The sequence below is a fragment of the Apteryx mantelli genome, chromosome 26, assembly GCF_036417845.1.
Source record: "Apteryx mantelli isolate bAptMan1 chromosome 26, bAptMan1.hap1, whole genome shotgun sequence".
Taxonomy (NCBI): domain Eukaryota; kingdom Metazoa; phylum Chordata; class Aves; order Apterygiformes; family Apterygidae; genus Apteryx; species Apteryx mantelli.
Genome location: NC_090003.1, coordinates 6,949,188 through 7,061,604, shown reverse-complemented (window position 1 = coordinate 7,061,604; position 112,417 = coordinate 6,949,188). Strand labels below are relative to the sequence as shown.

General features: G+C 45.6%; 7 protein-coding genes across 16 annotated transcripts; 4 read left to right on the top strand and 3 right to left on the bottom strand.

Annotated features, from left to right (window-relative positions):
- The first annotated feature begins 25,283 nt into the window (after positions 1-25,283).
- Positions 25,284-26,806, top strand: LOC106482476 (C-type natriuretic peptide 1). The gene is made up of 2 exons (XM_013940062.1): positions 25,284-25,376; positions 26,501-26,806. Exons 1-2 carry the CDS (start codon positions 25,284-25,286, stop codon positions 26,804-26,806), a joined length of 399 nt encoding a protein of 132 aa, XP_013795516.1.
- Positions 26,807-31,658: 4,852 nt separating this feature from the next.
- LOC106482478 (natriuretic peptides A-like) lies at positions 31,659-32,446 on the top strand. The gene is made up of 3 exons (XM_013940063.1): positions 31,659-31,769; positions 31,892-32,189; positions 32,371-32,446. Exons 1-3 carry the CDS (start codon positions 31,659-31,661, stop codon positions 32,394-32,396), a joined length of 435 nt encoding a protein of 144 aa, XP_013795517.1. The 3' UTR covers positions 32,397-32,446.
- Positions 32,447-37,149: 4,703 nt separating this feature from the next.
- On the top strand, positions 37,150-39,275 carry LOC106482469 (natriuretic peptides A). Its single transcript, XM_013940053.2, has 2 exons — positions 37,150-37,317; positions 38,976-39,275. The coding sequence occupies exons 1-2, from the start codon at positions 37,198-37,200 to the stop codon at positions 39,273-39,275; spliced, it is 420 nt and encodes a 139-aa protein (XP_013795507.2). The 5' UTR covers positions 37,150-37,197.
- Positions 39,276-46,367: 7,092 nt separating this feature from the next.
- CLCN6 (chloride voltage-gated channel 6) lies at positions 46,368-66,537 on the bottom strand. The gene is made up of 23 exons (XM_067310915.1): positions 66,457-66,537; positions 65,808-65,867; positions 64,644-64,709; positions 64,206-64,271; positions 63,455-63,521; positions 62,943-63,049; positions 62,568-62,694; positions 61,817-61,884; positions 60,773-60,831; positions 59,983-60,115; positions 59,037-59,150; positions 58,627-58,793; positions 57,568-57,694; positions 57,069-57,195; positions 56,573-56,726; positions 56,319-56,478; positions 56,071-56,177; positions 55,299-55,485; positions 54,396-54,553; positions 53,403-53,559; positions 52,564-52,671; positions 51,639-51,764; positions 46,368-50,204 (listed from the first exon to the last, which is right to left on the bottom strand). Exons 1-23 carry the CDS (start codon positions 66,535-66,537, stop codon positions 50,124-50,126), a joined length of 2,607 nt encoding a protein of 868 aa, XP_067167016.1. The 3' UTR covers positions 46,368-50,123.
- A 147-nt stretch (positions 66,538-66,684) lies between these two features.
- On the top strand, positions 66,685-77,944 carry MTHFR (methylenetetrahydrofolate reductase). 2 transcript variants are annotated; one of them, XM_067311007.1, is made up of 12 exons: positions 66,685-66,821; positions 69,429-69,680; positions 70,839-71,077; positions 71,397-71,507; positions 71,669-71,862; positions 72,349-72,599; positions 73,332-73,466; positions 73,801-73,981; positions 74,384-74,566; positions 76,048-76,149; positions 76,386-76,505; positions 77,047-77,944. In XM_067311007.1, the coding sequence occupies exons 2-12, from the start codon at positions 69,439-69,441 to the stop codon at positions 77,242-77,244; spliced, it is 1,956 nt and encodes a 651-aa protein (XP_067167108.1). In that variant the 5' UTR covers positions 66,685-66,821; positions 69,429-69,438; the 3' UTR covers positions 77,245-77,944. The 2 variants fall into 2 exon arrangements, with proteins under 2 accessions (XP_067167108.1, XP_013795473.1); XM_013940019.2 differs by lacking the exon at positions 66,685-66,821 and adding an exon at positions 69,787-69,843 and having other exon boundaries at positions 69,598-69,680.
- Positions 77,945-78,947: 1,003 nt separating this feature from the next.
- C26H1orf167 (chromosome 26 C1orf167 homolog) lies at positions 78,948-94,508 on the bottom strand. Of its 7 annotated transcripts, none has more exons than XM_013940049.2 (18): positions 93,518-94,506; positions 92,949-92,989; positions 92,146-92,365; positions 91,790-91,965; positions 91,218-91,315; positions 90,679-90,865; positions 88,680-88,902; positions 87,867-88,048; positions 87,588-87,684; positions 87,046-87,188; positions 86,340-86,548; positions 85,453-85,597; positions 82,468-82,735; positions 81,776-81,884; positions 81,311-81,548; positions 81,061-81,196; positions 80,179-80,289; positions 78,948-79,329 (listed from the first exon to the last, which is right to left on the bottom strand). In XM_013940049.2, the coding sequence occupies exons 1-18, from the start codon at positions 93,971-93,973 to the stop codon at positions 79,270-79,272; spliced, it is 3,099 nt and encodes a 1,032-aa protein (XP_013795503.2). In that variant the 5' UTR covers positions 93,974-94,506; the 3' UTR covers positions 78,948-79,269. The 7 variants fall into 7 exon arrangements, 6 of the variants coding, with proteins under 6 accessions (XP_013795503.2, XP_067167219.1, XP_067167218.1 ...); XM_067311118.1 differs by having other exon boundaries at positions 87,124-87,188; XM_067311117.1 differs by having other exon boundaries at positions 90,679-90,862.
- A 7,046-nt stretch (positions 94,509-101,554) lies between these two features.
- Positions 101,555-110,297, bottom strand: AGTRAP (angiotensin II receptor associated protein). 3 transcript variants are annotated; one of them, XM_067311141.1, is made up of 7 exons: positions 110,200-110,273; positions 108,593-108,618; positions 105,726-105,801; positions 104,811-104,845; positions 104,477-104,588; positions 103,669-103,867; positions 101,555-101,744 (listed from the first exon to the last, which is right to left on the bottom strand). In XM_067311141.1, exons 4-7 carry the CDS (start codon positions 104,813-104,815, stop codon positions 101,638-101,640), a joined length of 423 nt encoding a protein of 140 aa, XP_067167242.1. In that variant the 5' UTR covers positions 104,816-104,845; positions 105,726-105,801; positions 108,593-108,618; positions 110,200-110,273; the 3' UTR covers positions 101,555-101,637. The 3 variants fall into 3 exon arrangements, with proteins under 3 accessions (XP_067167242.1, XP_067167243.1, XP_067167241.1); XM_067311142.1 differs by lacking the exon at positions 108,593-108,618 and having other exon boundaries at positions 110,200-110,214; XM_067311140.1 differs by lacking the exons at positions 105,726-105,801; positions 108,593-108,618 and having other exon boundaries at positions 110,200-110,297.
- Between the last annotated feature and the right edge of the window lie 2,120 nt (positions 110,298-112,417).

Sequence of the window (112,417 nt, the reverse complement as noted above, 5' to 3'; positions counted from 1 at the left end):
CAAAATTCCTGCTTTTACAGAGAGGTTTTTAATGCCATGATCTTGGGGGTTAGCAACCAGGACAGTAAAATTCGTCAGTGACTGCTGGCAGCTGCCCTGGCAGCGAGGGGCTCCTGTTGCATTGCTGCAGACCTACCTGCTTCATACCCACTTTGCTCATTTTAAGTAACTCAGATCCCAGGCAAAGACCTCTGAATTGTTGCTGTCAGCCAACACACAGATGCATGTGCCAATTTTTTGCAAAGCGCCAGCAGAATCACCACCTTTTAGCCCAGTACTAAATTAACACCTCTATTTATATTTATTTCATTGTAATAAAAAGCAGGCAGTGTAAAATCAAGGTGGACTTTTGTTGCGTTTTTATTCTACCTTCTGGCACATACTTAGGTGGATTCAAAACTAAACCGATTGATTAAAAAAGGAGAACAAGTGATGCAAAGGTAAGCAGTAGACAGAGTAAGAAAAATATTGGAAGTCATTTTGAGAACAAAAATGCATCTGGGTTTCGGGATAAATTTTTCTAGGCTTGTAGTTCCTTTGATTCAGACATTTTGCCTTTGTTCCCTTTGGATTAAGCTGGTAAATATAAATAACAAAAAACATGGGTACTTATTATCTTCGGGGACTCTACTTTTATTTCTTTTCTTCTACTTTACAACTACTGAACACCCTTCTGCTGCAGGGAGCACAGCAGGAACTTGTTTTGCCTAATATCAGCCTCTGCTGAGAAATAGCAGGCTCTTTTGTGTTTTTATTTATCTTCTTATAAATTTAATTTCACCTATTCAAAAGAGCAGGGGATCTGAGGAAGGCTTGTTTTTTTAATCACTTCTACTACACAGAGCAAAAGAAAAAAAGGGCTGCACTGGATGGATGGATCGGCAAGTTTGCCCCTTGGTTTGTTCTTTATCAGTAGAAATAAGGGTTGCTTATGGAGAACAGATTTACCCAGGATTGCCCTACTTCAGCATAACATCCTGGTTGTTTTTGTGAGCATCATTACAGTAAGATTGCAAATGATTGATTAATAGTTCTGAAAAGCAAAATTATTAGAGGTTGTTCTGCGGTAGAGCGCACAGATGCCAATTATGTACAGCATGAAAGAGAAGGACAGAAAATGTAACCATGAAGTTCAAACAGTAAAAATTTGGATACATATATGCTTCTGTAAAAACTGTAACAAAACTGAAATTTGATTTTTTTCCCTTCTGAAATATTTAGACAGCACTGTGGAAATGTCCAAGCTTATTTGAACGTATCAGCACAAATTATTCATCATTTGGAAATTTCTATTAAGAACAAATTCTAAAATTTTTGGTAGTTGTTTTGATTAATAAGTTCAGCCATTCCAGTTCATGATCACTGAAATCAATAATCATCTTTTCATGGGCTTCCTTGAGATTTGGATAGAAGTACCAGAAAGAATAAAACCTGCAGCAAATGATTTTATCTTAATACTCACAGGAAAACAGTATGTTTTCATTTGTGTGTTTTTGCAGCTCTGAGAGTGTCATGGAAACAATCTCTTTACCTCACCTTTTCTTCTAAAATAAAAATCTCAGTGGACCGAAATACAATAAAAGACATCATTCAATAGCATTCAAATAATGTATGATCCCTGTGCTTTGTTTCAAAATGCAGACAAACTGTTAAATATCACTACTAGCTCTGTTATATTTTCAGGACCTGCAAGAAATGCCTCAGTGATCAGACCCCTTTTTTTCTGTTTTAGATGTTCTCCCCTCTCCAACACTGGTGGTAGCAAAACAGTCCAAAGGATTTTGACAGCATGCGTAGTCTCCCTCTGCAGCCTCCTTGGAGCCTTTTCTTTTGATTTAAGCAACAGCTTGGAAATATGGAGAAACACAGGGAAGGCCCTTCAGGAACTTGCCTCCTGTGAAAACGTTTGGGCTGTTCGCCTCATCTATCTCCTGCAGGAAGAAAGACAAAGCTGGCTGATCCCAGCAGCAGCAAAGAGGAATAGATCATTTCATGCTCAGCTATTGGAGGATTTAAACTCCCTCTGTAATGAAAGTGAAGCAGAACTGTATTGTGAGAATTGCCAATGCAAGGAGAACATCTCCATCTGTAGATTTTATATCACTGACATGAAACAAAGAATAAATAGCACATGGGATACTGAAGGCAGCCAGATGCTATCCAGAGTGATCTCTGAACTGCTAGAGCTTTTTAGTAGTCTCCATGAAGACCCGAAAGCTATGAGATACAATCCTGACTGGGCAGACATAGTAGCTTTTAAACTCATCCTTCAAATAAGAGAAGCCATGCTTAGAGTTCATTTAACGCCAGCATCTACAAGTTTTCAAACAGCATTGCATCCACTTTTCAGCATTCTGAACTATGCTGTCCTCTCATCAGAGAACGTACATAAGTGCTGGATGGATAATGTCAATCTATCACTTGATTTTACTCACTATGAAGGAAACTCTTTTCTCATCCCATTCTTGGGCTCAGCTGATTTTGTCTCCCTTAAAGCCTTGGTAAAGGAACTTTATTATGCACAGAGCTGTCTGCTGCAGAATGGACAGGAAAAGCTCAGCAAGAAATCTAAAGAAATCCTGTCCACAATGAGCCTTAAGATCAGTCTGTTAGTGATAGCCTGCCTCATTTACCCCATAATCCTGATGTCCTTCAAGCAAATGACAGACTGGATACACAATTATGCCAGGAACCTCAAGGAAAGGACGGAGGACTTGAAAAGGGAGAGGCAGCTAGCTGAGGACCTCTTACACCAGATGTTGCCAAAATCTGTGGCCAAGCAGCTAAGGAAATGCCGAAAAGTTGAGGCAGAAAACTATGATCAGGTAAATCTAGAGACTATAGGTGAGCAAATGGAAAACACACTATCACCAAGGATAGGAAAGGATTCCTTTAAAAGAACATCTATCTTATCTCCAGTTTGAGGAACCTGGTTTTGCATCCACAGCTCATCCTGGATAGAAATTCTAATATTCACAATGTGTTTTGAAAACAGCTGCGTGATGTGGCATGAAGCACTTAGATAATTAGGCTGATGGGGAGGGAAGAAGAGCTGAGATTTCCAGAAGTAGCTTTAAATATCAAAGATCCTATACTGGCAGGTTGTCTTCTCTGGGCTTAAGAGCCTACTCATGAGAATCAGTCAGCACCATTGTATACTAAGTACATGGGAGCAAGAACTGAGTTTCCTCTTTGTAAAATGGAAAGAATCACAAAGCAAAGTAGGCCAAATCCTGTCTCTACTCATCAGTGTGAGTCCATAAACACAACAGAAAAAAAGAGTATGGATCTTTTCAAGGATGAGAGGGGGAGATGATCTAATAGCGTCAAGAGCATTAGTGCAACAAAGTCTAAAAAAAAAGCGTAAATGTATGTAAAAACCATAAAAACAAGGCCAGGGTCTGGCCAGGCATCCATTTATGTGTAGCTCTGCCTTGCATCATGCATGCTGTTGCCAGTGCTCAATTTAGTAGCTGCTCAAACAGCATGAATAACGCAATGAATTCCCAGGACCATGTCCACGAGCTGTAATCATTTCTTAGCCACGCTATACACACATACCAATTTCATTCGGTCTTTCTGGATCAGTTTCTTCCCCAGCTTTTGCTACTTTTCTTTGAGCTTCCTCCATTTTGTGAAAAAGTAGTTCTGTGAAGGTTTCTTCCACCTCCTTCAGCCCAACGTTTTTGCGCAAAGCTAGCAAGTAGCACATATGTTTTATGTGCAGTAAACTCTGCACAAAATCCTCATGTTACAGTAATTGTAGTTCTCTTCACTCTTTCCCCTGGACGCTCCACTACTTTCAGCTGTGAAACACAATGATAAATATTTGCATTTAATTTGTAGGTGTCATTATCAAAATAGCACACTGTAATTGCACAATTAATTATAATTAACAATAGTCATGCCATGAAAAGTAGCTAAGCCAAAGCAGAGAGGGAAAAGACGGCTCTTCTGGATTAATTGGTATTACCAATGAAGAATAAAGCAACAATTTTAGATAAACATCTGACACAGTTCAGGCAGCATAGAGGAGAAACACTTCATTTTTTTGCCAACAACTATAACACACATTTTCCTTCCTCAATTTAGTTATTCTGGTTTCTGCTGTTCTTTGTTTTATACACTTGATTTTAAAATATGTAAATTCCTCTGTAAATTGTTTGATCATAAGAAAGAAAAAAAATCATACGTAGAGAAACCAAACCCAGTTAATATTTCCTAATTCAACATGAAAAGAGCCAGCAATTGAACTTCTATTTCTCAGTCTGTTCAGATACTTATGTTTGATCTCCACCACAGCTTGAGAAAGAAAATTCAGGCCCTAGTTCTGTAAGAAGTCTATTGATTACAGCTTACAAGGTTCAGAGCATTTGACTTTCCATCTCCCATCTAATTCAAGTTATTCAAAGAAATGCAGATGATAAACTTTGGAAATAGATAACATTTTATCCATCAAAGTAATAGAGAACAACTCAGAGACACACCTTGCTAATTTAGGAAGGTATCTATTCAGTTCTGCAGAACTGGTTCTATATGCAGCCTGTGCCTTGTGCTGTTCTGCTCAGAATTTCACAAATCCCCAAACTCTTCAAAGGCTCTGCCAATGTTGTTTGAAGACCTTAGCTTCACACCTTCCTTCTCCCTTTGACAGGTGACTATCTTTTTCTCAGACATTGTGGGATTCACAAGCATCGCTGCCTCCTGTACCCCCTTGCAAGTTGTTGAGATGCTCAACAACCTCTACGTCTGCTTTGACAGCAGGATTGAGTCTTATGATGTTTACAAGGTGAGTAAAAACCTTCAGGCAAGGAATTTGGAAGCAGCCAAAATCTTTGTTCCCTGATGAATATTAAATACTGGTTGCTGGCCAGAAATGACGAAATCCTAGACCCCCATTGCAAAGGGACTACATTGCAGCTTGGCAGGTGGCAAACAGCTGAGACATGTTTTGTTCTGATCTCCTTTGGAATGAAAAGCTTCATACCTGCCACTCAGTGATATGTGTCCATTCCCGTCAGGTGGAGACCATTGGCGATGCCTACATGGTAGTGAGCGGTCTACCAGAGAGGAATGGCACAAAACATGCCGATGAGATTGCCAAAATGTCTCTAGATTTGGTGGCAGCAGTTCGGCAGGTTGTGATACCTCATATGCCAAGGGGCAGACTGCAGCTGAGGGCTGGGATACACACAGGTATGTAGCTGAGGCATTCGTGTGAGGAGAAAAGACTTCCGCGTTACTGTACTAGCTATTGGCTCCCTGCAGAACTCTGAGCTGAACATTGCTCTGGGTTCTAGCAGTAAAAGTGGGGGAGAAATGATTTTTGCTTTCATCAGTGTGGAAAGGGCTGTGAAATAATTCATTATTGGCAAAGTGCATCTTCCCCTCATAACAACACCAGGTACCCACAGCTAAACAAGTTGAGACTTCCCTCCTCAAGAAAATCACACTGTGCAACCAGACCCTAAATGCACTGAGTATTCCCAATTCCCACTGCTCTCTCAAGATCCAGAGTGACTTAAAAAGGCATCTCCCGGCATTTCTGCCACTTGTTTACTTGTTGGGGTCTCTGTGCCTTGTATTTCTTCAGGGCCCTGTGTAGCTGGAGTTGTTGGGTACAAAATGCCTCGGTATTGCCTCTTTGGGGACACTGTAAACACAGCCTCCCGCATGGAGTCCACCAGCTTGCGTAAGTGACTCAGGCACAAGCTGTGCCTGTTCGTTATGTGCCAGTCAGTCTCACACCTGCATGCTATGTCTCCTAGATATTACAGTGAAAAGAAAACCCCCAACACCTCCTCAAACTGGGCATGGCCAAGGGTGAAATCAGGTTTGTAGAGCAGAAGGAACATTCTCTGTGGCACATCCCAGGCTATCCTATCACCAATCTAAAGAACCAGCATATGCATGACCTGCAGTTGCCACTATCCCTGTACATACGCTCAAATAAGCAAGAGTAACTCTCATGTATTCACGTGGAGCAAATAAAGTCACATCCACTGTGATATTTCTGGAAAGTGACTAGAAATAAGAGAAGAAAGAGGGTGACATAAGCTAAATAGCACTAGGCAAGCTGAGCTTATTTTAAGCCCTTAAACACAAAGGCATCAGGTAAAAACACCATGGCTACACATGGCATGTATGGCAGTGCACATTTTTCTTGGTCCAACCTTTTATGCTGCTTTTGCTATCATTATCACATATTGTTACTGCTGCACAATGCTGTGTTGTGCAGAGATACCCAATCTAGCACTATATAGCCCTGTCAGCAGGACACACCCCAGTTCAGTTAACCTGCTAAACTGCTCCTATGTTTGAGCCAACGTCTGTGTACAGTGTCACACAGACATGCATGAGGAGAGAGCCTGGCTGCCTCTGTGCGGTGCTGCACTCCAACTGTTTGAGGAACAGAGTCCGCACACTCAGGCATCTTAAACTTCCCCTTCTTTGTGCTTCTTCCTCAGCCTGACATTTGAGGAGGTAGAAAGACTGGGCTGATAAGGCAGGAGGGATATATACATATCCATATATATGTATGTATCTGCATATTTATTTATTTATATCCCCTAATACATAATACATATTTTATATGTGCTGTCTGGGAACGGGGGAGTCATTCAGTTCTAACCCTGTTCTGAATCCTAGCACAGAAGATCCACATCAGTTCTGCTACATATGATGCCCTTCTAACAGATGATGCTTACGAAATTGAACTGAGAGGAGAAATTGAAGTCAAGGTAACTGGTTTTCTGTAACTTTGCAACAGTAAAGAATGAAATAGGAAACATGAAACTGTGGGTCTTCCCCTTGCCAGTTCTGTCATCTCAAGTAGGGTGATCTTTTAAACTTTAATTAAAGTGTTTATTAAAGGCTAAAGCCTGGAAATTACTGATTAGAATATCACTCAGGAGAACATATAGCTTCCAGAAAATAATGCTTTTGAGTTAGTGGGCAATGCACTTGATTCTTCCCTATGGATTTGGCCAATGCTTTTCTGTGTATTGCAGGTGACTTTTAATCAGGGCCACAAGGTTCCCCTGCTAATTCAATTGGAAGTGGCTATTCATTACTCTTCCTAATCAATGCAAAAGTGTTACCGTGTGCTCTGAAATGCAGCTGCTATGTCTGCCCCCGCCTGGAACCACATGAATATGGCAAAAAGAGTTAGGATTCAGTTATGTTAGGTTTCAGTTATAAAGACACATAGATGTAAGGCTGATACTAAACCCTGAGTACTGCCAGTGACCTGCAAGCCCTTCCCTAAACTGGAGGAATTATTAGCACCCAAACTGCATATAAATTATGATTCTTTCCCCAGGCAGAACCAGCCTGCCATGAGAGAGGGAGAGATAAGTGCAATACAAGTAGTAGCCTTAACCATGGTATTTCTCTGCTCTGCTTCACATCCCATGAAAATAGCCCTTTTCTGCTCTCTCCTTATTCTTGCCCAGGGCAAAGGTAAAATGAAAACCTACTGGCTTCTTGGAAACAAGAACTACAGTGTCCAAAATGACAGCCTGGTGTGTCATTGGAATCCAGCCATCTCCAAGAGAGAGAAGATGGAAAGTAGCCAGGGATCTGGCCAACAAGTAAGGAGGTGAACTAAGCAGGGTGAGACTTCCTAGATAACGAATCATTCATTAATGGCTGAGATATGTAGAATTTGGATTTTTGTCCCGTAAGCAGAGGGTTCTGCTATGTACAGATACAAGCTCTAACGTGTCTTCCTCTCTGATAGCTTAGCACAGGCACCACGGGAGCAGCGTTGACTGAGCAGAGCCCTGTAGCATCCTGGAACGAGCTGAGCACTGACAGTCACACTCAAGGGAGCTCCAGGCCAGCCTGGACCCCTGAGAGTACTGCCCACGGCATGAGCCAGGAGCAGAGGAATGGCTTTCTTCAAAGCCCCCACCAGAGTCTCCAGGAGAATCTCACTTCATTGGGCTCTCCTTCTTTGGGGAAAGGGGACGACGGTGCCAGTTTAGAGCACAGGGTACAGCTCAGAGACCCTGGTAACGAAGCAATGGGAAAAAATGAGTTTCTCCCAGGCTTTGTAGATGAGATGTGACAGGATAAGAAGTCATTTATGATGGGGAAATGGACTGCCCGAGGCACCTGCATTTCTTTTAAATAACATTCTCTTTTTGTTCTTAGCCATAATTCAGATTTTTTTAACTAGCCTGTTTACCTAAGAATCTAAAACACCAATAGAAATGTAGAAAGAAGTCCCCAAACAAGGAGGAGCTATGAAAGTGCAGGGGGGCTGCCTCAGGAGCAGAAAGGATAGATACCAGATTTACAGCAAGGTGACTCCTCTCACTCCAGAGCAGTTATTCTAGATTTATATCCATAGGTGACACAGAATATAGCCACCCAGGTCCAGACATAGCAAGGCTACCTTCAGGACCTGAGCCAGCTCATTTAATGCCAGTCTGTACATCTCTCCCGTAAGCTACTGCCTACAAGGCATGTGTAACTGTAGACAGTAAGACAGGGAGTAGCGAGCCTGACAGAGAAGAGGACAGGTAAATAACTTTTTGACCATTGTTTCAGACATACAAATGAAGTAGGAACAATATTAAATTACTTCTATTAAGTCCCTGCAGCCTTCCGTCTTTCCAGCTCTTCTCTACTACAGAAGAATCTCCTCTCCATGCAGATATCTTTCCCCTGCCCAGCTGCCCAGTCACCGAGAGACTTGATGGTGAGATAAAGATGCAGTCTTGAAGTATGGAAGACGTTGAAAGGGGGAGCCATGGCTCCCATCAAATTTTAGTTGCTTCTTTTTCCTCACTGGAGGAAAAGATGCCTCTGCAGTCATGAGCAGAGAGTAGTAAATTCCTCTTCTATGTATGACTCAGAAATCAAAACAGACCAAATTACTTGCTGGCTGTGGCAATCACTAAGCTCCACACAGAGGTTAGTTCACTTAAAGGGGGGGCTGCACATATCTGTGATCATCAACCTGATTCTGCTAGCCATCTTTTTTGGGCAATTCCAGAGCAAGGGAATTATCCTGATGGAAAAAGGAGATATGTGGGGGAAAGGGTTTGTCCTGTCTTCTTTCTCAGTTGACAGGTTCATGCAGGGCATCACTACTGCTTAAGAGAAATATTTAAGCAGATCACAGCTCATTTTAGGGGAAGCAAGGCAGTGCATAAATGGTTGCAAATAGGCAACAGAAGTAAAGGTATATATTTAAGAGGAAGTCAAGCTTGAAAAGCTGCAACTGGTCTTTGTTTTTATTTTTGTTGCTAAAATAAATGTAGTCTAATGAACTTCAAAGGAAGCTGGTCTAGGCGTCTCTTTGTCAGTCACTTGGCTAATACAAAGGTTTGTAAAACCTGATAAAGCTGTCTTCTTACAGAATGAGAACCAACAGCTGCTCCCTTCAGGCAGCTCAGAGAGAGAGTCACTGTAGGAGTGCCTGTGTGGCTCTTTGCAAGACAACCTTAGCTTGAGGTGATGAGGTCAACTTGCTCTCAGGGGCTGTAGATCTCTAAGGTCAGCTAAGGAACTCTTCAGTCTGGCAGATAAATAAGTCAAGAAGCTTGGAGACTGAAATATTCAGACTAAATGTAAGATGTATGCTTTTACATCAAAGGGAATGAACCACAGAAATAATTCTATCACTAATGTCTTATAAATCAAGAACAGGTGTTTTTCTAAAACATTTTCATCATTTCAGGTAAGAATTATTTTGAGCAAATTCAATGGTTCAGCTTATGCAGAATTTTGCTTCAGTGATCACAATGGTCACCCCAGTCTCATATAACTTCTAAGGCGCTAAGAAGGTATTTTGTCCTTTTCAAACACAGCTTCCCTTTCCACCTCTCCAGATCTGAGAACTTTTCTACATGGAACATTTACACTGGCACAAACACAATTTCATGGATGTTAAAATATCTGCCAGCACACGATAAGATTTTCCCATTAAGGTAGCTGCTGAGTTGCTCCAGTACTTTCATACACAATGGAAACAACAGCAAATCATATTACAACAAGTTGCATCACAGAAAGCCACAAAGAATACAAATCAACCATTTCACAAAAAATCATTCTTTCTACAGTTAGTCTCTGGAATCTGAGGGGATGCTGAAGTATGTTTTTTAAATATTTGACGGTGGCAATATTAGAGATGTGTGGAAGCTGCATAGGCGTGCACACACAGAGATTTAAACACAAACACACAATTGCATGTACTCAGAAGCACACACAAAACTAGGTTGATGCCCAGTATGGATACCGAAAGGCTAGATTCCTCTCATCCGGCTTCTGCCAGCACTCAGCAATGGGTATCAAATGTGGATAAAACAGGAAAGCGGGAACAAAGATAAATGTTGTTGAAGAGCCACCACTTTCAAGCCAGTGAAGGAAAATGCCTCAGGTGCACATATGCCCTCACAAGCAGGCATGAAAGGAACACCACTGGGGACAGGGAGAGGGACAGCTGGGTACCGCAGGGCAGCTCAGAGCCAGAGGAGCCCCACGCTGCCTGTGATTGTTATGAAAATCCTGGGTCAAGATCAGAGGCAAATGATTTGCATGGAAAATTGAGCCTGTTCTGATCTTCATCTCTTCAGAGGCTTCTGCACGGATTTTTAATTTAGAAAATAGCAGAAAATGGCCCTGTGTGCTTGATGACAGACAGCAATTAGTGTTATTAGTGTAATGTGCTTTGGTTCAATGCTGAACAATTCCTCTCCAAAGAGGAAGGGGGAAGTGAAAAGCTGCTTTTATACATATGGCTGATGCTTTGATATGGTGGCTTGGTTTCCAAAGATTTTGGGGTCGTTTCTGCCTGACATACAACAAGGCTTGGACTGGATGAAAGCCAGGACAGCACCATGTTGGCTCATCTTCCTCTGAGATTGACTTTTTGGTGGGTTGAAACCTTTTCTGGATTGAAAAGACTGGATCTGGGTCAGTCTAACATGAGATCTCTAGTTTATTCTATGCCTGGGTAGTGGATTTCAACCTAGTCAAAGGCACTAAGATGTGCCTTCACTAGACTGAAATCCCATAGGGATGAAAACAACTTCCATTCTGGGTTTGACATGTTTATCCATAACATTCTCCCAGTGTCACTCAGAGGCTGCATCTCATTTCCATAAAGATCACACAGATCAGTTTAGCCATCCTGCACCACTCATACTGCTGAGTTACAAGGGTTACAGGGTCTGGGTAAGAAGCCATCCTGGTCCTCTCAGCAAATCTAGAAACAGGAATCTCTGCTTCCCACTTTAGCCAGCTTGTTCACATCTGAATTTTCAAGAGGTGACAACAGGGAGGGACAATAATCAGCATTTTCCTCAAACAAACGCCAGATGTCACTACAGGCCTGCCTGACGCACGCTGCAGTCACAGCCCTTTACTCATCCTTTTGGGGTGCCAGGGAGGACTGGACTAGTCTAGCCCAAAAAATTTTGTCACAAGGGAGGTTTCTGAAAGCAGTGAAAGGAGAAGGAAATGCCATTGAGTTACCTTAGCATTTCCCTCCTGAGATGGAGAAGGACAGAGAAGCTAGAAGGGCAAAACAAGCCTTTTAAGACAAGACATCTAATGGGAACATGACCTTGAAACTGGAAGGCAGGTAAAGGGGGAGGCAGATGAATCAGGTGAAATAGAAAAGAGCATATATATCCTGAGTACTTGCAAGCTTCTAGAAAAGCAGCAGGTCCTGATTCCCAAATCCACTAATGCAGTGACCGACTCCCTGCTTTCACATGTTCCAGGACAGTGAGGATGGTCTCTATGGCACAGATGCAGAAATGGATACCAGAAAATCTAGGCTGAGCTCAGCTAACAACTTGATCAGTGACCTCTAGTAAGTTACTAAACCTGTGGGCTCTGCACTGCTTTACAAGGCAGCAAGAAATTTTTTATTAAGAAATGTGTCAAAATGAGAGGGGGCTGGGAAACCGGAAACAAAAATAGTTCACGAAAATTAATGAGTTTGACAAAGTTCTTGCCAGAGACATTTCAAAGATCCTATATAAAAATGTTAAAGAAGGAGAACAACAGCTATCCCAGACTGTACCGTAACTGGGGTAATTCAGGTGCTCATCTGGAATGCAGAAGTCCTGTTCTCCAAGTCCCTTCTGCCCTTCCATTAATGCCTTGGTCTAGCTCCCAGCTCCCTGTGGGACGCTCAGCATACAAAGCCCTACTGCCACTCTTGTTCTCATCCATTAAAGCCCAGTTGGAGCTAGGTGCCAAGGGTTTGGCCTTTAGAGTATTCAGTAATGCCAGCCACTTCACACTCACCTTATGTGAGCCACCAGCATTTTTAGGCCTCAGCTGAATGATGGCACGCTGGGAAGCTTCACTGCCTATTAGTCTCAGATCCTGCAGAGCTGAGGCCATATACCAGGGACCCTGGCAAATACAAGGGTAACAACCTCCAGGGCTAATGTTCTTTCTGTGTCATATACCTGCTTTCAATGCTACTCAGCAAGGACCCCACGGACAAGTCAGCCCAGGATCCAGTTGGTTCTTCAAGGATGTTTTACCTTTTCCTATTTATGCTCCAGGACATATTGCACTGGAAACAGCAGGGAGTCCATTAGCTGATCAACTGACCTGCAGATACCAGGAGCTGCTTAATTAGCAGGTCTGAAGGAACACAGGGGGCAGAGGAGAGGGGATGACGTAAAGACAACAGTTGCCTGAAAACATTTGTTCTGTTACTATTTAGAGAGCTCTTTAAAGACATGGCTCTTTACTCTCTGCTAATTAAAACCAGCAACTTTGGCTAGAATTATTCTTTCAGTGTAAGCGCTTGCATATTCAGGCTCATGGAAACAGTAAAGGGCAGGAACATAAAAACCCGGTGATTCTGTGGAGTTTGTGCTCCTTGCCCTCACCTCACAGTAATTCCTAATTATTCTATAAGCACTTTTCATCTGTTGTTCTCAAAGCAGGTCAATGCTGCATATGGCCTTCAAGGACAGCACAGACAGATATGAACTGGCTTTGCTAAGGGATTAGAACCATGGTTTGTTGACTCCCAGGCCAGCAATCATCTACTTAGACCCCAAAAAGGAAGGACAAGGATTAGAGCTACTATCCTAGACAGATCACAAAGGACACTGGATAAGTCCCTTCACTGTACTGCTAAATGTCATTTTTTTGTTGCGACTAGTCCAGAAAACAGTAAGTTTTCTAACGCAAAGTCCTTGAAATACAGAACAGCTCATTCAGACTGGACCAGATCCATGTAACTTTGTGATACGCCATCACCTGAGCTTCTCTCTCTCTGGAACATTCCTGTCCTTGCTCAGCTCACTGTGGTACAGCAGCTTCCCCAATGCACTGCTCAGTATTTCTTACTGCCCAAATTTAGGCTGACTGAGGCCTTAGCTGTGGACCCCAAGGACTAGGGATTCTGTTTTTAAACTCTCGAGAACATGCACAAGGTAAGAGAGAGTCAGATTCTATTTCAGGAAGGTGTTTGTGGCAGTCAGGCTAAAATTAGACCATTTGTTCCTAAAAAGACTGCACAGAACAACAAAGATTTGGCAAGAGGCTCTTCAGTGAGGAATGTGACACAGGAAGCACCTACATGGCTGTCTGTCAGCAGTGATGTCACCCGGCTGCCCAATGGAGCCGCGCTGTGCCGCAATGAGGGGTCTTGGGAAGCTCCAGGAGAGAGCACTGGAACTTGTTCAAGCCACTCTGTATCTGCAGGCGGCTGAGCGCAGAGCAGGGCGTGAGGCAGAAGTGTCGACAGGCTCCACCGCTTAGTGCTCCCAGATAAGGGAATATGCAGCCACAACAGAGAACTGTTATTCTTGCACTATTTGTGATGGGCTCTTCAGAGAAATCTCGCTCCCTTCTTCCTGTCATACCCTCCTCCTCTTGCTGCTCAAGGAATTCCTGACTTCTGGACTTTCTGCCTTCCAGAAACAGCTCACAAACACTTGTGCTTAGCAGCCTGAAGCCAGCAGGATCATTAGGAAACAAATCAGTGGGCACTGGCCCAAGAATGTCAGCCAGGAGGGATGGGACATTTTGTCATCTCAATGAAGGTACTTGCTTTGAGGCTAAGTTAAGGGGTACCAAATCAAGCTCTCAGACCTGTATAAGTAGGGATCTGTTTTGAGGTTTAAAGTACAGTAGTATAAAGTTCTCATGATTAAGGACTGTGTGAAAAATAGCTCTGGAAAGCCATGCAGTGTTACAGTTAAGAGGTATAGAAGCTTTCAACATGGCCTCTCACCTCCAGTAGAAGCTTTCTGGTCATCAGGCTATTACTGAGCATCTGTAAAAGCTCACATTCTTGGCTCCATGATCACAAAGCTGCACAGGCAATAACCCAGTCTCACCCACATGAGATAGGGTAGCATTATACATGCATCATGCAAGGGGAACAGAGACAAAAAGTTGCTTAGATCGCAGACAGAGATCACGGAAATGATGCATATTTCCAGTTTTCAAAGCAATGCTTTAATCACTGGCTAAACTTCTGTCTCATCCAATTACAGAGTAACAGTCCCAAAAGCAGCTAAGTCCTAGGAGATACTCCCCTACTCTCAAGGCTTGACAGAAGGAACAAAGGAGAGAGACCAACAAATAAACGTGCTGTACCAATTTGGAGAGTAGATTTATTTACAAAGCATACTAGCAGCAAGACAGCAGGAGATCTGTGTGGGAGTCAGGTCTGTCTGGGCTTTAAAGAAGGACTCTTGTGCTGTGGGCAAAATGAGACTGATGTGACCCAGCCTGAAGGTTTGGCCTGGCTCTGACTTCAGGGATAAGCCCCAGGGCTGTTGGAACCTTGGACTCAAACAAGCCCTGGGCTTTCTAACCCAGTGAGCAAAACCTCAGAGATAATTCACCTTACAAACCTATTTTTTTCTACTGGCTAATCCCCTTCTGATTTAAATCAGTTCAAAAATAGTTGAAGCTATTCACTTTCTGAACCAATATTTATAATGATTATTTTTCCCCAAACCAAGATATTTTACAGAAAATGTAGGTCACTGTTTTTCTCCCATTCCTCTCCCAAATAGCCGTTATCATTAATACACATGTACATCTTTACTCACTGGTAGTTTTGATGTGTCCAGAGGGAAGTAGGTCTCTAGCTCGGGTTAGAGATCAGGACTCAGAATTCATTTTAAACTTCCTAGAGTTAAAGAAAGGTCAGATTCAGAGCAGTTTAGCTGTTCAGGATCATATCTCCTTTACTTCTTATTGCCTAAGGGCAGCTATGATTTATTAGCATGTCAGTTAGTAGATTTGCACCCTAATTTACCTCCACCTCTCAGAGCCATCCCTCTGCACTAAAATATCATCATGTGCTAAAGTGTCAAAGATCTTCTGGTCCCATTAAACTTGTCATGTGCATCTGACCTATCTAGGCTAAATAATGTTGCTGTATCATATCCCTTCTCTCCTCCATTCATTCTTCCCATGGCCAATATTTCAGGCCTTCTTGGTCATTTCCTGGTCTGCTCTGGCCTGAGATATGATGTCATGGCTCACAATGGTCTTCACGCTTCAACACCAGGCAAAAAATGTGCTGTTATCCTCAGGGAGGTGACATGGTGAAACAAATCCTCTTGGTCAAACAATGCAGAAGGTATGTCAGGAATCTCCAGTGAGCAAGAGAAGCTAAAATCATTCTCTGCCCCTGAAGTTTTCTGGATTTGTGGCATCTATCAGCTGTGCAAAGAGCAGCCATACTATTGTATTGGTTTTAACTAAACACAATTAAGGGTTTAGAGCATAGACATCTGTCCACAGGTTTCCACAATCTGAATGTAATTAAATGTTTATAATAGTCTGCTATCTCTATTAGGGAGAAGACCCCTATCATTAAGGAATGCTCTTAATAGGACACAGGTGAATGACAGCAGCAGAGTTTAGTTTAGAGTGGAGTTTTCAAAGATGGTTTTTGAGCGCTCAGTTGTGGACCCTTTGGAGGGTTCTCCTGCCTTTCAGAAGGCATTGAAGCCCTAATTCCTGTAACAAGGATTAATAGTAATGTGTCCAACTCAAACAGATCATGTGGTTGTATTCTTACCCTACCTGTTCATTATTCTATTTACTATTGCATAGCCTTCCCAAGCCCCAGCTTTCATTTCAAAGCAGAGCAGACAGAGTAGTCTTGGGGGAGGGAGTGAACCAATGGATGTACAGAAAAAATTTCCCTCAGGTCAGGAAGTTCAGATGTACACTGATTAAACTCATTCTTGGACCTCCTACTCACTGCTGTGGGCCACAGCAATTTAACCAGGGTGTTCAAGTTCAGATTTAAAGGTGGCATCTAGGGCCCCATTTTAACAGACCACGGAGCCAAATCACTGTCATGAATATGTCCCCAACATTTCCTGTAGCCTTCTAGTACTATCAGGCATGCACAGATACACTGCACAACCCCTCTATGTGCAGCTGGTACTCAAGCCTGACAGCTCCACCGAGTGCAAGCAAACTGTGAAAAAATGCTGTTTCTGGACTTGCACACCCACAGTTGTCTGTGTACATATGGAGCTGTGAACCAATTTTTTTGTTTGTGCAAATGGCCAGAATTCCCCTCATGTCAATGGAGCTGTGTCATTTATGCCAGTAAAGAATTTAGCCTCATATAGGTTGAAAATCACTCGAGATCTGGATTGAAACACCTAGAGAGAACTGAGGCTGTATCTGTCTGGAGGGTCAACAGCAATCAGTCTCATGGATTCTTAATCTGGCTGACTGTGACATAAACGTAAGTAGAAAACTTAACTCTCCAATCACTTAGTGAACAGAGACCTATGTTATACCTCTTCAGTTTTGTGACAAAATCCCATCCATGTCCCCATCCATGTGTGTGTGTGACACAACTTGCCTTTACAAGGAACACCCTTTTGTGAGCTGAAGCTGACACCATACATCAAGGAGGAAACCTTTGAACTCCATATTGTCCTCATCCTGAAGCTAGATTTAAACTCTGGTTTTACATTGATTTAACAATTCTTCTCAGAAGAACAGCTTTTTTATCCACTAGCACAGTCCCATGTATTTCAGCTTTCTAACAGCATTCATTTGCAATACACAAGTGTCATTTGTTTCTGTAAGTGAATTAATTATATGAAATCCTGTAATTCCAGAATAACTCTGTCTAGCCCGTAGCCACTGAACATCTGACTTAAAATCAACTTTTACAGAGAGAAAGGGGCTGTAAGTCACTCCAAGTGAAAGCATTACTTTCTTCAGCATCCATGGGCAGATTTAACAGTGGGATTACAGAAGTGGTTGCCTTCCCCCCATCTCTGTCATTTCAGAGGTGCATGTGTCTCCCGTCACATGAAGATGCAATCCTGCTACTGTAAATCCCCTAGCTCACACCACAAAAGTGTCAGGCCCTGATATATTGCTAGTTCACCCATTTCTCTTTTCACAGGATAGCAATGGCTAGAGAGTGCAGCACACAGGGAAATGGCTGGGTCCAAAGAAAGTTCAGAGTAGAAGAAGAAAATGAGGAGGTTACAAATCTAACCCACTTTACTTCTTCTGGCCACCTGAATGTCACCACAAGGGCATAGGGAACAATGCAGCCCCTGGGGACTCTGTAGGCTGGGGCACAGGGCTTGACACCCATGTGCTGAGGCTTTGTAGCAAGTGACTAGTGGGAAAGGCAGGACCATGGGGTGCCTAAAGTGACAGGAGAGGTGTGAATGTGGCACTGACAGTGGAGTTTATCTCAAGCATGAACACAGGCTCCAGCTCTGTAGCCTGAGCACTTTATCATAGCTTTAGAAGTGTTAGTTTTTGAAACACTACTCGCCCACCTCACTGACAAGCAACAGCTAAAATATCCTGCCCCTCTGGCCCAGGGCCATAGCACCCTCCACCACATAAGGATGTGGCTATTTCCAGAGGCTTGGCAAACGCAGTGAGTATTTTCTGGGAAAACAAAGGAGGGTTGTCAAATCAAGAACACTGGGTGATAACAATCACCATGGCTACAGTGAGTTACTAAGAAAGAGTAGCTTAGTTAGGCTCTGGCTGAGGCTGCATTCCTCCCGCTGTGGCTCACCCACTGCCCCCACTCAAGGCAGCAAGGAGCTTTCTTCCCCCCTCACACACAGTCTAGTGTACGCCCACGGCAGACCTCCAGGACAGTCTTCCTGGCACAACCAATTGCTGCCACACTGTGACACGAAGGACTTGTCTTCCAGTTCCAACGAGCAAGCTTCGGCACATGCAAATATACAGATGTGCCTGAACTGATGAGAAGCATCAGTGAAGGGGACTGTAAATAAGTGGGAGGAAGAATAATACATACAGGAATTCTCTGGTAAGCAGAAATTTGGCTAGTTTCCCTAGACAGCCCTCCCTGTTCTCAAAGAGCAGGCATCTACCTACCTACACAGCTCTTCCCCTTTACCTGTCTCCAGTCAAGGACAGGCCACAGGTCTAAGATGTATCAAAATTAAAGGACAACTGGGACCCTGCTTTGGGAATACAAAATTGAGGTTATACACAGCGCCACTCTCTCACACACTGAACAAAGTCTACATAGTTAGTGGAGGACAAGCTTTATGTAACAGACTACATTTTTAGTTAGTCAAGTTATTCTTGGGTTCATCATCAGTCAGTCAGGGGAGGGAGAGGTGAAGTAAACAATCACATCAACTTCTAGGACAGGTGCCATTTCATTCCTGTAGCTGTTTAGCCATTTCTAGAAATGGCTTCTCTTTTTGCACGCTCAATACTGACAAATGGCATGCAGCAATAAATAGCACAATGGGATGGCGTGAACTCTTGCCCCTTTATTTGGCTTGTTTGCTAGCAAACCTTCTAGATCAATGGGCACTGCTGACACTGCTCAGAGCTATTCCAGGATGCACTAGGTTGCAAAGAAAAATTGGTCAAATATTACCCCAGCCAAAAATGTATAAGAAACATCCACCCCACTTGCATCTTGTCTAATGGGAACTTAAATTCTGCAAAATCCATCATAAGAGTCCAGACCAACACATCTAGTGGTGGATCTAAATTTAAACACCCACCAGAACATCTGACACCCCGCTGTACACACAAACTTCTGTGTCTCATGTACACTTATTCATGTATCACATGCATACCATGTGCCTTCCCAAGACAATGCACAACCACTCACACATTCTTACACGGCTACCAGAGTCTAATGTCTATGAAAGAGTCACTCAGCCCCTTCTGGTACCTTATGTACCATGTTCTTAGATCAAAGATTAAAGTGGTCATTTTATCAAAACCTCTTACAGTATCTGACCTGTTTTCTTTCTCATCAGGACTCATTCTAACTAAACTTTGAGGCATAGTCTCTTCTCACCAGAAGAGGTCACCACACACTTCATTAAGGACAGAGGCAATCAACCCAAAGTGAAGAGGTTAGGTGAGATCTCACAGGAAGGATCTTCTAGCTTTGCTAGGGAAATCTTTCCCTCAGCTCGAAACAATTGAGGATATGTAATCCCTATGCTGCCCTGGAGCAGTTCTTCTTCTTCCTCCTGTCAGAGGTTAGGAACTGTGGACGTTCTTCTTTTAGCTGCTATTTGGTTGTATGCTTTGCTGTAAGCAGAATTTTACAAACTGAGGCCTGACCTAGCTCCCACTGAAGATGTCATCTTTCTATTGTAAGGCATTAATATATAGATCAATTAGGCCTGAATTTAAATGCCAAAGTTATCTAATACAATAAAGAGGAGGAAAGGCTCGATTCTGAACAGACCAGTGCAAGATCATCCCAAGAACTTTCGAGGATCAACTTAAAGGTTGGGGAGTCGTGGGACTGGCTGCTACAGGACTGAAAAGAGACAGTTAAAACATACACATGCCCAGCTAATCCATGTTTTCACTTGCAGTGTGATTACTTACAACTTGCCTGCTTAAATGTTCCCACCTTTCCAGAACAAGATGGCAGCAAGATGCTTTTCATCTCCTTGCTAGAGATGAAGCTTAGCCAAAAATTTAGCTTCAGGCATGGATTTATGGAACTTGGGTGCTTCTTTGGGCTTCTGCCTCTCACCATCCACTGGCCAGCAGCACTGTGCCATTCCTCTAAACACCTAAGCTTGTTTCCTATTTTTTTCAGCCTCCCTTTTACTGGTATCTCCAAAAACCTTGAAGTTTGTTCCAGCTGATCCCACAAAGTTTGCCTAGCTTTCATTCCACTCTTTTCACACTTGTCTAATACAAAACCCTCTTTCTCCACCCTGAGAATCTTCTCCAGTACTATAGCCTGTAATAGACTTTTGTGTTTTTCATACCAGCTGTCCAGCAGTTTTCACATTTCATCCGCTTTACCCTGCTCTACTGCTGTTTTTTACACCAATAACTTGATCTATTCCCTCTCCACTTTTTCTTTTGAGAACTGAGAATATCATTTGCTGAAGAGTGCTGAACCACGGAAAGTGGGTCTGTGTGCTTGAAGTACTTTGGGAAAAGTAGCTTGCCTCTAGATGTTGAAAGAATTTACAGAAAAACGTTATAAACATCAGCAAGACTAACACAGAGCAGAACCAGGGATCTTTAGCATCAAACCATACAGCATGACCACTGGACCTAAAAATGCTCTCATGCATAAAGAAAAAACTCCTTGAGGCGATGAATCATTGAAAGGGGGCCAGGAATACTGAGCTATGAATCAGTGTATATTGCACTTCTTTCCCTAATGTCATCCCAGTGCCAACACTGGGGGGTAACGAGGGAAGTCAGACTCTGATCTTGGCTGCTACAGGCTAGATAAAGAGTTCCAATGCAGCTTCTCCATTTCCACTCCTGCTGTGGCAGAGATCAGACTTGGGCCCAAATACTCTCCCAGCAAGCAGTAGTGAGACACAGAAGCGTACAGAGACAGCTATTTGACTAGCACTGAACACAGTCTCAAGCTATTTCATTCCCTCCCCCCACTGCTGTTTCCCTGTTGGGCTTTATTAATGTCAGCAGAATGTGATAAATGTGCCTGACAAACCTAATATTAAAATTTTGCCATCGAAACCCAATGCTCCAGAACGACCTACGACCTGCTACTAAATGACAGTCAACTGCCCTCCTTATGCTCAGGTAGCCCAGGCCCTTTTTCTTGTCCCAGGGGGTCACAGAAAGGTTCTGGAAGAAAATGTTCTCTCTCCACTCCTGTCAAAGAGATCAGTGAGCATTAAAGAGAGCAGGTCAGATGAGGCAAAGGCAAAGTGCAGTCTTGGGACCCCAGAAAAGAGTGGCAATAGCACTGAATCCCTCTTACTGCCCTTTTCAGTCCCGCAGAAGATACCGAGGGAGAAGGAGGTAATATTTTAATGCAGAGTTCTTCAACACGAATATTTAGATATTGCCATCTATATTCTCCATGAAACATTCTCCCCCCATGTGACATCCCTCATGCAAGTGCTCCTGAGGAGAACCAGCAGGTCTGAAGTATCAGCATTGATTGGTTCAGCAAATGAACAGGGCAAACAAGGTAACAGGAGAGGCCAGACTAGGTAAGACCCAGAGTCCAGCTAGTCCAGCCTTAACTCTGCCAAGATGCCCCACCAGGCCATCAGTGGGGAGAGGAAACATCTGCAGTGGGCCATTCTGGGATGACCTGCCCACAAGGAAAGTTCCTTCTGAGTCCCCCATTAGTGAAGGTTTGGTTTATTTCCCACAGATGGGCTATTACAGATGTAGGGAGTTCCTCCCACCATACAGTCCCAGGAATCCTTGAGATAGGGGCCTAATTCTGCTCTGGATTATGCTGATACAAATCCGATAGATAGGTTGAGCTTTACACCAGGGTAAGTGAGCTTCATAGTCTCTGTGTCTGATCTATTTTCTGTAGCAAGAACTGATGCTGTAGATCCTGCCCCCCCCTTACCCCCCCAACAGGGCCTTGCTGTCAGCACATAATGAAAGGTGAAGGCAACAAAGTGCCAGAGGAGCAAGCTGAGCACCTGCAGCTAGGTAATTACCAGCCAAGGCTGGGCTCGCGATGCTGTGCACTGAACTCTGACGCAGCTCAGCCACTAGACGACTCAGGAGAGAGCAAGGAAGGGGGACAACCAAGCAAATGCTTGAATACCACAGCTAAATGTTAATGTCTCATAATGAGGGGCCCCCAGTGTCAGCTTCCATCAAGGACTTGGTGATCCCACTTTGATGAAAGTGCTACAAACACGTCACTGCCCTTTCAATTAGCTGCGGTGAGCTGGGAAATGCTGGCCCGGGAAATTGGGGAGGAGGGGGAGGCTGAAAGGTGTCACTGAGCTAGGAGAGAGGAGGATAATGAGCAACTGCAGCAGTGCTCAGTGGTAGCTAAGCATGCCACATACTATCAACTTCAGAGCTTGGCTTCCTCACGGCAGCCTGTAGAGATGGGGCAGAAGTATCTCCAGAGGAAAAGTATGCTCTATCTGTTTTTTTCATAAGAAACAAGATATCTGCTGGTACAGGAGAGAGATTTCAGTAAGCTAGGAAGCAATTTACTGTTGGAGATCAGCAACACGTGCCAACCTGCCTTCCTCTTTGTACTTCCTTCCACCCCTATATGGAGGGTTTGCCATACAAAAGAACACTCAAATCAGAAATAAGCACAAAACCATTTCCTGTCCCCCCCAAATTTTCTACTTTCCACAGGAGTTCCTCCTTTCTTATGGACTGAAGTTTTTTGTTGAAGGCTCTACTTTTTAACTGAATCATCCCAATAGCAATTTTTTGAAACTGAATATTCAGACACTGACTTCCAATGCTAATCAGAGTCCAGAGGAGATTTGGACAGGCAGGTCAAGAGTTTTGCTGAATAGCTTTCTGTTTCTAACTATTTCTGTCCACTGCACTAGATGTGATTTGAACTAAGCTGTTGACTAGATGGAGCAAAGCTGTCCTCCCCTAGGTTCTGAACTATGTAAAAAGCACTCACAGGGAGTATCATTGTTTTGGGAGATGCAACATCCTTTTGTTCGGCTTAGGGACAGCATCTAGCTGCACAGCATTAGGGTGAGAGGCAATGGCACAAGTTGCAACAAGGGAAATTCCAGTTAGATTTTGGGAAATCATTTTTTCAAGTGGACAGTCAAACACTGAAACAAGGCCCAGAGAGGCTGCTGAATCTCCTTTCTTGCAGATTTTCAAAACTGTGTTTGACAAGGCCCTGGGCAACTTGATCTAAGTTGGCTCTGCTTTTAGCACATGGTTGGACCAAGAAGCTCCAGAAGCCCTTTCCAATCTAAATTATTCTGTGATTTTACCTGCACAATCATTGACAAGGACTCCACTGTGCTAGTGTATATATTTCCAACAGTTACCAGAGAAACAATTCAAAAGTCCTAGGAAATAGTTACAAGTTCTGAAATCAAACAAGAAAAAATAAAAGCTCAAAGAATTTGAGCCCAAGAAGACTCATTATCAAGTGTGTCCACATCAATGCAGACATGTGACAAGTCATCAAAATCACAAAACAACAGTAAACTTGTTTAGAGGAGAAAAAATGAGTCTGAAACTCATTAGACTAACTCTGTTAGACTGCAAAGAACACACCTCAAAACTCAGAAATGAGAAATTACTTTTGACTTTCTCTAGAAGGGGGAATGCTCATGTACCACTGATAAAGTTGTGCTGTGATGATTTCCTTTCTTAGTAAGATTCAGATCAAATGTGGTTTTCATCAACAACAACAACAAAAATCCAGCGAAGTAAAAACATCAGACCTACCCTTCTGTCAAAAAGGGATGTTTATAAGCTGTCTCCTTAGAACAACCATTTCTAGAGACATGCAACCATTGTGCCTTAAATTGATCTTCAGATGAAAAATGTCTGAAAACATTAAATGCACTTGCATATCACAGAATGATTTTTTCCAAGCTTTCAGTAACAACAAGAATATTAACTTCAAAGAAATTATGACAAAGAGTGCCAGATGGTCCTTCATTGCCATTTCCTCCATACAGATACAGCTTAATGGCCTTTAACTTTCTGCACCACATGTGGGGAAAAAACTCATTGAAAGATCAAGATGCATTATTTTGCATTCAGGAAGATTCCCACTTTCCAGTGGGGCCAGATTTCAAGGCCCCCTTCTGCCCCAGACATGCAACTTACAGATTTTATTGCTGCTCTTTCCCCCTGTCCCCAAAATGCAAAAACAGGCCTTTTCTTGATATAGAACCTAATGAAGAACTCATAAGAAATGGGGCGTTGGAAGATCACTTATCCATATACATCTTCATCAGAGCACCCACACATCTAACAGGTGTTTTTACAATAGAGGAAGGCCTGGCATACAGTAATGACTTCAAATATCCTCAAGGCTCTGGCTAGAAACTGAATCAGTTTCTTCTGAGTCCTTTCACACTTCACAAAACCCCTTTTGTTTGAACCTGATGCTTCGATTCACTCCATTGAAAGAGAGACAGAGAGAGAGAGAACACACCACATGTACCTTCTGATCTGTAGCTTTATTTTGTCCCTGCAATTGTACATATAGTAGGAAAGAGATTGGGGCTGTGCTTCCATTCAGACTCATTTCAGTCGTAATAAAAATTGTGCAAAGTAAACTGAGAAATGATACATAGAGAAAATGTTTTAAGCTGGATCCAGGGGAGAAGAGGAATTTCTTAAGTCATGTAGGGGCTTTCTCTATAGGTAATCCTGGTTTCAGCCATACTCTCAGTCACTCAGGCCAGTGAGATTTTACATTTTAACTAAAGCAAATTACTTGTCATACTTTTATGATGTGGATTTCCCTTCTTCTTCCCCAAATCACACTCTTCCTTCTCATAGGTTACTAATGCCTTATTATCACATTAAGTAATAACACTTAGTTCTTACATAGCATGCTTTTAAGAGACCCCCTGCCCCTCTGATCTTGTATTTCACCATGACCAAGGAGCCACATGAATGCACAGTGGATACAATTCACTTCCTGTCTCACTCTGTACTTCTCTCACAATTATTTTTCTCCAGAGCTAAAGGAAAGGTTTAGTGATCAACCCAAGAAACACTGAGCTAAGGTAACTGACATGCATAGGCAGCACCAAGACAGCAGGCTGCTGAGACCTTCAAATTCATAGCAACAAAATGATGCTGCATTGCCTAAGTGTAAAATGCTCCTGTTACTCCCAGCCAGAAAAGAGAACTGTTTTCTCCCTCCTCCTCCTCTTGGGAGAATGAAAACAGATCAGAACCTCAAACCAATCCTTGCTCTGGCAGGAACTCAAAAGGTAGACTTGGGAGGGGTTGGAGGAAGATATAAAGGCTGGTAGCTGGAGACACAGAGCAACACTGAATTGGAGAGACTGAAGGGGAGGAGGAATCAGAGACACCACAACACAAAGATGAACCTGAAACTTCTCTTCTGCCCTGGATTCCTCCTGCTGCTTGTTGTCAGTCAGAAGCAGGCAAGGGCCAGGCCCATTTCCAGCTTACAGGTAAGTGTCCGGCTGCTCAATAGAACTGAAAGAAGCTGATGCTTCTTTAGGACTTAGATACTTCAGATTAGTTACATTTCTTCCAACCCCAGCTAGTGTAGTAGGAGACACTCAAGAGAACATGACAGCAGGGATCTTGAAGTGGGCAGACACAGGGTTATTAAATGTAGGGAAACTGAAGTAACAGATTGCTTGATTTAAATCTCTGATCACATTAGGTAATTGAAAGGAAGATGTTTTTTTCCAGCGGGGTCAGTTTGGGGGCTGCAGGTTAGGGTCACTCTGTGACTCAGTGAAGCAATAAACTTCTGGAGTAAAAGGAATTTGCCCGGAAGGACTGCTGTCTTCAGCCCTACAGTGATCACCTGCATGCTCCTTCCTTGAGCCCCTCTTTTACCCTGCAAATGGAATCAATGGGTTGTACCTGTATGAACATAAGGGGGATCTCCTCACAGCTCAGTGGTGCAGTAGGGAATGCAGTCCCTGCTCGGGAGTGTGAGAGGCAGAGCATGAGAAAGAAAGAGTGTGTGCATGCACGTGCATGTGTTTGTGTATTTGTGTGTGTAGGAATTCCAAGCCATTAAGAAAAAAACATTTCAGCTCCCCAACCAGTGATCTGGTATTCTTATACATTATATAACCTCCCAGTCTGTAAAGAATCATCCAATCTTTCTAGCACCAACTTTGTCATGTTTTCTGTCATTGCATAACTGCTCTTATTATTCCAAGGTATCAACTACCTGTTGTCATTCCTTATTCACTCTTGACTAAGCCTCTTTCACTGTCTTTCCCAATTTATCCCATACCCCAGACTCCTAGCTCCAGGAGAGACTTAGCCAGCAACTTGTCTGTATAGAACTATAGAGTACAGTAACACCATACAGTCTTAGAGCATACAGAGAGCATCCAGTGTGAGTTCAGAGGAGCTTGGTTGGCCAGAAGCTAAAGGTGACCACTGCTGGCTTCAGAAATAATTTCAATACCTTCATCTTTTGAAACAAGATCAAAATAAGTTTCTCCAAACTTAGCACTGACCATGTTTTATATGAAAATAATGAGTTCCCAGAAACCCTCCCCTTTTCTCCTCTCTTCCCTCCCCATCATCTACCTTTTCTTTCTTTCAGAGTCTGTCCAAATTATTAGATGAGGATCTGGAGCATCCGCTGGTCTCAGAAGTGATGGACCATGAGCAAGATGACATGATTCCAACAGGTGCCTTTGATCAACAAGAGTCTGAGTTCCAGTGGATCCGAAACACCAGGGACCAGCCTGAGGGCATGTCCACTAGTGACAATGCTGTCCAGAGGTTCTTCAGTGACCTCATGGGTTTACCCCGGAGGTATCGAGGCAGAAGCAAAAAGGGCTTATCCAGGGGTTGTTTTGGTGTCAAGCTGGACAGAATTGGGTCACTGAGTGGACTGGGATGCTAACTGCTTACTACGGTAAGAGAAAGCCAGAGGCAGGTGGTCTGTATATTCATATATAACTTCTGTAAATATGTAGAAGAATTGATTTAGTTCAGCTTTAAGGAAAGGGTGCCTTAAAGTAACTTCTATCCTCCTATCCCAAACATAGTTAACTAATTTTACCCTCCTCAGAAATCACTGGCACTAGATGCATGCTTAAAAGCCATGAATGTTACATCTCTGCTTTACCTGCTCTTCCCTGCTTTCACCAAGTCAGTTGTAAACATTTCATCTTGTCACAGAAGCCAGATCAGAGAGGTTTGCACCCCAGGGATGCTTGTGTCAATCCAAAGAAACTCCTCTGAGCAGAACAGTGGAGCAGAACCTGGCCCTAGAACAGTAAGAAATCAGTTAATTTCCGTGAATGAAATCCTGTCAGCTTCTCTTGCTTTTACTTACTACCCTGCTTTCTTGACAGGACTGACTTTGAGGGCTCAAAGGACCTGCTGCCTTTCAGTGAGAAGTTCAACCCTTACTCACATTGGCTCCACCAATCCATCTATAGATGATGCACAAAACAAATTGCCCCCAACCCTCCCCAGAATTACTTGGCCAATAGAATACACCATTGCTATATTGCTTATTTGTATCAGAGTAATAATTTGTGAGTATCTAGCTGAAATGTAATAATGAAGACATTTGCACTGTTTGTGTTATAAGTGTATAAATGAACAGTTCTCATTATGTCATGGACAATAAACTGTTTTTCATAATTTGGTGAATTTGCTTCAAGCCTTTGCTGTGATTCTCTTCCATGTATCATTAGTGAAAATAAAACAGTGCCCCAGTTTACAGTCAGACACAATCCTCTAGAACTTAGAAGCATTTCAGAGAGCTGCTTTCTGGTGAAAAGGAACTTCCTAGCTGTTGCTAGAAAGAAAAACACACACGCACACGCGCACATCCACCCTTTGTTTGGGGGCTTAGTAAAAACACAAGTAGAACATAAGCAGGACAGGGACAAGACTCTCTTCAGAAGAGAGAATCATTATGGTCCAAATCCAGGACACAAATCCCCAAGCCTTTCACTGCTGTAATGTGAACTAAAGGAGTAGCTCTATTAGCTGACAGCTGTAGACAGCTGTTACTCTATGTTTGGATCTGTCATTGATGGAGGTATGAGAGCAAAAATGTAAATATAAGTGTTTCTTACTAGTATACTTCATCTTGTCCAAAGAATACTACTCTTCTTTGAAGAAAGCTCAAGGGTACCCTACTCTTCCACAGAGAAAACCAGAGATTGCAAAATATTTTTCTAACAAAAAAAAAAAAAATACAAGATTATACCTAAAATGTATCTGATCAGATCAGCAACAGTGAAAATACCCTAAACAGCCACTTGCTGGTAAAGGATGGTCTCATCACTTACATAGGCACATCTGAGCACATGCTCTTGAGCAATGGAATAGCCCATGTATTGAATTTATTACACTCTTTGTTGCCTTTCTTCAGCAAAATATCATGAAAATGAAGCATTTCACCAGCCAGATGAATGATCAAAATGGGGAGGGGGAGGAGGGGGGAATGAAAGAATAAATCAGTTTGTCAGCATGATCCACGTTTCAATAGAAGGGCTGTGCATGTCTTGACACTCATGCTGCAGTCTGATCAAAGCATGAAGAGCTTTGGGATATGGAGCCCTACAGGCTGCATGGTGCTTCATGGGCACCTCCTCCTGCAGGTGTGGAGTCCTGTCGGGCAGTACCTATACCACTCTCCCTTTTTGTAGCTTTCATTGTGCAAAGGCCTCAGTCCTGCACAAACATGAGAAGATGGATTTCTGACCGATTATTCTAACTTAACACACATTCACACAGTCAGTAAAAGAATTGCATTTGTTTTCCCCCAATTCACAGCAACTTATGCCAAGAAGAAACAGACATGCTTACATGTTGGAACCTGGAGGGAAGCATTCAGCTTTCTTAAACAGATTCTCTCTTTAGCCATGCTAACCCTGGAGTTGACCCAGTTGCAACTTACATGGTGGAAAGGTGAAACCATACAGCCCGCAGGCATTATGGTGTCAAACTATGAAGAGCTAGCATGTGGTAGGTGGTGCCAAGCTGAAGGTTACAACCCTCTTCTGTCCTTCCTAATGATCCTGGGTCTGATAACCTGCTCCCAGCTCTCAGTAACCCTAGAGCAGACACATTTTCATAGGCATGAACGTTTCCTAATGTTAGAATTTCAGCGCTGAATACACAAAAAAATCCCATGGTAGCAAATCTGAGGGTTAAGTGCTACCAGAGCTTGCTTCCTGAACATCCTCAGCCCATCTCCAAAGTTCACTACACCAACATAAAGTAAGGGTCAGTGAAACTATTCGCAGATATAGTAACAGAGATCAGAAAAGGCTGAAGACTGTGAGCTGCCCACTTTTGTACAAAGTCCTAGAGGAGACAAATAAGAAATAGATAAGAGCTCCAATTCCACAGAGGCTGAGCTGGTAACTTGGCATCCTCTCACTTGGCATTTTGTGTGAACATCTTAAAAAGCCACTTTTCAAAAAGTAAGAACAGTTTATTTCACATAAAAGGCTCCATAATTAGATCCCTAAGGCTGATGCCAGGTGTGTTTGTACTTTAGGTAATCTGCTTAGTTCTATTAGCATTTAAATAATCAAAGCCAACCTTTGAAGTTAGTATGCCAGTCAGATGGAGGGAAGCTCATCTCTAGCTGCGTCATTTCCATCTCCACTAAGCAACAGTGCATGAATTTACAGAGCAGGGTTACAAAAGCAGCTAAGGAGACAAGCCTACAGTAAGATGACCCCTATAGAGGAGGAAAAAAAAATACAGATACTTTTCTCAAATATGCCTGCTTTTGGGGTACCTGTTCATAAGTGATGTTAGGCAGCAATCAAGTTTTGGCCTCATCTAAGACTCCAGCCTACATCATTTATTGCAAGAAGGCTAAATTTTCCCTTAGTCATTGCTGAAGTCATATAGGCTCTCACTGCTTCCTCCCTTTCCACTCCCACCTGTCTTCAGTACACACAAAATCAAGGATGAGGCACATCTTCATGTTAGCCACCTGCTCTCATTCTGTAACAAGAAAACAGCTCCCATCTGATGCTAGTCTCCTTCTTTCGTGCACTGGACTTTCAAAACATGTGTTTCATTTTTCTCTATTGGATTATTCCTTGAATTCTTCTTTGCTATGATGCTTTAAACAAAACAACTTGCCAACTGTTGACTGCTGGGTGCAGAGAAAACTGGCCCACACCAGCTGATATTGCTAGTTTGCTTCAAATCTAAGATAAATGATGTCAGCTGGAGGGAGATTTGTGGAACACAAAGATAACAACATCAGGTAAGGAGATGTAAAAGCATAATGTATGTTGCTGCTTGTTAATACAGCACCTAACAGTAGTAAGCCCACAACAGCTTAGTTCAAAATCTCTGAACTCAGAGAAAAGACTTTCTTTGGCTTTGCTGAGCCAAAGGTCACGTTCTGAGATAGACAGCAGAAATCAGTGTGTATCTAGTGAAACTAGAGAGATTTATGAGTGTACTGGCTAAGCAAACTAGGAAGACAGAGAGCAGAGAAAGAGCGTAATTGCTCTAATCGGTGATTGAAAGGACCTTTTCTGCTGCTCTGCCTTTCATTCTGTAAGGATCTAACAGGGCTATCCTGATTTGCACCCCAGGACCAGTGGAAATTGTACTCTTTTTTACTTGAAATTGGTCATTCATGGAGGAGAGAAGCCAAAATTTTGCCTGATCATTGATGAGAAACAGCTGTAAAGTTCTGAGGCAAAATAGGAGAAAGTTTCATACAAATAGGCTACCTGTTACAGTAAGCAGATTTGGTAATTCAAACACTTCTGTGGGAAGTCTAAATCCAAAGATCCATAAAATCTCTTCCTTTGAGCAAGACCCCTGGGTTTTCTGGGAAGAACAATTTTTCCATAGGAATTTCTCACTCCAACCCATGCTATGAGGGTAATGCATCATCATTTATGGGTAAGATGGAGGGACATGGGGAGATGGTGGTGACTGCAGAACATTCACTCCCTCCTGTAACCAAGGAATGGCTGGAGAGCAAGTAACTTTTATAGCAAAACTGTCAGCTAGCAATACCGTTGCTCAAGGCAGACTCAGGCCACTGAAAGGTTAGTGCCCTTTAAGGGAAGGTTTGCAGACAATGCCAGAAGAAGGCAAGAAACATCATCACATGAATTTGCAAGGAACAAAAATCTCCTAAAACCAAATCCCAGAACTTGGTCTATTCACAGAGCACCAGCATGTATATAAAGAAGAAAAAGCTGTTGGGACCTGCTACAGATAGAGCAGAATTTCCATCTCTCCCCACTTGCTCTTTCTCTATCCCATGGAGGAGAAATGATCCATTCCTCATCCCCTCGGAGGGGAAATCAGCCCCCTGCTTGGGCCAGCCCACAGCTCCTGCATGCCTGCAGATGCGTGGGAGAGCAAACAGGCAGAAAGCGTGAGATCCTTTCACTGTGTCAGCTCCTATCCTAACAGTGATGGAGAGTGGTGGGGGTGGCAGGAAATCACTGAGGAAATGAGCGCTGCCAGGAGGGGATGAGATCACTCGGGGCAGTTCTCTCCTTGGAGGAGCTGTTGTGTTACAGTGGACCTCCCCTCTCCTGGAGCGTTACCTGTGGGGCCAGTTGTAACCAGTTCCCTTATCGGAGCCAGGGGCCAGAGCGTGGTGCTCCGGCTCCTGGGGGAATCTGGCAGGAGGCAGCCAAGTTACCTTGGGGCAGAGAGTGAGGATATAAAGGGAGGAGTTTGTGGGCACAGCAGTGACGTGGGGCCACATAGGATAGGTTAGGATAGGATAGGATAGGATGCGGCTCCCAGCTCTGTGCTGCGGGGTCTCACTGCTGCTGTTTGTCCTGCCGTGGGCAGGGGCACAGGCAGCCGATGGCCAGCGCAGCGTGGAGCTGCAGTCCCTGCAGGTACCGTGCTGGGGCTCCCGGGCTGGGCCACCCGCACCCAGCCTGCTGGGGACAAGGGGGCAGGAGCAGGGCTCATCGTCCCCCTGCCACAGCCCCTGCCTCTCCTCTCCTTCCCTCTCCAGGACCTCCTCGAGGCACTGGGGCAGCTCCAGGGTGAGGAAGGCGGACTCCCAGGCCTGGAAGACGAGCCAGTGGCCGGGTCTGAGGACGGCGGCGCTGAGTGGGACCTGCTGGAACCAGAGAGCAGCTCGCAGGCTGCCCCGCTGCCGGACCCCAGCCCTCCCCAGCCGGCAGAGGGACAGAGCCAGTGGAGGAGCCTCCTCTCCTCCTACAGGCGGAGGCACTTCTCCGGCTGCTTTGGGATGAGGATGGAGAGGATCGGCGCTCAGACGGGACTGGGATGCAACCACTACAAAGCCCGTAGGTCCTGGTTAGACCCAGCAGCTCCCCGCAGTGCAGGGCAGTGGTGGGAAGCTGGGGCAGGGGGCTGGCCCTCTGTCCGCCAAGGCACGGGGGCTGGGGAACTGCGAGAGCCGCCTCTGTCCCTGGCTGAAAGCCTTGGAGCAGCTCTCCAAGCAGCTCACTGTCCCTTTTCCCCCAGGTTTCTGGAGGAGAGGAAGAAGCTGAACCTGATGCCGGCTCTGAAGCATGTTCTGAGCCCCTGGGCCAGAGTGGGCAGCGGTGTCTGGCTGCCAGGCAGCTGGGCTGCCGCTGCAGGAAGAGCTGGGCTGCCCCGTAGCCTCTGTGGGCATTGGGTATGCATCAATAAACTTTTTGTACAAAGCCTGCTTTTCCTTTTGCAAGTCATTTTTGGCCAGCACCACAGCACAGCACACGGTCACATGCTACACAAAGCTCCTCCAGAGTTCTCCTCTTCTTCTGCCTTATGGACTTGGTCCTGACACAGGCCAGAGCATCCTGCAAGGTCTGGCCAAGTTGTAGCTGGAGAGCTTAAGCAGCAGGAAGGACAGAGCATCCTTCTGTGCCAATGAGCAGCCTGGTGGCCCTCCTCGCTGCACTGGGGAGGCACTGTCAGGTACTGATGCCAGCTCTGCGACTGTGGCAGTGAGCTGAGGTGCCTTCCCCGGGGGGTGGTTCACCACTACTAGCTGTGAATCCTCCCAGTAAGTGGGCACTGGGCAGGTCTGAGAGTCCAGTGATGAGTTCTGGAGAAACACTGGGTTGGCGAATGGCCCACAGTTGTGTCCTACACATGTCCCTGTCCCATGGGTTAAGCCACTGGAATCAGTGCCAAGTCTGGCACTGCAGACTGGCATGGGATGGCACGAAGGGAAGAAGAGCTACATGGCTTTAAAAATAAATTTGGCACCAACTGCCGAAAAGGTTCCCACTGCAGGCGAAGGGCTGAGAGGCGTTCAGGACCCGGGACAGACGCCAGTGAGCACAGGGCACCGGCATCCCGGGGCGCCGCTGCAGCCCCCACAGCCGCCGCAGCTCACCTGGGCCAGGCACCTTGGTGAGCCCGCTGGTCCAGTACAGGAGGAAGGCTATCTCCTCCCTACGTCCACTGACGTGGAGCGTAGCCAAGTCCAACTTGCCCTACTCCACTCAACTTGCACGACCACTTCTTAGTGAAGGAGGCCAGCTCGTGTCAGCTGGCTTCAGCAAAGCCCCCCTCTTCTGCCTGGCTTTTGCACAAAGTGAGCCTTTGCCTCTACATTACAATGCACTGTGAAGTGTGTAGTGATGCAAAGCCCTCTCCAATGTCTCAAGACAGCACCATGAAGCACCAGGAGTCCTAAGCAGATAGAAAGGCACAAGGCATTTTCAAACATCCCACTGTGAAGGAACTCAGAGAGGCAGGGCCTATGCTGCCTGCACTTAGCCTGGAGAGGCCAGCAGAGGAAGGGGCAGCCACATCACGCAATGAGTGGCACATACTATACCCCAGTCAGTGAGAGAAGCAATCCATGTTTGGGATGAAATTAAGATTCCTCCCCTACGGAAAAAGTGAGGCATCACTTAACTATCTTAATTGCAGTATGGCCTGTCCTATGATCTCGGTGCTGCATGCAATGCACTGGACATCATTACATTTTCCTTTTGCCTTCCACACTGATGGCCTCAGCAATTTGTTGCCTTCTCAATCTAACTGAATTGCACAGCAGGGAAACGGAGCTTGGGTGGGGTATGGCATAGCCTTGTCAGAGGGTTTAGTCACCGGGAGATGAAAGGAATCTAAATCCAGCCTCTTCCCAGAAGAGACTACAAAGCCAAGGCTCTTCACAATCAGCTCACATTCCAGCAGCCTTCAGTTACAATAGGGCAATAGGAGAATGGATAACATTGGCAGGATGTGCAGCAGGTAGGGACATCAGTCAGGGTAGCTGTATCGGCAGAAGGAATCCACATGACACCAGCCTTTAGGGCAGCCTTACAGGGATGGAAGACAAGGATCTCTCCTCATCCTTCTGGGGAAGGGGCAGCGTTACCTTTAGCTGAGTTCTGTCACGCGTACCCTCCTCCTCCTCCCAGGGATTCATGCATAGAGCTGCAGAGGAGAGCTGCTCTCTCCTCTGAACAAACTGCACTGCCTTCTATTGTAGCCTGATGTCCCACTCCTCCTATCCCATACCCTGGAATGCTGGGGAATTGTGCCAGTTTCCCATCCCTAAAACTGTTTATGGTATGCTTTTTAAAAGAACCTGCTGTGCTGTTGAGACTCCCAACAGGGTTTTTATCAGGCAAATGCCCAGCAGAGTATGGGCAATGCCTGGGTCTTGTCCCTGCATAGCTAGGTCATTAAGCCTGAAGTTCACATTAGCCTTGCCAGAGCCCCAAGCAAACAAAAAAGTGAGCCTTATAGGTTTAACAATGACAGGCTGAGTTGTGACATTTTACACTCCACTTGTTTCAGCAGGGCTGCGGGATGGGTAATAGAGGGCAGAATTTGGCTTTGTAAATACAATAGCTACTGCAACAGTCTGCCATTTTATCCCATCTATGTACTCTCACACATACCATAAGAAATAGTGCACAGAAATCTCCCTGCCTTAGAAAAGTACTGTCAATGCTGAAGTCAGGCTCTACATCTCATATACGTGCTCTGGAATATGGAAGATGGAAAGTGAACAAACCAGTAAAAGAAAGGAGTGTCTCTGGGTCAAAGTTATTGAATGCAACCCCGGAATACTGGATTGTGTCGCAGAGGCAGACTGAGGGGGAGATAGTGGGCAGGTCACTCAAAGATAAATTTTCACAGCTGTCAACGACATTGTGTTCCTCAGTTTCTTGGTGCGGGATTTCTGACCCAGGGGTTGCTTTGTGGATGTGCTGAACTCTCAGGCAAAGCTCAGATCAAGGGACAGAGTGATTTTGCACAGAGACAGCACTAGAGAATACTTGGCAGGTCGGAGGGGAGTTGAAAGGAAAGAAACAAAAGATAAAACAACCAGATCCTAGTTATCTTAAATTGGGCATTCAGCATTAATAAATGCTTTCAATTTCTCTTCTCACCTTTTCTCATTTTACAAAATGAAGATAACTCCCTGAGCAAACACACACATGCACACACCTAAGGAGAGTAGTAAGAAAATATTCATAATGAATTAGTGAGTTTTTCAGACACTGAGGTAGGAAGTGTCAACAAAAAAAAGCTATCAGGATCTTAATTCTGTCTTAACCACAATTTGAACAACACAAAATAAGAACGGGTTGGGCTACACAATAACACTAAAAATGAGTACTGCCTCCACATACCAAAAAAAAGAAACATTAGGGAAATATAGGAAGTGCTCTTATAATAAAGGACTTCATAAGAACACATGCAGAGTTGGGCTGACTTCAGGCTATATTAGGAAAAAGTAGTATTTGAGCTTGGCTTCACAACCTTGAGAATGTCCTTTCTAGTATAATTTTGGTAGGTTGATCATGTGAACAGTGCGTGCACATTTGTACACAAACACCATGTTAAGACATTTAAGACATGAAAAATATTTTATAGTTCTATTAATATTTAGAAATTGTACTCAGGAGATTCTTTTCAAGATCTATACTCATGTTAAAAGACAACAATTTACTACTTGACTGACACATTCAGCTTGCTCATATCTTCATTCTTTTGTTTCAATTTCAAGTAACAAAATAAGTCGAAAATAAAGCATAAATAATATGCTTCATAATTTAGAACTCTCCTGCAGTTCTGTAAAAAGGAGGAATTTTTAGTTGCGTTACATGCATAAAGACAATGCTGGAAAAGCAATTTGCAGCACATCTGCTTTTTTGTAATTTCTCATTCAAACACAGGCAATTTTTAGCAAAGATGACAGGAAACAAAGAAACAAATAAACACTCTTAGAAAATATATCAACTGTTTCATTTAACCCCTCCCAAAACACACATACACAGAAACTCACTCATTCTTCCTTGGGGTGAGATTCTGATACCTTTGCTGAGTAACACCACAAACCATCTATCTAAAACTGTATAACTTCTCACTGAGCAAGTTGTGTTCTGGTACAATGGTATTAGAATCTAGTACAGAAGACTACTCTTGAATCCGCCCATCTCTTTTTTAAATTGTATTAACAGAGCGTCAAGCCTTACCATCGATGTTTAAAAAAATCCCCACTGATTAAAAAATTTAGCTGTTAATAAAGGCTAGTGTTTTTCTTTGGTGTTGAAGTCAGTTGTCATGGGGGGCTGGCGGCACTCGATGTCCCCGCAGAATCAGTCTAGAAGTTATCGTCTGTAATGAGGTGCAGCTCGGGGCCCCTCTGTTGTTGGCAACATACAAATACAAAGTCTCAACGGTGAGATCACCTCTACAGCAACCAGGAAAGAGAAGTGGCCCAAATCTGGGATTTTCAGCACACTCCATGGTATGTGGTGGCTATGCGTATTCCATATATAGAAGGAAAGTGTGCACAATACTTTAGGTGTCCTAAAAGTAGATTTATCTTCAGCCTTTATCCTTCCCCAAATGTTCATCTGAAAGCCTTTTGCTTTCCCTATAAAAGGTAATTTCCCAATGGAAAGCTTCTATTTGAGCAGAGTTTAGAGCAGTTTCAGAGTTGTTTCCCATCTCCGTAAATCTTACCATAGGGGTCTCTTGAAAGAAAATTGCTAAGAATTTCCAACTGGACTATGTAATCACAGCGCCTGGTATCAAGAGAAGGGGGAGTGACATGAAATCACTGACTTGTGACATACATTCCTCAGCAACAGCAGCTGCTGCCTAATGACAGCTAATAAAGGGAATCTTCCCTTGACAGAGCTGCATGCCTCCAGTGGGACTGGAATGCATCCCAGATAAATCCACTGATAACCCAGGAAGCAGAGATCACACCCAAAGAGTATAAAAGACGAGATTCGGAAGAGAGAGGATAGGACAAGGAAGAGAGAGACCTGAAGAGACATCTCAGAAGGAGCAGCTTGAACTTCCCATATTCCCAACGAGCTCAGCGCCATGGACACTAAAGGCTCATTCTCCTGTGGCTTCCTCTTGCTGCTTCTCATCCAGTTCCAGTCCAGCAGAGCCAACCCTATCTACAGCCTTAGCCCTGCCAAAGAACTGGCCAGCATGGAGGTGAGGACTCTTTGCTTTTGCAAGGTTAAATTTTCAGGGGGCTTAGCAGAATGTGAGGTGGTGTCTTTGCCTTTCTTTGTGCAATCGAATAGCCAGATCAATGATCAGAGATGCCTAGGGGACAAAGTGACCAAGCCATCTCAGTTTGTCAAAGGGGCTCAAAGAACCTTTACAGACCAAGAGCCTCCAATGTGGGGCTCACCTGAGCTCCTGGGTGGCAGTAAGAAACATAATTCTGATGTTTTTGTATGCGTGCTTTGGTTTAGTGTTTTTTTTTTTCTTTTTTTAAACAGCTGTCCTTAAAGTTTCTTATAGAATTAGAGCAAAATCCCAGGGAGGACACAATCCAATGGAACACAGTAGCTCTGAAAGAATAAATAAATAGAAAACTTTCATGTGGGTTCCTTCTGTTTATCCCACTAAATGGCAGGTGCAGTGGAGCAGGACAGCTGTATGGTACTTGCTTTGTGGATTTAAGAGAACTGGATGTAGCATGTAGATGAGAGATGAGGAAAAGCACTCAAGGTCAAACTTTTAGAAAATGCAGTACTTAAGAATCAAATTGAGAGGAACAGTGTGATCATGTACTGTGACTCATCCAGAAAAGCCTCCAGAGCTATGAAATTAACACATGCATATTTTAATGAGTAATTTCAGAGAAAATCTATGTTACAGCAGCCTAGGGAGCAACACAAGCTTAAAACTCAGTATTGAAAGATGAAGTCTGACAGTTTAAGCATTTCCTTGGACTAGTACCAGTGACCAGTTTCTTTCAGGATCAAACCCTCAGAACAAACTCCCTAACATTATTAGGACAGCGTCAGCCAAAGCCCAGCACTCCAGGCTCCTCTGTCTCCAGCACCTAGCTGAGAAGAGTGACTGCCAAATGCACTCACCCTCAAGCAAGCCACCAGGTTCACTCCTCTCTACTTTACCTCTAGAGATGGACAATTAGATTCTTCTAATTGGTTGAGCTGCCCTTGAGGAGGTTATCTGATCCCTGTTATTCAAAGCTTTAAAAATTAGAGAGTATGATACCCAGGAGAAAGTCAGAATCCAGACATAAATTTTGCATATAGGTATTTTCAAGGAGACTCATGCTACTTTAAGGAGTAGCAATCCTGCAACTTTCAAACAGAAGTTAGTGGAAACATCGCGAGCTTCTCCATGTGAAGTCTACTGCGATAGCTGGGGTGACAAGCAGGCAGATGATCTTTGTAACAGCCAAAAAAGAAGGGAAAGCCAACAGCTTGCAAGCAGTACTACAGGCAACTTCTGAGAATATGGGAGTGACTATGGGGTCAGAAGCACTTTGAGATTATGTTCCATTGGGGCGGTTGAGTGATACCTCCCTGTGCAACACAGACCCTGCTTTGTTTCTCCACTAAGAGTCCTTCTAACCTTGCCGCTAAGCCATACTTCTGTGACAGGCAGCTTCAATCAGCTCTCAGATAGAGCTACCTATTGGTGGAATTAATGTGAACAGGGATTTACCACAGAGGACAGAGCTTAATATCACCAACAGCTCTGGAATCCAACCTGACAGTCTCCCTAGTGGTGACTATAGGACCATAGATGAATGCAGAACTGGATGAGTGGAAGAGTTAGTCAGTGATCATGAAAGTAGGAGTTTCACAAAATTAGTTCATCTCTTGCAGGCTCTTCTGGAGAAACTGGAGGATAAATTTGCACTGATTGAAGCCCTGGAGTCCAATCCTGACCTGCGAGAGCCCAAAACCCAAGAGGAGATCCCACCAGAACTTGTAGATGACAGCGATGATCAGAAGGCTGAATCCAGACTAGCACCCAGCACCCCTCTGTCCTACAGGGACCCCTTCCTCAAGAGACTGAGGGGGCTGCAGATGCCCAGGATGATGAGAGATTCTGGCTGCTTCGGGAGGAGAATTGACAGAATTGGCTCCCTGAGTGGAATGGGTTGCAACGGTGAGTCTGCCTAAGCATTTCATTGAAGAGAAGGAACAACTGCATCAGTGTTATACAACAAGAGGGGCACAGGCTCTTATCTTACTTTAGTCATAAGAACAATAGGGGAAAGGAAGGAGGAGTTCATTTTAGTTTAATATTAAAGCTAGTAGTGGTTTTTCAAAAGAAATGCTGGGTCTTTTAATTTGATAGGTAAAAGCACTGCAGGCAGTGATGGCATATGCTGACAGATAAACAGATTCCAGTAACATCGATTTCATGTTTGGCTTGCAGGTTCCAGGAAGAATTAGGAAGACCTCCCTACCCTGTGCTATGAAGAATGCTTTACAGTACTCGTTCCTCCCAAGATGAAAGCCAGAAGCTTTCTAAACTATTCAATGGAAAGTTATTCCTATTTTTATTTATTTATTTATTTATTTATTTGATGTTTTTTAAAGAACATTTCTTACTCTAGCACCAAGAGACCATCTTTAAATAAAACTAACACATTAGCCGTCTATGCTGGACTTCTCTCCTGTCTGTTACATTAAACCCTCATGTATTTTCTTAAAATCAAAAGCCTATGTTTTATTGGTATGCTGGCACCCACAAGGGTGGATCTCACTTATGCAAGACTGAGAAAGTACGAACTAGGGAGAAACAAGAAAGAGTTTTTCACTAGAATTTTCCACTCTACTCTAGGAAATTTTAACAGATTAGCAGGAAAAAAAAATTGCTCAACCTTGGAAGACTACCATGAGCCCTTCTATAGACAGGGTTTCAGTAACAAGAGAGTCCTTTTGCAGGTATAGATTATTCAGTCAAGAGAACTGTCACTCCACTACAGTAAATTCCTCATAGGTAGGCAAAATTTACAGGAAAAAAAATTTAAAAAGATCACAAAACTACAAAAATTACAAGATAACCACAGGGAGGAAAGGGAATTCATTGTATATGCTTCCTAGCACTGACCAAATAAAGGCTATGAGCATCAACGGAAAGATACATCTTTAACCGTGTCTTGTCTCACTCTGCATGTGGCTGGAATGCTGATCCCCAGCACTTCCTGATGGAGCACTGGAGGGCTGGAATCCTACCACAATAATTCTACACGTGAGGGCAGGTGGGATCACCCCAATTATAAAGCAGCTTGTACATAATGTTTATCACTTTCTGGGAATGGCCCCTCTCAAAGTAATTCTAAACATGCCTAACAGCAACGTTGCAAGTCTGATGCAGGTTTCACTTAAACCTTTGTAGCTGGATTTCACACCTATGACCTGAATTTGGCCCAGAACATATTTTTGCCCCCAAAGAGGGTTATATTGCCAAGACAAGATTCAGGTAGCGCCCCAAGAGCCAAAGAGCTTGGATTTCCAAGTCAGCCAAGTCACTGGCATTGAGCCCTGGATCAGCACAGGCACCCCTGTGAATCCACATACCATTAGAAACTGGGGTATTCTGAGGACGTAACTTTGAGCCTTGTTCCCAGCAAAGAACAAAAAATCTTGTTCCCAGCGTCCATTACTCAACCATCCAAGAAAGTTAATTCAGCACCTAAGAACACAGCAGCACCAGGACAGACTCATCTGTAGAGGTCTAATTCTTACATCACTTACACATGCATGCATACACCCATCAAGGATGTCTGTAATGAGAGGAATAAGACTCAGCCAAGATAGGCTAGGGAGAGGCAGAGCTGTCAGAGCCCCGTGACCGCTGCTGTCAACAGCTCTCAGGAACAGCAGTTACAGTGAAACCACAAGCTTGAGCACTGAATGGGACGCCATTCCTGCACATGCCTATTACCAGCTCAGGCTGTTGTACGCTCTTTACTAGGGTTTATGATGAGCTGCCCCCCAGCTTGCTCCCTGTACTGCTGAGAAGGCCTCTGTGAGAGGCACCTACATGCTCCCTGCTGCACTGAGCCCTGCAATTCTTTCCTAGGAGAGATGAGCAGAAATCTATTCTGAGGACATCACTTTGCTCCAGTTCCATCGTAAATAAAACCTAGTGTGACGCAGATCACATGTCAGAGTCTCTCCTTCCAGCCAGCACCACCAGAGACCAAATGCTCAGTGTAATAGGGACTAAAGAGGTTTCTCTGACATGAGAAACAATTCCTAGGTCAGAAAGGCAACTCCCAGCAGTTATCATGAGACAGCTCTGCAGTGAAGAGTTACAGTGGCTTTGCATTTACTCAGAGGCAGTTTCACAGATCGAAGGGCCTCCAACTGCTGTAAGTCACCCTTTGGGGAATCACTGTGAGAACAATATGGCTTTGTCTTCTCAAACAGGCTTTCCAGACACACCCCTGCAGCCACCCGTTTCCCACTGCAGCAAGATGGGAATGGGCAGGTGGATCCCTCCACTAGCACTCAGCAACAGCCTGACTTCCTGTGCGCTGCTACAAAGGAAGGTAAAATGAACCCTTATGCTCTAACAATAACAGTCCTTGCTGCATTTCACCCAGTCAAGCAAAACCTGTGCAGACGCATCAAGGCCCTGTAAATTGCTCCTCCTTGTCAGCCCCTGAAGGCACAAAACACTAATGAGTTCAGTGGAATGTGCTAAAAATGGCAAAAAGAGTTGGCACTGCCTGACCCAAAGCCAGGTGGGTCCAGTATTAACAGCAAGCCAGTTCTCGGTGGAACAAGTCTGTACTGGCTTGCAGACAGTATGTTAATAGACCCTGAGGTCTCAAAGAACCTAACTGCGAGTAGACAATCTAGGAAAAAGCATCTCTGTGGCTGGGTTTTTACTGCTACTCCCATAAACACATCAAGTTGTAAACCTTCCCCAGAGAAAACTCACAGTCAGGTCAGAATACAGACTACACACAGAGAAGAGCGCTTGGAAAAGCTGAAGGAGAGAACCTTAGCATTGATGATCTCTACAGGCAAAGAGCATCATTCCCAAGGACATGCAAAGCTAGCACTGTCGCTACAAGAGCTGGATCAGAGAGGGCAGGGAACAGGCAGGGAAGAGCTAGGCCCAAACAGGTACGAAGACAAGAGAAGTACACTGTTTATGGAGAAAGCAAGGATAACCAAAAACAATATTCCTCTCTGGAACTGTATTGATTGCTTTGCAAAGAGGGTCCAGAAAGACTATGGCCAGGAGGGCACCTACAGAAAACCCAGAAGGCTCCAGTAGGAATTTATTTATTCCAGCAGGAATTTCAGCTGGTAGGTGCAGAAATGAAGGATCCTGGAGGGAGCTAGGGTGTGACTTCACATTTATCAGCTGTTCCACAAAACAGCCATGTACCCTGGCCCATCAGCATCAACGGCAAATGCCAGAACTCTGTTCTTCCCTGAAAGTCAACAGACTGACAACTACAACAGGGGAAGAATAGAGGCACGAGCAGTTACCACAGCATGGGAGATGCTTTACAGGCTTATGCTCTAGCTCACCTCACAGTGACATGGACCTGTGTTTGTGGCTCAGCTATTGAAAGGAAGGTCCTGTTGCTCCATTCACCTTTTACACATCAGGTGCTAAACCCTCTCTGCTGCCTTTCCCTTCTGTGCAGATGAAAGCAGACACCTGATGGAGTTTTCTCCCTTCTGCTGCCACTGTCACTGCAGAGGATTTGCATAGTGATGCATTCTACCCACAAAAGAATGCAGATATTACTTTTAACTAAGCCACGCTCTCTTCTAGCGGTAGCCAGTTTTGCACAGACCCACATCTAAATGTGAATTAGTTTCCTTCAGACTCATGGTGGATCTGCCTGTGGTGCCTGTAAATTTTTGAAACCAATTTCAAAAGAATTTTTCAGAGAAAAACAGAGGACTGAAGGAGAAATAAGCAGTACCAGACACTTTTGAGGGCATGAACTAAAGATTAATGCATTCCTAGTAAATTTTCACACCTCTCCAAGATGCATCTCAAGCCTCCCATTGAGAAACTTCCTCTAGGGGAAGGCAAGGAGGTCAGTAACATGCGAGTGTCAATAACAGTGTAGGAAAAAGGTTGGTGGCCAGGCAACCAAACAAACACTTCAGAATTTTCTTTAGGAACCATGCTGTGAGCCAGCCCTGAGACAGGGAATCAGTGTAGCTTGTCATTGTAAACAACTCAGAATCAGCCTAAACGCAGCCTTTGGGACAAAGCAACAACTACAAAACAAGAGCTGATATCAAAAATAGTTAATGAGGATTAGGTTTCAAATAACTATTCAGCATTGAGCATGGGGCTGGATCCTGAAATCCTGTCCTCCTCCTCTTCATCAGGCATCCAACAGTGTTTTATAAACTTTAATCAACCCCTTCCCCCAATGCAGCACCTACGATGTATCCAAGTGCTATCATGCTCCTTGTGCAAAGGAAGAAATACCCCAGTGAGATCTGACCAGCCTCACACCCTCCATCCTGCTCTAATGACATTTGCCACCTCCCGCAATGCCAGACTTCTTTTTTCCTAACAGCTTCTAGTGGTAACCCTGACTAGTGGTGCATAATTCAGCAGTTTTCTTTCCTTTGAACTTCAGAATACACTAATTACACTGGCATACCTCATACCGATCCCATTGTAGGGCACAAACCTTATGAAACAGTGGTCTGGTTCATGTTGTTTTTTTTGTAAATCAGAGCTGAGAGTTTCTTCCTCCCCCTCAGACACTGCTATCCCTTTCCAGCTTTCCACTACATAAAATGCTTGACTGAAATCCCAGGCTGCAGGTATCTTTGTTTCTCTAAAAAAATCATATGTGAAACATAGGGCACACATGCAGAAAAGAGCCAAGCTGTGTCAGTTTGCATAACAATCTGGCCTTATCCAGTTTTCTTGATTTACATCCACTGAAGCTTGACTCCCAAAAGCCTTTGCTGATTGATACCTGCTGATGAATGTGTTCCAGTTGTCTCAGGCAGCAACTTTTTACAGACTACAATACAGTGGGGCCATGCCTAAAGACAGAGGCTACCAGCTATATGGTCATATAATTCGAAACAATGAAAACCTTTGACTTTAATGGAAGGCTTGCTGACAATTCTCCTGTGCTGAGAACAGCCTTTCCCTGTGCCTCTCACATGCCTACCCAAAGGTACAGCTCACATTAGAGGGCTGGTATCCAGTTGTCCAACACTTGCCTCATGGTTTCCACAGTTTAGAAGCAAGAGTCCAGAGACATTGCTGAGAGATAAAGGAAGGGGAATCTTTTCTGGTGCTTCTCTGACACCTTTGAAGTGTGAAACCTCTTGAAACAAATCAGCAGGAATGTGCCGTACAGCAGATGTCCCTGTGCTGTCATTCCCTGCTGAAGTCAATGAACCATCATCACCCCAGTGACAGCTGCTAAGGACAAATAACTTTAAAAGGCAATCTTCTGCTGACTCCAATCTCTGATCCTTTACGCCAGCAAGTGACAGAATGCAGTGGATTCACTCCAGCCATGGACAAACTCTTCAATTCACTGGCATTTAAAAGCTACAGTGGACGGTGAACTCCTGGCTGCGAGAAGAGCCGGAGTGCAACCCGCTGCGGCTGAGAAGCATTTCAGCACCTTGGACAAGAAGAGCAAGTTCAGTCTCGCAGCAAATTAGCACAACGAAAGCGCAGCATGGCTGTCTTGTGTTTCTCCCTACACTGTGCCACACACACACTTGTACGTGTATGCACATATGCTAAAGGAGGCAGCTTGTATGCTGCCACCAAAACAAAAAAAACAAACTCACTGAACAACACTAAATTCTTCTGTTAAGTACATAATTTACAGGTACTGGGGTCATGACACATGGTTGGATTTAATGAGCCTATAAACCTCAGTGGAAAGGGATTTTAATCTAAACACGAAGTTGGTTGCTTTAAGCATAAATGTATTACAGCTTTTCTAATAACTACCTCTATCACCCATGATAAAATGCAAAACAAACAGCTACCAGTAATTATTTTTGCTCCCTTCTTCTTCAGGCAAGAAACTTAACTGCTTTTATTCTCTAAAATAAAAATCACCTTGCATACCATCTTAACACCCAAAGCAGTCTTAAAGCTGACAAAGGCCCTAGCCAAGCGTCTGGCATCTACTTCAGTTCAGCTGGCTGCTTTGGTAGGTTTAACAGCAAGAAAGTCACCATCACGCAAAACTGTTGTGTCCTAGAGCATGGTCAGACTACCCTCCCACCCTGTCTTTTTATTTATTTATTTATTTATTGAAAGGAGGGAGGTAGACAACACATGGATAGTCTGTTTCCTCCTTTATTTACTGGTATGCTAAAGCAGCAGCTGATGTGTCTCAGTTTTAAGAAGGGAATGGGCTGCTCTCACCCTCTCCTGAACCACTTAATTATGACTGCGAAGGCAGAAGCAGATTTGAAGCAGAGTCCCCCCAGCTAACCCTTCCCTGATCCCTTGCTAGGAGCAGAGCTTAAACAGGACCACGGCACCCCTGATATAGTTCCCAACCACAGATTCTGCCATCCCCTCTCAAATCCATTTCGGACTCTCCCTGTTATTACCTACACACCAAACAGGAGACTAAGGGCAGGAGCTAGATGAGAGCTGCTGACTGACTTCAGATTAGAGTGCAACAGGAAGCAACTATGTGCATCTAGCACAACACAACTACTCGATAAACAGGCATGGAAAGGCAATGAGCTTTTCGGTCAAATACTTCTATGGTGCTCAAAGATTATACTTATTCATATCTTTGGCCCATAAGCAACTGGTAAAGGAATGAAAATTGTCACAAGTTATTTTCTGTAAGGTAGCCAGCAGGATAAGGCAGGAAAGCCACTCCCACCAGCTAAATAAAGGCTAAAGATGAAATTAAGATTTTTCACATCCCAGAGAAGTCACCTGTAAAACAAGAGGTGTAACACTGCACTCTAAGTGTCCTTCATTAACTTACTAGGGGGAGAGTGGTAAGCAAGAACTCCCAGGTAAGAAAAGCAGCAGTCACCTCCAGTACAATGTGCCCAATTTAGCTCTTTATCATACATTTTAATCCTTTCCTTTTAAACAGCTGTTGTAAGAGAAAAGGGGACTAGAGTCATCATAACCTAAAGAATTCCACCAATTCTTACATATACCCAGCCTCAGGGCATCTTCTGCACAAACTGTTAGATCCAGACAGTTCAAACAGCAACCACTCATCTACCTCGAATCATGTTCTTGGATGTATGCATGTTCTACCAGTTTTATTATAATAAGGTTCAAAAATAAGACAACACTAGGAACATCAAAAGGCCTTGAAAGTGCTGAAGAAGACACACACAAACATTTTACTCTCAGACATGTTATGGTTACATGAATACTTCCCAAGTGCCATAGTTCAAATAAAAATATATTCATACAAATTTAAAAAAAATACAGTTTATATACACCGCGGAATTAGCTTACATCATCTCATAACAAAAAAACAGTGCAAAAAACAAATGGAAAGGTAAGTTGCTACCATTGGAATGGCTCACAGTAAGTTAACAATTCAAAATCGCATATTACCACTGCACAGGAAACCACGAGGCAGGGAAGAGTGCCCCATACTACCACTAACTTTTGCCATTGTACTAATTCAGTTCTTGATTACTATTCTTGTAGTGTTGCTCTGAGTAAAAGGTTACAGGCACCTGTGTTAGAAATAAGTTTCTTGGTAAATCACTGAGCAGCCAGAGCCAGAACAGAAGCAGTTAGTTCATTGTGAGAAAGGAGTTAAACGACCAGTTAAGTGTGAGAACAAGATTGATCCAATACACGACCCTTTGTACCAGTCCTTAGTCAGAAGCGAAATGCTGCATCTTCAAACATCACACAAACTAGTAATTCCCTTTCTGAAAGCTACATAACAAGTGATTGCACACTGAAGACTTCCCTTTAAAGCAGTTCGCAGAGTCGCCCACCATCATTAGTTAAATCTTCTTCACTTAAAGGGGTGCATGTTTTCCAGATGAAGCTTTTGAGTAAGATGGATGCATAGGCAGAGCAGACAGTGCTGACAGCAGGCAGCCTTCTAATGGGAAAGCACAGGTGGTGCTCAGACAAACCTTGGCAAGATCTTTCAGCCTGCCTTGTCTGGATTGCCTAACTTTGGGCCCCAGTAGTAAGAACGAGACATCCTGCAGCAAAATACACTGTTGCAGCTTGTGTACAGAAATGAAACAGAACATGACTGCCCCAAGGCAACAAACAACGTAAGGAGCCCTATTCATGTGCAGAGAAAGAAGGGACCTTCCACACACAGTGACTCAACATGAGCAAGAGGAACAGCATTTGTCATGGAGGGACGTAGGGCATTCTTGACGGGTGCTCTAACAGTATGGAATAGCTAATTTCACATTAGGTGATCTTACATACCATCAAAGCAGGTATTCCTGTGATTTTTAAATGCCCAAGGGCACAAATCCTTTGAATGAAAGGTAGGTTAACAGATGCATACTTCAAACCCACAGACCAGCTTCGGGGAGTATAAAGGGGCACTAGGAGTTTCTTTTAGTAGCTCAGTCCAAGACTAGAGCCCAGGGAACACAGGCTCTTTAGAAATTATCTTTAGAGACTAACCAGTGAAAACAAACATACTTACTCAACTTACAGGGAAACAGCTTGCAAGTCAAGAGCAGAAGCCAGTTCCAACTCCTATGGCCATTTAGAACCAAACAGTAAGATTTACTTTAAGTGCCACACAGGTATTTAGGGACTGAACTATCCCTGCTAAATAAGGTGGGCCCTCATGACAACAATCCCACTCCTGTCCTAGTTAAGAAGTCCAAGTTGAACACACGAGATAGGTACTGGTTCTAGGAAAACATCTTTGCTTTACTCTAGGAAGTTTAAGAGCTGGCATGCCTTATCAGAAATGGAACCAGGATTTTCAGAAACCAGCAAAACTATTTTCAGTGGTGGAGACGAGTTGTTGCTGCAAGCCCCACAGTAAAAAAGAGAAAAGAATGCTGTATTCCTGCTCTTTAGGTAGGCCAGAACCCAAGCAGTCTTGGATAGTGCCTGTGATTAACGGAAGGGTCCTGGGACACACAACTTCCTTTGCAACAACTGCCACAGCACGTACCGTGGCTCATTCCTTCCTTTGCAGAAAGGCTATAACATCCATTCCTCAAAGCAGAGATCTACCTAGCCCCAACTGTAGTAGAGCTCATCAACCAGCAGCTTGCAGAGCACTGCCCTGGAACAAGCAGCTTCCTCAAAGTCAGCCGAAGAGGCTGATCTAACAGCTTTAGTGTCCTGACACACATAACAAAAGGGCACAGCTTCCCTATGCTTAGCCAGGAGAATCTTCAACACAGATCAGCTCCTGGATTTAGAAAATAGAATACTGTCTGATTTTCTCCTGCCACAGATAACTCATTTAGCTAGACCCCTTATGGCAGACAACAGGTTAAAAGGAATGCTCAGAGGCTGTGGAGAAGCTTTCCCTGGGATACATTCCCCATGTTACTTGGCCCAGTCTCTTGGCCGAGAGAATGATCTGTGCTTTATCAAGCCAATCAGTTCTGCATCCCCCAGAGGCACAACGCTGGCTTCCCACGGAGGGTTATCTGTATGCAAAACTCACAAGGGCAGGCGCTTGCTGGAACAATACAGGTGCTGGCCAGGATGGTACCTGCTAAAGCACCAAGCTGGCTGCAACTGGCTTCTATAAGTGCTGATTTTACCCTTACAGACATTTGGCTGTTGCAGTTGCTAACATTATTCCAAGCATTTTCAGAGCCACAGACAGCCCCACTTAGCACCCCACAGTAGAGTCCTGCCAGTCAGTCACCAGCACCAAGTATCCTTCCTATACGGTAGTCTGAAGTTATACCAGCTCCTCTCACAACACAGAGATAAGTTAGCCAAGCCCAGAGACAGGGTATCAGTTACAGTCGCCTCCAGGAAGACACAACCACTTCCCTATGCTCTGAGGAAGTGGGGTTCCCTGATCCACAGCCCCAGCTGGAAAGGTGTCCCTGGCTCTCACTGCTGGAGCAGTACAAGGATGCAGTGCTTATAAATGCTAAGAAATGCAGGAGGTCAGGGTAGTGACAAAGTGGAGTGCCACAAAGTGCCTTAGAAGAGTCTCTTACAGGGAGATAATAGCAGCAACAGCTAACAGGGAAAAAGGGGTCTCCCTCTTCTGAGATGCTCTGCAAGTGTACTAAACATTTATAAACCAAAAGAGTAATTGGAACAGAACAGTTTTGGATTCCCGACTTACTGAGATGCTTTCAGAAGTCAGCTGCTATCAAAAAAGTCATAGAAGGGACTCTCTCCCCTGAAAGGAGGAAAGAAATTAGGAACAAACCAAGCCAGTGGAAAAATAGGGGCTATGGAGCACTGGCAAGGAGAGATGCATTTCCAAAGATTTGGTCTTTTTTAATACAGCTTTCAAGAAAAGCTATCCTCCAGAACAGCTATTTGAAACTTCAAACTGCAGTACCTCCTCTCAGCCTTGGCTGCAATCCCCTTCTTACACAAATAAGGCAACAGTTGCAGGAACAAGGGAGGAAGAGGAAAAGGGAGACACAGAGGAGAAGGACAGGGAAAAGATGCTGCAGTTCTCTGCACAGGACACAGTGGAACTAGATGATCCTTTTTTCCAACCATCTTAAAACAAAAAAAACCCCAACCCAACCCAAAACAAAATAGTAGAACGTACAATGTCAGGACAACATCTGATAAAGGAGATAGCTGGGGCACAGGAAGAGAAAAAATTTGGATCAAGAGTGGTCAAACCAAGTGCTTGAGACCAGTCAACAGTCCTGGACTCAGGCAGCTCCTCTAATTCTCTGGCTAGCAAGATGTTTTCCAGTTCCCCAGGCTTGATATGCATGTGAGAAGCCAAACGGCAAGTCTTGGGCCTTGTGGGGTCCAAGCAGAATGCGAGCGCGTGTGCAGGCTTGGAAGAGGGAGGTAGCCACACCGACAGTGGGGCAGGGTGGGCAGGGGCATCAAATGGTCTGATAGTGTTGTCGCAGTCTTGCCTGCAGAAATTCGTGGGTCAGGTTGTGCCGAGTGATTATCCCAACAATCTTAAAGAGGAAGAAAAGAGGAAAAAAGATACAAGTCATTATCACAGATGTGCCGCTAAGAGATGCACATGGTAGAGCTGTTGTTCTTTCCAACAAAAAAAATAAAACAAAACAAAACACACACAAGCGGGAACCTGCAAACAGTTCTTAACCAAAACAGAGTTAAAATGGGCTCAAGTTCAAATCTTGCCAAAAGAACCCCCCCCCTCCCAGAACTTATCTACAGGCAATGCCCACTGCTTTAGCTATATCCAAATGGACAGCTTAACTGCTGGTGTTGTGTTTAGACACAGCAATATTTACCCCTGCTAGGAAGGGAAATCATTTTTTCTTCTATAAAGTGTCCTTGTTAGAGAGCACATGGATGCAATTAAACCCTATGGAAAATGAAAACTAGAATTGGAAATGACAAGCTGTGTCTTATGGCTTCATTATAGACTTATCTATCTGGTTTGCCACCTGACAGGACTGCAGACAGTTCACATCAGATACATTCTGAGAAGCTTTAAGGAGCAAAACGGAGAGATGCTAGAGACTAGTTAAGTGCTGACTGCACACTGGCCATCACTAGCTGGCAGGTCACAAAAGGGCCCTCTTCCAGCCTCCTCGGGGAACTCTTAAACCAGCATTTCAGTGGATGAAACACCTCAGTGATTTTACACAGTGGAAGAGTTTAAAACTAGGCTGCTCTCTAGTATCTAGTACTGCAGGAGCTCTTGTTTTCAACACAGGCTCTGTGGGGTAGCTATTAGGAACCCTGAGAAGTCAAAAAACAAACAAAAAAACCACCCACACACCACCAAACAAGCACTACTGTCTCATAGGACAGACCAGTTATGCCTATTGTCAGGATTTTGTTTTCCTGCTCAGGCTTAAAGGAAACATGGTTTGTCATTATATTTATAGGATGTTACTGACACCTGCTGACTATTCCTGAGCACTGTAGAAGGCAAAGAGATGACTAAAGTGAAGCAAGCACAAACCATTCAAGGACTTCTTTATTTTGCTGCTCCTACGAGTAAGAACAGAATGCAAGTTCCTGTCCAACAGGAAAACCTCCTGCTCCAAAACACAGGAAATTCTGCCCTTGGCCTTGGATAAAGCTGTCAAAAATGAAGCCAAATTAGTGGCCCCTGATGGACTCAAGGTCTCTCAACGGGTACAAGACAGAAAGAGCCTCCACTTGCTGCCAGAGACAGAAGAGAGATAGCAAGTCCTGCCCATTTTGGGAGGGAGGAGGCTTCAACACAACAGATGGTAATGAAGTCACAGTAATCAATGACATTTCAGGGCCTCAAGAAGATCACCTGCTGATCCCATTAAAACTTACCTGTTTCATGCTAAAATGGATCTTAATTCTCCCAAAGGGCAGAGCATTATGAAAACATAGCTGCTTCCTTGCTCAACTAGGACAAAATGGAAATAAGGACTCACCTCTCCCACTGCATTCACAACTGGTAAATGTCTGAGTCCCATCGTCCTGAACAGGTTGAAGACTTGTGACACATGAGTGTTTGGAGAGACAGCAAACGGTGATGGGTTCATGTATGGTGTGACATCCTAAGTAAAAATAAAGATGATATCATTTACAAGATGCATTTTCAGTACCTCAGGAAATCACTAACAAAATTCCTACAGTTCCTTAGTGCTGACTCCAATTTACTGATCTCTGGACAGGGTATTAGACTGCAGGCATCCTCTATTTCTCCACCAGTAAGAAATTATTTCACTTTCAAAAACCTGAATTTGTCACAAACAATTTACTTGAACGCTGTAATCCATGATCTTAAACAAGAGCCCCATGCTGCAAAAAGTCTCTGAGCAGGAAAATGCAAGTGCATGAAAATAAGAATCTATACCGAAAAAGCACTTTAGCCTACACAGTAACCTTCTTGCCACAAAGAGAATGACAATCCTGCCACTGACAGAGCTAGCAGCACACTGTTGGTAGCTCCAGATAGATACTAGCAGTCTGCCAGTCCCGTCTCACTCAAGCAAGAGTCTAATTTTGAGGAAGGTAAACTAGACAGGCAGAGTCTTACTCCAAAAGTAAAGCAGCTATGTGGGACATTACCTCATAGCAGATATGACAAGTGATTTCCACATGCAGACAAGGCTGGCTGAATGCATGAGAAGTACAGGATGTTTTGTCACTGCACCCAAGAGTAGACTTGAACCTGCTCTCAGCCTTTAAGGAAAGGGAAAGTGTTCCAATACAGGGTTTAAGATTTACTACTGAGCCTACCCAACCTGGGTTCCCCCAGCCTGGGTTCACAGGGGAATATATAAACATTTAAAGGTCTGGGACAGTCCTAAACATGCATCAGGAAACACTGTCACATTGCAGTGCATCTCTTACCACTATCATGCGAGGGTTCAGCAATGTGAGGTCCAGGTCATGGATATCGGGATAGCGGGGGTAATCCTCTAACATCTCTGCATGGGACAGACGAGGCTGACTTGCACTCTACAATTAAAACAAATCCCACTGAATGGATTTGTCATCTTTCCAGACAGCACAGTGGGCTGCAAGCAGCACAGCAAACAATGACTCCTACATCCCCACACTCATCCTGATCTCCTCCCCCCATGCCCACACACAACTTCTGGAGAGGCACTTGTAGCAGCTCATCTCATAATGCAGCAGTGCAAGCCCAAATCCACACCAGGCATTTAGCTGAGGGAGTGATGGATCTGCTCTCCAATTCGTGACAGATCTATACTCAACACTGGAGGGCAGCAGCAAACAGCCTCGTGGAAGATGGGCCTCAAAAACAAATACTCATACTGATCTCAGTGATAGAGCTGATACTCTCCTGGTAAGACCCTGGCACACAGCAGTAAAAACACACAGTATATTCTGCTGGTTGCCCTATTCCTAATTAAGATCTGCCCTCCATGTTCCAATCCTGATGGGATGGCACCTTTATGCAACAGGTAGTTAATTTAAACAATAACTGTCCTTTTTTCCTGGGGGTGGGGGGTGTGCTTAAACAGAAATTCAATTTTCTTCATTCTAAAGCTGCAAGAGAGAACTAATTCAGCATTATCCAGCTGCAGCTTTTAAAGCATAAGATGTATTTCTTAAAACGTAAAAGTAGGCAAATTCTTTTTGGCAACCCAGGAATATGCTCTCCAACCCCCTCAGCTCAGAAGGTGGGGATGTCTCTGCTACACTTCCAAATCAGGAAGACTCACCGACTGGCTCTCAGAGTAACAAACCCCCCTGACAAGGAGGGTGACCAGCTGCGAGCGCAAGATCAAGCCATGAAAGGTCAAAGGTCTGAAGCGTTCCTCCATGGTCCACTCTTCACTGGGTGACTGGTCAGGGTACAGGTTGGGGTAGGGAGTATATCTGTGATGAATTTAACACCACGTTATAAATTGCATGAACTTGAGGATAGACCCCAAAGAACAAACACAACAGCTATTCAGCTCTTTGCAACCTTCTCCTGAACATTTCAGGTGACTCTTGCTAGGAGACAAACAAGGCTTTTCTCCATTGTACAGAAAAGCAGAGAGGGGTCAAGTGCCCACTACTATGGGCAGAGTATTTCAACAGTAGCAAAATGCAAGTAGTCTCCTAACTCAGTTTCAGATCACTCATTCCTAAACCAATTTTCAGTTCCAAATTACTCAGATTTTAATAAATGCTGAAGCATCTGATGAAGCAACCTCACATTCATGACTCCACTCAGAAATGTCATGATCACTAGGTTAGCAAGTGCTTTATTAGACTGGGCTTCTGCTTGAAAATAATTGCAATACAAGCCTGGTGACTCAGCCCAGTTTCCAGAAAAGTGGTATCAGTATTATGGCACCAGGCCATTAGCTCCTTTCCTCTGGAGCAGGGGGCTTTGCAGCACCCTCAGATTTTTGCAGACAAGACAACATCAGTTTCTATAGACAGGGCATTTCCCCAGGCATTCCAACCCCTCCAGGAAATATTTCTGGATGGGCGTTTGAACAAAATTTAAGTTAACAGGTTGGACATCATCAGGCATTAGACTAGGACTCAGTCACAGGTGTCTTGAGTACCAGCTCTGGCTGTTGAGACCTGCCAAGTCACTTCTCTTAAAAATGGGGATACTAGCATTGCTTCCTTTGACATATGGGATGACAAGTCAGAGCAGTATGAAGCATCATGAGAAACACCCTGTTTCCATACATTTGTCCCTGCCCAGATCTCACCTTCTCTCTAGCATTTGCTGCAACAGATCCTCCTTTTCTGGTGGCTCCTCTGTTGTTATGTGCTCATCGCACATGTTACGCAATTCACTTGAAGGGTAGGATTTCATGGACTGACTCCGCTTGCGCTGCTCTCCCGCTCGGGTAAGGATGCTAGATTTCTGGACACAACAAGCAATTTTCAGGTACCCACTGAGCAGGTTAACAATTATCACAGAGAGACTATTAACTATTTGATTACAGCTTTATATCACCAGATAAGGTGTTTCTCAGTCACTGCTGCTACAGGTACTTGTAAAAAACAAACAAACAAACAAACAAACAAACAAACAAAAAAAAAAACAACCCACACCAAAAAACCACAACCCCAAAACAACAAAAACAACAAAAACAAAAAACAAACACAAAAACAGAAGGACTGTACTCTCATTGGGCAGAGAAGCTGGAGTTTAGATAGTCTGACACCCTTTTTGCCAGGGCATGAGTATGTCACCAATGCATTCATTTTCCATTCCCCTGACCTTCATTCAGTTTTTAAGTTTATCAAGAGAGTAAAACATTCTCCCCATCCCACAAAGAGGAGAAACATTTAGGCACCTAGTACTGATCTCAATGCTGGGTTCAGTACTTCAGTGCTGAATCCAAACCTTTTTCCACCTCTACCCTTGAGTGGTTACTTAGGGCCCTTTTAACTTTTGCTTCTTGGAGTGTAGCCCTTTATTCTGCCTTTGCACATAACCGGAAGAACAGAAAGAAACTGAGTCCTCAAAAATTTCGCATTGCAGTAGCTGCTTATGTCTGGTCTGAATCCTGCACTTCCAAAAGCCTAGATAACATGGGAAGGTGCCTTCTACCTGCACAACAAAGCTCTTTACCCTTCAACTTATTGAACAAGCCACTTCCTACCTTGAATTTGATGTTGTTGCTTATCAGCTGATTTCCCTTCATGAACTCCCTCTCATTGCCACGGTTCTCAGTCACTACAGGGAAGGCATGATGGACAGTTGTGCGCAGGATGCTGACAAGGGACTGGATCCGGGTGTGGGGGTAGACGTATGTCAGGTTGGGTTCCATGATGTCACTGGCTCGTAGCCTGAGGAAACAAAACCGGAATTGCTGCATGCATCATGTCAGTGACAGAAAAGCAGGGAAACAAGCTAGTTCCAAAAAAGAGATCCTGAAGCAATCTGCTGCGGTTTACTTCTGGCAGGTCCTTGCACTGGTGCGCACATCATTGCTGCTCTTCTAGCAGTCCTAGCACTTTTTTTTTTTTTTTAAATATAACATTGTATCAATGATGCATTAGAGGCAAGGACAAAGATTCCAACTTAGGATAACATAACAGGTATTTACACACTACTGGGAAAGGAAGGCAGGAGGAAAGAACATGAAATTCTGCGAGGAGCAAAGGCCAGTGCAACAGCATTTTCACCAAGCTCTTGCTGAGCCTCAAAGATCTGCTCCTCAGATTTCCATTTCTTCACCCCTCCTCAGAAAGGGCTCTAGCACATCTTTCCTGCTGCCGGCTTCATGCACAGCTTCCAACCCCTCTCACAGCAGCTGGTGCAACCAAGTTCATCAGAGAGGAAAAAGCACTGTCCCCCCACCACATCATTACTTTCTGAGCCAGAACCTATGACAAACTAACCCACAGCCCTGCCAAGAAGGGCAACCTTACTTATCCATTTCCACCTCTGTTTCCCACTCCAGGAGGGGCACTCCTCGCAGGTTCACATGAATGTCATAGATGCCTTTGTTGAAAAAGTCTCCCGTCCATTTGGCTACCTGCAGAGCAAACAGAAGATCTACTGAGTTTCTGCTCCAGGTACAAGACTCCTTAGCTCATAGCCTGGGAGAGGAAGAGAATCAGGACTAGCCAGCTTTCAAGCAGACAGCAAGAAGCCAGAGCTAAGACCCTGCACTCACCATGAGGGTGATCATTATTGGGAGCCCGTAGGTGATCTCATTGGTGGATTCGATCAGGATGACAGTCAAGCTAATCGTCATGCGGACCACTCCTCCCAGGAATGCTGCTGCCCCAATCAGTGCAAAGGTTCCTGAGTAGATGTGATCCAAGCCAATATAGCTAGGGTGAAACACAGAGCCCCGAGATTAGAATAACCTCACTGGGAGCTCAGTGTGCATCTGCAGCACATCTTTCACACACACACTCAGTGCACCTTTTGAGGAGGTTGGCGACCAGGCGTCCGAAGGCAGCCCCACAAAGCAGTGATGGCACAAAAAGACCACTGGGCACAGAGATCCCGTATGTCCAGCAGGAGAGTAAGAAATAGAGAAGGAAGAACAAGGAGAGTGTGACTGGGCTGAAAGTACCTGCAACACAAGAAGAATCATGACTAAAGGGGCACAGGCCTGTTGGACCAAGCTGGTAGTCTTGGACCATCCACCCCTCAGCTCACAGCAGACTGTTGCCTCACAACAGCTCCCTAATCTCACAGTATAAACACCCATGAAGACACTAAGTGAATGAAAAGAGAGGAGAAATAGGCCTTACTTCCCATGGAGAGGGCCTTCACCTAGTATACTGTCAGATCCCCAAAGCCATGAAGGCCTGAAGATGTTCTTAGCCTTATGATTCTTATGACAGCATGGTTTCAAGCAAGAGGAAGCTCTGAAGCCTAAGCATGGTAGGGGTACTGTCTCCTAGCTACTCACCATCCTGGTGGAAGAGTTGCAGGATAGCTGACTCCTGGGGGTTGAAGAAGAGTGTTGCCATGTCATTGTAGGTTTCATTTGGGCAGAAAAATGTTTTGATGCTTGAATTCACATCCTCGGACATACCCTAACGCAGAACACAAAGGACAAAGTTAAACCCCAGTCCCTGCTACATTTTCCTTTGTGCAGAATGGGAGTAACCCTTCTGTGCAGGGCTTTCAGCACACACTTTGGGAAGTTCAATCCAAAACGTGAATAGAAGATATGGGGCCTGCTGCACAAATGGGCTCCCTGATTCACAGCTTGAGCTGCTTTGCCAAAGTAGGAAAGCAGAAAGGGCAGCTTTCATTATCACCCTGAGCTCCCACCAGTGTATGCAGGCTTTCACTGAAGTTCTGTGCATGTAACGTACATTGTCAAGAGCTCATTTTCTGCCAGTGCTTCTCTGGAAGGTGATTAATACTACAGGGGCATACACTCTTCACATAAGAACCCTTACCTGCAAGCTCAGAGTACCATTGCCACTATGGCTGGTGGAAGACATCTGTCGGCATTCCCCCAGAACCATGGAAGCTACAAAGACGACGACTGTAGTAGTCAGCGACACCAGCAGGCTCTCCAAGACTCTGCAAGCACACAGTAGAAGACACACACTGAAGCCACACTCGGACCTTTCACCCAGTCCCAGGCCTGCACACAGCTGTGAAAAGGCTGCAGGAGGAAGTAGCCTCAACAGCCACCACAGTTTGTTTAACATGTAAAACAGGGGACCCTGCTAAGTCGAGCCAAACTGTGACTTGGTTGCCAGGGATTGCATTAACTCCATTTTTTATTACTTTCCCCAAAGAGCAGCTATTTCTGCCCAGAGAGCAAATGGCAGTCACATATAAAAAGCCACAGGGAAGGGTTCTGTGATGAGGCTGTTCACATGGAAATTATGTTCTGTAGATCTTACAGTGTAAAAGTCTATCCTGTCTAGACAGCACGGACAGCATGATGTGTAGTCTCTATCTCTTTTCTTTCCTAGCAGGCAAAATACACTTTTTTTTTTTTTTTAAACCTGGGCTTTTTATTTAGGAATTCTGTCTACAGCAGACAAACAGCTATTTTCCAGAATTACATGGCAATCCCCTCTCTAAATGACACAGATAGAATCCAATTGTGGATTTAATTAATCAAGATAATTAATAAATGAATGGGATCAGTTGTTTCTTCCACATCTGTTTGGCCATTACATAGAAAAATACAGCACGGAGATAAAGCTCTGGTTTGTTCAGCTATAGCAGTTGCTATAAAGAGCTCCCTTCATAGCCCTTACAAGGGGACCCCAGCTCTCTTTATACTACCAGAGTAATTACAGAAATGGAGAAGGACTTTAACATCTGGTTTCTGGTACTCTCTTTCAAGCTCCATGGATGCTTCATTTTGTGATTTCAATAGGAATAGATCTGGGATCTCCTCAAATCCCTCTCACTGAGCTTTCTAGATCAATACCTTTGCTTTAGGACACTGAACAAAGATCAGAGATACCTGCACAAACTCAAGGCAGCAGAAATACCTGACCAGCTTTGGCTTGGGATGAACGTTCCGCATACGGTACTTAGCGAGCCTCTTGTTCAGGCAATTGAAGGTGGCTCCAAGAAGACCTCCTACAATCCCCATCAGAATGAAGATGCCCAAGTCCACAGCTGTCCAGAGATGGCATTTTTTATCAGACTCAGAGCACTAAGGGCAGAAAAGCATAAAAATGCATCAGAGTAGTTGCTGCAATTCCTTACCAATACTTCTGTCTCCACAGCAGACTCTCATCAGCAGTGACCAAAGCAGAACAATCCTGTCTCATGCTTTAAACATTGCAGCTAAATATCAGCTACCCTTCACTCAAATACAAGTATGTATCTACAAAACCAGCAAGAAACACCAAACCAAAGAGACCAGAGGGGAAAACATAACATCACTAAAACTTACTTTAAATTCCCCAAAGTTCAGCAGCCCAGGGAGCTGGAAAGACCCCCAACTTCCAAACTGAATCCCAGAGCGGAAGAAATTCAGGGTGAAGGTGGCAGCCATGGAACAGAAAAGCTGAGGAAATAAAGAAGTAGAAAGAAATGAACACTTCCAGATATAAGATTGAAACAGTCAGCTCTTCCTTGAGACTTACACCTGGAAAAGGGAACCTCAGAGCCTTCTGGAGCTTTACAAAAATGGTCCTATTGAGGTTTAACACCTATTCCCTGATGCAAAAAAAGATCAGAACTAGAATGGTCCATTATAAACATGTGATCTGGCTTCCTGAACAAGAAGTCAGGAACTTCACCCAGTTATTCCTGCAGTGAAAGCTCATGATTTGTCACAGATGCCAATTTGCAGTGAAAAACTAATTACAAGGCACTAATGTAGCTTGTTAAGAATTAGAATTGAAGTCTTCATTGGCTCCAACAGAGTTGCAGGACATTTGGCATAAGAAATATGAAAGGCATCATGAAATCCAATATCTTTTCAGAACACTGTCAACTCCATCAAATCAAGCACTGAAGGCAGAGAAATCACCAGCCTGAAGGTGCAGAACATTGTTGCAATACAGCTCCCCAAGGCAGAAGGGAGCAGAAAGAAATCCAGCGCCTGCCCACTCTGCTTCCACAGGACTGTGCTGCAAGCAGCCCAGGCACAAAGCCCTTTCTCCCACCTACACTAAACTTGCTGGAGTTGTCCAGCGGTTACAGATATCACTAGACTCATCTCTGCTCTTGATTCTCTGCCATAGTATTTCCTGGTCACTGATAGAGCAAGCAATATCTCTTCTGCCAGGAGAGTTCAGGACGAAACACAGGAAAATCTGAATGCCCTCACAGGTACGCCATCCCAAGGTACAGCTCAGGGAAGAGGCGCATAGAAAGAGCTGGTCATTACTCACCACTTTCCATGTAAGCCCCTGGTTCCAGAAGGAGGAGCCTTCTTCCAAGCTGAAAAGAGTGCCCCCAATTGGGGCCCCAAAGGCAGCTGCAACTCCTGCAGCAGCTCCAGCAGATACAAAGTCCCTTTTGTCTCTGAAATGAAGGAGACAACAATGTCAGTTTATCGAAGTAGAGCTCTGGAGGTGCTCAGGTTTTGCAAAGTACGGAACTATTCCCATTTAATGACCCAGGGATACACGAGTGGCAGCTGGGAGGAGTGCTGCAATGGCAGGCAACACCGTTTATGGAGAAGTCATTGCAGCATCATTCTCTTCTTCCAGAGCACCAATACAGAACAAAGTACTGAAGCACTATGTGACTGCCCAGTATAAGAGAATAAATCCAAACCTTGGGTCTCCAGCATCACTTGAAAGAGCTGCACACAGAGGTAAGGGTGAGATTTTGTTCAGAGTCAGGTGGACCAGTCTTCTCTGCAGCCTATCTTGGTCATAAGGGTGCATAACCTAGCTTGTTCCCAACAGCTAAACCATTAACCCTTCAGGCTGAAGGGTTAATGAACAGGTAGGAACTTGTTGGGCAGCACAAGAGAACAGCGATGAGTATGGAGACCAGAGCTGGGATCCATTAAGGGCAGCATGAAAGAGTCAAGTTACATACCCTGACACTGCCTTGCTGCAGCATGAGACTGCAGGACACTAGAGAAACTGGAAAACCAACTGCCCTCCTCCCAAGGAAGTCTACCTTTTTCATCTTCCTCTCCCCTCCTGCTCCGTATCTTGGGTACAGTACCTGTCACTGCGGAAATAGGGAAAGTTAAACTGGATCTTCCTCAAAGAGATGCTCTGAAACTACAAACAGAGTAAAGATATCAGAAAAAAAATGCTCGTCTACTAAAGCAACCCCTTCTTCCCACCATATTCCTATGATGCACTAACCCCGAGACAAAGCTCTTCTGCCTCTACAAGCCCAGCTACAGAACAGAGAAATGAAAACACATGGAAAATTGCTTTTCAGTAAGTCATCAGTCGATCTATCGGCAGATTTCATTTAGAGAAATAGAAGCTGGAAGCTTACTCCCCAGAGTACTCTTGCAAAGCGGTGGTGTGAACTGCTGATCTCTACTCAATTTTCTGGAGAGTTCACTCTTGGCATACAAGAGATGTTCAGCTCTCCCCTCACGTGGGTGTCAGAGCAGCAAGCACTTTCCTGGAGAAAGGAATTGGTTTCTGCCCCCACTCAGCACAGACAGACACACCAACACCCTGTGAGTAGCACTCACGCTCCTGTGCCAATGAGCTATGAGTCAACATCTGTACCCAGGGGACCAAGGAAGCTCAAAAAAAGGCTGTTTTTTTTAAATTAAAAAAAAGATTTCTTTTAGGTCTCAACTCCTTCAGCATCTAGGTTACTTGAGACCTTAACCTCCAACTAAGGAGAAGTCACCATCTCAGTCACCTAGAGCCCTGTTGCTGGACTTCTCTCAAGCCTGTACCACCCACAGAACACGGCACAGGGAAAAAGCAAGGAAGCACACACCTATCTCATGCCAGTAGCGGTGATGCCTGTACACTTAGGAAGTCACAGCCTGGAAACAGCCAACACAAGGCCAAGGACAGGAATCTCACAACCAGTCTGTCCCCAAAGTGAGTCTAAGATTATCCCAATTAAGTATGTGGAAGGGGAGAAGAACTAGGGTCCCCTCAGTCTGCTCACCGCAGTCAGCATTAGGGCCAAGAGACAATCCAACTCAACACCGTATTTCAGTCAGGAGCCAGGGAAGAGAAACAGGGCTTCCACACCTCACCCAGCCTAGAGCCCTAGGCCAGTACTAACCTGTGGCAAACCTGCGCCCACGACAGCACCACTGTGGATCATTGGACCCTCCTTCCCGACAAAAAGACCTGGAAAAACAGGATTGATGAGGCAGCACATTCCGCCTCTCCCTCCCTTGCTGTAAACGCCAGGAGAGATTGGCTCACCACTCCCAAGCCATGGCAGAGGCCCATAACCTTGAATGAGCAGAGGCAGCTCCTCCCTCTCCCCCAGACCAAAGCTCCGAGATCACTGCAGCAATCACTGCAGCCGTAACTCCAGTGACAGCCAAAGATGCTCAGGGTGGAGGGAAGTGCTGACCCTTCCTGCCCTCCTGCTGCAGTCTGTGAACAGACATGCACAGATCTGGCACTTCAAATGGGCAGGAGGACGCAAAGGCAGCTGTTACAAGGACTCTGAACTCTCCAAGTTGCTCTCTGTGCCCTGCTGCCTATGGCATAGCCTCCTTAAGGCTGCTCTAGATAACACGTTCTGGAGAATTCTCAGGCCTCCCTCTCAGACTGAGCCACAAAGAGCCACTTCTGACTAGCTCACCTAGAAATATATCCATTCCCCAGATAGTCCTGACCCTTCTGTCAGTTTTCTACTCTGTATGTGCATTCAGGGCTCATGACTTGGCTCCAGTCCATCAGAATCACTTCACTAGAAAGGCAAAAGTAGCCTTCTGTGCCCTACGGACAGCAGCGTCAGCACTTCCTGCTGTTAATAACTCCCTACCCCAGCAAGATCAGGGCACCTCAACCCTTCTTACCTCCTGCCACACTGAAGAGCACTCCCATAGCTTTGCACACCACTGTCCGGAGACGCACAACCCCTGGAACCTTTACCCCATTCAAGTAGCACTTAATCTCAGGAATTCCTGATCCGGCTGCCACAGGCTGCAGAGAGAAAACACACTGTGTTGCATCAATATCATAGCTAACTGACAATCCTTTGCCAGCAAGCACAGCAAGGGACCAAGAGACGCTGCCTGCCTAAGTACCATAAGTAATTAGCACTGTAAAGTCTGCTTGAGATCTTGGGGCAGAGAATGCTTCAGGCAGGCAGGCAAGCAAACCTCACACACCAGATCTGTGTGAGGGCAAAGCGTGGCTGCTTAAGTAGGAGCAGTGGACCTCAGTCTTACCTGGATCAGGACCAGAAGACTGGCAAGAAAGACAAAGGTCAGGTTGAACCCCAGCAGCTCCAGCAGCGACAGGGCAAGACACCCTTTCTCAGTGCATTCTTCCACCGCTGCAGAGAGAGTCAAGGAAAACAGAGCTTCCCACCACCAACACACAATCATTTGGTACTGTCTGGGGGTCCCACTGGCATCAGGAGCCAAGCCTGCATTTCCTAATCCAGGCAGGGCATCTGACATGACCCAGGCTTCCTTTGCAGAGCTCCCAACTGAACTACAAGCAAGGGAATGCATTCATTACACTTTCAGGGACTAGCCTTTTCCTACATGCTGATACTGGAACCATTTCTTGGTTTCAAGGACTGAAGCATGCAGGCAAGTAGAAAACTTAATTAATCAACAAGCTAACTGATGGCAGAAATCTCTAAAAGAGCCAACTTGCCCAAGCAAAAGCATGGTATTACAAAGGAAGAGATCGCTGGAGTCCAACAGGAAGGTAGACGCTATATAAAAGATACAGTTTTGTACTACCCGGAACTTGAGCTGGGTAAAGAGCCGTACAAAGAAATCCACAAAGAGGCCCACCTGTGAAAAGGAGACAGACCTACCATCAGAAATTACTACACACAAGTAAAAAAGACCAGTGTTCAGCAAGTCCTACTAGAGGTATGCATATGTAAGAGGACAGAGAATGAAGAAGGGAAAAGTGGTGTCAGAGCAAAGTAAAACTGGAAGCTCAGATGTGCCGCCTCCCTTGCTTTCCCTGGGACGGACCCATCTCATAATTATTCCTAAAGTGATGTATTTCAAACTGTTAATCTGGCAGTGCTTTTAACACCCATAACATACTTCAGAGTACAGAAGAAAGCTAGTCTTAAACTTAAGGCATACAGCGAACAGAGGTAATTTTTAAACACTCTGGAAAGCACATCCAGAGAAGATAGTACTTCAGAATATTAAATACAGTTCAACTGTAAATTGACATCCTATTTTATTAAGTGTTCACTTTGGACAAGTTTCCCTAATGCAGAATTAAAGGATTTGCTAGAATACTTTGCAAAGAAAACAGAGCAAGATCTGAAAGACAAAAAGGCTCCCCAGAAAATAATCTAGCAATAATGTGCTGCAATTCCCAAAAAACAACTACATCTACTAAGACCTCCACTTCATGAATAACATTTTTTCTCCTCTTTACTTTTTGGCCATTTACTCTTAGTGATTCCTGCTCAGTGTCCTGAAATTTCCTGATTCAAACAGCACGATCCTTACCAGTCCCGTGCAGACTCCAATGGCAAACACCATCACCCACTTCACTGCTTCATATCTCCGGGCTTTCTGTTTAGGGAGGGGGGAAAAAAAACAACAACAACAAAAAAAACCCCAAGTAAAAACAGAAGCCAAGTCAAAACAATACTGAGTTTTCATTCTAGATGAATTACAGCTAGACTGATAAACCAACAGGAGATGGTGCCAAGAGTGAATTGAAAACAGGGAATTGAAAGCAATAAACACCTCACTTTAAATCTGAAATTCAGAACAGATGCTGGGAGCTGTAATCTCCAAAACTATTTTTATCCTTTTCATAGAGAAACCAAAACAGCAAACAGGATTTCTTTCATAAAGAAAAGAAAAAAAAACTTCCTCTGGAGAAGAATATTTCTACAGCTTTACCTCTCAAGCTAATGAAAGAGAAAAAAAAGATCTTACCTTGTTGTCCACGCTCTCCAAAACTTCCAGGTATGGGTCATTAATGCAGCGATCATAATCCAAGCTCTGGAAAAACACCAAAAGGTAAACCAGAATGAATCAGCTGTGACAGACTGTGCAAAAGAACCTAAGGACAGAAGACCTTCTCAAAGATTACAGAAATAATTACTGTCCCCACAGTGGGTACTGCCAAGAAAAGAAAGAATGGAAAAACTTCTAGGAACAACTTCATTTAAATATTTCTAATAGATCCAGACCCTGCGAACTAGGAAATGAAAGAACAGACCAAATTTCCTTGCCCAAGCTGAGAAAAATAAGTAAATGAAAACATATGAGTGACTAAATACAACTTTAATTTAAAGAAGTCATAATGTACAGATTTAGACTTTTCTTTTTTAAATACCCCCAGTTTGACAGTGCAGGGTATAGCATTAAATCTTTATATCTAACCTCTGACTACAAGAGAAGTACTAGATAGCAACTCCTCTCCAGACAAACAATGCAACGCACCAATTCTTAACTATATCACAATATGGAGTCCAAAGCAACAGAGTTGCCTGTTTGCACTCACAAAGTACCACTAGCTTCTGCCTGCATCAGCTTCACCTTTCCAAGCCAAGCGGTAAGAGGCTGGCCTGGCGGCATCCACAGTAACAGCAACTACTCAAAACAGCTCTGGGCTACCATACAGACATACAAAAATCAGAAAAGCTTCTGTAAGAATCAGGGTCTGATAGATGGGAAGATCTGCTTTTAGCCAGCACAACAACAGATAGAGCAGTAAGGCAGCCATGACCAAGGAGCTATAGATGCTTTCTACAGCCATGAGGAAATAAGACTGTAATGTGAGATTTACAGGCTCTTGTAAAGAAGGGAACAGTGCAGCAGACTCAGAAGATGAACTTTCTTAACAGGACTCTGACTTGAGTATTAGGTGTTCAAGCTCTACTCAGAGCACAGGGCTTTTACCTAGAACTGCCAAGCATAACAATGAAGAGTAGTTTCTTGCAAGTTGAGATCCTAGTATTTCTTCTGGTGCCAATGCAATGTCAACTACAGTGATGAAATTTGAGTATCTGCCCCATTACAAACTCAAACAGATCAAAACCTGCCCACAGTTCTTTCCACATTAATTTTACAAGCTCAGGTTGTTTAATTTCCCACCTCATAGTCTTTGCGTGGAAGGATCTCATCCTCTTCTTCATGAGTTTCTCCTAGGATTGTCTTTAAAAAAGAAAAAACAACACAGGAATGGAAAAATCACCAGAAGAACGAATGCATATACAGGTGCTTGTCAACAGTTAGCAAAGCCAGAATTACGGAGGGCCTATCTCACTATTGCTTACAAAATTAGAGCATGGATTTACAGACCTCCACTGGCTTTGAGGTAAGTGCATAGAATTTTTTTTTCTTAAAGTTTTTTTACAGTGCGTATACATTTGCAAACACTACATTCCTGCTACACGGGAGCTCCCCACACAGCAGCAAGGTAGGGTACCAAGCCCATGTCACAGCTTTCTTCACAGCAACAGGCTGCAGGAAAGCCATGTCGCAGGGAAACGCAGGACAAGAGACTGGCACAGACAATATTTCCCAACGTTGGGCTGCTGGGAAGACCCGCTGCCAGAGGCGCTCCCCTCCAAGGGCAGCGAGGGCCGCTGCACCCGCAGGAGGACCAGCAGCGCAGGCTGAGGTACCGGGGACGGGGCGCCAGCGCAGGCCGAGCCGCCGGGCATGGGGCGACGCCGCCGCCGGCCTTGAGGCGCTCGCCGGGGCCCGGCCGCAGGCGCGGGGGTCGCGGTGCCGGCCGTACCAGCTCCTCGGGGGTGCGGCTCTCCCGCTCGCCGCAGCAGCGCGGGCAGCAGCAGCACAGCACCGACCCGCACCCCGCCATCTTCCGCCGCCGCCGCCCCTTCCCGGCCCCGCCCCGCCGCGCCGCGCGTGACCTCGCCGCGCCCCCGTGACGCGCCCGCCCGCCCCCCTTCACCCGCGGGGGCGGCGCTAGGTGGCACTCCCGACCCCGCCCCCCGCGGTGACGCGCGGGGGGAGCTGAGGCCGCGCCGCCATGTCGGGAAAGGGAAAGTGCGGGCGGAGCACGCGAGCCGGCCCCCGCGGCAGGGCTTAAGGCGGCCGCGGCATGGGGCGGCCGGCCACGGGCAGCGCCTAGCGCCGCGGCAGGTGAGCGCGCCGCGGGGGGGGCGGGAGGACGGGGGGGGAGGGCCCCGATCCCCGATCCCCGATCCCTTCCTGCCGCCGCGGCGCCGCGCCGGGATGCCCGGCAGGGCGGGGGCGGCTCCCGCTGTCACGCCGGAGCGGGCCCGGCCGGCCCGACGGCTCCTTCGGGAAGAGGCAGCCCTGTCCGACCGGGCCGAGCCGCGCTCCCACGGGGGTCACCCGAGGTGAAGGTGCGGTTCGGCTGCAGGCGAGGCGGCCGGAGGGAAAGGCACTTCTCCCTCCGTCCCAGGGCCCCCGGGCCAGCCGCGCTCCCGCCGCCGCCGCATCCCCCTTCGCCCCTGCCGGGCCCTTCCCGTGGACTTCCCCTTGGCCGGCCGTGCGCACTGCGTCCACCCATCTGTCCTGGTAGTCACCCTGCAGGCAAGGAAGCAGATGCAGGCACGGGGTCCTGGCCTGCTCCTGCAGGACAGGGGAGACAGCTCTGCCCTGTAGAGCCCGTTAGCCTGATGCTGTGGCCCACGACAGCAAGGCCCTGGCCAAGTCCCTGGCAGACATGCAGCTGAGTTTAGCTTGGGGCAGGGGGCAAAATCAAGCTTGGGAGGACGCAGACCTCTGCATTGCCTTCTCAGGCGTCAGCTCTGGTCCAGCAGTGGAGACACCTCAAAGCTAAATAAATAGGTCCTGCCAGCATCACGTAAATACAACAGGCACACCGTGCAGACCAGCATCAATGCGCTGGGCCAAGGATCTCTGCTCTGAGCTTTGCAGTGTGGTGGGGACATGGCTCACTGAGGAGCATGAATTGACCCAAAGGAGCTGCTTAGTGTTTAAGATTGTCTTATTTTGCCGTTGCTTTTGCTGTTTAGACAAACTCTTTTCTCTTTGCAAGACCTGTAAGCTTCTGCCTGCAGATCTGTGAGGTGTCTGTGATGAGAGCTTGGTCAGTGCTTTTACTGTGCACTTGGTTGCTTTTGCTCCAATTGTCAATAGGTCTGTGTTGCTGAGTTTATCATGGCCTGCTATGTTGGTACACAAGAGATCTGAGACTCCCTGTTTCTCTTGGCACCAGAAGCCCTGCACTCCTTTCTCAAATCTGCCTGCTGGAGAGATCCCCAGGTGGTAAAAGCAGACTTTCTCCCCAAGTTTTATTTTTTGGTTGATTGACAACTTCACTGTAACAGTGGAAGAAGAGCTCAAAGTCTGCTTGGCTGACCTAAACCCACAAAGTTTATGACAAGGACAGTGTGCCATGAGTGCAGTAGCTTGTGCAACCATTTCCTCCAAAACAGGTGCCAATGTTATGTTGTGTTCAGCCAACTTGCTCCTTCCTTCCCATTACTGATTGTAAGTTTTGGCAGATAGGTAAGTAAATAACGCAGATAAACTTCACAGCAGCTCTTCTCTAATTGTCTATAATCACTGCCTAATTTTCAAGGCATAGAGTAAAGCAGTCTGGGGAGAGGACATCTAGCAATGCAGTTGTGGCCCAGAAAGCTAAGCAGAGTTGTGCAACCTAGACCCACTTGTGCCTCTGACTTGCTGTGCAGTGCTGTTTCCCCATCTGTAAAGCCAAACAAGCACAGCTGATCATGTTACAACAAGGCAGGGAAAAGGGGATGGTCCAGGTGTGTTCCTCTTCCCAGCTCTGCAGGAGACATGCTGATCCATGGTTACATGAGGTTGGTAGTTTGTCCTTCCAGGAACAATTTGCCCATATGGACACCTTGCTGGGTCAGCTGAGAGACTTTCTGCTGAACTTGTTTCAAAGCAGGTGCAATTGGTGAGGAAGGGAACAAGCACAGCATGTGTGGTGGGGGAAAGAGCTGAGTGTGTGGAGCAGATGGCTCAGGGAACAAAAGTCTGTGGAGATGGTATATCTCGTGGAGGAAAACTAAGGTTTAGAAATGCAACTGGTTGATGCCAGCGAGAACAAAGCAGAGAGGACTAGAGCAGCCTGGCACTTGTCAGAGTAGCCTGACCCAGAGGGAATTCTTTCCTTTTTTTCTGACCAATCAATAGTCTGTGCATTCTCGTGTGCCTACCCCATCAGCACTTGCCCTCCTGTCTACACTGTAAAGAAACACTGCCTTTTGGGAATAAACAGAAGGGAAACTGTGCAGATGGCACATGATCATGTCCAAGAGGCAGCTGCTCTAACACAAATTGCTGGCATGTCCGGTCCAAGGCCACAAGATCAAAGAGGCCCTCACCTGATTCAAATGGCCATCATGGTTTGCTAAGTTGTAGTCGGCTTAGGGCCAAAGTGATGTTGACCTGACTGTTCTGAGAGCCAAATTTGACCCAGCGGCCACAGAAGAGCTGTATCAAGGTGGCATGAAGCCATCTGCTGTGTTATTTCTGCTAATGCTATCTAAACACACCCTTCTTTATTTTGTTTCTAGCCAGATTCCCCACTGCAGCTTGTAGTGAGCCCTGGCAAAAGAAACTGCATGGGGTTTTTTTTTGTTTTTTGTTTTTAATGGTGGTCTTGGCACAGACTTCCCTTCCCTTTTACCTGCAGTCATATGCTGCCCACCCCAGCACTTACTGCTCCTTGGTAAGATCTGTGTTCTCTCTCATACCCACTGTGCTCCTGTTTCTGTCCACCAGAGAGTTCACCATGGTCAATGAGACTCAACATACCTGCAGTGCCAGCTCCAGCTCCAAGTCTGATGGTGGCAGCAGTAGTGGGAGTGAGAGCTCCAAGGACAGTTCACGCTGCTCCACCCCTGTCCTCGATGCCGAACGTCATGAGCGACTGCGGGAGAAGATGCGCCGACGGCAGGACTCTGGAGACAAGTGGTTCTCTTTGGAGTTCTTCCCTCCACGCACAGCCAGTGGTGCTGTCAATCTCACCTCCAGGTGAGGGCTGCAGGGTGGGAGAGGGGAGAGATGAAATGCCTTTGGTGGAGGGCTGGGGAGTAGCTAATGAGGCAGGCTCAGGCCCGTGCTCTGTCTCCCCTTCCAGGTGACGAAGCAGGTAATGGGGCTCTGCTTTCCTCCTGAGAAGGGTAATGGACACCAGGTAACTTGTTTTTCTTGGAAGCCCTGAAGAGTTAAGTGTCATGGTGGGGTTTCCAAGGAGGCCAGACTGTATCCCCTCTCCCATGCTCTGGGAAGACTGAGCAACCTTACTGCTGTGCTCTGTGGCTGAAGCAGAGTGCTGGGGGACAACAGAGCAGAAAAGTGTCCATTAGAAGCAGAAAATATTACTTGATGGTCCATGTGCCTATGTCCCTAGAACAGAGAATCCCACTTGCTTTCAGGGTCATCCAGCCACTGTGATTTGTGCCTCTATATTACTGAAGACTATAGTTTTAGCCTCTGAGATAGATGTCCCCATCTACATGCTGAATGAAAGGTGACAGCTCTCAACAGAGCCAAAAGTTGTCCTGGGGCCTAGTGGGGAGCCCCAGGAGTCACCATGTCCCCACTTGGAGGAGAATGCAGAGTTTCACAATTCTTGTAACTGCTATATGTCAGTGCTGGGTTTACCTCAAACAGAAGGGCCTGTTCCAGTCCAGAGCAGGAGGTAGACAAGTTAGGGGAGAACTTGTCTCTTCTGTTAGGCACACTTGGGAAAAAAAACAGAGATCTGGTCCATCTTTCCCTAGCCATGGCCTCTACAGCCAAGAGTTCCTTTTTCCCAGTATAAAGCTGGGAACAGGGGGTTCCAGCATAGTTTCCTCTCTCAAAAGGCATGGGACTTGCATTGCTCTCTATCAGAAGACTCACCAGTCTGATAAGAGGTGCTGGGAGGAAGTTTATTCTACAGAGAAGAATTAAGTTGCCTCTTCTTCCAAAAAAGATTTTCAGCTCTTCCTCACACAGTCTTAAATGCCAGCTCTTCTTATTACATTGGCCACTTGCTAAACTCATAATTTAACAGTTTGTCTCTTCTGCTGCTGTCATCCAAGCTCCCTCTGCCTGGTGCTAGCAGTTTGGCAGTGAGCAAGATATCCCAGGCATAGAGAGGGGAGCTGGCTACCTGGTAGATTAATACAGCTCTAAAATCCACAGGTTTGATCGCATGGGAGCAGGCGGTCCCCTCTTCATTGATGTGACATGGCACCCTGCAGGTGACCCAGGGTCTGACAAGGAGACATCTTCCATGATCATTGCCAGCACTGCAGTCAACTACTGTGGCCTGGAGACCATCCTCCACATGACATGCTGCAACCAGACCAAGGACGAGATCACAGGGCATCTGCAGAAGGCCAAGCGGCTGGGGTTGAAGAACATCATGGCATTGCGTGGAGGTGAATCCTTTTGTCCTAGAGCACTTAGGAGGCATAGGGCTGAGGTCATGTTGTATTACAACTGACTCCAGGGTAAAATGGAGAAATATGATTTAGAGACTCCTTCCACTGCAGGAATCAAATGTCAAGACTGAATTTCACCTGATCCCTTTGTTAGCAGTCCCTTCAGCTCAAGGGTAGAGACAAGCAGTCCATGGGTAAAACTGCAAACTTGAGGCTTCATTTTCTCTTCCTTTTGGTAGTGGGAGGCTTTTGCAGAACTAACTAATCCAAATCCAGCAAGCAGCTGGAGAGAGCTGTGGATTTGTTCTCTTCTCAGACCCTGTTGGTGAGGAATGGGAGGAAGAGGTAGAAGGATTCAACTATGCTGTTGATCTAGTGAAGCACATCCGCAATGAGTTTGATGATTACTTTGACATCTGTGTGGCAGGTAAATGTCTTTCATTGCAGAGTGTGGGGCAGGGTCTGAGGTGGGGAAATCAGCAGTCCCTCATCAGGGCCTGGGCTATAAGTGACAGCACACCCAGATTGGCTGATTTCTAGTGTCTCCTGTCCTGGTTTAGCTTTTCCCATTTCCCACTCCCCCTAAAGGCTACCCGAAGGGTCATCCTGAAGCAGAAAGCTACGAGGCAGACCTGAGGCACCTGAAGGAGAAAGTCTTTGCTGGGGCAGACTTCATCATCACGCAGCTCTTCTTCCGATCAGAAACCTTTCTCAAGTTCATGAAGGATTGTCAAGCCATTGGCATCACCTGCCCCATTGTCCCTGGCATCTTCCCTATACAGGTGAAATCTGATAACTCTGGCTGGGAGAGCGAATAATGACCTAGGAGGCTGTGTTGGTGGATCAGGGCTTGAAAGAGGTCTGTGAACACCCTCCACAAATTTCTGGGAAGTGTGGGTGCTCAACATCTGATAAATTTGTAGGTGGCTTGCCAAATTAAACCCTTAGGGGTAAAATAACAAGTTTAAAAGGTTTTCTATGCCCAAATGGCAAAGAGGGATATAAAAGGCAGTAAGGCCTAAGGATTTACAGCTTTGGTATCATCACTGTCAGCATGCCAGGGTCAGGCAATGAATAAAGTTATGTGGAGAAATTACCTGAAGTGACATGAGCAGGACTGCATTACCATCCTAGGGAAGGAGTCTGGGAGTAGAATCCAGGAGCCCTACTTCCAAATCTCCTGCCATAATATTGAGATCAAGTACCTGTGTTACTGGGATGTCAAGAAAGGACCTGGAAAAATGAAAATCTCCTGCCTCCTCATCCAGGGTTACCACTCCCTGCGCCAGCTGGTAAGGCTTTCCAAGCTGGAAGTGCCTCAAGAAATCAAAGATGTGATTGAACCCATCAAGGACAATGATGCAGCTATCCGGAATTACGGGGTGGAGCTGGCAGTGTCCATGTGCCGGGAGCTGTTGGATAGTGGCATGGTCCATGGGCTCCATTTTTACACTCTCAATCGGGAAGTGGCCACTACTGAAGTCCTTAAGCATCTAGGCATGTGGAAAGAGGACCCCAGGTGAGCAGAATATGCTGGCTTCTGCTAGTTTCTCTTACACATCCCATCCACTGAAAGCACAAGCAATGGATGGGTTGGCACTTCTCCGCTACTTCTGTTAGCACCTTCCTGGTCTCTCATAAAAGCTGGGAGGACAGAGGTGGCAGCTGAGGGAAGAATTTGTTTTAATGAAGTGGCTTAGAAGTAGTCTGCTCTGGAACTTCAAAAAACCTAAACCTTTCTTAGAGCTGCCATTTGGAAGAAATGTGTTTTTTTGAAATCGGTCGCCACCTCTCTTACTAGCTAAGTGCTATGTAAGCTCCCGCTGTGGATTTCTAGGGTGCTCTACAGCCAATACAGGGAACAGGTCCTCTCTTAGTCCACAGGCTTCAGCACAGAAAGATGTAGCAGAGGGAAAACAGCTGGCTAGGATTTTTTGTTTGTTTGTTTGCTTGTTTGTTTGTTAGAAACAGCTTCACATATTGCCTTTCCTTCACCTCATCTAATCTTGGGCATCAGTCCTGCAGTTAACCACTTAACAGACACCCACTGAGCATCCTGTGAGGGAAGTGGGTGGGATAAGATTGTCCATAAAGGATGAAGAGCTATCTGTCCTCCTTCCTGACAAGTCTAATTGTTTTCAGATCCTGTTATTTACTCTCCCTACGGGTCAATTTCTCCAGGAGGAGGGCTTCTAGCTTCCAGTGGAAAGTCAGCAGAGGAATTCTGTTAACTTCTGCTCTTCCTGTGCAGGCGGCCTCTGCCCTGGGCAGTCAGTGCTCACCCCAAGAGAAGAGTTGAAGATGTTCGGCCAATATTCTGGGCCTCTAGGCCAAAGAGTTACATCTATCGAACTCAAGAGTGGGATGATTTCCCCAATGGTCGATGGTAAGCTGTCAGGCTGCAATGGCAGGGAGGTAGAGGTGTTGTATGAAAGTCTGCTGCACAGTTGGTTTCAGCTTTGGGCTCAGGAGTTAGCAGGTGTCCTGAGCATACCTTGGGGTGTGGCTGAAATGGTGGCTTCTTATTGAAGTGGTTCCCAATTGCTTGGAGTTGAGTGAGATGAGGATAATAGCACCAAAGTGCTGAGGCTTTTGGTCTCTCAGTGGGTGGATTGTGCTGGATATTCCTCCCCCTTTCAGGTGACTGTTGTGTTGCATCACCAGATCAGCTCATCTTACTCCTCAGTGTCCTGTTAATCCTGTGTTTGCTCCCCTCACAGGGGTAACTCCTCCTCCCCAGCCTTTGGGGAACTGAAGGACTATTATCTCTTCTACTTGAAGAGCAAGTCTCCCCGGGAGGAGCTCCTGAAAATGTGGGGAGAAGAGCTGACCAGTGAAGAGAGCGTCTTTGAAGTGTTCACATGTTACATCACTGGAGAGCCCAACAAGAACGGACACAGGGTGAGTGATGGCCCAGGAAGGGCAGGTCAGCGTGGCACAGACAACAGCTCTTACTTCCTCTTGCTGTTAATACCGTGTCCTTCTAAACAAGGATTTGCACTCCCCTCTATCCAAAAGAAATTGCTGAGATAGTGGGATACTCCTACCATATGGAATCCAGCAGCCAGAACTAGGACTCAGCATAAAAAGGAGGCTGCTGCAGCATGGCAGAACCAGCAGTGACAGGCTTCAGCAGTCACTCTCAGGGTTGAGGAGAACCTGCCCCTTGAACCAAACTTAGGAACCGTCTCCTGAGGCAGGTGTATTTGACAGCGTTAGGGTACCTCTGAGTTCCTTCAACATCCACCTGTTAACCAAAGGGTTATTGCATCCATTGTGAGACATCCTCTCTCCTTGTGGCAGGTTACATGTATGCCTTGGAATGATGACCCTCTTGCTACTGAGACCAACCTTCTGAAGGAGCAGCTGGAGAAGGTCAACAGACGAGGAATCCTGACCATCAACTCCCAGCCAAACATCAATGGCAAACCATCCACGGACCCCATTGTAGGCTGGGGGCCCAGTGGGGGTTATGTCTTCCAAAAGGTACTGCATTCCTCTGGGCTAGGTACCCGGTTTGGTCTCTGTTAGGTGGGAGGTCCTAGACTTTCACCCAGATACTTCGCCAGTTCCTTATCCTAATGCCTTCATGCTGAGACAAGGAAAAGCTCCTCTGGTGTCACTGGAGACAGACTATATCATCTCTGTGGCTTACTTCCCTATCTGTTTTCTCCCACTTCAAAACAGTTCCTTCTTTTTACTCTCAAAGTAATTGGTGGTAACACGTTTCTACAGCAGGGTGATGAAGTTATTCATTTCATCTAAACGGGGTTCTCTGAGTAGCGACGTAGTAAGACACTGTTCGCTGTGAAGTCCCCTTGGGTTTTTTGGATACAAATACATGCCTGCCCAATGCATCTGATCCCATTCAGTGATGCTAGAAGCACTCTCAGTTTTTGGATAAAATGGGAAGCAATGAAGTATCTGTACCACCAAGCTTCTCATGCTAATAGCTGGGCATTTAGAAATTCCCCTATCTGTCCTGCTCTAAGGCAGGGTTCTCCACCAATTGCTCCCACCACACAGTACTACTGTTGTGCTGTTCAGAAAGTTGCCAGGTTCCTCCTGTGGCCTGCAAGCAGTCTTACCTCCCACGCCTTCCTCTTACTGTCAATGCATTTTGAGGCCTTCCTCAGAGCTGCTCTCCAGCACTGCCAGAGCCTAGCCGGTAAGGGCAGTGATAGGAACCTCCTCTGTCAAGGTAAATGCCAGGCAAGAGGCTATGACTAGGGAACAAAGCAGCCTTGTTCAAAAGGGATCCAAATTGCTAAAGCCATGAGACCAGCAGATGGCAAATGCAGTTACATTTTCAAAAAAAATTCCCTGGAGGTGAGGGGAAATCCATCATCTAACACAAAAGCCAGGAAATGGGCGGGGAGGGGAAGCAGTTGTTGAGAGCAGCCAAGCACAGAGCAGCAGTAAATGGAACAAGTACAGAATTAGGTTGTGTGAGCATAGAGAGGACTGTGAACAAAAGAGGAGAGCTGGGAATGGTGGGGTGCCTGGGAGAGCCCAGCTGAGACCCCTTGCTTCTCCTCCCAGCAGACTAGGCTGCTTCAGCATGATGCTCTTCAGAGGATACCACGTAGAACAGAGGTGAAGCTCAGGCCTCTTCCAAGCAGTCTGCCTGGCACGGGCTGCTTTCCAGGCACAGCGGTTGTGGTTACACTGCCTGGGGCATATCCCCGCCTGTCTGCTTACATGGGTGCAAAACAGGGAGCTTGCAGCTCCTGGGCTGTTACCTCTGTCTTCCCTGATTTCACCCTGCCAGCTCCCTTACTAATTTGCTCTGCCCTGTGCTTGAGCCACCTCTGCAATATTTGTTTCTGGGGACAGGCACACGTGTCTTATGCTGCCTGGCTTCCACACAGCACAGTCTCCAGAACTGTTCTCATAGTTGCTCCTACAAGTCCCAGCCCTGCCATGAGTTAAGGCTCTTGCTCTCTCCCCCCTCCCCACCCCTGCAGGCATACCTAGAGTTCTTCACCTCCAGTGAAATCGTCACGGCACTGCTCAAAGTGCTGAAGAAGTACGAGTCGCGGGTGAACTACCACATTGTCAACGTCAAGGTAGGCTGCTGTTTATGGGATACTTTCCTTTCACCACCTTGAGGGAGAGGCAAATATCAAAGATTCAGACATCCCCAGGAACACAGTGGGATCTGAAGGGAAGGGAAAGTGAAACAAGTCAGCTGTGACCTGCAGCAGCTGTCTGATCTCTTAACAAGGAGAGGATAAATGCACTGGCACAGTCAATACCTGCTTTTCCAGCAGCTGCTTCAGAAGGCATTTCCTTCCTTTTGTAGGGCCAGAATATCACCAATGCTCCTGATCTGCAACCCAATGCTGTCACCTGGGGCATCTTCCCAGGCAGAGAGATCATCCAGCCCACTGTGGTGGATCCTGTAAGCTTCCTCTTCTGGAAGGTGAGTCCTCCCTCCTGTTGGGTACATTGCTGTCATGCCCAGGGAGTTCAGTGTCTGATTTGTTTGTACCCTCATGTCTATAACACTTCTCACAATTGAGTACGGTGGGAATATTAGCCTAAGGTCCAAATGCAGCTCTTCCCGTTTCCCAGGAGAGCTTTGTCCCAGCAAGAGCTTTTCACAGACACTAAAGACCCAGGAAGAGGAGGCTGGAGAGCTACTCGGGTCGCTGTACTAGTCTCCAGAGCTCTGGGCTGTACCTCTCCCTCCCCTCTCACACACACAGAGGCAGTATTGAGCCATTTTACTGCAACAGTACCTCCTTTCAACTGTGTTCAGGGCACTTTCCACTGATTGTGAAAAGCAGGAGGCTCCCTGCTCAGCTCTTGGCTTTTTTACCAAGATAAAAAGAAGCAAGCCACAGGCTTGCCAGCCATACATGACACTGACTGTCCTAAATGAGGTAGTATGAAAATACAGCTCTAACGTGTGTTACACCCCTACAAACACCTTTTTTTTTTTTTTTTTCTTCCCTTGGCAGGATGAAGCCTTTGCACTGTGGATTGAGCAATGGGCCAAGCTCTATGAAGAGGAGTCACCCTCTCGCATGATCATCCAGTACATCCATGACAACTACTACTTGGTCAACCTGGTGGACAATGACTTCCCACTCGAAAACTGCCTCTGGCAGGTTGTGGATGACACTTTTGAGCTGTTGAATTCTCCAACACAGCAGTGAAAATTCCTCCTCTGTCCCCTTATCTCCTCCTTCCATCCACTGACTGCAGGGAGAGAAAAAGCAGCTCCTATCAGGATGATGGTGAACCATGCACTCCTAAATTCGGTGACAACCTCTGCTCAGAGCCAGGCTAGCTCTCTAATCTACCCACACTACTTGCTTTTCTGTCCCCACAATAAAGGCTCCCTGGTCCCTTCTCACTGAACAGCAGCCAGAACCATCTGGACCTCTGAGCTGAGGATCTAGACCGAGCTTGAAGGCCAGCTCTGCAGGGTGAAGAGGTGTTCATCATTGCTATGTTGATTACAGGTGTAGGAGAACCCTTGTGTGTGGATGTGATGATGCTCAGGGGAATACTGGTCATCTCATTCCAGAAATGCTGCCGTGGGGCCAAAAACACTTCTATTAGCAGTGCCTATGCAAGGATGCTATTTCAGCATAGTTACAAACCCTGAAGCGAAGCTCAAGCTACTTTTTCATTGCACTCCTAAGATCTGTTCGATCATAACTGATCCTATCAGACTCTTTCATACTCACTCCAGAAGAACGTTCAAATTTTCTCCTGTTTGTCCCCTTTTACTATATTTCCTGTTTGCCTTTTGATAGGAATATGCAAATTTCACTTCTGGGTGAGAATGAGTAGGAATCACAGTGTTTCTTTAAATAAGGACAATAAAATGCATACAAATGCAAATGTCTCTTGTACAAGGCTCTACTCTTGTAAGCAGCACAAAGAATATTGTTTGCAAACTAATCTCCTCAGGACAAAGGTTTTAAGAAAACACTTGTTCCTGGAGCAATTCTGCCAGTATTTCCAATAAGGACCCTAAATAAAGTATGGACAAAGCTCCACGGTGGAGCAAAAAGGCTTAAATCCTAGTATTAGCAAAAGCAACCAGTCACAGCCTTTGGCTCAGTTCTGCAAGGCCACAAGAGCTGTGGTCCTTCCCCAATACCTGTAGGGAAAGATACCCTATCTTTCATGACCAAATGACTCTATCAGCCTTAGGCTCAGAGCATTAAAATAAGGGGCTGGGGAGCAGTAGGAGGCTGCTTTGTTACAGTTGCACTAAACAATCCCACAAAGCTACCACAGACTAGGAAAAACAACGCCTTGGGGTAGTTCCCAGTGGGATTTCAAGATCCCTGCCAAGCTGCTAGCATCTCTTTCAAACAAGCAAGGAAGAAAAGCCCTTTCCAGATTCTTCAGACCCTCTCATTATAGCTGTCTGCGACTGGGCTCGTATACCTAAGGTAATTATAGGGCATCAATCACAGGAGCAAGTAATAGGAGGGTTGGGGGTCAGACACGCCTGTCTTGCCTCAGCAAAGCTTTTGGCGCTCAGCTGTTCCCAGCAGGTTTCTTCATCCCCAGTCCATTCAGCACTGAAATGAACCAGCAGGAAGCAGTCAGAGGCTGGCCACCCACTGAAAACCTTAATGAAGAGCTGATGGATCTGCACAGGGGAAGGAGGTATGGGCCATACGGGAATCCCCTCCAAGGGAAGAAGCAAATCTAAAAATAAAGGCCTATGTTCACACCAGCCAGGGGCAGTCTAGATTCGGGAATCAATAGGACGAAGGGCTTGCACAGGCAAGCTCCTGCTCATTTCTTTAAGACTTAATTGTTTGCTAAATCCCCTGCACGTACACTAAGCTCTTGTCCAGGAAGAAACACTGAGTAAAGGGAGAACCTGTAAAGTGGTTTGACCTTTAATCAGAGTTCCAATCAACAAAATCAGGGTCAAAATAAGAAATGAACAGAACCTCATAACAAAAGAGAATAAGTTTCAAGTTTGTGGCTGTAGGGAGGTAGGATATCAGTCCTTTAAAGAGGACCTTTCACTAGGTACCATCTCTTGCTGGTTGTCCTTTGGCTAGCATGCTTCCGGCCTGCGGCATTACTTTAATCGTGCAAGCAGTGTCCATGCTCTCTTGATTTCACAGGACCAATTCTTTGTTGTGGAAGCTGGCAGTATCCTCCACGTGTCCTGAAATGATCAGCTACACGCAGGCCCCCACCACTCAGCAGTGTCCTTTGTTCTTGAGCTGGAATGTTGTTAGCTGGCGCCACCTTCCAAAGGCCTTAAATAGTAGAGCGGACAAATCAAATATTCAGGTTATCCTTGAGGGGGTGCAGCCACCCACACAGAACCAGTAACCACAGCTCTTTCTCTAGCAATGGCCATGCCACCTACCCTATTTACTGGGAGGCCCTTTCCTGTCTCTCTTGCATTATTGTAGCCAACAAGAGAAGTGCAGAGCAAGTATCAATGGGACAAAAGGAAGACCAGTGCCCCCTCTGCCCCCTTGTTCCAGTACTTATCCTAGTATTTGCCCATCTTCTTAAAGGAGGGCCTAATACTGCATGCATCTCTGGGGGGTAGGGAGGGAAGGCAGTGAGCTTTGCCTGCTCACTCAAATTTATAGCAATTTGCTTGCCCCGGGGTACAAGCCAGCACAATTCTCCTGCACCAACGTGGAGCCCTTTCCTTCCCTGAGCGGGCTTTTGAATGGTATCTCTGACAACAGTGGGGCAGGTGGCACATGTCAAGGAAATTGACTGCTGACACAAAGCTGTGACTAACACCCAAAGATGAAGCCATATAAAGCTAGAAGCTATTTCCCTTGTTATGGGCAAGTCCCATTCCTCAGTGTATTCAACTCTAGGCAAGCACTCTGTGCAGGGAGAGAAACACAGGGAACACCAGTTGTCTCTTTACGGTGCTGGCTGGACCATCACAAAACCTAGCACCTTCCACCTTTCTTGGTAAAGGCACAAACCTAGTCACAATGGGGGGAAGCTGTTTCAGAACAGCACTTGGTGTCTGGAGCTTAGATGTAAACCTTTTAACCCTTGAGGCAATGCAACTGTTTAGTACCCTGTGCCTGAGCCTTGGGATCCATAGAATAAAAGCAGTCATAAGTGCTTACGTGGGTGAGCAGGCTCCTGGCTTCCTCCTTCAAAACACTCTGCACCACACAACTTTGCAAGTGTTGTCGTCTCCACATCCTCCAGGTCTTTTCTATGAGCTGCTGCTTGTCCTGAAAAAGAGACAGTGCACAGATTAGGTGAGCTCTGGCAGGCAAACCACGTCACTTCCCCTTAGTCACACCTTGTTTCCAGTCACTTTCCCCATGCCCTCTTGAATGACACTGCATTGATGACGAATGAAGCTGACAGCTATCAAAGCTCTTGCTGAATTAGTCTTCTGCAAATATTGCGGCTAGTTAAGTCACAGTACCCTGAAGCAAGAATGATGCCTTGGCAGTGCTCTAGTCACAGCTCCTTGGTGACTATGGATGCTCTATACGTGCATCGCCTTGTCCTGCAGGCAGGTTAGAGCACATCTCACAAGGCTAACGCCTGAGAAGCCAGAGAGAATATTGGTGTGTTCCATAGATGGCTGGAGCCTGAGCGGAGAAAGGGGAGGCCGGATGACAGCCCTTGGTAGGCTGTGGACATCAGAGGGACTTGTCAGGAATACAGATGAGGACACAGACTGCAATGCTTGCTGTGGACTTTTTGCACAGGCTGTGGATAAGCTACACAAATCACCCTGAGTCTCAGCTTCCCATCTGTAAGATAGGGCAAAGCACAAATAAATATATGGATCCGCTAGTCTGCCAGGCTGGCATTTCCAAGAGAAAGCTGGAAAAAGTAGCCACAGCAGGAGACCAGAATTTCCAGTGCCTCTTGGTACTTGTTAAATCCCTGGGGTCTCATCTCCCAGGGCGTGTGTGAGGATGCAAGCAGAGTAGGCTTGCCTGATAACACCCACCACCACCACCCTGGCAGTGGTGCCGGACACTTACCAACGCCTGCGCCAGCAGCACCATGCTGCTGGCCTCCTTCCACTGCCGCCACCCCCTTGCCAGGCAGCGCAGCCTCCTGCCACGCTGGCACTGGCGCAGCATCACTGTGTGACGCCACCACCTCAGATACTTCCTCCTGTAGGCAAGAGGGGAAGAGAAGCTTGATCAGCCCAAGAGCCCTGTAAGGGAGTCCTTCCCTGACAGCAGCACCAGCTGGAAGAGGAAGTCCAGAGCCTTCTACTCCGCTTACCCAAGCCGCTTCTCATCCGGCTCCTCAGAGTCCACCTCAGAGTTGTTCTCCTGGATCCCAGCATGTGCAGGAGTGAATTCCACCACACCAGGTCTCTCCACCAGTTGATGGAGCAGCAGCCTTTCCACCCTGCTTTGGTTTCTATAGATCATCAGCCAGCGGTGAATGGCACTGGGAAAAAGCCTGAAGGGGGCAGCTGGTGCTGGAAGTGAACCTTTTTCTCTGCATCCTCTCCTCTCTATGAAAGGAAAGAGAAATCACACACGGACTAACACTGAAGCTAGGGAGAGACTGATCAGAGCTACTGTGGACCCTTATCCTTTGGCTTCTGAAGGCAGAAGCAACCCTCAGTCAAGGTCCCTCCTTCACAGAGAAGCTTCAGCGATATGTCTAGGAAACACTATTCTCCTCTCCTCACTCACACTCCCCACATGGCCCCAAAGAAAGGAGGGGGAATTTCCTTACTCATGGACCAAGACAGAGACATCTTCCTGCTCTTCCTAGCGCCTATCAGGGTACTGCATTGCCGTGAGCACTGGGAAAAGGCAGCTGCTTTTGTCCAGTAGTTGCAGGCCTGAAAACAGAGTTAATAGAGCTGCAGCCAAAACTAGACACACGTGCGCATGCACACACACACACATACACTAGCCTTACAGATACATGCACATTCATACCCCTGCAGGTGGTAATATGCTAGACCCTAGGTCAGAAACTGCACTGCTCAGATCCCAAGAGGACTGACTCAGCCCTTCCAAATCAGTTGAGCTCTTTGTGGTTTACTAGCTGTGAGCCTTTTGAAAAAGGCTGCAACTCTGCAGGGACAGTCATCGTCCCATCTCATCTTAGAGCAAAGATGAAGGAGTGTTCTTGTGTCTCTTGTTTAAATGTCCCATTCCTTAGTGCTGTACTCCAGACGGTTGCTGCAATCGGCTCCAGATTTTGGCAATGACATTGTATGTGTAGTCTGTACAGCATTTCAAGGCAAAGTAGAGAGACTACTTAGAGTAAGTAGTCACCACGGTCACCACAAGTGAACACCAGGTTTTTATACAAGCCTTGTCAATGCATCTCAGTGCCCAGAGACCCAACTGTGGTCTTCACAAGAGAACAGGGAGTTACTACCTCATTGTCTCACAGGGCCCTTTGTCTCTTCTTACCTGTTCCATGGTGGCCACAGAACCCAGGCGCAGGGCTTGCTGTCCCCTTGAGGCCAATCGCCAGCGGTGACAGGCTTTAGCCTGACAGGGTGCCTGCCGCTTGTGGCTTCCCTCTCCCAGCAACTGCTGTTTAGCTCTCAAGAATTCCACCCTCCACTGGGCAAAGCTCACTGCTAGGAGACAGTGCTCTCTGGCACTTTCAAAACAAGAAAGGGCTTCACGTTGCCTCAGCCTGTAGGCAGTGACATGGGACCAGGTGATTAGGCACCTGAAAAACAACATAAACACAGAGAAATGGCAGATGCTTGCAGTCACATTTCTGTATCAGCACTGAACAGACTACAAACCAAGTTCCACCTTCTACTCCCCACCCTGCAGTGTCACATCTAATTGGTCAGAGCAATCGAAAGAGCATTCAACGAGAACAAAGACTGTTCCTGTTATTCCTTCCACAATCGATATTTATTTATCTCTTTGTGTTGCTAACACCTCCAGAGGACAAAGCACTGGGAAAGTAAGTCCAGACTCCTAGACTACAGTTGCTTTCCACTAAGAAATTCCTCTCATTTTACTTCAGAATCCTGGCACTGCTAGCTCTTAATTCCTCAAAGCCCAGGAGTATGACTGCTTCAGTCTAGGCATTTTAGCTTTTCTCCTCCTCAAGAGCCTCTGCAAACTGAATGCAATGTTATACTATGCTTCTGCTTTGCCCACAGAACAAATGCTCTTCCCAGGCTGCCCTGTCACTACACACAGATGATCTCTCACAGAAAAGAAAGGAAAATCTGCCATTAAATCAGTCAGTCTTTGATCTTTCTTTGTGCCAGCAGCTGATCTTTAAGATGATGCTTCAGTGAGGAGGGCTTTTCCTTATGGGATGAGAATAAAACAGCTATAATCTCCTTCAGCACAGAACCTGGCTGACACATATAAACACATATAAACCAAGGGCTTGCCTACATAGGATATGCGACTAGAATAACACAACATCTTTGTGTAGACAATTTTATTCCAAAACTGATGTCTACAAAAAAAGAGTTACTATTAACAGCACTGTAAATCTGCACCCACAATAACTTCTCTACAGAGGCCAGCTCTTGCAGGCTGATGCACAGGAGGTCAGTCTTATTCTGCAACCCCAGAAGTCAATCTGCTTTTAACTCCTGGCTTCTCCTTTTGGTTTCTTGTTCCAGCTAGAATTTCATTATGCAAATCATCCCACTGCACCAGAGGGCAGAGGTGTAAATATCCTCTGCCTGGCAGGCCTCTCTGAAGATCAAGAGAACCTATTGCAGGTTACCCTAGCATGAAAAATGCCCCCCTCAGAAGAGACAGGGCTCAGCCTGTACCATATCCAGGTGAGAAATTAGAAGTGCCCTCTCATCAAAGGAGAGCTCACAAGCAAGATTAACGATGGAGACACACTCTACAGGAAGGAGCAACATTAAGGACTTTTCTGAATCACAGTTCCCGCCAGGGTGCCACTGCACAGATTGATTTGGAGAAGAAAGTGCAGTTGGGTGGGGTGAGTGCACAATCTAAGCATCATAGCCACTAAGGTTTCACAGGGTTTCTAGTTCCTTTTCCCTCTGCAAATCTTTGCCTCCTCTTTGGCTGATTCTGCAATTCAAAAGGAAATCTCCTAGGGACAAACCTGCACTTCTCACACCTTAAATGAGTCCTTAGCATAAATCATTTTACTCATTCTTATCCTCCCCAGAAATCTCAAGGAGAACCACCTGAACACTCTTCCTGGTTCACTGCACCTGGACACTTCACTGCATCTCAGACAGACAGTAGCCTCACACAATAGAAAATAAACCAAACAGATTTCAGTGAGAAAGGGAGTGAACAACAGCTAAGAGACAAACCAGGTTGATAAAGATTGGCAGCAGACACCTTGCTCTTCTGATTAAACTCTTATAGTTCCAGGATATGCACCATAACATGAGACTCCAGAACATACTACTGCTTTACCTATATTGTAAATAACACGGTGGTGAACTGAATATCATGGTTCACTCTTCATAGGCTTTATTGAATATTGTTTTTCTCCAGAAGTATATTGAACTCAATTTTTCACATTAGCTTAAATGAAAACCAATACACTGTTCAGAATCTAGAAGATTCAGGTTTGTAGCAATCAGATCTCTGCAAGACCTCTGCCCCCCAAAAAGTATTCCATTTGGCAGGTACTATATAACTCCAGTGGAAATAGGACCTTTGTTTAAATTACACAAATTCATTTGCATCTGCCTTGCCTAGTCTGCAAAATCCATGCTGCACATCTAACACTGAGCAGGAGTTCTGGAAAGAAAAGAAGTTTTTGAATAGGTGATGGCCGCAGACAGGGGTTATTAGCAAAGCCTAGTAGTTTGAAGCTGAGCATTTCTGTAAACCATGGAGTTTCCTAATAACAGGGTATACAAGAGCCCAGTGACAAGGAGGAAGCAGCAAGTTTTCCACTGCTAAAGCCTTTCAGGCACACAGGGTCTACTTCCTCCCAGACATGAGCACTACCCTGCAAGACACAACAGAGCCTAGAGCACTAATCAGAGAAGGAAAACCTCAGTGGTCCCTATGGGAGAGACTTAGCTTGCCAGAAACCCAGAGATTCTCTTGCTAGGGTAACATAATTCTCCTCTTTTATGCCATCTGGGACACAGTGCTCCAAGGATTAAGAGGGCAATGTTTCAGACCCTCTCACTCAGAACTGAGTCACGTTTTACAACTTGCCTCATCCAGCCAGGCATATTGTCCTGTTTTCTGAGAAGAACAAGATAGAGGAAGTGTGAGGCTGTGGGTCACAGACCTCTTAAAATATGAGCTCTCCTAGGGGAAGCACTCCCACAGAAATTTAATTCATGCACAAATTAGCTGTACTTTCAAACCTAGCTCTGGTCTAAACATACTGCATCCACTGCTATGTAAATTATTCTTCACTCAAAGTTTCCTTTGGAAATGGCTTGAACGCAGGAAACAAACCTGTGCAGTAGAAGACGTTCCCAGAATAAAGCAGCATTTCTCTGCTTCCTTGTTTGGCAAGACCATGTCTGCATGACCAACCTCTTCTTCTCCTGGCAGCTGTGCTGAGCCCATTGCTGCTGCAGCTCTCTCATGGCACAATTCCCTGTGAGAGAACACAGGAGCTGGCTGAGCTGAGCCCAACATTTATCTCCATCAGAGGCCAGGCACGAGCAGAGAATACATCTGCCACAAACACCAAACAGGACCAGACTTCCCAAGATTTCCTGTTCTCTCTTTAGCAGAGTCAGACCTCCTCCCTTTTTTTCCTGCCTGCCCCCAAGCAAGGTATCACAGATCACCTCCACTCTCATCTGCAAGGCAGTTTCCCATTCAAAACTGGGAGTTCTCCCTCTCTGGCACTGCGCAAGTATTTAGTATTTAAAGCACTTGAAAACCCTTGAGGCGCAGGATCAGGACTGTTAAGCAGCCCCAATAGATACATACCCTGCTTCCACTGCAGTCAAACCCTGACTGTTGGGTCCAAGGAAACATTTTCAAGCCCCCAGTGCTGCATCTGAATTGCAGTTACTCTCTAGCTGCTACGATGCACCACCTCACACTACTTTGGAAGTACAGGTAAAGCAAGATCCACTCTCTTCCTGTTCAGCCGCCAAAGGAGCATCTTCCCTAGTAGTGAGTCCTACAAAAAGCAGGGTATGTGTCCTGTTTGTGACTACAACTAGGCAGAGACACAGGCACACATTGTCCCCTTGACTTAGCATGCGCCCCTGCAGATGAGCAGTACACTGAGCTATTACCACAAGCAGGACTTTCTCCACTCCAACCATTACTATAACATCCCTCTCCTACAGGCTCAAGTACTGCTATGGGATGGGGTAACTCACTTTGCCAGTAGGAACGCCAGTGCCACAAAGTGTCAGCAGCTGTCTGGTGGATGTGACACCTGAATCTCCGGTCAGCTTCCACTTTCTGGAACAGCCTCTTCTTCCACAGGCTGAAAGCCATCTGACAGCAACGAACGTGACGTTTTAGGGATGCCGCTGCTTTTTGGTTCTTATTCTCCACAACCCAGTGGTGCCAGCTGAGAAACGGTCTGAGGACAAGGGTCATTGCAGTGACTGTAGGAACAACTCACACAGATTCACACCCTTGTAATTGAAGCCTTAACAATAAACATACACACAGGAGACTTTGGGAAATACTGTAAACACCCTTCCCTAGGAAGGGTCAGGCAAAACTAAGGACAAAGCAAGTTGTTGGCACAGTTAGGGCAGAAGGGCTTAATCCCAAGTATACTGCTCTCTTCACTTTTTGAATACATAGGGAACAAGGCCATCTAAGTTGGTAGAGAGTTACCAGGGCTTGTAATCAGCATTGCTGGGCATGCCCTAGTTTGTGAGGCATCTCAACAAACCAGGAAGGATCGTGTTCACATACAATAATTTTGAGGCAGCAACAGCCAAAACAATGAGCTGCAAAACTCCCAGCTGAAGATGGAAAAAGACAGCTAGAGGAAGACTTTGCGGAAAGCAAGCGCAGAGCTCCCAAAATAGATAGCTTTAGGAAGTCTCTGGAAAGCACAGTGCCTACCGGGAGAGCTGAATAAGCCTGCAGTACTGCTGGGCCTTCACAAGCCACTGAGTTCGAGCTGACCAGATGAAGAAGTACCTCTGCAGGCAGCCTTTCTCTGCTTGGTGCCAGCAACACTTCACCTCCTTGTCAGAACTGCAGTCCTGTAATCCAGCAAAGCAGAAATGGCCTTGATCTGCTGCTTGGACAAAGTCACTCTATGCAGCTCAGCCCTTTCTTCTTGCTGTTGTGACTTTTGTGGCTGCTGACACTCAGCTCCCTGTTGCTAACCCACATGCACCACATGTACATCCAGACATGAGGGTCTAACACATCCCTTTAAAATCCTTGACACATGGTCAAATTCCCATTCAATTGGCAAGCAATAGGAAAGAGCTGCCTTGAAACTGCCTCAATCTCCCAAACCTTCTCTCTGAACCCACAGAAAGTACAGTGAGAGGTACCATATGCTGCCCCACCGGAACCCAAAGGCTCTTCACTAAATTATGCTATGCAGAAAACATTTGTACATTTATATGCACAATACCACTTTTCAGCCTCACCTCTTCCCACATGGAGTAACTGGCAAGAGGCTGGACATTACTGCCTGGAGTATGCAGTGCCAAAGACTGGAACTGACCTCCCACAAACCAATTTCCTCTGCAAGACAAAAATATCAGGCTGCTCAAGCATCAGGCAGAGAAGGGAGAGAAAGCAGAGGAGAAAGCATTCGTAAGGATGCTGGGAAATAACATGAGGGACTAGCCAGAAGAAAGGAATTCAGCCAGACCAAACAAGGAGTCACCTCTAGCGGTGTCGCAAGGAAGCAGTCTCCAACTCACCCCGATTCAGGACTCTCTGGAGGAAAGGAGGCTTGCAAGTAGAGCTCCCCACCCAGCTCAACTGGCAGTTCTGTGCATTGGTGTAGTTGCAGTAAAGAACTGTAATAGGGCATTTGTGTGACATCCTCAGCAGTCAGAATGGAGGAAAAGCTCTGCTGGCTGCTGTCACTAAGACTGTATTCCTGCATGCGTAGAGGGAAAAAACCACAGTCACTTCAGTGTCCTTGCAACAGAATCACTCAGGTAACAGCTCTGACCATGTCATTTACTCCCCTTCAGCAGGATTCAGGGAAATCCATGCTGCATCCAAAGGAACTGCACACTGGCAAGGGTAGCTCTGGAGTGCAAACACAGATTTGATGGGAAAGTCACTTCTGCGCTGCTCTGGGAAGTTGACCCCAACATAGCTGGCAATCAAACAGAGCAAACCATCATCGACACAGCGCATATTCCCCTGTATCTTCTCTTCTCAGTGATGAGGCTCTTTGTACTTCATCCCTTCCACCTTGTAGCCACATGCAGGAGCAAGTGCACAAAAGAACCTCACTAGCTTGGCAGTTTCCCTTATGCCTCCTCACTAAATGATGAACTCGGAAGGGCACAGATAGAAGTAACTTTATCAAATGCTTCTGATGACATTTTAATTCTTGGACCCCACAGGGTCAAGCTTTTCAGGCCTAAATGCTAAGCACAGTTTATTAATGGCAAGATCATGTTGAAGCAGAAATTTTTCCCTGAAAAATTCTAACAACTTAATACTCAGAACTGTCTGTATGCATGGGGCAGAGAGGCTCTGCATCAATACCTCCTTACCTTTTCCAATGAGCTTTGAGAGGCAAAAGTAGCTGGAGGACTGCTGTGGAAGCCAGAAGATGTCGAGAGGTCCTCAGAAACTAGCAAGGCAAGAGGATCTTTATGGACAGCCTTGTGAGAGTACTTAGGACTTTGTTTAATTGTCTTCATCATGAGAAACATTTGGTGCCACAGTCTCAGAGCTTCTCTCAGCCGGCACCGCTCCAAACCCTGAGAGAAAGAACTGAGACAGGAGAAGAGATTGAGATGGCAAAGCAGCTGAAGATGGATACCACAGAGGGATGCTAGCACAGACGTGATGGAGAGGTAAAAGGGATTCTTCCAGAAGGACCAGGAAGCCAAGTGAACACTACCAAGGAGGGCAGGCCTCCAGGAATTGGCTCCTCTTCACTCACTCAGCTCTCTGGTGCTCGCAGAACCTCGCTTTCCACAGCAGAAATACCCTCTGGAGTTTCACCTTTTGGCAGAGGTCATCAAGAGAGTAGCCTGCTTTCTCAGGAAACCGTCCCATTACAGTCCACCATGGCTGAGCTTCATGTCTCTTTGTCGCAGCGTGGTCAGCTACTGAGCTTAGAGTTGGCCCTTAACCAGTCACAGAGAGTGACAAGAGACAACATTTGTCAAGAGGAATTCCTCAGAAATTCAACCCAGTCCAGCCCCAGAACAGCTTCCTTTCAAACTTTTAAAGGCTTTCTGCTAGGTTTATGAAGCAGAGCAACAAACCTGCCTGTAGTCTCACTGATACCTCCAGAATGTCTGGCCTTCTGCCCCCCCCAGTTGGTTAGCACCATGTATTATCTGAGCCTCTCTGTTCAACTATTTTTCAATTCATCATACAAGAGGAGAAGGAGGCAAGAAGCCTAAGCACTTCCAAATCTTATATTCTGCTCAGACCCTGAGCTGCTCACCATAATACTGCCTCCACCTCAGGATGAAGAGGTTCGCTATCACCCGCTTATCGTCCTCCCTGACCTGCAGCATCCGAACCCACTGCTGAAAGTATTTCCTCAGCAAGCCTGCTCTGAGATGGGCCAGGTTACACCTGTTAAGTGCCTTCTGCTCAACAGCCTCCTTCCATGCATTAAAGCACCTGAGAAAACCAAAGGAAAACAATATGCTAAATCACTAATTTTTTTCAGGACTTTGGCTTTTGAATCCCTTAAATCAAATTTTTACTGCCACTAAATTGAAAAACTTCAACTAAGAGATCTTCCCATCTAACAGCAATATGATCATCTTTTACAAAATCAGGTAGGGGGGTTCAGTTCAGTTTGTAGTCAAAGAAAACTTGAATTTCCAAAATTCCAGGTAACATCTGACACTCGAGAGCAAAGTTAGCAACTCTACAGAAACAGGAGTTTGAATTAGCCTCACAGTCCTGGACGTTCTCTGCCTAGGTCACAGCTGAGGCATTGCCACAGTACTGCAGGAGAAGAGGAAGAAAAAAATGTTGCCTCTGCTGAACCTCTCTCTACTCAGGGGAAGGGTTTCAGCTGGCAATTTTAAATTCCAACTTGTGGAATACAGAAAGTCTAACAGAGACTGAGGAATGGAACCAGATCAAAGAGGAATGAAAGACAGGAAAACCATGTGAGGAGTATACAAGTCTGTTCTCCTCCTGAGACTAGGTTTACTTCAGAAAAGGCAGACAGAGAAGCTGTCTTCTGCTGATCTCCTATTTGTTTATTTCATTAAAAAGTCACTGCACTGCTTAGAGTATCCAAGCATGGTGGGTGCTCTCAGGTTTGGTTTTTAAGGACAACAAAGGTCAAGACCAAAGTGTGTCAGCCATGCACTGGAGGAAAGTTGCAATGTCTCTGGCCCCTGTAGTTCTTTCTCATGGTTCTATCCCTTCTTTCATCTTTACTAACCCCTGAAACAAAAGAAGAGGATGGCTTTAAGAGTGAACAACGCATCACTGTCTGAGCTGGCTCTGTCATTCCTAGGACTTTCATAGCAAACAGACTCTTCACAGGAAATATACACCTTACCAACTTACCGAGAAACCAAATTTCTTCGGATCTGAGTTGCCAGTGCTAAAACCTGTTCCATTTCCAAGCACCGAGAACGCCACACCTGGAAAGTGTTTTGTAGCTGCTTTTTTTTCAGCAGGGCTCGGGCTTCCTCCAATCTGACTTCCTCTTTGCTCAGTAGCTCCTTCTGCAGGCGCCACAATCTGAAAGCTGCTGTGTTACAGGGCATGAAGAGATTGACAGGAAGAGAAATAACTTAGAACTTCAAACAGCTTAGTGTCACACAGCAAACACCCTTGGCTGAACTCCAAATGTCAGAAAAAGGGCTTTTAAGGGAGATAGCTCACATTACTGGAGCAACAGCATCTGCTGCAGCTGAATTCATATAAAGAGCAAGGCAGAAAGTGTATTACCCAGAAGGTAAGCCACCCTCCACCATCACAGATACTGCCCAGCACTTTGCAGGATCAGGTTCTGAAAGAGCAAAAACTAGACACTAACCAAGAATTACGGTGAAAAAGTGATTCCCACCAAGCTGTTCCAAGGCTGCAGAGCATGTGCTTACCAGCTAGCCGTCTCATATCCCTGACAGCTTGAGCTCTCCAACAGAACTCATCTCCTCTCTGCCTGCGATGTAGTTGTGTCCACAGTTCTCCCTCCACCCTGAAAGAGTCATGTGCATGCTTTAACCTCCATCTGCCCGAGGAGCACCCACAGAACAGAATCCAGAACCTCTGTCTCCCTAGTTCTTCTTGTTCTTCTGCCTTCAGAACCAGAGGAACACCAAGATCTTTTCTTTTGACATATCCACTGTCCTGCTAGAGACGGTAGTACTGCCTCATTCCAATCTCATTTACACTTGTTTCCCATAAACAGGTGACGGTTGAATTCAAGAAATAGTACAGGAGTATTTCTGTCAGTCACTCAAATCAGACTGAAAACAGTAGTGCACAGAAGCTCTGAAATAGGATTGTTCAATTCTAAAAGGCTTTAAGTTACTAAATCTTGCAGTGGTTATTTGTAGCAATATATCCACGGAACTGGAAACACATTTCCCACCATCTGAGAAAAACTTCTCCCTGTGTCTGTAACCCTTTGTTCACCCAAGATAGCAAAAAGAGAATGCTCTCAGCTTACCTACAAGCCTGCTCAGCTTCCTTCAAGTATCCCACCGTAAGCTGGTGCTGAGCTGAGGTTGTCATGGTTGCTAATCTTCCCACTCCAGAAAAAACCACTGATGAACTTTGAGCATAAGAATATGGCTCAGGTTGCAGAGTCTGCTTCTTGCTCTGTTTTGCCACAGCTTCCTTCCACTGAAGGAGAAATCGCACAGTTAGAACAAACTGCAGGAAGAACACTGGCACCAGGGTCCACATCACTCATTCACACAGGGTACTCCTTTCTCCTCCCTACCCAAACAACATCTTTGCCTTCTCTGACTGCACAACAGAATACTGATGGCACCTCTTCTACTGTCCCCAGCCCATCCTCACCCTGCGGAAGCTGACAGCTAGCAGAGCCGAGGCGTGTTTCTGCTGGGCTATCTCCAGCTGCATTCTCCTCAGGTGCACAGCCCACTGCAAAGCACCAAGGCCCTTCCGAAGTAGTTGCTGTCTGTAAAGCTGCCTGGCTGCAGCCCTTTTGCAGAAAATGTGGCTCTTCCAAGCTTGGAAACACCTGCTTAGCGTTTGTCTGTCACACAAGCTCTGGAACCTTAAAGAGCAAAAACAGAAGCAAGCTCCAGTAACAGCAAGTAAAGCTAAACACAGCCAGGAGGTGGCAACCAGAGTCCAGCCATCAAGCTGCAAAGAGATACTTCAAATCACTCTCTCTCAAGAGTGAAGGACCATAAGCCTCACAGCAAATTAAGGCATCTCTGTTGCTAAACTGGTAGCAATCTCACGTCTTTTCCACAGGTCACAATTTTGAATCCCATCTCATGTATAAGCCCTGTTCTTGCTCTTCACCAACCATGCAATGAGCAGGCTGGAAACTGCTGCACTGAAGAGTAGCATTATGATACCAATGCCCTTGCATTGCTAGTAACAACCAAGGTTGAATTTAGAAGGTAGAATTTAAATGATACAGAAGTTACTTTTTAGAGCATGCTCCATTTTATAAGGCAACCCTCAGAAAAAAAATGGATGCAGCTCATGAGCCAATCATGACAGAATAACATAGGTTAAGTCCTAGAACCAAACATCCCCAGGAACTTGGCTTCTTAGCCACTTTCAAATGCTTCTTCTCCCCTGACACTACCAGCACATTTGCACATAAACATATAGAGTCCTTTTACCTTTGCTCATTCACCTCAGACCAGAAGCTGTTCTCAGAGATCTGCAAACAGAGAGAAGACAGTAACTCACACAACAATTCACACTACCCTGATGAAGAATCTGTCTGTGCCCAGCGTGGCAAGTCATTCTGGCTGGAGATCAAACACTCCTGTCTCAGGGTTGGGCATTATGTTGGGTGCCTTTGACTCTGCCTCCCCCTCCCCCTTGCTCTGTTAATGGTCTTACACACTTCAGACATGGAAAAGCACAACAAAACTGGAATCTCATGGCCTTGAAACTATTCACAGTTAAAATTAGTTTAACGTTTCCCTTATGGACATAGATCTTGGGAATGTAAATGCCTAGTGAACATGCCAGTCTTTGAGAAGCAGCATGCGAGAGAGAAAGATGCATGCATTGGGATGGAGCAGGACCATAGGAGAGGGGATTCTGGCCATTCAGTGACAGAAAACTATAGGCAAGCATCCCCACTACTGTTGTACCTCAACTCTGCACCTCTAGCAAGACACGGATACTAGCACAAGTAGGATCTGCAAACAGGGATGCTATGCAGTGAGAATACCCTCACCTCTCCGGACACAGTTTCCTGCATCTGGCTGCCTTCTTCACAACACTGTGGTTTGTTGGCACTCCTCTCCACAGAAGGCCCTTCAGACTGGTCCAGATTGGTGTCAGGTTTCCAATTCTTCCAGCTGTTCTGGCGGGAGTGTTTGTTTGTCCCTCCTTCTCTGTTCACATTCACACTATCTATGTCAGAAAATTCACCAAAGCCTGTTTCAGCCTGAATACTGGAAGGGCTGGACTTGCTGCTGTTCACCACAGCCATTCTTCTGGCTGCTTGCAATCTAGAGTCACACGCCTCTTCTGACTCTTTGCTGGACTCACTATGAGGTTCAGAGGTGCTGACTTCTACAGATTTAATACTAAGCTGCTGGACTGACCCAAACTCTTTATCTCCAGATGGAGAAGTGACTCTCATGCACATTTCCCTCGGAGTCCCATACATGGCTACACCAACATTCATCTGAGCACCCTCATACTGCGTCTCCAGTGACACCTGCAGACCTTCTGGATATAGGCTGAATGGAAGGTCTTTTCTCCAAGATACAGCACATGGGGGTGCCCCATCAAATGTCTTTTCTCCTTTAAGTACCTCTTCAGGGGAATGACTTTTTGTGTGAACATAAAGACCTCTAGTTTCCAGAGTTGGTTTTGCCTGGGACTGGTATCTGAAATAAGGGGAGCAATTATAGGAAGAACCTGCTTCTGTATCCACCTGCCAGCCAGAGCCCACCGCAGCAGAGAGGGTTTCTCGCTGGATGTCACCTGAAAGTTTGGTTCTCCCTGTGTGTGAGTCAGTATGTCCGTATCTGTGAGAGACAGAGGCAGGTTCAGCATGACAGAATTCCCTTGGCACTGTACTGAGGCTCCAGTCTTTAGCAAATGGGACACCCCATTTCAATCTTGCCTGAGCAGCACTGGTATTTACTCCAGCTAGCTGCTCTCCTGTGCTCAGGATACCAGGAACTGAATCATCAGGAGCAAAGCGCAGACTGTCACTCACTGGAGAAGACGTGGGCTCCAGAGGGAGGGAGCCCCATATCCCCATCAAAACAGTTTCTTGTTTAAACCTCTGGATTGAACAGTGCAAGCTGGCAGAAGTCTGTGAGGACTGCAAAAGAGACTGAAAGGAGGCAGAGCTATGAAAAGACTCCACCAGACTAGATGGACTGAGATCTCCCAAGGTCAGGGCTGAACCACGACAACAAGAGTTTGCACTTTCACTGGAGCTCCTTAAAGAGAGACACTCCGCTGATTCGTTCCCAAGAAGGGGATCTACAGTATGAGATGGCAAATGCGTATTGACTAGCGAAGGGTTCCCATGAGCCATACAAGAAGCAGCAAGAGACCAGCGCTGTTGCTTTCCCACTGGATACTCACTATTCTTGTTCCTTCTTCCTGAACAATGGCAAGTAGACCGTATGGAGCAACTACCACCTGCCTTCGCTTTCTGATGGTATTGCTGAGGGAAGCCAACACTCTCATTCCCTCTTCCTTCTAAACTATCAGCATAAAGGCAAGAGTGTCTCCAAGGGAGATCCACAGCAGGGAGCACCGACAAAGCAAGATGGGGAGTCCTATAAGCCAAATCCTTAGAGCTGTGCTGCTGCAGTCTTGAGCAGAGATTATTCTGCTGCTGGAAGCAGGAATTGGAGAACTGGCTGGTGCTGTCCCAGAGTGGCTGAGAAGGGCAGGAAAGATTAGTCTGTATCAGACTGGGATTTCTCTTCCCAGCTGACAGAGGTGCAGTACACAGCCGGCCCTGTTCTGCTCTCTGCCTGTGAGTTACACTGAATGCAGCAGGCTTAAGCCAGTGATGAGAAATGTCTACTCGACTTCTAGCACCCAAAACCAGATCAACATTCACATTCTTCTGAACGTTTCTTTGCTCTGAAGAAAAATAAGAAGAAACATAAGCAAAGGAGCATGCGCATTCCTCATCACACCTTCCATAGTTTTCCAAAGGCTTTGGGAACTCTCCTTATAAATCTTGTCTCCAACCCACCAGCCTCAGCCCTGAAAGTATAATGGACATTACTCTCTTCCTATTTCTCAGCAATCATATCTGGCAGAGCAGGAATGATCAAAGGGGACAGTCTTCATTCTCAACAGAAAACCTGGAAAAGAAAGACTTCCAGCATTATGCATTCACTTGCAGCCTCCCAAAGAGCTTCCTGTTAGCCAGGCTTAGCTCTCCTCCTGCCTACACAGTAGTCTGTAGATGCTTTTCCAGAATACTTTACACCTAACTAGATCTACGCAGTATCAGATAAGAACAAGACAAATGGGAACTGTGTTTACAGAAGTCAGAGCAACATTGTTCCAACTGGAGTACAATGCTTACCCTCTTCACTGTTTCAAAATCAAGTTCAAATCTCTTCCACACTTGTATTTTCTCCAGGGCTGGCAGGAATCGTAATGCTTGGACTTAAGGCACTGTTCAACAAGCAAATATTTGCACACCAGTCCTGGTACAGTCCTGCAAAGGCTCAAGGTTATAGAAGCCAGTTTCCTCTTGTCCACATACAGGATGAGACCATGTTTAAAAATACAGAGGATCTACATTGTCCCCTAACTTGGAAGAATTACAGCATACATAGGAGACCTAATCTGCAATCTAGCTACTAAGCCGGATGGTATACATATAAATGCCACCCAGAACACAGATTCTTAAGTTGCTGCTAACAGACAAGCACAATTCAAGGGGACTGTGCTTTCATTTCCCCAAATTTTAAAGGCAAGTTGGCAATCATTCTAACAACTATCCTCCTTTTCCATTCCCTTTTTAATACTTGCTAATGTTTAACGTTGCTGTTCCTCTGTTCCCTAACCTACTGCTCAATGGAGATCAGAAATTGCCCATTTACTGCTACATAGGAACATCAACATGGCATTCATCAGAGAGGAAACTGAAGGGAAGCTGGGAGCCACCTAGACTATCAGGTTGGTTTAAAAAAAGAAGGCAATAAACTCAAACTGGAAAACAGTGTTGTGAAAAAGACACAAACACCCATACCATCTCAAAAAGCTAGTCAATCTGAAAAAAAACAGCCAGCATTGCCTATGAAATGAATGCCACTTGTTTTTTTCAAGCATACTTGAATAGCAAGAGGCCTTCTTTCAAACTGCATTGTTTCCAACCTACATGCATTTCATTCTCCTCTACAAAAGCATCCGAACTAGCCTCAGTCCTCCCTGATTGCAAATGGCCTGCTTGTCCTTCTCAAATACAGACTCTTTCAGTAATCACTGCAAACTGAGGAGCAGACTTAGTTATTGAGGTGACAGGAGATAGTCATGCAGTGTTGCAGTTATCCTTGGGAACGGCTGTTACTGTCTTTCATACATCATCAAATGTATTACAAATGGAAAGATCATGTTATTTTTTCCAGACAATTAGAAGCTGGCATCTAAAAAGTGAACAGACTTTCCAGAGCTTTGCTGCCTTCTTTAGAGTGCCTATCACAACACAAAGTATAATCACAAAATGCAGCAGATTGTGTTCTGTAAAACTTCTCCTTGCATCCCAGGAATTTCCAGCCAACTAGCTATGTGTCACAAACAACAAGTTTTATAAAGGACACAAAACCATCATATTTATCAGTGCTGTTTTGTTCCATGAACACCTGGAAGCCTGACACACCACTGGACTACTTTCACACCCAAGAACATAGACACAATCTATTTTCTCAATAAAAATCATGCATTTTTTTCATTCTCCATTTCAGTTCTTTCTAACAGGTAGCAGGTTCTCAACAGGTTTCCAGAATTATTTTAGGAGTTGTTCTTCACTTGACTCATTCCTAATTTCAGGTCTCATTTAGATGAGAAAGAGACAGCGTCCTTTAAAAATTGCGTTTGTTCGCCTTTCCAAAATTGCCATTCAGAACTTTGATGCAACCACTTTTAAGCAATGGTTCATCTTACTCAAAAGGCAACAAGATTTTAAAAAGAGCTTTTAAAATTTTTTTCTAAGGCCAAAAGGCCTTATTTAAGGCATGCTACAGATTTTGCAAATTGCAAAATCCGTCACCAATGGATTTTATATTATCTTTTATACTTCCAACTAAAACATTTCTTTAACACATGCTTAGTATTTACATTTTGCAGCACAATGCTAATGCACTCAAACCCTGAAATAAATCCAATTAAATTAACAAAAATGAAGCTGATCAAAGTACTTCTGTTGTTGTAAGAGAAAGGAAGTAAATAGCACAGTCCATGAAAAGTAAACCAACAAGGTCTTTTGAGTGAATGCCATTTTAGCATTATGATATCAATAACAGATACATAACGAACACATAAGCAGCACATAGGTAATGCTGATCTTCCCACCCTTGCGGACCAACACAGATCAATCTCACGTTTCAAGCCGGGACCAGTGATTTGTCTAAGATCATACCACAGGGAACTTAGAAACAGTGCTTTTCGCTCACTGCTCAGTCTTAAAAACTGAACCATTAATTACAATTATTACATACTTGGCCTCTAGCCTCACATTGTCCGGCTGAGACCAAAAGGCACACACAGGTCCTCCCCCCTTAACTGGAGAGAGGGCAGTTTCTGCCCCAGCAGCTGGCTGAGGAACAGCTATGCAGGAGCATCCTTTACACGCTGCCTGCCAAGGACCAAACAGCATCACAGGATGTAGTGGAAGCCGCACCAGGGAGAGGGCCGTCCCCCACAGGCTGAGCCTGGGGGACCTGTTTCAGGTCTGCTCCCAGCTGGCATCGCTGGGATGGCACACACCTCTGGCCCCCAGCGCAGCACCCTGTTTCAGTTTACAGCAAATGCAGAATCCACACGCTCTCCGTGGGTGCTCACGCACCTCTCCTTGTAGACGGTTACTCACTCCGATAGCCACCACTGGACATGCTGCTCACCCCAGCCAAAACCTCAAGGACAGGACGAACGCCTCTTTGTGTCTGCTACTCTGAACGCAAGGCAAACCTGCAGCTTTGTCCCCCGTTAATGCCCAAGCCCCAGCAATGAGCTCATTCCAGCTGGGTCACTGTAAGAAGCTTATCCCCTATGATTAGCAACGCCGCCTGTCACTGGGGCTGCAGATGGCCGGAGGAAAGCAGCTCTCACCCATGGATAATTAAAGCTGCGTCCTCAAGACAGCCCAGACGACATGGGAGCCAGCAGGACAGGACAGTTCACCCACAGCATCCCACTAGTGTCCCCGCAAAGGGCGTGTGTTTACCTCCTCTGGGGCAGCGCCTCAGGAGAGGGGGCACGTTTTCCTTTCTCCCACTCGCGACGTGGCCCAAACTCGCCATGGTGCCCTGGCTCCTGGCAGCAGCGCTGGGTGGGAACGCCGGGCACCCGCGGCCACCCCCAAAACAGCGGGGACAACCCCCAGCCCCAGGCTGGCTGGCGGCAGGGCGCGATGACCCGCAGCCGCTCGCCGGGCCCGCAGAGCCCTCACAGCCCTCTCCGCGGCGCGGCGCGGCGCGGCGCGCCCCCCCCTCAGCCGTTAGGCGAGCCGTTAGCCCGACCGTTAGGCGGACCGTTAGGCGGACCGTTAGCCGCGCGCGCGCGAGCCCCGCCCACCCCGCGGCGCGTGCCCCCTCAGGGCCGCCCGAGGCGTTTTCGGGCGGGGGGGAGGCAGCAACTGAACTAGGTGGGGATATTTATTATTATTATTATTTTAATTTTAGAGAGGCGCCAGCTCGTTAACAAACAATCGAGGGCACATCAGTACGCGAGGATTAAAAATTTAGCGCAGGATCACACCTGCTGCACGTCCGGCTGGGGAGACCCTGCTGCGAGGCTGAAAGCGGAGCCCTGTGGGGAAGCCGGGGTGGTGCCGGCTCCCGGCACGGAAAGGCTGTTCCCGGGCACACCGACAGGCTTAATGAATCCCCACACGGCGTGCTAAGTCAGGTACGGATCTAAGAGCGCTCTGGTGCTTGCCTTAAACACTGCCTAAACAACAGCCCTCCTCCAGAAATAAGAACCGGTCGTTAGAAGCCAGGGGAGAGGCCAGGTTTTTACTGTCATCTCTGTCTCTGATTTACTGCCCAGAATTGGCATCCTTAATTCACAGTAAGCATATCAACACCTCTGCCCTGCTTTGCTCCTCTGAGCTGTGAGATCTGTTGAATTCTCTGTGCACAACAGATCAGCTAAATAGGCACCTATAGATTTTGTAGTATCTTTTGCAATGGAAAGTGCCTGGGAAGGCCTCATGAGATGTACCTTCATGTCCATGCAAATCCCCCCCAAAGCATTACATTTAAAACAGTCATTTTCAATATGTGGTCCACAGAGTTCTGCAGGTCTAGGGAAGATAAAACAGCCTGTCGCCCGAGTGTTTAAATGTGTTATTCAGCAATCAGTACTGCCACTGTACATTTCTGTAGAGCTGAAAAAAAACATTAACTGAATATAAAGGTCTGCTCTATACTTGAACCAGCAACTCTGCAAAAACAGAAACTTCTGCCTACCTAATCTTCATTCTTCCTCATCTGATCACAAGAACAGACTCACTCCTAGTCCTCTGCTCTACTGCATGGCAGCCTGTGCCAGCAGTTACCTGCAAAATGAATGCACAACACTCAGAGAAGTAAATCAGACTATTGCAGTTTTATGGCACTTAACATGTGCTTGGTCCAAGCATAAATGATGATGGTTCAGGTACAGCAGCAGAGCAACATATCACTGCACTGCTTGTGTAGCGTAGTGGACGAAGCATCTGTTGATGTTTAAAGTGATGAAACTCAGTGGGGGAGAAAACTGCTTGTTTTTAAACATACAAATATGGTTCTAGAGCTTAGAGCAAAGTTAACGGGGACTTGTGGTCACTGAAGAGTCAATGCAGCAGCAGGTCTTGTCAGAGAAATGCAATTGTAGAATAACAGATGTATAATTCAAAAGTGAACCTGCTTCAGAAAAACATAGATCTTCCCAGCACTAGTATTTTCATGCTGCCAATGTTCACATGCTCTTTTTCTTCCAAGGAAACCTCTTGGACACCTTTTTCTTTTTTAGGATTTTACACTGAAAGCCACAGCAGGGCAGATTTATTGTGGGTAAGATCAGAATTTGAAGTTTGTAACACCCCAAGGAGTTCATCACTGCAGTGTAAAAAGCTGCACAAACTCACTTTTCATTTCCTCAGTCTTAATTTACTAGCCCACCTTCATTGCCCACGCTCTGCTGTGCAATACCCTCTACTTTTCTGAGTAAGGCTTAGACTAAAACCCATCGAAGCCCTGCAGACCTCCTCCTGTAATGACTCTCCCAGACTCCCTGGCTATAGTTGCAACCCATCAGGATTATCTACAGTTGAAAATGAGACATAGGTGACCAGTGAATTTTTTTTTTAAAACACAGAAGAACTGTGTTCATTTTATAGTTTTCTTAGAAAAATGTAACATTTCAAATTCCGTTAAGATAGGCAGCTGAAGGCAAAAGATCAAGGCACAGTATCTGCAACCTACATTTAACAGTCATTTTAAGGACACCTTAATATCCTGAAAGACATTCAACTTGCATATTAGCGACAGTAAATAAAACCCAAGGCTAGATATTGGAAGCACAAGCACCTCCCTGGCCCAGGAAGAGTATTTTATACCAACCCCAGCTGCGTGCAAACCACCATAGCTAGCATGGGGATTTCTTATCATAAATCTTAGTTAACTAATATGATCAAAACCAGTCCTCCAGAACTCCCAGATGTTTAGCCTGCTTTTATGCAGATACATCTCCAGGAAACTCCTGTATTGTTTGAAGGCAGACCATGAGTTTTTTAAAGTCAGCTTGTCCAGGAATATTTTGAGTGATTCCCTTACTTAGAGTAAAGAGCATGCACAGTACAAGACATGGTAGACTGCAGAAGGTGCTTCCATTCACACAGACAGAGAAGAGATTTAGGGGGAGGGAGGAATGAGAGTGTACTGCAATTACAAAGAGTCACAGCACTTAACGTGGCATCTCTGAGATCTTCTGGACTTACTGCAGGAAACCATCTGCCTAACCTTCAGGGAAACAGAAGAAAGTAAAATCAGATCCTCTCCTGCTTGCTCAGTAGCAGGTCTTGCTCAGTCAGAACAGACATGGAAAGAATGTAAGGCTGGACAAGGTGAGGGAGGCATCTGTTCGCTGTTCCAGGCGAGGGCCTCAGTACGGATGCTGGGCTGACTTGCTTGCGTCAGGCCACTGCGGAGGGTCATCCTGGTGATCAATTGGCTCATAGCTGCTACGATCCTGGCCTGCACGGACGAGACCTGAATGGAGACAGAAAAGAACAAGCTTGGGAAAAAAACAAAAGCACAGGAATTGAGCCCCTAGAAGAAACCAGCAGCTCAGCACTGCGCCACATTAGCTGCTCTACCAGCTCCCCAGCACCGGTGTTCTGTGAGCCTCACTCCACTGGCAGGAGGTAAGAGAACTCGTCCTTCCAGACAAAGACAAAAGAACTAGGGTGCTTTTGAACAAACCCTTTATCACATGAGCATTTCATTCACTGAGAACTGCTCTCCCAGTAGCCATGTGGCTGTGTGGAAAGCAAGACCCACACTGATACAAAGCAGCATAACAGACAGGCTGCAAGGACAGCTCTTTATCTAAGTCAGGTGTCTGCCATGGCTAGAAAGCAACCTGAATCAAAGGTGGGCCCCAAATCACGTGACAGGCCCTGTTCTAAGCAGCAAGGATGCTGCCAAACAACAGAAATGGATTCTGCGTGGAAAGAAAACAAGACAGAGAGGACCAGGAAAAAGGCAAGACAGTTGAGTTCGAGATGAGGGTGCCAGATAGTATGAACACAAAATAGAGAGGTAATTTGGCAACCATATTCAACACAAAACTACAGCACACAGTTTGTACTGAAAAGGTTGCAAGAAAGACAGTTCAAAAGAGACTGGTAGTACAAGGTGACTGAATTCAGCCAGTGCCTGAGAAGAGACTCTCAGCCAGTATTGTGCCTGTGTTGGGATAGTGCGGATGGAAAGAAGGAATACTTCCAGCCTCCATGCAAAGGGGGAGTTACTCTCTCCTCAATGATACCTACACTTTCCATGGCATACAGTTACAAGCACAGTGGGCAGCTAATAAAAATTGGCACAAACGTGGCCCACAGCAAGATGCTGCAGTTGGCACACAAACCTTCTGACCCAGCTGAGACAGATCTGTCTGGCACTTGCACAAGCTGACAGAGAAGACATCCATATTACACTGGGAGAGAGGTGCACGTAGCACCCTGAAGCCACTGGTTTCCTGGCCTCTCCTCCCCTGCAAGTATTCACCTCTTTTCACAGGAAGCCTCCTCTTCTTTGCCAGCACCAAAGCAGCACAAACAATGGCTTTCAAACGCTGTAATGCCAGCTATACCATCCTTTGACCTGCACAGCTCTTAGGAAAGCAAAAAGATAGCTGTGCAGGCTGCTGGTTTTGCCACGGTGGATTCCCACACAGCGAACGTACCCTGGAAGCTGCCCTGATATGAACTAGCACCAGGCATGTGTGACAAAGCAGCTGCCTGAGACCAGAACATCCAGCCACACCCCTTCTCTCTGGCAAGGCTGCCACATTATCATAAGCAAATACAACCAGGAGAAAAATAAGTGTCTACAAGCAAAGTCCCATGACATAGACATCAGCCCCATTTTCCAGGTGAGGAAATGAAGGTTCAAAGCAATTGAGGTAGCTAGGACATGTGAGGCCCAGATAAAGCCTGGAGTTAGAAATCCAGCCTCATGCATAATCCAGCTAGAAAGGATGCTGACTTCACTCTTCCTCAGAAGGAAAAGAAAGGGTTGGCAAAGAGAAAAGGACACCCAGAGTCTTCCAACAGGCACACCCAAATACAAGAGGAGGAAGAGGGGAAAAGCCTCTCAGCTACACTGAATAAGAGAGACAGCAGTGGCATCAATACCATTGTGAGCAAAATGGCTGTCAGACGAGGACTCCAGGTCTGCAAGGGAAGAGAGGAAGAACATAAATTTAAGGCCTAAGACACACCAGGACCACAAAATGGGAGACCAGACATTAGCAAGAGAAAGAGGACAACCCCCCTTCTCTTCTGAGGCGGGGGGAACGACAGAATCCAGCTGCACAGAGCTCAGGCTGAAGGGTCCAAAGTTCAAGGCAATCTCCCTAACACCAGAGGAGATGGTCCACACTGATGTGAAGGCAGGGGAAGCATCATACCTATGTTAAAGGTGTACTCTCCTCCACGCTCCCGGTACATTTGATACACAAAATAGCAGGACACAGGTTTGACAAGGAGGCTGAGGATGGCCATGCCTACACTGAAACGCTTCAAGTCCGTGAGATATTTCTTTTGGGGGTAGAAGACACTGATGTGAATGATGTCTGTGAGGACTGTGAGCAGCAAGCCAGTCAGGAACTGGAAACAAAGAGAGAACAGGACACAAACTGAATAGGGGATTGACCGTTAGGAGTCACAGTCAGTTACAGGCTCTGTTTCCTAGAAGATCTGTGTTCACACAGTCATGCCTTCACCCCAGTATCACACATTGCTACCACTTGGCACTGGCTGAGGTAGACTGAGAGAGAGAGAGAGATAGTCCTAAATGTATGATCTTGTATCTTTTCTTCACATGTGTTAGACACCTTCTCATGGGTATGTTGCAGGGCTGTTTATTTTTGCTTGCCAGTTTCTTTAATGTTCAGAGAAGGGATTATAGAGCCCCTCCAACTCAAGCATATTAAATGCTTTGAATCCTTGTCTAGCATTACAGGTCACAACAGCAGGTCAAAAAATAAGAATCAAATATGCCTCACCCCAAGGAACAAAATAAGGAATAGTGAGTACTTCTGACCATGGTTTACGATGCTTAAGTGAAAGTCAGGCTCTCTTGAAAAAAATGGGGAGTCTGACTTATCCACTACTGTACTAGCAACAGCTGAAGATCATCACTGATTCAAAGGAGCTGTCTCTGCCCTCCACCCTCTCCCTGCACAGCCTGGTGGAGGCAAATACCCTCGTACTCACCATCATGATGGCATCAAGGGAATCTCGCTGCACAATGGCCCAGATCCCCACTGCAAGTACACTGAAGTTTCCCCAGGCATAGGAAGCTGGAAAGAAGTAATTCATGCACCCCCTGCCAAACAAGACAAAAAACAGCCCTCCTTCACAATAAGCCTGCAACAGTCTGTTTGCATTCAATCCCATCTCCCATGCAAACACCCCACTCTTGGATTTAGGATCTCTTTGCGCACAGAGAGGCTCACGTAGTGAGTGCTGACTCCACAAGAACATCCCATTCCTAGTTTGAAGGAATACCCTCTTTTCACCCAGGCCAGGCCAGTTATCAATCACTCACCACATTGTGAGCAGCCAGTGTACCAGAATGATGGCCTGTGGAAAAACAGAGGAAGACAGGTCAGCAAGCTGGGAAAACTATGGGAGGTTTGAAGTGAAATGACACTGTTGTGTTTCCAAGGGAAGAGTAGAAGAGTGGAAGCTACACTGGACCCACAAACCAGCGCAGAAAGCTAGCTTAGCGACTGGGACAGTGAAGACAGGAAACCATTTTTCTCTGCCTTTGCTGTTGGGTATTTCCTGTGCTGCTGCACTGCAGTCATTCATTATTGCTGTCATTTCTGTTGACAGTTAATTCAGGGCCCATTTAGGCTTTTCTAAATGGGTTATTGATTTTGGAACTCCCGAAGAGTTTGTACAGAAAGCCAGGCAATCTGATTTACACTATGTTAGCTGAGTTTATACATGAGCAATCTGGGGGCCCATCATCAAAAAGTCCATGGATAGTCACGCCTGCAGCTCCCGGTCATTTCATCCAGTCCTCAGTAAACCTCCTTTTACCTCCTTCAAGCCTGTTCAGAGCAGCAGCTCAACTTCACTGCAGTATTAACAGACCTGAAGGTATCTGCTAGGAACCGAAGAACACAATTCTGCATAGTACACATCTCTTTTCATTCCCAGTGAAGCCTCCAGAGCCCAAATGCTTGCAGTGCCCTAAGTAACAACAAGGTAATGCTATTACGGATGCTGTACTTTGCAAATGTCCTTAACGATCCTGACCCTTGCGCTTAAGGGGACAAATCAAAGAAGCAAGAGCCTTACTCTAACAAGTGGCACAAGCATTCTCTTCACTAACACTTGATATTTCCTGTAACCAAGGAGACATGCTTATACTCTACATGCATATGAAGACAACAAATGGGAATAAAAAGATACCACTTCAATCTTTTATGCATATATCCATGTGTTCACTCACTTTTGAACCTGCTGGCCAATTTCAACTCTGTTTGGAAAAGGGAGACCAGTCTCAAAAATATTCACTCTCTAAACACCTGTGAAGAGTATGAAAGACAGGCTCTATTAGCAGCCTCACAGAGGAAAGACTGAAGTCTTAATCCAACTTTATTACACATCAGAGAATCTATGAAAAACAGATATTTTTCTATTGCTCTGCCTGTGAGAAAGGCTGCAAGCAGTTAAGAATATTTTTAATCCAGTCTAAATAAAACAAGACCAAAACAAGGCAGCATTAACCTCAGCATAAAAAAAAACTACCCCCCCCAAAAAAAACAAACAAAACAGGTAAAAGAGTAAGTAGAGACAGGCTAAATGACTTGACTGACGCAGGAAAGCTGTATGCAGAGAGGAGAATTAAGCCCTTAGAAAAAAATTAAAGATCTACTGACATTCCGCGCTATTCAATGACTCAAAACTTCTATCCTTTCTCCAACTTAATACAAAACTAGTTGCTTGAGGAGAGAGTTAATGAAGCTGTAACATGAACGAAGTGCAGCCAGGAAATTAACAGGAGTGACGCATCTGCTGTGGCTCAAGCTGTTCTGCCAAGATACCACAATGTAGATGTTTTATGATACGATACTGTTTTTTGCTTCACTGCAATACCCTAGCACAACTGATGAGCATTCATTCCAAGTAGCCTAGATTTTGTCATAACTTCAAACGCTGCTTAAACATATTTTTAATAATGAATTTTTTTAATTGTTCATGAAAGTCTACAAAATGCACCCCTCTCCCCCACTTCCCCTCCTCCCAAATTTTACCGTGGAGACCAGGCAGAAGCTGCTAATCAGTAAAAGACAAGATGTTCTTGGATAAGAATGGAGACATGCAAATAGCATTTACTCAAGAGACTATCACAACATCAGAGAAATTCTTAATGAGGTAGTATTTAATTGCATGTTACATACCCGCAAGCCCCCTCAAGGCTCACCAGTTAACATAATTAGGCAGTTTTTATTTTTTTAAGCTGTCTAGATCAATACTGCAGTTATTAAATTATAAAGCATGCATAGTCATGAGGATAAAGTCAAGTAAAAACTTTATTATTCAAAGACTGATAGACTGGGGGACTGCCAATAGAAAAACAAGGCATTCCTTTCCTGGTTATTAGTCCAAGTTATCTGACAGTTCTTCAGGGCACTATGAAATTAGCTGGTGGTCTTGGTATGCTTGAACGTAGAAAACGTTGTGTTAATGAAAAACATTCTTTAAAGTTCACAGTCACTATCTGAGATTAGACAATTTTCAGGTAGCCTCCGGATGAGACAGCAGAAGAATTTAAATTTTTCCCTCTGCTCAAGGACTTGTGCTCCTATATAAGAAGGGCATAAATTTCTTCTTCTAAGGGAAGAACTCCTTCTAAAACTTGAACTAATGATGAGAGGAGTAAAATATAAAAGGTGGAATTTGTCCCCATCCCTTCTGGGCTGATAGGATGATCACGTAATTAAAAGCATCCCATTGGAAATTGAGGAGAGCTGAGGGGAATTCCTGACTCCTCTGCAAATCCCAGCATGTGATAGAACTAATTGGCAAGCATAAAAGACACTTGGTCTGGTTCTGGTTGGATGGGAAATTCTTTGGAACATGAACTCCCTCCTTCAAGCATAAGGTTGAATTTTGCTCAAATTAAAATGCTCTGATTCCAAATTACAATTCTTTTCTTTTATTATCTGCCTCTTTTCTGCAAGTGAGCTCATCTACTCTGTGAATGGCTTACATTCATCTGAGGATACACTAACACAACAATAGATCTGAGTGGCCACCTGTGATTGAACTCTTCAGGTCCTCTCATTATTATCCGACACGCACAGTTTCATATCCAGACTAACCACAAACTGAAGGACGTTTATTGAGAACATGGAGCCAGACTCTTCTCAGAGATGCCCAAAAAAAGAACAAGGAGCAAAAAAACAGTTACAGCAAGGGAAATTTCAGCTGGATTTAAGGAAAAAAATCATAATGAGAGTGGTTAGGCACTGAAACAGGCTATCCAGGGAAGCTGTAGAGGCTCTATCGTTGGAGATTTTAAAACCAAGCTAAATTTTGAGTTGAGCAATTTGATCTAACTTAGAAGTTAGCTTTGCTTTGAGCAGGAGGCTGACCTAGATGACATACAGATGTCCCTTCTAATCTAAATTATTTTATGAGTCTATGAACTAGCATTTAAAGAAGCCCATCTCCAAGCACAGAATGTGTGTTTCCAGACACATGGATCCTAGAACATTGTCCAGGCTTGATCAAACTGAAGCTTTGTATTTCTAGGCTCAGCACAGCTCTTGCAGTAATCCTTGGTGTCAAGCATTCATTGCAAAAATACGACTATGCTGCTTTCAGCACACTTTGTTGACTATTACTACTAGAGCTGAGCCAGTAGATGCTGTTTCATGAGAATGTTCCTCATTTGCTCCAGGGCAAAGCCTGCTACATCAATTTTATAGTTCTGCGAGTAGCCTGAAGAGAGACCTTAAGGCTAAGACATTGCTGTGTTCTGACACAAACACAGCTCAGTCATACAGTTTTCTTGGAGCTACTTCTATCATGTGGTTTATCTTTCTAATCTCTCAGAAACTCTACGCAGATCATGCTGATGAATAGCAGTGGTGTGTGTTGTTTCCAGTCCCTTTCTGAATAAGGCCCTTCCCCATCTTTGCAATGTGTTTCAGAGAAGCAGCTCCCAACTCAGGGACAATACAAAGATGCAGGTACAATTATTAACCCACTACTCCCTAGCCCTCAAGCCCCAGACCAGTACCAGCAGACTTTAAAACAAGGAATTGCTTAATGCTGAAAATCATTTGCCCAGGACAAGTTTGCTCTTACCTAGGAAGAGATTTGGGACTGGTTATCTGAAACCAGAGAAAAAGCAACATTTTAGTTATGTTGTCACAGTGGCTCGCTCATTCAAGAAGCATGTCTGTTTTTCAGCTCCCCTATCTCCATCTCCCATGGTGAAACACTTAATTCATTGGTAAACCTTTCAATTAGACGTCCTTGTTTTTCACTGTTGTTTTAGCATAGAAAAAAAAACTCTGAAACAAGTTATAAACAAAGCAGAAGGCAAGATTTTTTTAATCTTCCTAGTGCCCAGGGAATCACCCAATAGTCCAAATTTCCTAGAGTAAAATATCAGTTGGTTTCCAGAATGTAATATAATCTACATGCCAGGCCTTGAAAAATCCATTTGCTTACTTGCCCCAAGAAATTACTTTTCTTGGTGAGCTAGTAAGAGGGTAAAACCATGAATATATGAACTCCAAACTTTCATTCTGAACAGCCACATTGAAGTCTTGCTGTACAAAGTTGAATTCTTAACAGTAGCTGAGCTAGTAGTGTCCTCCCAACCTGTAGGCAGCCAGCTCCAAGGCCACTGCTCACAACTTTATGAATCAATAGCAAGAAAAAACAAAACAAAACAAATGCATTGCTGATCCCATCTGGTTTTTTTTTTCTTTGTTTGGTCAAAGTTATAACCAAAGAAAGCCCCTGAAATTTGCCACACCAAACAAGACACCTAAACTAGGGAACCTGGAAAAAGGCGCACACATCTAAAAGTCTCAGAGCTCTGAAAATATGATAGAAGGAGGAAAAGAGGAGGAAAATTTCTTCTGTTGATATCAGGGAAGACTTCAATTTCAAACACCAACATGAAAAACAAAAACAGTGATTTTAGCCTCTCCTAGTTTCTGCATAAGGATGTGCTTCTTGCCAAAGTGAAAAGTCTAATATACTTTTGAGAAGTCCTTTATTTTCCATGTCTCTGGCTACCAGATATCCAGTGAAAATTTCAAATTACCTCAATTCCCCCCCACCAAAAAAAACAAACAAACCACAAAAGCAATTTCAGTTATCTGCCAGATGATAACCCCAAAGTAAATGGGATCATCTTTCCAGGATTTCTTGCCTGACAGCACAAGCTTTGCCTCCTCAGGATCCTGTGTAGTGTTTATCCTGGCTTAACCCTGGTCAGCTGAGCTAGGGACCTCTGTGGACCCAAGTTAGTAACCAGCTGTTGTCCCAGCCCAGTCTTTGGCCGCTTTAGCAAACTGCCCTAAAGCAAGAGCGACCCTTGGAGTTATTGCCTGTCAGTCTTCATGACTAAGAGTTTTTGCAACATGTACCCTGTTGACCAAAAAGATTTCGAAATACCAGTTATTCCTCCTCACGGAGACTTCCACTTCTCCTGAGCGGGCCCGAAGCGCAGAGCTGGCCCCGGCCGCGGCCCACCCTGCGGGGACGCCAGCCAGCTCCCTGCTCCTCCGCCCGCAGCACCTCAGCCGAGCCCCTCGCCGCCCTTCCCGCTCCTCGCGGCGCGGAGCGGCCCGGACACCCTCCGCAGGGCTCGTGTGCGCGGGACGCGGCGCGGGCAGACCGCCCCCGCGGCCCCCCGCACCGCACCGCCCTGCCCCGCGCCGCTCCGCGGGCCCTACCTTGAGGCTGACAGCGGGCAGCTCCATGGCAGCGGCCCGGCCGCCCGCCCTCCGTGACTCCCGGCGGCGGGGCCGCCTCACGTGGGGCTGGGCCGGGCCGGGCCCCGCCGCCGCCGCGCGTTGGCCCCGGGCCGCCCAGAGGAGGGCAGAGGGGCGGGAGGAGCCGAGACGGCGCCTGGCCGCGCCCGACGGGGGCGTCCGTCAGCGCCCGGCCAGCCCCAGGCGCCCGGCCGCCCCTCTGCGCCTCCCCTGCAGGGGCTCCCCGCGCCCTGGCGGCCCTTCAGGCCTGGGCTGTCTGCTGCGACAGCCCTTTAATAAAAGGGCCGGTAATAAAAGTTTGGGTTTGAAAGCAAAGATGTGGTGTGAGAGGCGGACTGGGCCCTGCAGGGCACCTGAAGGACAGCAGTGATGTTTCCATGTCACGTTTTGTGTGTTGTCTGTTATCGATGTTACCCCTAAAGCTGCCAGAGTAGGCCACCTTCACTTGCAAGCCAAACATGAATATGCGTTTGGACTACATTGCAGTGTCCATAGGAATTAAAAATGTCCAGTTTCTCCTAACTGCCCCACCTCACCCCAGAGCTATCTCAAGGGCCTCAGTCTCGGAGCAGTCTACGGCAAGAGGATTTGGGGAGTGGGGAGTATTACACTAGGATGTGATCTTGACAAACATGCTTGAAAGTCCTTTCTGATCCCAATAAGGAAGAGCTGCCTGGTACAAACCAGGCATTCTTCATTCTCATTCTGAAAGAAGACTGTTCCCATTTTAGAATTCCTGCCCAGTTCATAATACCATTTTTCTCCCCAGATATGGCAAAGGAATTAATAAAACCAAGAAGTTGGGCTGACCCCTTTTCAAACTCTGCCTTCCTTGCCCAGTGTACTCTTTCCCTATCTGCAGTGTATGTCTACAATGTATAACTGGGTCAGGTGCTTCTTGCCATCATTCAGGCAAACTCAGTATTTATTCTTACAGAAAAGATGGGGCCGCTGAGGAATGAGCAAGGAGTCAGAAGTTCATTGCAGAAGTTGAATATGTGAATCATCATTCCCGTTTCTAGTTCAAGCAGTGCAGTCAGGGTTATGCATAAGAGTGATGCAATGATGAACATGAATATGCATTTGGATTATGTTGCAGTGTCCATAGGAATTAAAAAAGTCCGATTTCTCCTAACTGCCACACCTCATCCCAGAGCTATCTCCAGGGCCTCAGTCTCAGAACAGTCTATGAATTCACAGATCCTCAAGTAAGCCACAAATGTAGCCCTATCCAGGCTGTCCTTCACTGCATCCTGAGTCCTATTGACTGCTAATATACAGCACACCAAGATCTCCCAAGACAAAGTATTAAATGCCAAAATGAAACAACTTAGAAAATGGTAACCAGAAGTGCCAGAAGAAAACTGATTAGCTGCATAGCAGCTGAACAGCAGAAAAAATAAGCTGTAAATGTCCCCCCAAAATTTCTAATTGTACCGCTTTACCAGATGAAAGACTGAAAAATAACTCATCTATTGCCACATCCCACATTAGCTGTGACTTTCTTTCCATTTCTGTACCTTGCAGGGAAGCCCTGCCTCTACTCACAGAAGTAGTGGTATCAAATGGGATCAATGATAATGCTCCCAGTGATGCCAAGGACTCTATTTTACCCTAAATGGCAAAAAGAAGTCGTGACACCTAAAAAAAGATAAAGAGAGACTTTGAATAGCCTTATTGCTGCCTTAGTGTTTGGGTGAAAACAGCAATAGGGATGCACTTCTGCCAGGAAAGGTATCTAGCAAAGGAATAATGTTGTTATAAAGACAAATTCCACTGTCATGCTGCAGCCCAGTTTAAGTATAAGCACTGTTTAGATGCAGCGGTAAGTGGGCGTCTTTGCTCTTTTCAACATTTTCACTCAGTCTGAGTGAGACAGAGAGTCTCATTATCATTTATACAGCGTGAGCCATAATTTGGATTGATGTGACTGCTGTTTAATGCAAAGCATTCGTTTCTCCTTGTACAATAAAAGCACTTTACTTCATTTTGTTCATCAATGTATTGTGCAATTAATTCAACCCTGCTTATTATATCCTAGGCTTGCATGTCATGGACTCAAGGGACTCAGAAGTGTCTTAATGATCTCATGGATATGAAAACAATGAGAACTATGACAGACATTATGCATTTTCACGTCTCTCACACCTGTCTGATCTGTGGGGTTTATTGTTTTTTA

What these genes read in the sequence shown, in the direction of transcription:
- AGTRAP (XM_067311140.1), bottom strand. Translation starts at nt 110,226, where the DNA reads ATGGAGCTGCCCGCTGTCAGCCTCAAG. An exon ending in TGCCCGCTGTCAGCCTCAAG is followed by an intron (nt 104,846 to 110,199) that starts GTAGGGCCCGCG and finishes GTTTTTCCACAG; the next exon opens with GCCATCATTCTGGTACACTG. An exon ending in CCCTTGATGCCATCATGATG is followed by an intron (nt 103,868 to 104,476) that starts GTGAGTACGAGG and finishes CTTTGTTTCCAG; the next exon opens with TTCCTGACTGGCTTGCTGCT.
- MTHFR (XM_067311007.1), top strand. Translation starts at nt 69,439, where the DNA reads ATGGTCAATGAGACTCAACATACCTGCAGTGCCAGCTCCAGCTCCAAG. An exon ending in CTGGCATCTTCCCTATACAG is followed by an intron (nt 71,863 to 72,348) that starts GTGAAATCTGAT and finishes CTCCTCATCCAG; the next exon opens with GGTTACCACTCCCTGCGCCA. An exon ending in ATGTGGAAAGAGGACCCCAG is followed by an intron (nt 72,600 to 73,331) that starts GTGAGCAGAATA and finishes CTTCCTGTGCAG; the next exon opens with GCGGCCTCTGCCCTGGGCAG.
- LOC106482476 (XM_013940062.1), top strand. Translation starts at nt 25,284, where the DNA reads ATGAACCTGAAACTTCTCTTCTGCCCTGGATTCCTCCTGCTGCTTGTT. An exon ending in GGCCCATTTCCAGCTTACAG is followed by an intron (nt 25,377 to 26,500) that starts GTAAGTGTCCGG and finishes TCTTTCTTTCAG; the next exon opens with AGTCTGTCCAAATTATTAGA.
- CLCN6 (XM_067310915.1), bottom strand. Translation starts at nt 66,537, where the DNA reads ATGGCGGGGTGCGGGTCGGTGCTGTGCTGCTGCTGCCCGCGCTGCTGC. An exon ending in CAATAATGATCACCCTCATG is followed by an intron (nt 56,178 to 56,318) that starts GTGAGTGCAGGG and finishes TTTGCTCTGCAG; the next exon opens with GTAGCCAAATGGACGGGAGA. An exon ending in TGAACCCTCGCATGATAGTG is followed by an intron (nt 51,765 to 52,563) that starts GTAAGAGATGCA and finishes ATTTTTACTTAG; the next exon opens with GATGTCACACCATACATGAA.
- C26H1orf167 (XM_013940049.2), bottom strand. Translation starts at nt 93,973, where the DNA reads ATGAATGTTGGTGTAGCCATGTATGGGACTCCGAGGGAAATGTGCATG. An exon ending in CTGGCGTTCCTACTGGCAAA is followed by an intron (nt 85,598 to 86,339) that starts GTGAGTTACCCC and finishes GTTCTCTCACAG; the next exon opens with GGAATTGTGCCATGAGAGAG. An exon ending in CCGGATGAGAAGCGGCTTGG is followed by an intron (nt 81,197 to 81,310) that starts GTAAGCGGAGTA and finishes TCTTGCCTACAG; the next exon opens with GAGGAAGTATCTGAGGTGGT.
- LOC106482469 (XM_013940053.2), top strand. Translation starts at nt 37,198, where the DNA reads ATGGACACTAAAGGCTCATTCTCCTGTGGCTTCCTCTTGCTGCTTCTC. An exon ending in AAGAACTGGCCAGCATGGAG is followed by an intron (nt 37,318 to 38,975) that starts GTGAGGACTCTT and finishes CATCTCTTGCAG; the next exon opens with GCTCTTCTGGAGAAACTGGA.
- LOC106482478 (XM_013940063.1), top strand. Translation starts at nt 31,659, where the DNA reads ATGCGGCTCCCAGCTCTGTGCTGCGGGGTCTCACTGCTGCTGTTTGTC. An exon ending in TGGAGCTGCAGTCCCTGCAG is followed by an intron (nt 31,770 to 31,891) that starts GTACCGTGCTGG and finishes TTCCCTCTCCAG; the next exon opens with GACCTCCTCGAGGCACTGGG. An exon ending in ATGCAACCACTACAAAGCCC is followed by an intron (nt 32,190 to 32,370) that starts GTAGGTCCTGGT and finishes CTTTTCCCCCAG; the next exon opens with GTTTCTGGAGGAGAGGAAGA.